Below are 144,179 nucleotides of genomic sequence, written 5' to 3' on the forward strand. Positions count from 1 at the left end.
AAGGAAAGCAAATACAATCTAATAATCTTCGTGATTCGAGTACCTGGCGAGTTCTATGTGATTTTAAACGCACTTTTGGGCACGCGCTCACAGAGAGTATCACGTAAGAGCTCATAAGTCACGATTCTAGCCAGCTAACTGCTGGAGCGACAAAGCGTATCACGATGGCTTATAAATATGGAACCCACACATGACGTTCGTATAGGCTCAGGTACGCCCAGACGGATAGTATAAAAAATCTAGGAATAAGTTTAAGACACGAATGCATTTCTTCAGATCATATGTGCCAAGTCCTATGGCAGCTTTCGGCCTGCCTAACCATGCTCATTAGAACAGCATATGCAAATTGTATAGATGCAAGAAAACACTGCTTTTGCGCCAATATAGCAGATAATAACTTGTTAAGTTTAAGCTCTGGTAAACTAAGCCCGAAGTGCTTTTCTCCTCAACTAATTAACCTAGAGTCAGTCGGACCACCGTTCAAGAAATGTCCATTTTAAATTATTTAAATACAATAACATTTTATAGAACTATGAGCTTCCAAAAGTTGGGCATTCTCTATGAGCGGCACGCAACTCCTCATAATTCAAGTAATTAGTCCTACGTGCAGTATACTGCAGTAGGTAGTCGCATGATTAACACGGCACGTTCAAAAAGTCATCATTCTGTGTGATTTTCTAATTATTTTGGAGAAGTGTCGTTAGTTTACGCGGTATCTACATTCATCGTCTACGGACTTTTAAGCATTTAGGAAGGCTAGGCAGATAGGATCACACATGGACTTTTGCCGTTACGATCTATACGCGACTCTCAAAGCGCGAAGCGTACCAAAAGCTCACTTTACGACAGAAGCTTTACCGGGCTGATATTAGTTAACTACTACCCTCTGATGTTCCTTAACCCGCTAACTGGTCCTGTTATTTGTTTTACGCCTTTTACCCTCATTTATTTTTGCAAGATTTTTGCTTTAGTAACTATATTATGTAAATCAAACACCTTTATAAACGCACTCCGTTTCAAGCACTTTTAAACAATTTTAATTAGATTATAAAGTAAATGGCCGGCGAACGCAGCAGTCATTGAGTAAAGTTGGAACGTCGACTATTACGCACTGAAGGCTTTGACGGTCACGCACAAAAAAAGACGTCACTGACGCCGCTAATCGAAACCGCCCCATTGCTTGGTAAGCTTGTCAACTAAGAACATTCCGACGCGAGCTGTTTCCGTAAAAGCTGTTACCTTCGTCCCCTGGTAAAGCCGAGTGCTCTACTATTCGAAAGTAGCTAAGGACAACCAACAGGTCGATAGACCAGGTTGACAAGAGTAGCTGCGCGTGCTAGTTTATCGCTTTGATGTTAAGTAAGGCCGATCATTGTAGTCCTACGCGCGCCCGGCCAAATTCACCGCTCTTTATTCTTAACAGAAGCTATCCGCTCCGATGAGGGGTGTTCATATTGTGGAAATCCAGGTGTGCATCAGTTAACTTAGGGAAAGAGCAGTCAGGCCCGCTGTAGTTTCGAAACGCGAAATTGAATAATATGTGAGAACTTGGAGAATGGTCATCCGGGATTCTACTGTCTTCTACAACTAATTTCAAATGTTACCTTATTCTGCCGATTATATTACAAGATTTGCTAGCCTTCAATTACTTCGTTGACTAGACGATTGTGTTATCCACTACGATGCATCCTTATCCCAATAATACTGTAAAAACGTCTCCGTTCCTTTTTCTACCATTTTGTACCATTATATTTTATTTTATTATGGTTCCTACAACTATTTAATCATTGTCTCTAATTCGAGTTACTACATATACATAGCGAAGAAGAAGCCGAATTTTTTGTTAAATTCTTATTATTGATGCTTATATATATATATATATATATATATATATATATGATGATAGACCCCTTTGACCTGTTGCTAACCGGCCGAACTTCAACAAATACAAATATGTGCGTAACATGCGCTGAACTGTATTTATGAAAGAAAAGATGTTTTCGAATATGCCAAAAGTACTGATTGTACAGTTAGTTCCGGATACGTACGATTGTTTATAAAAACAATACGTTACTGAAGAGTCGCAGCGCGACGCAGAAAGTCTACCTAGTCACTCGTAAACTTTATACTGTAATTGGTAATAAAAGGTTTTCTGAAAACCATAGAACAATGTTTCGTTGAAGGATAGATCTAAGAAATCTTCCGCAGCCTTCTCAAATGTTTACTATTGTCTACCGGTAGTGTGACGCGAACTGTGATTCCAAGTTCTGACAACCAGCTGTTACCTTACATTAGGCTTGTTTTAGCGATCAACACTTGTTCAGGAAGAAACTTTTATCATAGTATATTATATATGACAATTCATTCTCCCGTAATTGGCTTTGCCTAGCTTCCATTCTACTGGTCGGTAAACAAATAAATGTTAGAAGACTTCGGGTGACAATTACAGTCAGACGAAATTCTCGTCATTGAAAAAAGTGTGCATAAACCAGTGTTCTACTTTGAAGGAACTTCTTAGAATAACAATCCTAACCTAGCTGGTGAGCGGCCTTTAGAGTAAGTGAATGATTTCTGAGTCGACCATGTTGAACTTCCTTCACAGTTCAATGAGGATTACTGCAAGCTCCGACAGAGAAAGGTGAAGCAAAGCCATTCTTAGACCAAGTTCCAGTTGTTTCCCGGTACCGCTTCCTTTTAGACGACAGTCCAGCTATCAGTGAATGATGCCACCCTAAATATGTAACACTCTACGCTTGGACCCCACACTAAATTAACCTACACCCACTAGCGATATTCTTTTCTAGAGAGCAGCGGTAGCATGTAGGAGCTACATGCTACCGCATGCTACATGAGAGTATAAAGCGCTAATAAAATATGCGATACTGGGTAAATTTGAAGATATTAGAATTGATTTATTTCATTGTTTTTGCTTAGCTTAAATCGGAACGACAGCTTTGAAATTTACATCAGAATTGCGATTCATCAGGATTAGAACAACCCTCAACTTAAATTACAATTTAAAATACTTTTATTTAGAAAAATACAGTTTTGCTCAAATCAAATAAGCTATATTGAGGGTTGAAGATGCCATTCGCTCTCTCACTCGATACGTGTGTGTGCGAGGTACACGTCAGCACCGTGGCAGTTACTAACGTGCGCAAATTAGGAAAATGAACAAGTGAAATGATAAGGAACTTCATTCATCGACTTCAATGTTACTGAATTTTCAACAGCGCCTTCATCAATCACTTCATAGCACTAATGCTGGACGCTATCTCTTTGGACGCAAACCTATCTCCTAAATATATATTATGTAATATCGATAAAGCAAGTCCGGCTTATCGGATCCAGGAGCCGTTGATGGGTCATGAGCGAAATATTTGAATTTTACACTGCTAGCACAGTATGTCTAACTCACACTGATTCCACTTAGTTCTATGCATTAACAAGGATTTATACATTAACAATCATTTAGACTTAAGGGAAAGAGAGTGTTTAATTAACTTACATGAAAATCTAAGACCGGCACGAAGGAAGCGTAAAGCTATAATAGCTCGATGTGAGCGTAAGACAATTTTTCCTACTGTTGTTGGACATTGACTAGTAGCTTGAGAACTAAGCTAAGCATACAAAGAAGCTGAAGACTATCTTCGCCCGAACGATTTTAAGTTTTGCCTATTTTTTAGTGCTTGTTGAAGCTTCTTCTGTAGGATAAAAGTAAAATCCATTGGCTTAAATAGATCTCTTTGTGAACATTTTCGGTTTCTCGATCAATAGAGATCTGGGTGTATGTGAACGCTCTACTCGACAGGGCGGTCTGTAGCTGGTAAGACGTAGTCTCTCTACATCAGCATGTGACTGTGGATATTAACAAAGCTGGCAATTTGTCCCAGACGCCACTTGGTAGAAAAAATGAGACGCTTATGCCGCCTCGACGGTTCCCTATGTTCGGATTCGGCTCACTAAGCAGGCTGTTTTTTTCCCAGTCAATTGGTCAGGTCCATTGCATAGTATGGAAGTTTCGACTCGCTTCGAACATCGGATGTTCTTGCCAAAACGAAGTCAGTAAAGCGTGAAGCCGCTAAACTCAACCAGGATCGCTACATCACCCACATCGTAGTTTTGTTCCTTTATTCTCTTGTCAATTGGCAACTAGATTTTAAGACCAGTGGCGCCGCCAGAGTCACTACAAACAATTTAGCATTCAGTAGTTTGGTGATCGAGCTCGAGCTGCCTCTACCATGGCAGGCTTCAGTCGACATTTTATCATGTTGTTCTGATGTGCTCTCCGTCTGGCCTGGCCACTATACGACCCTGCCTTCTTCACGGAATCGGTGCCTATTTAAGGAAAGACTGTGGTAGACCGGTCTCTTTAAGAAAAGATACATTTCGGCGAATTACAAACGTGACAGGATAAGTCACGTCTAGCCATGCTAAAATTAGGGAAAATTTCACATTTCTGCATTCGTCCTTGACGGATATTCGAGTTCGTCAGCCCTTTGAAGATCAAAAACAATCCACATATTGCGGTGATAAAACATTGCTTTTCGAGTAAAAATACGCGTCATCCACAGAAAAGTATCGTCGATTGTAGTACGAAGAGAATGGAGAAACGGAAGGGACGGTGAGTGCAAGGATTAATTGAATAAGCATGTCTGTACATTAACCTCATTTGAAGCGAATATACATAGCCTGTTCCGTCTGCTTTTATGCTTTGGTTTTTAAAAAAATGTATTAAGCTAGACCTACTTGTTCATGGCAAAAGTGAGAGCATAGTTAGATTTTACACTAAAAGGACGTGTTCCGTTGTAACGGAAGGAATAAAGTTATCCACCTGTATTCACATTACTTATGTTCTATATATTAGACATTATTTAACATATACTCTATACATAAGAAAGAACTCGCAAAGATGGGCTTACAGTGTTCTCTTTTCTACTGGTCTTTTTTTTTTACAAGAAACGTAAAGCGATGCGAGATTAATCGCAGTTGGACGAATATTATTGAATATATTTCATCAAAACGAGTGTCAATTGGCTTCTGTCCAGGCTATTATATAGTAAAGCATCTTGGATATAAAAAAAAAATCCATCCTCAAAGACGTTCCGAGAAGCTTTCAGATAACGTGTGACGGCTTCCACAAGCCCAAACTCGCCCATTTTCATAAATCTTAGAAGAAACGTCATGATCCCTTACTACGTTAATACAAAAATATCTAGATTATAAAGTACATTCCGAGGCAAAGAAGTCAAAAAAAAGCTTTACGACAAATATCCAATAAAACCTTACATTTAAAATTTAGCTAGAATAGTGGTTTCGTCTTATTTTAAATATATGGATTTATCGAAATACGTATCGCAAGATGGTGTCAGATAAAACGGTTATTGAAGTTTTTCTTAAATTATGATAATATAGATTCGTGTACTATGCAAGTCAATTTCGTGCTACATAGCGATAAAAAGTGTTCAAAGAAGAAACGAACCAGAGAAAAAAACAAAGAGTGGGATAAAGTCAACAATCCTAGTGGCCTACATTTTTCAGAACCTGCACTATTTTTTTTTGTGTGTTTTTATTGCTAAGTTCGTATGGAACGAGAAGCGGTTTTCTGTCGCTAGTCAGCGATCTAGATTAACGTCATGTCCAAGCTGCGCCAAAAAGGAATACGTGATGGCTTAGGTTCGAATCCGGGCGTTGACACACCGTTTTGTTTCGTGCTGGTGGCCGGCCGTCTAAAATAACTTCTTATGGTTGAAGTAACGGACGCAAAATACGAAAAACATGTTATTATCCGAGTACGATTTAGCCGAAGAAAGATATCACTGATTTTTTTGCCCACTGTCCTTCATTTCTAGTTGTCGATTTTTTAAATGCGTTTATAACTTGTAAGATATCTGAGCTCAACACTAGCTATACGCTAAGATCGAGCCATCGACTTCAATTAGCACGCGCATAATCCTAAGCATAACACTATAAAATGCTTGATTTGCAGATAAATCCGTTGTAATTACAATGTCCGACACAGTTTAGTAACACCTTTTATCTTACACATCGTCCTTGAAGTGCTCCGTTGAAACGTGCTTAACCTGAGTAATTCAAAGACAATCCAAACAACTAAAGAAGATTATAGACCTAGCTACATCCTAGCGAAGTACTCGCCATTGTCGAAGACCTGTTTACGTTAACGCAGAGTCTGGGCATACTGTGCGTTGTGCCTAAGATATGGTCAACGAAAGCTTTCCTTTGTACAAGCAACAACATTTTCGATGCAGATTTCGAGCACTGGGTAAGGTTAAAACCTAGCATTATCAGCAAAATGTAAAATCACATCGGCTGTTATACGGCCGTGATTTTGATAGTTGCTGAAATTGTCAAAGTAAAAGAGCGCGATCCTGCTTTATGAAGTTTATGAAAATTACTCATGAGACGAGCTGCGTTTTTTCTTTGTTGAAAACAGACTTGTTACATTGTCTAGATAGCGTGCACCTGGACGTTGATGTTGTCAGTTCCACATTTATCAAAATTTTACGTGTTTAGTCAAGGAAATGTATATTTGACCTGTTTGGTAAGTGATAGCCGACAAAGCCATTTACCGCGTTATCAACGAGGAGGAGCATGGTCACTCTAGTCATCTACGAGTACGTAGGTCTGTTTTAGACTAAGCAACACTTGCTACTAACGGTCACAACCGTACCAGTCTTCACCTTTTGTTTTTGCATAGGTTTCTGTCATTCATAAAGGCGCCGCAACTAGAACGTGCTTCACAGGCCTGCGTAGCTTTTTCAAAACTCAAAACGGATTAACGTTCGCATCGGTAACGATGTTTTCAAGCTTCTTCTTTACGATAGTAACTAAGTCTGCTACGATAAAAGCTCATAATATGATTGTACTTAATTTTACCTGCTTTGTACTCTTTAGCTATCTATTGATGGACAATCATCAGCTTTTTTTTGAGGTTTGTACCAGCCGACATTCTAATTTTTCTTTGCTCAGGCTTTTTCAAATCCTTTTTATCCCATCTCTCATAGACGTTATTGTTACACGTTCGATATTCACGCGTGACGGAGTTCGCAAAGCGCCACATCCGACACTTTTCTTCATTTTGCTGCCTACTTACATTGAAGACACTTCTTGTTTTGTATCGTAGTGCGATAATTGTTTCCTTGTACTAATATTGGTAACGGTAATAGCGCCAATATGTATGCGATATGATCCGTATTGCAGACAAACCTGGGCGCTATCGTAAAGCTAGTACCTGTCGAAGCGTGTCTCGAAGACCTATCTGAAGTAAGTTCCTGTTGGCGGCTTCATACGACCATTGCGACCTAAAGCTGTAGTAATTTTGATTCCTTTACGAACCGGCCGCCCTTACCCCTTTCGTTAACGTTCTACTGCGACGCAGCAGCCGATCACCATAAAATTCTAGAACAGCCCCTATTTTTCCGCTAAACGCGCATTGCTCAGCGCCTGCGTAGACTGTTAGCCTACCGCTCGTGGGTGGGTGGAACACCTGCCAGTCGTTGGAATTCTCCATGGTTCAGTTAGCCTGCGCGGTACACCAAAGGTAAAGAAGGCCATCCGGCATTGACGTACCAGGCGGCAGTCCGCCTGCCCGCCCGCACGCCGACGTGGAACCATCGTGGTAAGATGCCTGCTAACGCATAGTGAAAGCCGTTGAAGGCTGCGTAAGTGAACCAAGGCAGGGGCGGAGCCCGAACGTTCCAGAGTTGGAATGAAAGGCGGGGCCGCACCTCCTCCTTCCTGCCCTCTCCCATCTGGATATCGGCGGGACCTTCTTCTAACAGGGGGCGACAGGTGTGCGCAGCGTTTGCGTGGTTGGTTTGTATGTTAGCAGGTGACTGTTCGTTGGCTCAGGGTACAACTATGGCGGACTTTGTGGCGTGGTATGATCGTCATGATAGTGGTGGTAGAGTGCTATGGTGTGATGTGGTGCGGTGTCTCTCATGCGTTGCCACAACTGTGATGGCGCCAGCGGCAGCAGCGCCAGCGGCGGAACGTCCGTTGGGAAACCAAGCTGCAGCTTCTATCCCCTAGGTTACAGCGTCAGGACAAACCTGGCTGCCCCCTCCGAGCAAGCAGTGTATCTTGACTGCTTGTTTTTTCAGTCAGCCGATCTATCGAGCTACTGACAGCAGCGATCTCACTGTTGGTGAGGCACACACGCCGCCCCGTGCGCAGAGCGCTGGTGTGCATACAACAGTATATGCCCCATACGTACTCACCCACATCGAGCGATGCGTTTACCCACACAGAGAGCGAATGCCGATACCTAAATAATGGCAAATACATTCAGAAAGAGCGATTCAATTCCTCATCATAATCACCGTCATTGCAATAGCATTAACAATGACGATAGCAGAATTATATGCAAGAGGCAACGATGAGAAAGAATCGATCCGAGCAAAGAGCACAGACGAGGAGGGAGGATGACAAACTTCCTATTTGATATTTATGTGTATGTAAATGCATCTGGATATGTAAATGAATATCTATGATGAATCGATTTTGAATCGGATCGATCGATCGAGCGTTCTGGCATATTCTCATCACCAGATTCGCGCTAAAAAGTACGATAAGGGCGTCAGTCGGAGTGCCTGACTGACAGCCTGAACGATATTCTACCAGAAGCAAATAGAACACATAGGGAAAATATCGACCTAGAAAGACGCGATGACACAGAAGCTCGCAAAAAACATATATATATATATATATATATATGTATGTATGTGTATGTATGTATATGTATGTATGTATGTATGTATGTATGTATATATATATATAGAGAGAGAGAGAGAGGGGGGGGGGGAGTCCGTTTGTTAGCATCGGATCTGAAAAATAGTTATCTACAGAGATACCCAAACGCACGATTTGAATATTCAAAAAGTTCGTGCAAGAAGGAAGAGTCACTTAGTTGAGCGAAATAATTAAACGCTGGTCAATTTCATTTTCAAAATACACCATAATATTTCCCGTGTATTATTTTTTTGCAGAACGTCATGCTCTTTATTAAAATCATGTACATATGCCCTGCTACGTTAAAAAATGTGAAGTAACGACTTTTTGGTCCACTAAATATGTATATATAGCGCGATATAAAATTAAATCCACAAGAAACTAGAAAATGCCGAATTGTCGTCATTTGAGGAAATCCGGTTAGAAACTGGTGGGCGAGCTATAATAAATGAAATACTTTAATGTAAATAGATAAATATGGCTATATAAGCGCCAAGAGAGCAGTTGTGAAACGCTCATTCCTGCAAACCAACGAAAAAGCTAAATCAATGTATATATAACAATAGTTGAATATGAGCCACCATCGACTTCGGAGCTTCGGTGCATTGTCAGTTAAAAGAGTTCTGAAAGGTGGAAGCTCTACGGCCGCGAAAATCGCACTACACAGCGAGGTGATCGATGAAGGATTTCATTCTCAAAAAGACAATGCTTTATGCACGATGAGGTACAATGCCAGGCTTAACGTTCTATATTCGTGTAATGGCAATATTGCACAATAGCTGGCACGCAAATAAGTTTACAATGTGAAAAAAAGGCTTACAGTTCGGTCACACAATGGTCTAGCGATGGCAAAAGACGGGTTTAATGCTAGGAGACTAGGCCTATAGATTAAGGTGCATTTATTTCGACAATAAATTGCTTTTTTACAAAATAAAAATACCTTTGCGATCTGTATACTTATATATAGTATGTCCTAAATAATCGTATCTTTTCAAATGTTACACGAGGAGAAGCTCTATTTGTGTTTCCTATCACCGATCAACGAGCTACTGTGCCTTTTCGCCATTTTAAATTGTAATTTACAGACCATCGTCAGGATGTCGGACTTCGTCCATTCCTTGACTCCCTAATACACGCGTACAAACAGAATTGCTATGCAGTATATTTTTCAATGAAAATTCTAATAACGAGATCCTCTACAATAAATCAGTGTAATTTGAAGATTAACTCCAGGTTTTGCATGTCCCATATGATTAATTTAGAGGCTCATCACACAGAAAACCTACGAACAATGTATTTGTCTGGCAGTACTCGACCAAGGCACAACAGCAAATTCAAAGCTTCCACGTCGCCTTAATGTAAATAAGCTTCTTAGTTGGAAATAGCTTTATTAAATTGATCTACTTTAGTAATCTATCCTAGCAGACGCGCGGTTCTTGTATGCTGCTCCCTGATTGAATCAATTTGACTAAGCATCTTTATCGAACTTGCAGGAAATAGAAATCTCCAGCCGACATTTACCCATAAATATTCAGACTAATAAATTTACCTGTTTTTTTTTTCGATTACCTGACTCGGGCCTATTCTGTAAAGTCCCAAGAACTCATAGCTGTTAGAATTAGTTTCGAGATGACAGACACATACGGATATAAATACATGGCTATACAAATTTGCTTGCCATTCAAAGCTACTATCATCGTCATTATTGTGGTTTGCCATAGAAATTCTGAAAGGGTTAAGAACTTGACAAACGACCCACTATTCACAACAGGGTCGTTCGAATGATCTAAAGAAAAGCAACATTAAAACGGTCATGATATCCGTTTCCTTGTTTAGCCTATTCGAAGGCTTCTGGATGCCTGTGCTGAGTAGAGCCTATAGCGAACGTACAACAGGCCTCGTTCTAACGGTTTGCGTCATCGCGACGGAATTGGCACGGTGGCCAGCGCTGGCCGAAGAACCCGACAGTTTGCGTGAAAGCGATTCGCGTGATTTCGGTGAGCGTAGTGACTGTGCACTTCTGCTCAAACGGCACTATGTACCACATGGGCAAAAAGACCCCAGTTATAGTGATCTATACAGTGGCACGTACGGAAATGGCGGCGGCAGTGCTAATGACAAAGGGTAAGTAGCATAACATTTAGAAACTTCTTTGTTTTTTTCTCGGAATTCGTTTGTTTCTCGTTGATAGTTACCTGCATTCATGTGACGGTTTCTATCCAGAAAACGCTTGAAGCTTTCATTTCGTTCAGGATTTTGTTTAGAGGTGACGGATAGCAGTTGTTAAGCAGAACTAAAGTGTAGAATTTACGGGTAACGAATTAAAAGTTAGCAGAACTTATTCGATGGTTCAACTAGAACAATGTATATCTAAAACTGGCTGTGCGCTTTAAATAACTGCTTATTGTAATGCGCGTTCTTTTCGTGAATAGATGTATTTCTTGCAGATATCTGATGATAGGTCGTTTAGTAACTTGGGAGAATAGGTCTTCAATAAGGAGTTTTCGATCCCCATACTTTACGCACCGGTTTCGTGTATATATGTATATATATATATAGTATAATATCGTATAGAGAGCCAGCATTTCACATGCGGTACGCGTTACATATAAGTATACACGTACCTATTATTCCGGTACTACGCTAATATATGGCACATTATCGTATGGCTTAACGGCTAGTAGTAACAGTAAAATTTCGTTTGCATGATGTCACGGCACGTTGCCCTGTATAAACAACAACAACAACAACAACGGCAGTACAGGCTGCTCTATTCAAGGGTACTCTTTCCTGTTCCTAAGAGTGCTTAGCTGATCTCTGATGTGACGTCTAGGATTTTCCATTCTAGACAGCGTGTACGTATATACAACCCGGGAAAGTCGCTCAGACCGAGATTGCGTGGCCTGTCAGTAGGGCGCCAATTTAGTACTCATGCAGCGATATTCTAGCTCATTTATTAGTTCCCCAGAGGGACGAGCGAATGAAACAAGCAACAAACCGTAGCAGAGAATGCATTTCTCTGACTGGAAGAGTAAATCACTGAACATGGCGTAATTACACTCGTTTGGTTTGGTCACAGGCAGGCAGGCAGGCAGGCAGGCAATAAGGACAGTTACAAACCACGACGCGGTCTATGAAACTCGAAGAGATCGAGCATCTATATGAGTGTTATTGCCACATAATGTATGTACGTTAGGCCTGTATTGCATCCTCGATTTACAATACGTTGTGTTTCTTGTTGTTGTTGCTTAATGCTGTATAGGGAGTGTGCAACGAATGAATCAAGTATACATACGCGACTTGTTGAAAGAGGGACTGATCTTTTGCACAGTAACGATTAGTTTGGTTTAGCTGAGTCCAATACAATATAATTAGGTAATTATTAAGATGTATTGTTTCAGTTGTTTCATGAGATTGTGATCCGTGTGGCCTCTTTACATTTGTCTTTCTCTTTTTTTTCCTGTTATGAGAATTGAATCTGAAGTAGTATCAGTACCGCATCGTAACGGTATGACCCTCAGCACACGATGCTTTACTACTGGCTGAATAGTGAAAATTAGGCATAGAATAGCGCTTGGTGGCCGCAAAGATCGGCCATGCATGAATGTTTATTATTGAGAGAATATGCTGTAATGACGTTTCGATGTGATAACTATTCCCTAACCTGTATCGTTGAACCATCTCTAGTCTAATATAATAATATAAAACTCGGATTATCCATAACATGCGTATTAAACGATGCCTAAATTGACTAGAATGCATCTTCTATCTTATATCTGAACTTTATAGTTCGATAGGCTACAAAATTATAGCACGTCTAAATGGAAGCATGACTACATAGGACCGTAAGCTAAATCACTGAATACCTTTTCAGGCTGAAACCCAAAAAGCTATATATTTTCAAGCACAATACTTATCCATAGCATCTGCGTGTTGCGTTATTTCAGTTACTACAATGACATAGAGCCATACGAGGTGATCTGCATCAAATACTCGGACGTTAATAAGGCAGCAATGGAAGCTAAGAAGCGACTCAGTTCGTAGTCGTATCTATGATAGATTTTGGCTCTGTTATATTTGATAGAACAACTTGTCTTGCTTGAGATATTCTTCATCTTGATATAAAAAAAATCTTCTTGGAAATGGCTAAACTGTGATATCTTCTTCCATATACTTGCTAGACGGAGTTTGAATCTGCGGGTCCTAGGAAAATCACCGAGGACAGGCCTAATGGCCGAGATAATTAAGTTACAGGAATCGTCGTGTCAAATGTCTTGACATAAATCATAAAAATATAATCTCGTGACTATAGCTATAATCTTTCCTTCTGACGACAAGCTAGTGGGCTGCATCTTAAGCGACCATGTCCGTCTAAGGACGATTATAGGTCTACCCTAGAAATAATCTTCAAATACGTATTCAGAATCAAGCAGTAATATCTAGACCGTTTCATTTGCCGCGTTCGTGCGCTAGCATTGCATAGAAGAAAAGACTGAGCGTGGCTTTTTTAGAAGGCTATTTACTAAATTCCAGCGGCTCAACGAGGTCTTCCGTCCTCTTTTCATCGCAAAAGCTTGACCTTCCCTCCTCATTGGCCGTATACCAATTTCCATCGAAGCAGATCGTTAGTTTTAAATCCATTCTCTCACTTCAGAATACTTCTTCGACTAATGGAAAATTGATACCCATTAAGATGTCTCCACAAACGTCCTAAGCCCTAATAAGTTTTGAAGGAACAGCTTCTATATGGAAAATGTTGCTTGATACAGACAATGTGTTTCCGCCTTTTATTAGCCCTCGCTCGATCCCTGCGATAGCAGTAAATTTAAGCCGTAGTTTGCAGAATATTATGTCTTTCATATAGAAGGCTCTTAAAAACAATCGCTCATCGTCATAAAGGCCTATTCATTTTCAAATGATTCCGTAACTCTTTAAAATAGATTTGCTATTATTATTATTCTGCTTTAATAAATGCCTACTTCAAAATGAAGATATGATTGACTTTCACCTTCAGTTACAGCTAATCCATAGAGTGGTATAGGCTATGACCTACTGCGCTCTGTCCCTAGTTTATTAGCGGCGCCCTCAAGGTAACTATGTTTTGTATCTAACATGGACGACTGAAGAAGCCATCTGTCTACAGCCGTCGGGCTAATTTCGGCGAGAAAGCAACCTGATACTGTTCATCGTCATTACAAGCACAATCATCATTATTATCAGCAGCCATTAACAGCAGCTGTACCCGCCAGGGGTTCATCTAAACCTCCCAAACGCTTTAACCTGTGTGTTGTCTTAATGAATATCCCGCACCCTGGCAAAGCCTCCAGCCTACCAGCGTAGCGAAGTACACACCATACGAAACCAATGTGGCCTTCGTTTAAGTTCAGCTCAAGTGGTCTAGCTTGTTTCCCCGCGTCGCACCCTAAACCAATAACAAAGTCAGCCTATTACGCGACCCCCTTCTCCCCAGCCCCTTCATTCAAGCCGACATTAACGCCGCCGATTCTACACGGCACAGCTTTACCGATCTTTCCTTGATGTACAGGGTGTTCGGATAAGTTGGAAGAAAACTGGTATCGTTCGGCCATTTTGGCCGCGAAGCTTACATGCCGCATCTAATTGGTAATAGACACCTGAGTCTCGAAAGCAACCCCTATTTTTTTTTAAAATTGTGCACGATTTTGATGAATTTTCGAGCTCTTCCTAATCCCTCTTGTGGATCATTGGCTTTCCGTGAGAGAGTTTTTGGAGGCCGCATGATGGCCACTAACAAGGCAAGTTGTCAACTTCAAGCAACTAAGGAAGTTTATAAGCTCGGTGACGAGTAGCGGTTCATCTTGTTTAAAATCGCTGGACAATAACTAGTCTTCGCCTATAGTTTGTCTTCGCCGTAATTAAGTTGTGAGTATGAAGGAATCCAGTCATGATAAAAAGTCAACTCATGTATGTCTCAATTTATCTTGAACGCGTTGTAACAGTATTTTGTCGTATGCTGGCACGATATTCTTCGTCTCGCTCTCGATTGCCACGGACACAGCAGTGGCTTTTTTAAGCGTTCATTCTAATAAACGTAAAGCGGAACCACCTTCGAAAAAACATTAAGTTCTAATAAGGACTATTACTCGAATAAACAATACATAGAAGTTAATTTTAGTGGGTAAAAACTAGGGTACGGTAAGATACGTCATACTAGTTAAGCGCCCGTTTAAGTACAATTGTCTATACACTTTAAATAGTACATTATGTATGCTATACTTTTGGGCATTGGTTCCTTCTAATATTATAAGGCGACCTAAAGACGTCGAAACCCGCACAATAGTAGCTTTAGAAGAAGAAAAGGGCATACTTTGACAAAATAAGCGCTAGCCTAAGTGTACCTTCTTGCTCATATGGAAAGGACAATGCGCTAATTCTCATTGTCTTTGGCACGTGTTCATTGGTTCATATAAACGATGACTGCCATTTTAATGGCGAATAGTCAAGTGCAGGAAATGAAGGGTGACGGCAAAAAACGACAAGATTTACGAAAAAAAAATATTTTTCTAAGTTTTTGGCTAGTTTTATACCACTGAGGCTAGTTAACAATCAGCTAATCTGGTGATTTTATCGGCTGGCGATGTTATAATTATACCTTTAGCCATTGTACAATTTTAGACTTCATCCGTCCGCGTGGAATCGATGATCCATTGCCAACTGAACGAGACATTGCATTAACTGGAGAACTTATTCTTGAAACTACAAGAATTCTTTCAGGTAGCGTGTTTGATTAACTTATTCTATCTAGGCTACTCTTTCTGGCGTACGGTGGGTAGACGTTACGTTTCATGCGCATGTTTCATATGTCGAGTATTCAAACGAGGGGCACTCCTACCCCATTCTGTACGTATCCATATGTAAATTCGGATGAAACCGTTTTATAATTTGTTGTTTCTTTTGGGAGACGATTTCTTTAAGGCACGTTCATCACCGAGCATTCTAGATTATAGATTTAACATGTCTGCGATTCCGATCCGGTCGTTTTCGTTTAGCTATGTTTCGTCTCACTTACGACGAGATCGCGAACGCTTTACCTCTTGTGGATGTATCACGTACAGAACTCTGGGATGCGTGTCCTGCCCATGTCAAACCAATTCCGTGCACCGTTGAGCGATTTCGCACACAGGACGCAAGATGTAACAATATTAAACACCCCTCCTGGGGAGTCACCAATACGCCCTTTGTCCGATTTCTGCCCCAGGTCTACAGTAACGGTAAGTCAAATACACATTTGACTTTCTCACACTTTCTAGTAACTCAACAAATACTAGGCTAAGTGATTAACAAAGCAGAAACGTCACCCGTAGCCCCGAATCTCCATAGATTCTACTAATCAGATCTTGTGTATTTTACTATTTCGGTTACGTTTTAATTATTCGCTTTTGAAATGGGGTTAGAAAATATAGCTAATAATACATAAGCTCAAACTGAACTTGACCGGGCGATCCAAAAACAAACTAGCAAAACTTTACGGAACACATTGCTTCCGCTACCTTGAAATGTTTGATCTTTATGAGTTGCAAACAACTTAGGACAGGCTTGCGCTAGGCTTAGCAACGTCAAGGTGGCTTTCGTGCTGTGCTACAGCCATGGATAAATGGAATTAAAGGTTTCTGTCTCCGAAGTAAAAGAATCAATATTCCGTTCGTTCAAGTAGAGTGTTCCTGTACTATGGGGATTTTCGCTCTTACCAACTAAATAGATAGATTTATTCCGGTCAATGCCTTCTCGTCCAAAGCGCCCGCTGCTGAGAAGGGTTTGTTTCAGTCTCGAGACGTTTATTGAAATAACATGTTAATTCAAAAAGTTCTTCAAATTTACATTCTTTCAGCTCTTGTTAGTGAGGATAGCGCGACAGGTCAGATTGCTCTATCCTGCTTTTGTAACAGCGACAGCTCCCGTCGACTTAGTGAATAGAAAAGGGAAACTTTAAGATCAGAAAATAATGTATTAATGTAATTTATGTATATCCAATAATATATTTGTTTGAAGTGCCCATAGAAAAGGAAGGAAAGCTCTACGATTCGGCTAGATGGCACCAGCACGGCAACCAACAGCTGACGTTTTTGCCTAATTAATGAGGCGTTCACTTAACCAGGACGACTCAGCGGGTGATTGATATTCTTGACGTTAGATACATCGTCCTTCGCTCAGCGGCGATTGGTTATATGGTAGGCATTATAAAGATACGATCGAGCAAGCTAAGCTTGTCGTTGCCGAGGTCATATAGCTTCTAGGCTTGAAGAAAGTAAACGGTTCGCTCTATAGTCACTGCGCAGCTTTTCAGCTACATTAGAATAACGCATTTAAAACAGCAGGATTGCATACTCCATAAATGGGTCACTTTCCAAAAACTATTAGTTTAGGACCGCCGCTGAGAGTTACATTGAACTGCTGGTCGCCATTGTGTAAGCAATTTTGTTCACTACCATGCACCTCAAATATGCCTTTATGGTTCATGGAGAGATACGCTATTACTGAAACATTTCGGGGAATCTTTTAGAATGAAGCCATGCTTCTTAAGAGAAAATGCGATCATTAAGAATTGGATCCCAGGAAAATTAGCAATTATCACTAAAAAGAAATATAAAATTGGCTTAATAGTTGCTTATATTGTTACCATGTCGCTTCATTGGTCTGTGGGAGAAAACTCAGATATCTACAGCAAGGTCTAGTCAAACTACACAGCTCATCGCTGCTATCCTGGAGAACACTTGACAACCGTTCTTACAGAAAGACAGCCGGAAGGCGCTGATAAAAAATCAATCTATACATAAACGAAAGTACTAGATTCTGTTAATCTTAGGGACACGTTGTGGTCGAGGTTCGAATCCAGGGATAGACACTTCATGGAATGCCTGACGGCGATGCCGGATGCAAAACTCGAAATACTAAGATTGTCTTATATTATATGCGGCCGTTTCTTATTGGTATAACCAAATCTGCAGGTATCGATGGACTGCGCAAAGCACGTGATGGAGGTGATCTGCCGAATCCAAGAGCAATTTCAAACTTCATTCATCGGGACTTCGATGAGGCTTCGCCTAGGCTGACCATCCTGGTGATGTCTTGGGGACAGTTTATTGACCATGATCTCACGTTAGCTGCACCTCCCCGTGGTACCTACTTGATACAATAAGTTTATTTAGAACGTCATTGTTGATTCACGGCATTTTACCTGCCGATGCGTTACAAATACGAATAGTCGACACTTTATGAAGAAATGTCGTATGCTTGCACAGTATCACTTATATGAACTGGCAAGCGTGGTATGATCCATAAATACATAACGTAACTAAAGTGACGCAGTTAGTGGAAACCGAAAAAAAAAAGTAAAATAGAACAGCTCAAGTAATCAAACAAGGAATTACTCAAATGATAAGTGGGCAGCCCATTGTGACGGGTTTTCGCTGATAGCTACTGCCCCATATCATAACTATTGCAATAGCTGGGCGTTTGTAGCCATCAGACAAAAGAACATTCATATAGGTGCTCGTTTTAGCCAGGTTTGCTATATCGGACGACAGCGATCGACTTCGTATTCAGGCCATCTTTCTACCGTATCCATTGAAGCGAAAATTGCGTTCACAGTCAACAGTGTGCTAGTTGAAAAAACCATCGGTTTCCCCATACTTAATAGCTCTCCATTCGTTCTGTCCGCTTACAATGACTAAGCGAGACGGTGTATATCATTCGGAAAATCTTATTATGCCCCATATCCTATCTGCCCAATAGCGAGCGGACGAAAGTCTTCATGCTGGCAAGATACTGCTTGCGTATGGTACTTAGCTTCTAGCATCTTTGCTGGACGCTCTCTCGCGTCCGACGTTACCCTGATCAAAGGTAAACCTAGACAGGAGTTCGCGCAAACCTTTTTATCCGTTCGCATACGAAGCCCTGTGTACAAAGGGGCACATTAATTCTATTTGAATCTTGCTCTAAGTCTTTGACCAACAAGCTCTAGTACGGTGAAATCTATGCAAATTTTGGCTTACTGAGCGATTTCTAGCATATTCGTAAGATCTCTAATGTTAGTAAAAGTTCCATTATGCGTACAACTAAAATCACGGAATGGAAAACTTTGCATCCAAACGATTTGGTCAGCTAATATTCATATTTAAAGTCGAATAGATATACCGTGGGGCAGTATATAGTTCAAATACATTTCTGATTGCCTCATTTTTTTATTTGTCAGCTTAAGCCGGTTTTTGTACAAACCCGCCTAGCTCGGCCTGATCACAGCTTAGCTAGTCACTCAGGCTCAGAGGTATGCTACCAACTTTAAACCGGTGTAGCCTACTCCACATCTCGACGTTTGCTAATATAGCTTTATTTAGTTGTTTATCTAAGTGTTGTATCACACTGCGGTTATTCTTCAGCTATAAGATTATAGAACTTGATTTCATATTAATTACCATATTTGCTGACATAAGCGAAAAAGGATGTAAGCGGCAAAAGCAACTCTCGTTTCTGTTACGAAACACCAAAAGCTCGAACTGTTATTAAATAAACAGATGAACAAGACCTCGACTTCGACTGTTGTGGAGTACCCCCAGAAATGCAGCATCCTTTATGTCTCACGATAGACGTACCGCCCAAAGACCCTTTTTATTCAAGATTCAATCGACGGTGCATTGAATTTAAAAGGAGCCTCGCAGGACAACGGCCCAATTGTGCCCTTGGTACGCATGGACGTAACTACCTAACTATATAGCAAGCGTAACTATCACGCAGTACGGCTGTTGAGAACCTTACCTGCTTCCTGTTACACACCACCTTTATGTCTAGCCGACGCTGTTCAATAACTTCCCTTTTATAGCCTTCCATTAACTTAACCTACAACACATTAGCTTTCGACCAACACCTTTGTGTTATGGCACTGTTTTTTTCATTCTACCAACCTGAATGCTAGTGCAATGATTTTCCTCACTAGATCCTCACGAAATTATTGACTTGTTCATTTTTGTCGTCAACACGTCCTCTTGGCTTTGTCACTTGTTAAGTAGTTATTGTTAATCTCTATTCAGGTCCCCGAACACACATTAATACCTTATCGCACGCGGTGGACGCAAACTTCATCTACGGATCATCCGATGCCCTTTCTGCCCGCCTGCGTGCTTTCGATAGAGGTCAGTGGTCTGGTCATTTCCAGCTGCCGCCATCAATAGCGCAACAATTGGCTTTTTCTTACGGCGGCCATATCAACCAATACGATGTTAGGTGTATAAAAACGCTGTGGGTCCCACCAATTAATACGCCATAGATGGTAAATTTTACTTAAAGCTTACCAATCACTTCCCAGTACTGGTTCCGTTTCCGGTCACTAGGTTCTATGAATTGTCTTAGCTTTTTTTTATAGAGATTTCAACAGTGAACGCAACGACAGATAACATGATTTCAACATATATGTATACATAAATTATAGAGAAATTTCAAGTTGCTTGATTGCTAAGAACCGTATGTTTGGATGAGCGTATTTGCAGCTTCTCGGTAACTACCAATATGCGTATCTGGGTGTCGATAAGCAAACAAAGAACTTATAGGTAACTAATTTAGTGTTAACTAGGTTAACAGTTAGAGGATCGTATTCATGAGTCACGATGATTGTTACTGTACCGGTAGCATTTCGAAGCGCTTCAAACATTCTCGAATATATTTTCGGAGTAAGTAGCGACGTGTGACATGCGCCACAGTTATTTACCTGCGACAATTTCGAAAACAGTACAATCGTCAATCTGCCCGTAAAGTTCCTTCTCATTTCTAATGAACGAAAATCATATAGAAACGATCGTTTTTTTTTTCGACAATCTACTGCTTGCGTCATTTTTGTTCAAACGCGTACACGAAACAGATGGACTGCAATTAGGCATCGGGTGTTTTGTGTTGAAGGTTCTTTTTTAATCGATGTAGTATTTTCCTCTGGTATCTGTGTATGCAGTGGTCTGCTTTGATCAGTTAACAAAAAAATCAACATGTATTTGCATATTGTTCCATGTTAATTTTTATCGGCTGTCCTATCCAAGAGTTCTACTTAGGTACGTTAAATCTGATTGTCCTTTCATTTACTCTATGGCGGGCTCGGACGTCAAATACTCGGTCTTAACAGCGCAGCGTCTGACTTCGCCTCGTGATGCACTTACTATACATTAGAAGCACGATGTAATGGGTGTTCGAATGAACTTCGTCATAGCGTCCGTTTGTTCATTAGCAATAACCAATATCACTATAGACATCAACTAGCGAGGGGATTTCGCGAAACGAGCTTATTTTAGAATTTGTAAAGCCAGTGTTATGTATTAGAAACTTTGAACTAGGAATTATGGGTGCATTGCGTATTTTGATAGATAAATAAATACTCACGTAGAATTGTGTAATATTAACGCCGACTAAAAGCGTATCGTAAACATTTCTAAATACTCCAATCTTACCTACAAGGGGAGTTTAGCCGACGTTTAGAGATGCGCCTTCAAAGCCTGCAAACATAGGTAGGTTGAACCATTTTCTCTATTTTGTGATATTTCCAAAGATGAGCTGGAAATGGCTTTACGTTATTCGTTAGTTCACTCAGTACGTTTTTTTTAGGTACTTGTGGAAGCTTATATGTATCCCTATTACTATACATTATATCAATATGGCTCGATTCTTGAAGCAGGACTGATGCGGACGTGGGATCGCTTTAGGGACCTGGGTCTTAAGCCTATCCTTCCACCGGAAAGTGAAAACCCTGAGCGTGATTGCATCGGAAGGCCCAGAAACCTTTTTTGCTTTATCGCCGGTGACGAGCGCGTTAACGAACAGATCCATTTAACTGTTCTACACACATTCTACGTCAGGGACCATAACAGGTTTGTCATTTATGTATCAAATAATATTATAAAATTTCTTAAATTAAATCGTAACGTAAATTGAATCTTTTAATTAATGCCTGGAGTGATACGAAAAACAACAATAGTAGTAATAGTAATACCAATAAAATAGAGGCAAAGTTTTTCTTAATATTTCTTTAAACGGAATACAAAACACTATCACATCCTTTCGATTTGTGTATGGGTCGGGTTCCATCTCAATTATCATATATATCCGATCATTTCATGTGCGTGTATCGTAGAAGAAGGACATTGCAACGACGAGTCGCCTAGATATTTAGCGGCGCCATTGGAAAATTTCTACGTTTTGCCACTGCTGTCATGACTTACAACAAGTACCGTATGCCTCGTTTCATGTGAAGGTTTTTGTTATCCCTGAAAAGCAAATAAAACGACATTCGTGGGTGATTTGGCCAAAGTGGTTCGTTTTTGACGGCATTGTCGGTTTCGAAGTTTCATCGTACGGTAGACGCTCAGATAAACCAGAAACGCTCCATACCCTACATTTCACCTCGTCTGCTGTGCCATCACTGCAGCCGCTATAAATTGCAAACATCTCCATCACTTTGCTTCGCGAAAAACTACACATATGGGATCAACACCATCATCACGGCCATAATCAGGGTTTTATCGCCTTCGTTTCAGCGGTTTTTGCGTAAAAACCGCTTTAGCAGCCCTCCTTTCCGTCTCCCTCAGTTCCTATTTGTTTTAGAATTATGGCCAAGAGCGAACATTTTAGGAGCGCTTGGAAAAGGGAGACTAGGGATGTGGACGAAATTGGGGCAAATAAGCATCCACTATTTAAATAGCACATGTACAGCCGGGGTATTCTTTCTTGATTCCTTACGATCTTGCTTACATCTTGGCTACTCCTTCGATAAAATCGTGTATTCAAAGATCATAAAGGTAGTAGAAGGAACATTAAAATCGTAAAGAGAAAGAACAACGACGAGAATATCGTTGCAAACTACCCTGTGTTTAAAAAAGTTATTATTTGTTTCTTTTTTTTTTGTGTATGTTGACACGCAAATGACCTGTAAGTACACCGAACACTTCTTCGCAAGCCGGCGAGGTGCTGGCGGTAAGGTTTTCGCGAGGTCAAAAAACCTATGGAACTCTGAAAGCACATAGAAGAGTAGTAGAAGTATTTGATATAACAATGTATGGATCTTCGAGGAAACAATATAGTTTAGATTATTTAACTATAGTAATATTGCCTTCCTATATTTGGAACTTTCCTATATTTGGAAGTGACATTTTTGCCGGTCTACATGCAGGTTCGAGTATTTTTGTTTGAAGTGAGTGCTTTAGGTCTAAGAGCCATGTATATACTATGTTTTTGCTATTCTTGTACTCGTACCTGGACTTATTTCAATAGGTCCATTCTACATAGCTTATATTGACTGAGTTCTAACGTTCTGAGCTTTCGCTTGATCGTCACAAACGTTTATATCCTAAAATGTGTCCTTCGAAATCATCATGTCGGTTGTGTCCAACTCGAATAAATTTAATGGTTTCAGGCCACGATTCCGACTGTACGACGGGGTATGTCGTGACACAGCCTTGTTAAATTTCAGTCAAGCATGAAAAAGCCTTTAAAAACAGAACGAAAATCCAACATGTTTTGATTGATGTGAAGAATTGTTCGCTCGACTATGAAGATAATATCTTGTAAAGAAGTGCGACATTTCATGCGAAAGCCAAGTGAGATGAGTGCGACAGGTCACAGCAGGAAGAGGACCTGAAAAGGTGATAGCCGTATGAATCTGCAACTGCAGGTCTGAACAAACCCGGTTAGAATTGCATCTGACAGCGTTTTATTCTATCGATGTCAACTCATAGGTCTTCCATCTTCCTGGCCATTAAAAAGTAAACGACCACTCTGCTCATGGGCCTAAATAAAATATAAGACTATAGGTTAACGGAGAACGTTTTGGGCCTCAGAATTAAAAGATTTAGGCTGAGTTAATGTCAACTTTAAATTTAGACTGCACAAGCAGAAAAGTACGAATTATTATGATTATTTGATTTTGCACGAATTAAAACAGACGAAAAGCTAGATTATAGGAGCACTTTGGTCAGCAAACATATACGCGACTTTAGATGCTCTGTTTAGGTAGATAGAACCTCTTGCGGTGGTATTATATTTAGTCGCTAGTTTAGACGGGCATCCTATAGCTAAATCGGTGTTGAAGATTGTTTAGAAGATCAATCTAAACAAGAGACTAACCACCGAAATTGCGAACGAACGAACATGTAACTGTCGCAAGAAAAATTCATTTTACCTACCTTTAATTTTATCTGAAGCCATCAGCAAGATTCCGACAATTAATCCTATTTTAGCCATATCGCTTCTCGGCCTGTGCTAATTGACGATCATTTAAAAAACAATACAGACATCGCCTCTGCTAAAGAATACTTCAGTTATTTACTAGGATTGTTGCAACAATGACTTCATGATCGAATAGAGAGGAAGAGTTAATGCTTGATACTGGCTCTATTTAGGTTTTTGTGGAAACTGGAATTGGCTAATTTGTTTTGTATTTAACCGTCTATATGCCCTCCAATATATATCGAAGTATAGGGTTGGCAATTGCTTTGGCATCGAAATGTGTTGCTCACTGTTATATACAGGGCTTTATTTGTTCAAAATATATAGGTATTATTGAAAAAGTGTTGACTGTAGCAAGAAAAATGTACCGGCTTCGGACTCATGACGTTATACGTCTAAAAAACCAGTGTATCACTCCAAAGCCCTATAAGTGATAATATATAATAGTATTTAATAGTAATACAAATTTAGGTGGTCAACTATAGGATATCTAAAGGGTGATCTTTTGCTTTCACAGTTTTGTGTGAACGAGTGTTGGTCAAGAGCATATGGATCGATCGTTGTCACAGTCCCTAAGCTGTAATTTAGGGGTTTGTTTCTTTCTAATATTTGCTCAACTTCCTATTGGCATGTTTCGCTAATTTAATGGCTATTGTGAGGAAAAAAACTCTTACACAGGTAGATTGGCAATTATTCGGTAACCATAAAACGATAACCAAGTGTTTATGCGTTTTAGGGTTATTTAATTTCTCTGGATCTCTGTAAGAAGACAACATGCGAATGCAGTACGTATGGTAGGAGTCTATGGTGTTCAGTATAAATATATTAGAATAACAATCCCTAGTCCAATCTTAGGGGGTAACAATAATTAAAACGATCATATGAACAGCTTATAAAGAATGGTTCTTTGGCTGTACGTACCCTAAATACAGGCCTGTGGCCTTCTTATCCCCTTCCTGGTTTCCGCATTGATTCGCGCCGACGCACGCCTAATTAAATTCCTAAAGGCACCAGATATTGACGCTAACGGAGCACCTGCCAGGCACTACTGTATAAACGGACGCTTCCCGTCAACCTGACCTTTCCCAGTTGAACCTCTTACTTCTATTCCTTCTGACTGATGGTGATCAGCAGCAGTGGCACGCCGTGCTCACGTATAAATTTATTGACACTTTTTTTTTTCAATGTGCTTCCATTAAAAACCCCATTTGTCCATTGGAACTGAAATGACCATTTGCTCACGTGCTCAATGATATTGTTCACGCGCAGATTTCTATGCCTATAATATCATTATTATTATTATTGACATAGTGTGATTTGATGAAAATGAAGTGATAAAGCGAAATTTTTTCATAGATTTCTAGCAGGGCTGCACCTTACTTGTGATGTAACCTAGAACAAGGAAATATGTGAGTGAACGCCCTCGGGATCCTTGAAAACACTTTTCCACAATATTTTACAAACAGTAAACAACAAAACTCCTAAAAACATCGAATCGTTCGTAATAACGGAAACGTTTGTTGTAGCGAGAATATCCTATTATGATTTAATATTATAGCAGAAGGGATCGAATGGTCCGATCAACTCAAAGTAGTACCTAACAGGATTAAATCATTTTCTCTCTTGATAGTGGCTGGCCAACATGACGTCTTGTGTTATCTAAAAAAACAACTATTTGTCATATATGAGGGAACCTATTCATACATGCATGTATCTCTAGCTGGATAACTATTATACGGCAATACAATTAATGTCCATAAGGATGGATCCATTTCGATCACATCACTACCAAATGTGTATGCACGTCGCACCTATACATTAATTTTGGATTGTTTTGCACGTTGCACGTATCAATGAAGCGGATCGCTACAGCACGTAGCTGACCTGCCAAATCGACGGTACCGTCGATTTGGCAGGTCAGTAATGACGCTGGTCTGATACCTGTGCTCTATAATGATGCTGTGGACGGATGATCACTTTACTCTCGTTGATAGCTTTGAAAATTTTCATGGAAGGCACTTGATAAAGATTTATGTTTGTTAACATCTTACGCTATCATCTACATAGCTCACGCGCTCAAATGAAAAGCTTATAATTGCGCTGGTTAAAAAAATGGCTAAAAGTTAAGTTAATTGTTATTTTCAGGCACTACAACTCATCGGTACTGATGAAAGAAAAAACACACACACACAAGCTAGTCGTAAATAGTAAAAAGTTTTAGCTATTCTCTGTTCTGTTTAATCCCTAACTTTGACGACGTACAGGGTATAGTATCGTTCTACAATTTATCCCACCTATTACCATGCAGCGTCGGAAACACGTTGGGAAATAAATACTCGTGTGTTTTTGATGTTGAACAGATGGATCTATTGAACGCATAGGCTGATTGGGAACTTAAAAGAAGAGTCGAAACGTGAGAATTTGATGATAAAAGCAACGCGTGTTTAAGTAGCTTGTAGACACGGTCGAACCTTTCTACCCTGGATTAGCTCTAATGCAAAATGGACAATTATCCGTGACAACCGTTTCTGACGAACGAAATATTTTATCGTTCTTCTTGAGAACTATGTAACGTGTAAATTTATTTCAACTTATATTTTCTTACGAAATAATTGTGGAGACGGCTCAATTTGACTGATGATTTCCTGTGTAAAACGACTGTCCTAAATCAATAGTAGCTGAAATTCACTCGTTTTATTAAGGATTTTGCTGGGCACATATCATTGGTAAAATAGCTCTGAGTAAATTTTAATTTGAATGTTCGTACGATGGGAAGATGTGCAACCGAATAGTGAAACCTAATTAAGTAGGTATAAGTGGGCCTCTGACCACGGAATATAATCGGATTTTTGGCAGCTCTAGTGATTTCCCAAAACACGGACTAAAGAAACTTTATTTAACAGATCTACGATTTTGCTGCTCGTAGATTTGCTTTGGAGTTGGGTCGACTCAATCCGCATTGGGACGACGAGAGAACATATCAAGAGACACGCCATATTCAAGCGGCCATGGTCCAGTACATCGTTTACCATGAATATCTCCCGATGGCTCTCGGCCCCGAACCCATGCAGACATACAACCTTACACTTGTGGAAGATGTACGTGTCGCTGTATTTCTATATATAAGCAATGAGATTTGATAGTAAACGAAATAACGGTTTCATATATTATAAAATAGCTCCGTTCTATCTGGATGTTGATACGTGTTTTTTCAAGTATACCGATGACCGTGCAGAAATGTTCATGCTATGGTCCGAAGGCAACAGCTGGGCCTATTTCATGGGCCTCTTTCTAGATAATGTTTCGAGTTTACATTTTGGTGCACGCATAGTTTCAAGCGAAAGGACATCAATAAATGAAACTTGCGCTTAAAATGCACGTGTTCCAGAGTAAACGATTGTTATTGTACCGTTTAACCGAATTAGTGTGCTGTCAACGTGATATTCACAACATCCTCCTCCTGTATCTTAGAAAACCCAAAGCCCCTTACGAATTACCTGGGAACAGTTACCAACAATCGACTGTATACCTTTTAAAATGAGCTACCGAAGAATTTATTCATCGCTTCTGTTTGTCTTTTTTCACTTATGTCTCATTTTCGCTTATGTCTTTTGACATATAATTTTCCGCCTTGTATCTAAAAAAAATTCGCTAGTCCAGTCGGCCTTTGGCTGACGTCGACTGTACTCAAAGTAAAGCAATAGTTTCCTGTCAAATTGATTGATCGTTTAAGCGCATTCAACTTTTCTTTAACACCATATCTTACCACATAACGGATTTAATGTGAAGACTTAAGCACTAAAAAGGCTGTTATCCTGTATAGTTGATCAAAGTTAAATCCCACATCACCATGTGAGATACCAACCGGTGCGCGCTGCATGTGTGAGCAAACTGACAAATCATCCTCGAGAAAGGGGTCAATCGACTGATATTTCTATCGATGATTTGGTTTATCAGATCATCGATGGAAATGTCATAAAAAGAAAAAAGGGTCCAGCTCTAATTGCCATAATTCAGCACGCTGCATTTTACTGTAGTCTAAAATGTGGCACTTTATAGTTGGACATGTATAAGTTCTGAGGTCTTGCAAGTTAACGAGCCTTTACGTGAATTTTGGTGACATTTTTGAGTCTAGTCTTCACGGAAATCGTCCCCTAGGATCTCACAGACCAAAAGAAAGCGCTCGGTCCGTCATAAAGAAAGTTGACCAACGGGACCTGAAGACCTCAATAAATAATACACACCATCCTAGCTCTCGACATCAGTCCTAGACTCCCCCTGGTAACCTTCCATGAAGAAATATCATTAGCCCTGTCAGCACAGCATCTGCGACTGTTTTCTTTGGCTATCCAAAAAATGCTCTAAGCCATGACACATAGCCCACCTTGAAAAAAATGAGACTTGGCCACACAACAGGTTGCTTGCTATCTGTGGTCTGGCTAAACGTGAGCCTACTAAGATCATCTATTATTAAACATTTATAACGACTCTTAACATTTCCACCACAACCGTGTTGAAAGTAACTTAGGGGGGCGAGTCTCCAAACTTATCCAATCGTAACGCAACAGGAATATAGTCATAAGTTATAGTGGACTTGTGCTAACGTTGTCTGTATTTGTAATTTATATATAGAAGTATAAAAAGACGTTTCAATGTCAGATGAACGAGCTCCTAAACTAAATAAGAATTGTTTGGTTAATCTAAAAAATGATGATTTCGTGACTAGTTCTGATTGGGCACGCCGGGTAACAGCTATCGTTCTCACCGGGCGCAGTGGTACTAAATAATAACAAAATTTGATGCCAAATAAAATTGACAACGACAGTTTGCCTTCAGGGCTATTGGGATGGGTATGATCCGGACGTGAACTTCGCATTGACCAACAGCTTCCAAGCTGCAGCGTTCCGCTTTGGCCATACGTTCATCCAGGGGATGATTCGAAGATATAATAAGTACCACGAATTTCTCGGTATGAATCAATCATTATTAGATCATATTATTATTTGAGCGAGAATGGATGCGCTGCGAACGGCATCCCCTTTGATATACTCTGTTCATGATATAATTTGTGATGGATAACCCAGATGGCACATTACCAGCTACTCCTCGCTGGTATATACATTTTTAAACACTGATGTTCCATAGATAAAATCACCCTGAATGCTCTCGATGTGGATATTATGTTTTTGTCCAGTGCTCATATGAATAAATACATTTATCGTATAGAAAGTTTTCAGCTAGGTTACTTTCTAACCTTGCTTGCCTAGCCATATAAATGATCGTTTATATAGTTTTTGATTTGAGTGTTATTACAGTCGTTATTAAATTAACACTACTCAATTTCACAAATGGTAATAACGAGATGCTATTTTGCAGGCCAGACGCCTTTGCGGGAACATTTACAACAACCCTTTGTTCTGTACGAGCCCGGCAAACTAGACGAATTAGCATTGGGCCTTATCAATACGCCTGCACAGACATATGACCCTTTCATCACTCAGGAGGTAAAAAATCGTCTTTTTTTAGGATATCGACAAAACAGAAAGGCCTTTTTCACTCTTCAGAAGAGCTGAATTTGGAATAATTCAACATCCAATGGAAACTTTCATGTTTCTTGCTCTCTAAAAGCTCTACAAACGTATGTCGAAGACACTACACTTCTCTTCATTAATATTATCTCAATTATCAACCCCCTATGAAAACAAAACTACTAATGATTTGTCTGTGTCTGCGGTGCACGTAGCACTTTCTGTTAGACTTTTAATCATGCCTTGTTTTGGGCACAGGGTCTGACCCTTGGTATTCGACTGAATAAAAAAAAAAAGTGTTTACATTTCATCCTTCTCAGATGACAGAGTGCAGGAGCACGGAGTGAGACGGCGTGGCATTACATAATTTTGATAATAGAAATAAGTGGATTGTAACTAATTCTCAATGAGCCATATATCCAAGATGCTGGTATCTGAGCAAGATCCTAGTTTGCAGACTAAGATACAAGGTGAATCAAGAATAAACGCAAATTCGAGAAAAAAACACACACACACACACAGAGGGAACGCATAACGTATTGGTGCATTTCGAATGATCTACGCTGCATCTCTATGCTATAGATGTGAGTTGATTTATTTTTTCTACAAGAAGAAAAATAGTATTTGAAGAAGCATGCTCGCTGACATGTTGAAGCCGATGATATCTTATCAAATTCCATATTGTATGACCTATACTTTTAGAATGTGTGATCTTGTGGCACAAGGTACAAACAGGCATAAGAAGACTCCGAGTGTCCGTAAGCGTGATATCTCTATAAATGCTACGCATTAATTTTCCCAAATAAACTATTCCCTATGGCTCTCCTGCGGAATCTGCAACACTTAGAATAGAAATGTTATGAAAATAACTTTTATTAAATATACGTAAAGCTGACCAATATAATAGTAACAGAAGCTAGGGCTCTGCGACCTAGTTTTGTTAAGGTCTGCGAGCGAACAGTCAGTGATCATCAAACATAAGCAGCTAATTTGATAAAACGATTATTATCACTATTACGCTATATAACGTATAGTTCAGAATCTTTAAGGTTAGATTTCTCTAGCTTATTTTTTGCCCGTCAAGTTAATGAACTTCTTTACGCTTAGCATTATAGCTGGGGGAGTCAACATGTAAATGTTGGGTGCAGTCGTGAACTAGCACTGTTGGTGTCACCTGAATTACCTCTCTACTATATACAATAGATAACTATGAAATCGCGTTTGTTTCAACCAGTTCATCGGAGTCCTGCCCTAAAGATGAATAAGCTGCTTTTCTAAAGCCGAATTCTTTATGCTTATTGCTATTTCTCGTGGTCTTTTTTTTTTTAGTAATGAAACAAAAATAGATGGACAAAAAAAAAAGAAGAAAGCACAAAAGATGGCCACAACAGCTCTTATGTTCTTAGCGTTTGTCCAACAGATACCGAGGCTTCTACTAATCGCCAATCAGATAAAAGCAACATGGCTTTCAAACTTTTTTCCGTCCTTAATGGATTACAGCTGCATTAGGACTAAATAGTTGATACCTTCGATATCCTCTTAAAACTATTAACTCGATAGCACTGTTACAAACATAAGGGGAACGGCAAAATCTCACTCGGTGTTACGACAAAGCTTCTTAGAGCTTTTCGCGGTAGTTGTACTTACCAGTCGCTAGACGCATAACATTATACCCAAGTTTAATGTTGTCTAAAGTCATCCAACAGAAGCGGCGCTCTCCTCTTTCAAGCAGTCTAGCATAGTAAAAGTTACATTTTCAATATACTTAAATGTTTCATACCATTTTTAGCAATGTAAATCTAAATACGTTCGTAGTGTTTCAACATTAACCTCTACGGAGAACAGGAAGCGTCACCGCGAGATTTTGCGTTTTATCAAACTGGCCGAATCAGCTAGCAAACAGCGTTATAACAAAGCAATCGCTCAAATGCAGGTCGAGTATAGTTGGAATGACGCAAAAATTTAACGAGGTCCTACAGAATCGTCAGCTTCCGAATCTTCGAAATAGCCTTACAGTCTAGATGTATCTGTTGATCCTACGCTTCAATACGATGTTTTAAAAAAATTACAAAAACGCTCGGTGGTTTCGTGGTATCTCTGGATATAAACACAGATGCGGGTTTTTATTTTAAAAGGCTCACGACAACTCGACATGTACGCGGCCATTTTTGCTTAAGAAAATAACGGTTTCGGGTATCGGGACAAATTTTACTATGCATTAAGCACCCCCAGAAATGATGAATCCTACATAAATGTGTTTCGTGTACTGTTGCTATACTTTTTTTTTAAGAACTATCCGCTAAAATGGCGTTACGTGGCGTTTTACCAAACAGCAGAAAAATCTGAAAGAAGGACACAGTCTATGGCTGCATCTACTAAAAATTGCCCTAATCATTTCGTCCCTATTTTTTTATTATTACTTTTCTTTGGCGTAGCTACTGGGTATTGGTTCCGCGTTATTTTGAGCATCTAGCGATATTGATCGCCTTATTGGATTTCTTTTATTTATCTCCTCCATTAGTCTTCCTCCGAACTTGAAGCAACAGGTTGTCTAGCGGGGTCCCGGCGACTTATGTGGCCACTTAGCCCGACCCAATATTTTGATGACCCGATGATGGAGACTCGCTTTTAGGCAGCTGCTGCCAAGGGCCAATCTTCGTGTATGACAGCAAAGCCCGGGTTGAGATTGAGTTTCCTAGCGAGTTAACCGAACTATGTGTAACACAACTAATAATAATAGAGGTACCAGCAGTCGTAGCAATACAAGCGAGCAATAATAGGAATATTAAAAGTCCCTTATATACATAGCGATGATTGGGCCTGAGTAAGATCTCAGCTAGAGTTCGTAGCCTAAGTACACGACCGCCACTCAGGTCTTTGCCTGTTATGTTGTATGACACTGGTATCAAGCTCAGAATACCGAGAACTGCCACGAAGATATCCTTGATTAGCCGGAATGTCCTTCGTTCAGCGTTATGATTTCGCCCGAATAACCGATCAGACATTCTCAGATACAACTGTGTTGTCTCTACATTGCTATAATTAAGTAGGTTAGTTCGACCTTTTATTAAATGGAATTTTTTCCGCAGGAGACGGTCGGGGCTCACAAGATTCTCGTTTCGGGACAGACAACTTACCTTGAGTTCTTGCTTTAATTTATCGTTTACCCTAGAATAATGCGAGTATTATAAAGGTTGTTATAGAACAGAAAACAAAAGGCTCTTTTCCTAGCTATAGTTGTTCCCTGTTCGCTAAATTAAGGGTCCCACAATTTCACTTATCGAGATTTTATCATTTTGTGACGGTAGAGTGTGTCCCAGTAAAATCCAATGATGCCCACGAATTTGTTGATTCGTTAACTTTAAAAGGTACACCTACACAAGTTTAACTTGCTCCGAGATGCCGAAACTAGAAAAGCGTTATACAAGAGTTACTCGCATTCGATCGCTGGCCATATTTGAACAGAGTTTAAGTAAATAACATACTGCCAAAACGAAGTGATCCCAGTCACCTCGATTTGTTTGCCACTATTTGCAGGCTGCATTGAAGCTATGAAGAAGCATTGTTAGGCCGCTTACGTAAGAAGAACGAATATTAACGTTACGCATGGCCACGTTAATGGATTGCGAGTGACCTGCGTCTGCAGCGGCGGTCTACCGATACTAAATATCGCATGGCGCGTGGATGGACAATGATGCTTGAACTTCCACCATTTGCAATTTAAAACTATCATATAAATGACTTGCTCTCTAATCCACTTCTTAGTTAACTCGGATCCAAACGAGTTTTCTACTACTCAGAGTTGTTCCCATTCATCTGAAAATTTTTTCCACACGTAGACAGACCAAACTGGAACCTTGTTCATTTGTCTCTTAGTTGTTTGGCAAATGAACTAAACCTTATTTTCCTATGCCAGTGGCAGTTCATAAAGAAGTAGCTACTGACAGTATCATTTATGCGGTACTACACAATGACCATTACTGAAAACTATATGTTTCTTGGTAGGTAACGGAGCATTTGTTTCAAGACCCAGACGAAGGTTTTGGTCGAGATCTTATATCTATAAATCTCCAGAGGGCTCGAGAGCATGGAGTGCCAGGTTACAACGCGTTTCGTGAATGGTGTGGCCTGGGCAAAGTCGAAACCTTTGAAGAACTAGAGCCGTTTCTCAGTAATGGCACAGCTATGCGATATTCGAAGATTTACGAGTAAGCTTCTACAAACCTAGTTCATTATGTTCGAATAAAAATGGCATTTACCTAGGCTCTCTCAGTGAGTCAGTTCCTGGCGAGAATGAACCTTCGGCGCGTCGCACTCTGCAAATTTTATTTTTATTTATCCTGTTTAGCTATATTCATAGATTTTATCTGCTTTTACAGATTAATATTCCTGTTGAACATGCGTTTTACTCCGATCAAACGTTGTTGAAATTTGCTACGCCGAAAATCCATATGTAGACACTGAAATAGATTTGCGAAATACGTGTTATTTTTATGTAAAGGAAAAACTTAAATTCTAAAGCTAATCAATAGGTCTATTTGTCTTACAGGCATCCAGACGACATCGACTTATGGTCTGGCGGTATCTCAGAGCGAATTATTGAAGGCGGGATGATTGGGCCAACATTTGCCTGCGTTGTGGGTCGGCAGTTTCAAAATCTCCGACGAGGTGATCGTTTTTGGTTCGAGAACCCTAATCTGCCTTCATCATTCACCCCAGGTGAGATCGGATTGCACTGTCTATCGGAAGTGTGTAGGATATTCAGCGCAGTGGTAGCAATTTCTACAGATTGTTTATGTGTTTTCAACGACTGTTTGCTTATAGAGCCCCGTATGTATTGGAAAAGCGGTGAATGCGATACCCAGAAATTTACATTTTACTCTAGACCCCCTAATCGTAAATGTGTTGAATTGCTCTCCTTAATCCAGCTTCAATCAGTCAACAATATCCACCTTCGAACGCTGTTCTTTTTCCTATCTGCACTTAATATTCTACATCATCGAAAGAACATTATGTCGAATCAACTTTTAACGAATCTGCACAAAAAACTTCGATCAGCTGAACACACTATACAGCCGATGGGTGATTCGTATCGCTGGGTCGGCGCCAAAATCGCTTCGCGCGCCAAAAGTGGGACGTTGTCATCAAGCGCCCTCAGCTGGCTGATCGGCGCCAACAGCAAGACCACTAGCAGAAGAGAATCACAAATTTGACCCTCAACAGTGTACGCAACGGATATGGAACTCGCTAACGATACTCGCCTGCTTAATTACTATTCGCTTTTTGACTGCTACCTCTACCCGTGTATTGCAATTGCGTAACAAGGTGCTAGCATTTTTTAAAATATAAATTGAGGCATCAGCGTCGGTACTTCATTGTTTGTTACTTTGTGTTTCTTTATTTTGGTTGCAATGGACCTCGTTTACTAGAACAACTCCGCGAAATTCGAACAGCGTCACAGGCGAGGATCATCTGTTCGAACGGAGACGATATTCCGACAATCCAGAGATTCGTTCTTCGGCTCGCACACCCAGTTTAGTAAGTTACTTATTCGATAGAAAATCCTGTCAATCATACAGCTATAGTATCGTTGATTTTTTCGTTCTCACAACGCCATTATTATTTGAGCTGGTTATTCTGTACATCTGTGCCTTGAACAGGATGTATTCCAGTATCGAAGTTGATTTAATCTCTAATCAGATTGATAATGGGAAATCACGTTTGTTAATGGTGTTGACAAAGAAATCACCACGCTTATCAGATAATCAGAGTCCAACAACACAATTCGTCTGTTTTGTTTAGGATTCAAGTAACAGTGTTAAATTATCAAGCGAAGTATTTTGTAAAGTCGAAATGGACTTAGGCTGGCCTGAGCTAAGCTAGCAGTATAATTTTCATAATCTGTGGAGTAGTCGTTTGCGATTTCCGATATGAGGGCCTTTGAAGTTAGCGTCCAATAATTGAAACTTATATAAATTCTTATATTTGATATCGATAAACTGAAATTAGCCCTAGGCTCCCGCTAGAGCAGTAACTGTCATAAAATTACGAAGATTATAATATCTTGGGGTTTGATGTGTTACTAACGATTCGATCCAGCAAGCAATAAAGCTCCTTATTCACAGTAATCCGCGGGTTCGCTGCGAAGAACTGCCTGAACCGGACCTGAGCCTGTGGAGAGAAGATCCGCGTTCGGGACAATGGCCCACCAACAGTGATTTCTACAAGAAAAAAAAGAAGAAATAGGTGCAACAACATCCTCTCGACGACAGATATTATGTTCGAAATAAATAGCTTAGTGACATTTGTACTTTCTTACAAGTAAGTTTACTTGAGTGACTGTCGCACGTTTCGTGCGTTTTTCTCGCATGGGACTCTCCTCCCATCAATATTATGTCTCAAACAGTGACTCCAACACGTTTCCCGTATAGTGGAGGCTATATTATAGGCCTCGCGATTAGTGACGCATGCATTTAGGCCGTTGCCGCGACGCTGACACATACTCTAGCAATGAAAGAAAAAAGTATGCCAGACACAGATGTGCACAGGAGCCTGACAAAACGTGTTTCTCATATAATTTTTGGCCTTCTTACACTATCCGAATCGACTTTTCTGGAAAATGCATGCATATTTTCGCATAATATGTAAAACAAGGTTTCTCAGAGGGCGCCCAGCCTTGACGAACTTGAAAAAGAAAAGCACCTGGAATACATCACGCAAGGTTGCCAAAAAGACGTTGCGTTTCTTTGCGGACATGTTCAAATAGTTGCGTAATCCCATGGCAAGTTCTCTAGTCTTTTAAGCTACGTTTGTTTCAGCCGGAATGGAAACTAACAGATCTGCCTCAAGCAGGCTAATAAGCAAGTATAAATATTTCTTTCTTAGGCCAGTACAATAAATTCGTACATAATTTAACCATACACAAGTGATAGTTTTTTAGATTAATCTACTGTCCATCCATAAAGGGACACAATTGCCATGATCTAGGCCTCAAGAGCTTCCTAGATATGCTCCATATGGTCAATGAGTCTGGGGCCCTCGACGGAGACGGCGCCTCTATGTGCAACAATCGTTGCATAGTTTTCGCTATCCATATTAGGATCATACAACCGACAACTGTATGCTTGCACTATGGCACTCTCCGCTAAGCGAGATTACTTCCCATTCCTTCTACCGCTCCGTAATGGACATCTGCAATTAGAGAATTTTCCATCCCGACCTTTCTTCATCTAATCCCCTTCACGTTTCCCACTTTCCCTTCCACGCCCGATATCTTCATCTAGCTGCTTCGCCTTCTATACTAACACTAACGACGTTTCCGGTGGCTCATCCGCTTATTGTCACTTTCCACTTACCTAACCCACCTTACACCTGAACCCCAAATCACCGTGAATTTTTCCTTGTGTCGTCTTCCTTGTTGTCTTTTTGCCCGCATCCCAATCGACCTACGGACAGATCCGCCCGCCTACTTTTGCCGCAAACTCCTGACCAACGAATGCAATTTAGGCTTAAGTTTATCTCGCTGGGAGTCTTCGCAGCGATCATTCTCATGAGAATCAACAACTCGCACGGCTTTTCGACCCTAAGTTTGCCCTTTTGCTAACCCATAGATACACGTATAAGAATGATGGAAATCGTACGACCATCTGCATATAAATATTATAGTTAACGGCCGACTGGTGGTAAGAGCCACCCGTGGGAATACTGAGTGATTGTTGGAATTCTACCTAAGTTCCATTCTACAGTACACAATTATAGATTTAATTCTTCTCATCGAATTAGCGCGGGCACGATGTCTTGCTGCTGTAAAACTGCCGACATTGAAGAGCTCGCATGTCGCTTGCTTGAATCACATTGCTTTGATACGTGCGATCAAACGCACTGTAAAATTACCATAGTTGTTGCTAGATTTTCACTAGAAAAAATTAAATATGTAGGTAAAAGTATATATACACTATTTCTCAAAACTTCTTCAAGCCTACAAGAAACAGCGACAGAGCTAATACATCGAAGTATACGCGTATTTTTCACTGCGGATACTTCGGATGTATTTGGAAGGTTTTTGTTACAACCTTGGTTAATTGACGATGGCACTCAAATATTATGACGCGTCATTACCGCTGCATGCGTAGATCTACAAAATTTGTTGCAGCAGATTTTCTTGGTAGGACGATGGGAGAACTGTAATTGCCGAGGACAAAGGCCGTTACCTGTTGCGCGCGAACGGCGACGTAGGTGATCTGTAAACCATCCATTGAAGACTGAGCGTTGTTGTTCCTCTCTAAAATGAAACAGATGATTACTAGAGTAGTATAGTAGGATTCGTTCGCTTGCTTAGCTTCTACCTATCCTCATATTTGTTCGCTTACGCCTAGCGCGCGACTCTGTTCCGGTCGAGTCTGCTTCTCGGTGATTCCACTACCCCGCCCACCGAACGGGAAGTTCTTCATTAGCGTTCGCCTTTACCAACCTGCCACTGTCTCCGGCTCCATCGTCCTTTTCGACTGAGTCCTTCTCTTCTTTATCCTCCTATATTTTTTAAAAGGGGTGGCGAGGTAGAGTATCGTTCGTGTTCCTAGATGGCCAACCAGCCTTTCTGGTATAATGCAGCGCGTTAGCTGTATGATATAGTAGGAGTCTAGACAATGAAGCGGAGAATGGGGATTTTTTAGTCTGTTAATAGTCATTGCGGTAGAGGTAATGCCACACAAATGTGATTCCACAGGTGGTGCGCGTATCGCTGCGAAGGGTCCTTCTTTTCCATCGGTAGATAGTATCTGTGTTAGAGAAGGGTGGTACTGGTGTTTCCTGTGGGGCCAAATAGCTGCCGGGACAGAGTGCAAAGTGTCTTGTCTCAATTTCGAATTGTCTAGTGATGTATGGTAGCCTAAGTAGGAAAGTAACGGAAAGGAAAGGACTGAGATAAGAGGCCGCCGAAACCCTTCCCGAGAAGCTTCCTGCAAACGGACGACTTATTTGCGTAGCCGATGCACCGCGTTGCCGAAATACAATGCAGTTGCTACGATGCAGTTAAGGTTGAACGAGGAAGACCAAGAGAACTAGATGCTATAATTAGTGAATATTTCGCTGTTATGATAAAGGGGAAACTGATGAAAGTGTTGAAGGCAGCCACATATAAGAAAGGTTTTAGTTATATAACTTTGCCTGTGTTAGCTTATACGCTTGTCCAGTTGAAGCACATAAGCTGTCACGAGAATTAGCCTCAAGAACGGCAGTGTGATGATTTATCTATATGACTCCAAATGTCTGGTCGTCCAATAATTCAGTCACATACATAAACAACTGTAAAGCTACGTACGTCACAATATCAATATAACATAAATGAATTTTTCGCTATGTGAGTGCCCAAGGCTCTTCTCCACGCGAACACTACATGCGGGATAGAAATGCTAACAAAAGCCATTGTGCGGAACCTTACAAGTACCTACAAATTACACAACAATAAACATGAACCTCACGAGAAATGTCAATTAATTTGTATAAGATCTCTCCAAGGTAAATCTATCAGTACCTATCATCCCAGAATAGACCTCTACTTCGTTGCGCTTTTAGCAAAAACCTACCTTTTAATAGAACTAAATTAACCACTTCGTGTTTCTTTTTAAAGTTTTCTCATAAAGGTCGTTCTGTCAAGACGACAATTCATGTAAAAGTAAGGCATTCATTTATAAGGTTATTAAGAAGGCTTTACGTTAAAGGGTGGTATAGCAGAGCGGTACTAAAAATTATATCGACCGCAGGGTCTTTCGCAGTATTGTCAGCGACAGTCATCTTTCTAGACACGTTACAGTCACGTGCCGTCGAAGTGCTCATCGTGAACCAAAAAATATAGAATGACCAATTCCCGCTACAATGCAAACGTTTCGGTATCATTAGGTACTTACTCCTTAATATGATAAAGATCGTTTAAAATCAATGTGCCTTAATTTAGGTCTATTTTGAAAATAGTAATAATTCGTAAAAAAGCTATAGCAGACAAGAGAGCGACGTATTTACAATGAACACTGACGTTTGTCTATGAGCGCCGAACTTATTACCTGCCTATGTACACCACTCACTAGGCCTTGCCAGCCAAGGCTTCTGTTAGCCTACCGTAAAACGTTTCCTCAGTCTGTTAGCAACTTAATAAGAACTTTATTAAAAGAATAGTAAAAGTGAAATCGTGTTAGCACAGCATTTTAGATTAGCGATATCATCGGAAAACGGAGGGTATTTACGCTAAGATTTTACAGATACTTTTTGGTAGTTACACAATTTTTTTTCTTTTTTCATTTATGAATCATCGCGTAAGCTATCTCAACGAGATAAACGCAGGAGTCCTGCACGAGAAGTGACCGATGGTAAACGGTGAATAGGAGTAGGCCTATAATGTTACTGTTTAACGAACAACAAAAGGTATTACCAATTTAAACCTAACGTTTGGAAAGCGACCTAACCATCAAAACCTTAGACATGTATCGAGCAAGCTGGATTTATTCGTTCGAGATTTTTTATTCGAATCATCACACATGCCAAACTTTGATTTTCAAGTGTCGTTCTCCGATAACCGACTCCTCATACGGAAATTGTGTAGCGTCTGGCTAATCGCAGTGCCATCCTATAAGCAACTGCTAAATAACATTGTCGAGTTACCATTGTCTAGATTTTTTAGCTGAATGGCATTTATAAAAATCGATAAACACGGGATCAAGCGTTAGCCCGGGAGATGTTCGAATGCTGAGCTCCTCCCATCGATGTTCGTTCTGAAAGATGTTGCCTGAACCACTACGTTCGACGCTTAACCTAGACATTTTAACGCATAAAGGGAGACTTGGTAAAATAAACAATTAAAGACTGCTATATAAAGAGATAGACTTGCTAATTCTCAACTGCATCGGTGACTCCTTGGAAAAGTTGAGCCCACGAAGGTTTAATTGAAATGAAATGAAAGCAGAATTGAGTGGATGAGATGAATGGTAGCTGCTCCAAGACGTTCACCGCAACGGTCAATGGTCTCCCAAAGATCCTAAACAAAAGTCGATTAGGAATATAGAGCGGTAGTCGGCAGGTCCAATACGGTTACCTTCAATATTTATTAAAAGAAAATACTCGCGTTTATTAAGACATCGGTGACCAGTGCTAAAAGATAAATTGATTACATTAGCTAATAGATAAACAAGGGTCAAGGCCTCTATTTTTAGAAAGTGCTCTAGCTAGCTTTCGTGCCTTCGCGAATCACCTAAAACTAGGAACTAGCCCAACGATGCGCAATTCGCCTGCCAGGAAATCCGCATGGAAGCCAGCTCAAGTATCAAAGGAAGCCACGGTACTGGAGCCTATGCTTGAGAAGCGTACATTGAGCTTATCAATTGTAGCATGAAGGATTATCTCAAGTACAGCTTTCAGTTATTTTATAAACCTCTAAATTGAGAAGTATGATTCTGCGACAAGCCAAATCAATACAATTGAACTTCAGCGCATGTCTGTCTGTACCCGTCATATACTGCATGGGATTGCTGTGAATTTCTGATACCATTTGTATAGCTTGTTAATCTTCTTCCTAAAATGTCGAAAGCTAGATCAGAATTCCGACATATGTGAGCCACAAAATAAACGTTTGTTCTCAACCGTGACGAAACATCCATCTGATTTATAGTGTAATAGTTTCAAAAATGCTTTAAGCTTAGGGTCAACATCTTTTAGAGACAGTTTATGTTCTGCCTATCATGCAGAAAAGTGAAAACTTAATATCTTATGTCACATTATCAATAAAACGATTGTTTAATATATCTATAATTTGTAAACGGTCTAATCAAATATTTCCACAAGAAAATTTCAGTCGGAATAATAGTCGGTTGCTTGCGATTTATGCACGCCTAGTAATGTGCCTTAAGAAGAAAAACGCATACAAAATTTAACAAAAGGTTATTTAAAAAAAAAAAACTTTAAAATTTAGGTAATACCCTATATAGCTTTTAAAAGAAAAACATCTCTTTTTTTTTTTACCAAGACTAGTTTACGGTTATCACACGCACTAGACGCCCATTGCCACTTTTAAGTTCTAGGTAGGTTTGTTATTTTTCAATTATACATATATGCAAAATGCAATGTTATATAAAAAAAATTGTTTCGATTAAAATTATATACCATTAATATAAATTTTTCGAAAGTACGTACATATATCTGGCATTATGCGGTAGTAAAGTAAGTTGAAGTGCATGGCACAAGGTTTGAGAAGAAGTATGTACTGTCTAAATAACCAGAACTAAGATTCAATTAGTTGGACCGTGTTATTGGTAACGGATAACAGATCCACACGTACAATATTTTTGGTCAAAAATCACTAAAGAGACAAGCTTAAGATACTTCATAATGGTGTTCGATTTTATCCTATTCTTGTTTATGTTACACGATATTCTTAATTTTTAGTACTTGACTTAGTAGAAATAGAATTGGCAAAACATCTTTTTGCAACATACTCACTTACTAACAGGAGATTAGCTATAACACTTGATTGTGAGGAAGAAACTCTCGACTAACTCGCAGCGTCAGTTGTTCATGGCAATACATAGACTGGATAGGAAAAGTCAGAAAGCTAGCTAGTCAGTCTGTCTATCAGCTTTCAGACTAAACCCGCTACAGTGGATGGGCTTCCGTCAACGCAAGTGTCCCAGGCAGCCCTTAGTATTCCCCGTCCGGCAGACACAATGTTCACCAGTGTTTTACCCGCGTCGTCTTATATGTACAGTTGTACGCTTTCCGGTTTCTTTTCGAGAATCAAGAGACTCACGCTGAGTGGTATATTGCTTTTTAGCTCTTTTTCTTCTGTTCTTACGCCTCTCTTTCGCCGACCCTCCACACCACTCATTCGACACCCCACAGCTTCCTGCAGCACTTGATTCGTCTAGTCGTAGCAGTACTACCCCCACCGCCTTAGTCACCTGCTGTACGCGTCCGCATAGATAACCCACGAATGCTGCGCTTCTAGTTTCTAGCTAAGTGCTGCCACCTGGCCACTGCGGTGACGATTTCGTTTAACCAGACCTTCGTATTGCAGAGAATTTAGCTTTTGTTGTTCTTTCGCCAGGCAGCCAGCGTGCTCTCCCTAGTTGCCGTGAGCCGCTACATCGGTGCCAACTGTATCAATCAGTAGGGCATATACGGTTTGTAGGAACACAACGAGGAATACGCTTCCGTGCCGCCGAATGCAGAAGCAGCAGGAGCTTCACTACTCCCGCTAGCAGAGGCAAAGGAAGTTGTTTGCATTGTTGAAAAGAATCATAGTCGACAACTTTGCTAGATATATGCCAATACCGAAATTGACTCTAGCGCATAGCGAACGCGTAGTATGCCATAAAATAGAAGTTCTTGGTTCTCCTCTTATATAAAATACAGTAGGTCTTGCGCAAAATTCACCTAGTACCTATTTGATACCTGGCGAGTGACGTGTAGCTTGGCTTTTGGATAAGCGGCGGGATGGCGAGAAAGGGGCTCAACGGTAGGATACTTTAGGAGGCGGTTGAAAGACCGACTTGTACGAGCTTTTAGGCTACGGCAAGAGGCTTATGAAGCCTTCAGTTGAAATCGCCAACGAGGGCTTGTCAATGAACACGGCTTGAAGACAGAGCAGCTCCTTTGCCTCCGTTTCTGCTTTGTGCTCAGCCTTTCCTGCTTCTGAAATGTCCTGCCTATAACGTGTTTTGAACAACCTCTACAATATATCTGTATATAGTGCTGCCCTACCTTGCCTGTATAGATTCCTTTCCAACTTCGTGCTTACTATATGTGTATGTGCGTGCACATTACTTTTAACAACATCGCCATCGTAAGACTCGTGCGTTCTAGAGATATCTTCTCAGACAGGAGAAATATTTTCTACACAATGCATGTTCTATGCAATCTATATGTATATATATAATCATTCTTCTACCTTGATCACCTCCAACCTAGCTCCTCATTTAACAGTATGGCGGGCTGAGGAAGAGGCTACTCAAAGATGTTCAAGTCTTCAGAAGCCACCCTTAATATATTGCCCTTATAATCTAATCGAAAAGCAATATTGTGAACTCGAAGTCGTGATGCTTTAGAAGACCGCTGTTTTTGATACCGGACGATCACCCTATCTGGCTAGTATTTTTCCATTAAAATAATCGTCTTTTCCCATGAGTTGAAAAAATTCACACCACAATTGAGGGTTTGTATAAAGCTAACTCCTCGAATGCATCTATCTAATTTTTGGTGATGTATTGCAAAAATAAGCTCGGCAGCAGTATGGTTCAGGCTTTCTTCACGGGCCCTCCATAATTCTTGCTACCCTCAATACATACTAGCTTCTGTGACGATGTCTACAATAGTTCCTGTTACGACCAATAATAAGCACATTATATTGGCTGCCTGTATGCGTAGCGGGTCGAAGTTTGTCCTGAGAAAAAGAAGTTACAGTCATTACATCTAGCACCCAGCAAGACAAGTCGATGAGAAAAAATGTATAAGTTGTCTAAGGCAGAGCAACGACATTTTGCAATATGTTAGATGTGCCCCACCTATCGTTCTCTTCAAGACATGAAAGCACCCAAGATTACACGGATTTAACTCTGAAAAACATGAGGGCTAAAGCTATTGCTGAAGTCTGTCTTTTTCGATCCAGGCTTGAACGAGGCATGGCAATGGGGTTGTGTGTTGTCGTCAAGAAACTATGTTGCATGCTGTGGAAAGCTGCGTCGTACGAGACCCTTAAAAAATGTAAGATATCTGGTAGCGTTGACGGTTTATCTTTTCGTGTAAGGTCTCGTAATGTTTTGAACATGACGATAAGTTTACACTCCAATCTGCTCGGTGTTGCCACCAAACCTACTTTCTCATTCTCTTCGTTGATCCCTGCTAGTGGATGGCCCAGTTAACTCATGTTTCGCCTATTTCGGTGGTAAAATTCGGACGGGTTCTTTACTGATAGTTCCGTAAATTATCTCTGAAGTGCACACGCGCGTTTCATCTGTTCAGGACGTAGCTTATGAGAAACCCATATTTAAATTTCTCTTTCATTTTTAATATTTTCGTTACAATTTCAAAATACGTATTCCGAAGAATTCTGTATTAAACTGTGAAAGGTCTATTGCGCATGTTCTCATGCTTTTCTGAAAAACTTCTGTAACTGCACGAATTCCCTTTCCGTTTAGCGATTTGCAGTCTCTGAATTTCTGTTTTGAAGTCTAGGTCTTGAACGAACCAACAGCGAATTATTGGTTTGTTCAAGACCTAGTCACGAGTGTTTTCGCCGATCTTTGATAGACTTCACAACGCTCTGACCTTCGAGAAACATAACTAAATACTAGAATTAATTTTATCTATATGTTTGCCTCTAAACGTATCACTCGTTGTCTGATGACACGTGGAACGTCTTTCCTAGCCGACTCTCTGTTAGTAGTTTCTCAAAACTTCCGGCTCAGTAGTTTCGTGGGCATTATTACGAAAGCCATTAGATGCACTCGCTTAACCTCGTAGTTCCCCAACCTCCAAATGTTTGTCCCTCTAATTATGTTAGCATTTTCCTCACTATATAGCTTCCCTCATAGCACCTAGCCAGCCAGCTTATAGTCGTAAATAGCCAAACACGTAATGTAAATATTTACAAAATTTTGCCTACTAACTTACTTTAAGTTTGTCAATTTTTCTAATTTGCCACAGGGCTCCGGATAAGCTAATGCATAACTGTGAAATTTACGAACATTCTAATATTAGTACAGTTACCATAGTTCATAGCTATCATTATTAATTTATTTAAGAATAAAGATGATAAATGTACGACCTCTTTGCAATGCAGGGCAGGTTTCGATATTTAGCCAGTAGATAGAGCTTGCTAATTGAGACGAAATCAGAACAGGCAAAAAATAAGAACTGACTACTCGCGCACTCAGAGCAGAATGGGTTTGCTATCTGGCGGTGAGGCGGCAGGCGTAGCAGTAGTAGAAGGAATACGACTGCCTCAGCTACTTCAGGTTCATCGTCCTCGTTTGAATTAAACCTGCCTTGCACGTTACTGTTGCTCTTCCGCCTGCTGCTACTGCCTAAATGCAACTAACTCGTTTACCGAGGCACAGTAACGCTTTTTTTTTGCCTTGCGAAGGGCGAACTCGCAGAGTGAGGCGGTAGCTGCGAACGACGACGGCCAGTCGTCACGCACCGAAATCAGAGAGACAACGAGGGGGGTTCAAAGGCCTTTCCGCCGTCGGCGTTGGAGCAGGGGGTCAAAAAAAAAAGGCGGAAGAGAAACCGTGTGAAATCCTCTGGGATTTCAAGCCGCAACCGAGCGATTTCTAATTGAATCTGTGTGTGCCCTCCCTTGGCCGCTCCCACGCTGTTTGGCCCACTTACAAGCTGGGTATTGGCAGCCACACTTCAGCCTTGGCCCGTTGCCGCCATAACCCGCCCGACTGACATCTTGACACTTGCGTGCTGCTACAACTGCACACGCCTGCTTTCTAGGGGCCAGGAAATAAAACTGCGATTAATGCAGAGTGCGAAAAATCAAAATTGATTGCGCAAAATTAGGTTTCGCCTTACTCGATCCTGCTCTAACTGCTGTGTGACAATTTCCAGTTCATACGAAAACATGGGCGCTATTCGTTAAACGATAGTCTTAGTCTGCTCATTGCGGCACTTGTAGGTTGATTGATAAGCTGGTCACGACCAGTCTGTGATCGGGAGTTAATTTGTTGCTGGTTAAACCAGTTGGGTATCACAGCCCCAGAAAACGGATTACAATGTCTAAAGAACTGCTAGCATAAAATAGAGAAAATTTAGCTTAATTTTATTTCTTAATTTATAGTGTCATAAAGCGGTTTAAAATAGACAAAATTGTAGCTGGTTGGAAATGGTAAATGAATGAATAAGTTTGATAGGCACGAAAATTTGCTTAAACGACATACGTTGTTAAACGTGATGCAAATAAGGGCGTTTACTCAATGCGCAGATAAATACATGTGTGATTACAGAACGGCGAGAGTCGACAGAAACCTGATCGGGCGTCCAGTGCTCTAAACAAAGTATTAAAATTTTTTTGAACGATTCAAAAAGCCCGGGCTTCGTTTTGTCTTGCCCTAGACAAATACGCAGTAGATACTAGGCAAGTATAGTTTTACTACTAACGGTGTCGCCAAACTTTTTCTGCGGCACAAATTTCATTGAAACCTACACAAATTTGTCCGTAACGATGATTGTAACACTGCATACGTTTAGAAGCGGCACTGAATCGCTCAAACGTTATTATTGAGATTTCGCTAAAATATTGCAAAGCTACACCGTCTATGCCGATACGCGAGTACGTATCCGACTGGAAAACGTGACACAGCTTAATAAATATCCGTGCGAGAGTTTCAGGGGCATAAACCATAAAGACACGACAGCATCGATGAATTCACACATCTAAAAAAACGGACCTTTCGTCATTACGGGAATACGGATTGCTTGACGCAAATTTGAAATCAGCAGGCTAGAACAAGCTGTTAGATAAACTGATAAAGTAGTTACCTGAATTCGCACAAGCTACACCTCGTTATGTGCACAAACAGATACTAAAATGAACAGCGCAAAGCTAATTTTTAATTGAAATTGGAGGAGAATAGCGCTGCAGCCTCATAGCCCTTAATAATTGTAATTTAAAGTGGAAAAGGCGTGGTTGCCCTTTTCTGCCTCGCTATGGTTCATTTACTATTCCGCCGCCCGCCAGTTTCGTATGCCCTTTTTGTGTCGGTCGCCGTTCCTATACTCCTTTGCGATTGTTCTGTTTTCGAACAGTTTTCTTCCTCTTCTTCACGACTGTCCTAACTTAGGGATTCAGGTCTTGAATCGCACAAGCCTGTGCTGCCTCGGTCAATCTCGACGGCCTTTTCCACCTCTTGCCCCTGCTCATTTTACTCCATCCAAATCACACAAGCTTCTTCACCCTACAATATCCCTCTTAGTCTTAATTTGCTGTGACGAACTCTGCCTGCTTCGAGGATATCGACAGGCTTCATTCACCAGCATTTGCAAAACGCTATTGCCCGCAAAATTACAGCGTGTTCCTGACGCAGTGTCCACATCATTCTAGGTTCAAGTTCACAAGTCCGCAAAAAAGTCTTCTCAGAATATGCACCGCATATCTTCGTAGTCCCTATAACAGTGCACGAGATATGAAGAAAAGTCGGTTTGTCATTTCAGGTTATACACAAGCCTGTTGGACAAAGCAAGACGAGACGTTGATCCTTGACCTTGTCACATTTGAGTCACGAATCGCTCGTATAACTAATTAAATTTAATTGCACATTTAGAGAGGTACACATTAGGTCTCACCCTGTAGTATTTTGTATGGCACCATCAGACTGTAAACGATTGTTGTCATATTACATCTTTGTTCTCGCAAATAACAATACAATAATACTTGAATCGCCTATCACTCCGGCTTGCCAAATGCAATACGCAGCGTGTAACTTCAAAAGATTAACGTTTCCGAAGATGGCTACCCAAGCGCTAATTGGGATTATCTCAAAACATACTTGAGGACCAAGCTGACTATATCTGAAGACGATAATGTTTTAATTAATGTAATAGAATTTACTTATCGTATAACTAAAGCCAATTTTAAGTACTATTTCATGGGCATTTGTAGCGGATTCCGATTTGAAATGGTTTAAATTAGCAAATATATTAAGAATAGCTTGGTCCAGGTGGTAGCTGTCACACATTGCGTTTGTCTCCATTGTTAGCCAGGGGTACGAATCGCTGCTGCCGTCTACACAGAGATATTGTTGAAGATAGCAAGGTAACTGGGCTCTGCCCTAAAAGAAGGAGAAAAAGATAGCCTACTGACGGCCTAAGGGATAATTTGCGTAGACGCTGGATAACCCGACAAGCACTGGGGAGCAACCGGCTACAAACCGCTTGTTTCATCGGTTTTCCGCCTCGCCTCGCCGCTCCAGGAGGCTCTCACTCGAGTCAATCCACGCTCGTTTTACTAGCGCTATCACGAGTGGCACCCTTTAAAATCTTCATGACTTTGCCCACTTTGCAGAAGCCACATCCCGATTACGTAGGAAGTAGCGCCCTCTGTCTGCAATTCGCTTGTAGACGCTCTTGCCTTTAGGCTGCACGAGAAACACGTTGCGGTCTAAGTTAAGCGTCAAAGTTGCCGCTATGCTCCGACGGCTAATATTTCAAACTTTCCTATATACTCACGCTTCGCTTGTATACCTTGTTATACTACTAGTCGAGCAGCTGGGCAGCTGGCATCACCGTGTGTAAAGCTATGGGAACGGATGAGACCCACTAACGAATCTTGATGGCTGCTGCTAAAGGTAACAGTGTAAGGGTAAAGCAGATAGGGAATAGGAACTAAGAGAAGGGAAAGCGGAATCCCCGTCGCTGTCCTGTTGTCTCGTCACGTATTCACGCATATTCACGCTTCGCAGGCTTGGGTGCAGTGTTTATCCTGCTGCCCATACCATATCAGACCTTTGCTTTTTAGCCTTTTTGCTTTCGTTGCCCTCTTTAGTGCCGTCCCCACCAGCCGCCTGCTGCTTTTCCTGTGCAGATACGACAGAAAGAATTCTAGAGGACGTTTCTAGCACGATCGTTTGAAACGACGGAGATCCGTTTGGAAAGTGTGACGTCAATTGTTTAGTAGTAAGAATGTACCCAGAGAAGACAGGGTTCATTTGTTCAGATTCCAATTTGACGTTTAGCTGTCCAATTAGCGATTATAGCATAGGAAATTCTTTAATGCTACATTGAAATTAGTGCTGATATGATTAGCATAGTTTAGAAAATGCGTAAAATACTTAAGTATTGTTCGAGAGAATGGCAATATGCACTAGCGATAAGTTCGTTTGTTTCTCTTCTGCTGACATTGTCCTGTCAATCATTTCGCATTCCATATAACCATCTGTATATGAGTATCTACACGAGGCTGTGACGAACGAACTCACCTGGATGCCCACCGCTGGCCGACAGGCCGAGATGAATGTGTTTATAGCAAAAGTTGCACTTTTTGCGAACCATGGGAAACATTCGCCGCCGCTTTCCGTTTTCTACGCGACTTCCTTTCTTGTCCTTTGCCCGTATTTCTCTTCTTCTCTATTTAATTAAGTTTGCTCTGAAACACGACAGCGCCTTCAGCAGCCGTTTCTTTGGGTCGGGCGCAGAAGTCGCAATGGCCATAGCAATTGCGCCGTCAGCAGCAGCAGCGGCGGCGGCGGGCGCCATCGAGCTACGTTGTGCCAAAGACGGCTAAGACAAAGAGACACCCGAGAGTCAATGTAAACGTAGTTGTCGACGGCTGCCTTAGAAAGGACAACCAGATAAGAAGAAGCGCTGAGGGAAAAGGCGACTGCCATGAGCCACCTAGCTTAACTCATGGACCTTCCCTGTCAGCCGCTTCTTCCTGGTAAAATACCAGGGGAAAGCTAAGAAACAGGACAGGGAAGCAAACGAGAAGGAGGGATAGGGATAAGGCAGAATTAGAGGACGCGTCAACCACAGTAAAAAGAAACGCATGCGTCGAGCTTCCCGAGGTTGTTGCTGTGTTCGTCTGACAATGGTAGGTACACACAACCGGTCATAGTGGCTGCGACGCTGGCCGGAACCAACGGCTGCCTATTGAGGTAATAGAGGCGTTCGGGGCAAAATTGACTGACGCGTTACCGTCCAAGATGGGTCCTGACACAAGTAGTATCATCAAAGTGTTTTCTCGGAAACGGAAATCTGACAAGATATGGCGCGAATATGTTACAAACAATTCACTGTCACCTTCGTATAAATTTTCTGTGGTCCCGCCTTCGCCTCCACAATGTATTCTCGGGAACTCAAAGTAACTCAATCGAAGGGGTTGCATAGGCCCTAACAGCGATACAGGTTAGGTACATCACAATAATGCTATGGTGGAAAATTATGGCGGCATGACTTGGATGTGTGTGAGATACGGGACAGCGTAGTGAGTGGTCAGGAAGTGGTCCGATAGGTGTGTCCTGCTTGTCAAGGTCGGGTTCCTATATACTTTGTCAAAAGTTTAGAGTTCGGCTTGAGCTACTATTTCAGTGATCGCGTTCAACGGTAGCATACGGCACAGAAATACGCTATAACTAGGTATGTCATTAACGAAAGCAATTTAAGCTTTTAACCGTTGGAGTTAAAATTAAAACGTCATCTCAAAATGTCTATTACACAAATCGATCACAATGAACAACATGATCCTACACTTCATTTAGATACAATCTGAAACTGATTTTAGCGTCCTATATTAAAATATGGTAGCATATTATGCATCAGCTTTCCATTTGATGGTTCCTATACTTTTTCAATAAAAAGGAAAGATGAAAAAAGATGCTTATCATATCACCATTATTTGGTCTTCTGTGTAGGCTTGTAAAAAGTATTTTTTCCTAATTTTTTTAATTACTTTAGTGTTTATAGGGTAAAAAAGGAGATATTTAAGACCTGCGCAGTCGCGCGAACCGGTGATACTAAAACTAAAGAGAGCGAAAACATATCGATATTCTATATCGTACATTTATTCGTATATTATCGCTCAGTCACCTAATATTTCCTAGTTGTCTACTTAGATCCCCAGCAGTTAGAATAGACCCATGCTTATCCATATGTGTGTCTCTTTCGAGCTGAGATCGAAGTCTGATGACGTTGCTTAGAATAAACTCGAAGTAGCTCCTCTCACACATTTTAAGAGCTCCTTAAAGTTTTGAGCTAAATATAAATATTGAAAAAATAAGTTATATTAGGGTCAATCACGATTTTGGTTAAGCGTCATAACATATATTTTAACTATCCATTAGATTAAATTTGTTACCAAGGTGAATAGACTGAGTTCTTCCCTTGTATGATCCCTGTATGATTACTATCATAACTCTAATAATCTGACCATTTTCATTATATATTATATCCGCTATCCCTAGTCGCTTAGTAAGCTATAGTCAGCATCAAAAGCAGTGTTTGTCGTTCTCTCTTAATGACTTTTGAACACCGGAAGGGACCTTCGTAAACTACACTCCAAACGGCTTTATCGGATTTCGCATCAACTAGCAACGTTATCCGTACTTTATCGAGTTGGCACATAGCGTCAAAGTTTTTCGACAGGGATCATCGCGATTTTCCTATATACCATGTTGCGTCTTTCTGCTTCGATATCTCACCATATGAATTCAATTGGGCATCGTAGTTCTTCCATAGGATCCCCAAAGATCCATACTCAACCCTAGCGACCACAGATTGATCGGGTCGCTTGAGACACGGGTACCACTCTCTGTCTTAGCAGATCTATCGAACTCACTGCTAGTTCGGAAAGCTGATGCTTGCGGTGCATCATGGAGCTGCTGCGCAGACAGTGCTAGCCGCATTTACTGCGGCGGTCACAGAAACGCAAGAGATGAGAGCCGAATGCCATGGAAACGGCGTGTATTATGATTTGTCACTAGCAGCTGGGGAGCTAGAAGCAAGAAGCTGAGGGATAAACAGACTTGTCCAGTAAAGAGCTAAATAGCAAGAAAAGGCACTACGTTAGCCAGCATGCGTTCCGAAGGTGTTGTGAGGTTTTTGGGCGTTTGATAGTTGGTATAAAGAGGATAAGGGGTAGAGCATAGGTCTTGATGTGGCATGGTTAGAAGGGACAAGCTGTCGGTTCCTCGTCGGTTGGCTGCTGCTGCTGTGTAGCGTCTGTTCATAAAGCTGATGTCTCAGAATAGGCAGCTAGCTTCTCTTAGACTCCATCCAGTGCATCCCCTGTGGAGAACAACTACGGGGAAAAATGTCCCCCTAGATGCCTCCAACTTGTTAACCTGTCAGGTAGGTTTCCTTGGTGTGAAGTATCGACCATCTGTCCGCCTTCCTTGTGCCTTTCGAAGTGTTTGATAGAGTGCATCCTTTACAGCTCAATTAACCAAGAAATACGCTTGCTAAATTTAATATTTACGCAGCATGTTGTATTGCATACTCAAAAAAGCTGCATAGATATACCAAAAATGTCAAGGGTTTTCGGAATCATCTTTTGAAACGGCCCTGGAATCACATAAGATATGACTAAGTTTTCACATTTAGGAGAATCCGTAGTCCTATGTATAGTAAAGAGATGGAGGAAGGCACCTAGGCGTAGCACGACTTTAAATAATCTTCTTTGACTGTAACATAATGAAGAATATGCTAAAAGATTTGTCACTATTCCATATGGCATCTTCGCATCTAAAAAGAGGCCCACAGTCAAATAGGTACCACCCGGCTAGTTTGATTTAAACATCAAAAATATAGAGTGACAGTCGACAATGTGCCTGATGATTATTAATGACAATATTTTATTTGGGTTATTTAGTATAGTTTCAAATCTTCGGTGTATTATTATTATTATAAAAACTAATATTTTTAAAAGTACTACTTCTAGGAATAGGTAAACTTCTATCACGTAAAAATTATGACCGTAGGTAAAACCATGAAGTTTTTGCAATACATCTACTCGCGTTCATCACGCGAGCGTACAAATGAGATAATTCTAAATTCGATGGATCTAGTTCATTTGGCTATCAGCGTATCCTTGTTTTTCATTTATGGTGGCCCTTTACGTTCAAACTTATTTATTGCTTCCGTTCTAAAATGTGCTGTGGGGCTACGTGGGGGAGTCAGATCTTTAGTGCTTTGATTGTCGATTCTTTAACCTAAATACCAACTAGTTATTTCTTCAACTAGTAGGTGGAATGATACGCCACGCCAATATAACAAAGGGTGCGATATGCACTACATTATTGAAACCCGACTTATTGCAGCACCGTAGAGTAGCAGGACTATGATAGCTAGGGCACACCAACGCGTATCACAGCATTTTGATTCTGCAACAGAAATCACTCAAAATTTTCGGCTGTTTTAGGGATTATAGTTTTGGGCCAAGCTAGACGAGCTTTTTAAAGCCAACTTTGGGGCTTTCAAACGATTTATTAAGATCAAAACGCATAAAGAGTTACGTTAGGTCGTAGCGCTTCAAGAAGCAGACCTTCTCAGTCGCTCTACTTTTCAATTAGCTTAGAAAAGAATTTTAGCGAGAAAAACCGCGCAAGCCTTTTTTAATGCGTTGCTTTTTGAAAGCACCTTCAATGTTCTTTCAAACACGTTTAATCTGGGTAATACAGGATCATATCCTCCTATAGTTTGGCATTTATCGAGTCCATTTGAAATAAGCTAATTAACATTTAAATCAACCTGCCAAGATATTCAATATTCGCTAATGCGGCGTCTCAAGTCGATTCTGTCACTATAGAAGGCAGCATACATCTGTTGTGTCATAAACATTTCATGATATTAATGCGATACCTAGCTGGTTCATAGTTCCCGAAATTTCTGAGATCCAGGGAGAAGCCATTTGTTCTCTTAGACTATTGTAAACTGTGAATTTTTGATTTTTTACTGTCTCATAAAGTTGCCTGCCTGTGTGAAGGGCATTGGCTATATTAGCAACTCTTCGACATCGTATATTCGTTTGACTTTGCTACGTTAGATCACCCCCTGATTTGCAGCAGTAGACGTGCTGCTGTACGAGTATATGAAATGTGCTACGTATACTGTTATGGACGTAATCTATTCTACGATTATGGACCAAGGGCTGGCTCGTCGTATAGTCGTACTGAGAGCGATAAAGAGGTACAACGAAGTTGCTGCGCCTAACCCCTAACAAAATCATTCATCGTTCGCACGTCGACGATGAATGCTTGCCAACCTGTTGCTGATGCTGCTGCTGTCTGGATCAGACGAAGTCCGGCAGGGGCGATGAAAATCTCTCTGGGGGACCTGCATGATGGACACACAAGAACAGTCGGTGACACATGAGAACAAATGTTCCCCGACAGAAGAAGCTTTCTCAGACGTCCCCGCCCACAAGCAAGGTCGCGCCTGTGAAAGGTAAAACATGTTGGAGAGGAGATAAGTAGCTATTGAGGCTAGTCTGCGGGTTTTTCCCCATCACCTTTACGATGTTCACAGATATACGACTTTGAAATTAAGTTACTGCCGCAGAGTAGCTTTGGAAATCCTACAAGAGTCGCGGGACAACAGCTTGGACCCTTCTGATGAAGCTGGATGATCTTACGGTCGTCGAGAAGAAAGCAGAGATCGGGCTGTAGATACAAATGAGATAGGTACGGACGGTTTGTTTTTGCGTACAAAGTGTGCAAAATTTATCACTGTATATCTCAACCCGGAGGATAAATTAAGAGATGTACACGCTTGTTGGAACAACGAAGAATTACAGAGAACAAGGGCTTGATGAACGACTTGCTTTCTGTCATATGAGGAGATGGTAAAGCTGCCTAACAGACACTGGGAAATTAAGCTTGGATAAGTGATCAGTGCTGTATCTATAGCTTAAGTTTATTGTGGTACATAATCTGGCTGAAACGCAGCCATGAATAGATTGAAACATCCCCGTTAGGGATTTTATTTTGACAAGGTAGATATCGAACTGCTTTCGAATGTCCCTTGTGAACTTGCATTACTATTAAAGCAAGCACCGGTTTAGAATCGGAAACAGAATCAGGTGCACATCTAGTGAGTGCTACTATAAGAAGACGCTGACATCTTCGCCTCGCGTGCTCCGATACCATAGCAGATGCCTATACGTAAGACTTGGTATCTTATAAATGAGGCTTATACATCAACGCAAAGCTCAGAGACTTTTAAACGAAAGGTTTTGGGTTCGTAACTTAGGTAGTTCTGTTTCGTCGTTCTGTTCAACTCAAGCATTTCATCCACTAGAAGGTAGGTATTCCAGAAAGTTATGATTTTTCTAGATAAATTGCTTACAATAGTGCAACAATCATTGAAGATTAACCATTGAAGACGATAATGTCAGCCTGAGGTTCCGGAAATGTACAGAATGATCGAATGGTCATCAAGCTACTAGTGGAAGAAAACAATACTATAAATGATATACAGCTCGGTCTGTGAATGCTCACGGCTTATGCCAACATGGTTCTTTTGAAACGCTACTTAAGCAAAGGTTCGGTTATAAGTTTTAGCAATATGCCTGTTGGAACACCGTAAAGGGTACGTTGAAAATAGATTCCCCAGGTCCGACGAACATGCTACTCGAATGATATCTGCAGATCTGTCAATAAGCTTATAACTGTAACCATTCTATTAAATAGGTGGATTATTCTATTGGCTTACAAACGGATAATAGACGGATCGACCAGCATCTAGAGCATGCCCGAAATGCGCTAATCCTATATTTTAACTTAATCTATTATGGGTGCTTTAATAGTCCGGAAGTGGCCACGTATAACTTGATAATAACCTGTTTAACGCTTTTAGGTCTGTCTATATAGCAGCACGTAAATCTCATTTCTTATTTTACATTACAGACAATCAAGGTACCTTTTAAATCGTTCATTATGAGACGTTGCATAGTCGGATTAGGTGGGGTTTTTCGTGGTCAGGTAGTTTCTCGTCACACTGAGACATAATTAACTACTAGATTATATCGTCGGAGATGATTCAATGTCAGCTTGCGGCCTATGTTTGTCCATTACGGAAATGCGATCATATCAGATATATTTAAGGTGGTGAAGCTATACCGGTCATTTTACTTGCTCTATATCTCAGTGAAGGCTTTGCAGAAACCCTACGTCCATCTGAATCTACTAGTTATGGAGTCTACTCGAGCTCAGGTAATGGTGTGCACGTACTTGACGATCCTGCAAAACTCTCGCCCTTTGGTGGTCTTGCATAGTTATGCAGCGGCTGGATCTGGTTAGCGTCAGCTGCCTCAGAATTACCCCTTGACAATTTCTTATTCATGCAGACATTGCAATATTATTATGCAGACACTGGAACGTGCGACCCGCACAATAGACAACAGTATAAAGTCGCATAAATAGTTAAAATTTCCAAAAGATGTTAAAGCAGTCGTTCTGGATATGCGAAATTTGTGCCAAGCGCGATTTTCAAATACGCTCAAATCAGCACACAACTAACTGTTATAACAGCAAAGATCTCTAAATGTCTCTCTCCCTATCTCGAAAAAACGTTATCGAGCACGTTTTAGATCGATGATCCGTACCCAAAATAAAGCCGCTAAGGTCCCAATGAACGAAACAGTTGAAAATTCGTCGGTAAAAAATCCAGAAAATATTAAAGGTACAGCAGGAACATTCCGTTTCAAGTTCAAAAAAACCGCCTTGATGACATTTGCCACGCGTTAAATCCATGCAACCGGGGCAAATAAACGCGCCGATCAACTTGTTGATTCCTAGGTAGCAATTGTTGATGAGCCAGGCCCTCACTGTTTTATCAAACGCCAAAGCATCATTTCCTTTGGGCGAGAATCTGGTTAGACCTTTGGCTTAGGTTTTTCTGCTGGACCCGCTGATTTCGATTTCTTTTACTTACAGACACCATTTCTCATCACCGGTGTCAATTCTGTGCAAAAATTGTTGATGACGCTTAATACCAGCAGTTATGCAACGTTAAACCATCATCTCATTTTTTGATTCCGAGAGTTCATGAGGTACCTAAGCTCTCAGTTGCTCTGCAATCCCAAGAGAAAAAGTGGTTGATGGCGGTTATGTAGGTACAGCTCAAGAGTGCCTTCAGATGGTCGTCATAAGATTCAGATAACCGGTATCCTCTGAGTCCCGGATACGACTTCATACTTGGTAAACTACTCTTGAACAATCCTTTCAGTGATAGCAACCTTATCGTATATGAAGTAAACGTCCTGGATAGGGTTTGACCATTGTGTCCTGTAAGGTCCACGCTGGAAGCGGCGCGCTGAAAATTCCGTTGCAGTTTGGTGTACAGACTTCTAATCCACTTGTTGCTAAACATTGTCTAAGGGATTACCACCACGTTTGTCGGTAATGAAATTAGTTGTTATGCGAACGTCTAACTTAAGTTGGTTTGGGTAATTTCCATTCTGGATTGCATTAATTGCAATGCAAATGTACTTGGTTCTAAGGAATACAACTTATCACACCGATTCAAGTGAGATCTTTAGATGGTATCTAGAAATGACTGAGGTAACCGTAATAAACAATTTTACTTGTATAACCACAAATGTGTAAATTTATGATACAATAGAAGAGGAAAACCTTTATGATACGTTCCAAACTGTAACTTTACCTGGCTGTATAACTTTAAATGTAACTTATATGTATAACTTTAAATGTAATTTAATGTTTTCTTTCGTCTTAAATATATTCAAGCGATGATGTATGTTCATAAACAAAGTGAGAATAAGGATAACAATATTCTTAACAAGCTATATCAGAGCACTTTGGTTATAATCTTCCAAATATGTACATTTTATGGACTAATTCTTAGCATCCTTTTCGTTATTTGTATATAGCTGGTCTAGTAAATGTGCTAACGGGTTTTCTGGCATTTTTCTATAGCCCTAAATGCTATGTGCTGGCGTCACATTGATTATTACTAGTACAATATATAGCGCGACCAAAAAATTACAAAAAATGCTCATTGATAACTTCCGGTTCGTCCTGTATCATCGGTTACACTAGCACCGGCATGAAATACATGAACTCAATTTATTGTTTAAATAAATAGGCTGCCAGTTACCTAAACCACTTTGTGCCAGGCAAGTTTTTGCCCCTACAAAGGTTGGATAGGAGCAGTGACGTCACAGGGTGGCTTTGCCTTGAAAGCCGAGGTTACTATAGCTCAAGTTTTTATATAAGACACATACTTTTTACGGTAAAAAATTGAATTGCTATAATATACGTACCCACAATATCTGTATACTGTTTGAACCATTTCTAAGCTCGTTCTGCTTTTTATCTGGAGTTGCTATCCTGCAAAAATACAATGCTTTTGTTTTTTGCCCAGAATATTGCAACATTACTGAGCGCTTATTGTGAGTATATCACTACGGGAAAGACTAAACCAAACATTTGTTTTTATGTGTAGATAGAGCCTCTAGCGCTTCTGAACTCCATATACAGGTGAGAGAAGCAACTATGACAGTACTTCGAACCGCTCTGAAGTTGTTCACGACAAAACCTACTTAAATCTTTTCTTATTTAGCATCTGCTAAAGGCCGCAGTTGTACTAAGACCAAGCCAGTTGTCTGCAAGAAACAAGTCGATAAAAAAAGTGTCTCGATCGTTGGGCTTCCGCAGGACAGTGACCCCAAGCAACAAGTGAAATATAATATATATTGGAGAGACGGTAAAATCGTTTTCCAAATCTTTATGGGCTCTGGTTAAATGACAACATCTGTTCATCAACAGTAGAGTGAAAAGGCTTTAGCCGGTTGTGAACACTGGTGAAAAAGGACAAACGTCTTATAGGTCAACGACTGTCTACCAAGCCTACCTAACATAGGCATCAAAACGATATTAAAGTCTACGACTGCAGGAAAAAGCACCCGAAGATCTTGCCGGACGTTCTGGAAGCAAGAGGCCAGCAGCCCCATGGGCAAGGAATGATTATACTTATATATAGCATTGAATGACAGAGAAAACGAAGGAAGAGAACATAACTGATATGTACGTGGCTATTTTTCTTTCAATCATTGCATAAACGCATTCGAAACTGTTTGACTTCAGGTTTAAATTCTTTGAAGTATCTATATCAATAGCTGTGAAATATTAAAAAAATCATTGTGGCATAGAAGTTCTACTTTGATCGAGAAGCCGTAATGTGGTTGAAAACAGTGTACCTGAAAACTGGAGGTAAAATATCAATATTAATTTTCCCCAGGGAACTATTCAAATAATATGCGAATACCACAGCGTAAGCAAGTGGAAAAAGAACATTTAATCAGTTCCGCTCAGAGCGGGTACTGTGCTTAATGTCATAGACAAAATATTGCCGTTAGAAGTTAGCATTGTAATGTATAAAGCTGCCTAACAGCAAGGTAAGATACTCTTTTTTTTCTTTTTGTTTTTGCTATGGTAGCGCGTTATCTTATTAGACTTTAGATGATTTAGGCTCGAAGTCGAGCATAGACACACCTTTTTTGATGCTAGTAGAGTCAACCGTCTGGGGCAGTGCATAAGGGTAGTATCGGTCGTAAGAGCATGAATATTCATTTCGATTGCATCATTCGGTTCGTAGCCCTCTTGACATACTTTATCAACTAGCAGGGGTTATGTAAATGTACTGGAGTAAGAAATCGGGGAGGGAGAGGGGGGGGATGTAAAGAATTGGATAAGTATAAGGACAACAGCCAGATAAGTAATAGCAGCCTGTTTCATCGTAGTTCATCGTTTTGATCAGGAGCGGGAAAAGAAACAGTGCGAGTGGATGGGTGCTACCACCACGCGACGCGATCAAGGGGGCCTACTTGTCGCGCTACAAGCCGTCACATCTGGGGGAAAGGTGGAGGTAACGCGCATGCGCTGAGCGCGCCCTCTACAGGTTGTCGCCGGTGTCTTACTTTGAGGGAAAAACGGGAAGAGAGGAAGTAGGGGAGCAACTATTCGTGGAGACGGCAATTGCGATGGTAGTAGTAATCTGGGCAAATAGAGTGTAGCTTTTGTTCATTTAACACCACTAACTTAACTGAGAAGTCATTCCGGCAGGTAAGATCGTCTGTTGCGGCGATTCAATGTTGCCGCTACATGCTTCTATCGCAAACAGATTGTAAACTATGCGGTTCGCTTCATGCGAAGTTTACGCTGAAACGCTCTTGTGAGTGTGTCTCAACGTCTGCACAACCATTATATATACATATATGTGTATAAGAGCGACAAAACACACTATTCGCAATTACTCTACATTCATCTTAGTACCTCTGCGGATACATGCTCCCCTATCCAATAGCTAAGTCACGTTACATCACCTATCGTAAAATTACACGATAAATATTACTTCTAAAAATATAGTTTACCTAAGCTGCCGTAAATACAACACCAATAGGTAGATCGATCGATGTTGGTTAGATCAAATGCCATGGCCTTGGAAATTCCCGTTTTTTTTTTCTTTGCGCAATCAAGTAGTTGTCAAGGCGGAAGTAGGTATACTCCGTGTCCGTAACAAGGATCTTTCGGCTTTCACCATTTAATGGTGTTTGCTGTAATAACGCCTATATAACTTTAATGTGTTGGGTGGCGAATGTTCATGGTTTTATATAACTTGTCAAAAAACAAATAGAAGACCTGTACTAAAACGAATAAAAACTAACTAGGTTTTGAATCGGTGCTAGTTATGACTATTATTTTTCTCTCTACCACTGTTCTTATTATTTGACAGTACTATCCCACACGCTCTGTGTGGGCTCCGGGATGCCCATTCTGTGGGCTTCAGCCGTAGAACATCGAGTATGCCCATTTTCAGATGTACCCTTTCCCCAAGGTGCGCAAAGCCCTCTATCCAACCGACTATCTACCTATCCTTTCCTTTTACGACTACCCTGGTCTACGAACTGGATGACATCGTTGTCTTCGTTCGTCCGTCCATCCGTCCGCTCGCTCATTTGTAGGAGCTTGCTAGAGTTGGTCACAGGATCGTCGTTAGCATCGACCAAGCGTCCCATTTACCTTAACTTGCCTTGCCTTCTTTGCTTGCCTTTTACCACAGTTTAGCCATCAGTTACATTGACTCTTTCTCGTGCACTCCACAGATAACCTCTCCCATTTCTCTCTCTCTCTCTCTCTCTCTCTCACTCACCTGTGTCTTACCTGTGGCGTGGTCCCTTTCCATCGTTCCACCTTCTCCTGAATGCGGGGAAAGGCAGCTCAGGTTGCGGCCAGGTAACCAGTTACATCCTCTAGCTCCTCAATCCCTCACTCCAATCCGAAGCGCGATCTCGTGTTGACTGGAGCTCTTCTCCTTACGTCCTTCATTTTATCCCGCCATCACTACGTCCTCAAAATACAACACGAGAGTAGCAGTACGACTGGCGTCCTCACCTAAGCCACAACCGCTGAGATATCATTACACCTCCAATTATTGTTATTTGTAGTAATATAGCTCTCGTTACAACTGATCGTGATAATAGTTATATAGCTGTTATGAATTTCTACATCGAATGTTGAACACCACAGGCACATCGACCGTCGTGAACGTATTACGCCACCAGGAGCAGGAAAGGAGTCGTCTGGCGGAAATGTGAGTAATATTTGACTAGCACATTATAGTGGAGGAATTATGGTCCGTTTGAGCTGAAAGCCGCGAATAACCTAGAATGATTTAGAAGACATTCATCATTAACTTTTTTGTACGGCGCTCTGCCACTCACGGTAATCACCTGACCATAGATATGGCTATCGTGCTGACGGTACTGATATCCTGCAATTACTTGTTCGCCAAAGGCTACAACGTAATGGCTTAGGCTTTTCCGATTTTAGTCCAGGCAAGCTTCCCTTTGTCTTCGGTAACTGATATGATTAATACACTATCTGCTTACATAGTCCATTTTAAAATAAGGATAGAATTTCTAGTCTAATTTCTACTATACATTTCACGATTGGGAACACTACTTGTAATGTGGTGACGAGGTCAACGCCTTCAAATAAACCTAGCGTCCCAGTGTAGCAAGACTGGCAAAACTAGTTTACATAAAATAGAACGGGTAGCTGTTTTTTATTCTGCTGTTCGGCATGGAATGTTCTCAGTCACCTTCCTTTTGTTTGCGTGCGTGTGGGAGGATGGGGTGATGGGTCTGAGAATTGCGAAATCGGTGGTAATTCCTCCGTGAGGTGTAGGATCAAACCAAGAAGAGGCTTTTTCCTAAGCGAATAAGTGGTCGTTCCATCTTTGTTTTGGGTGCCGCACATTAGCCCCGAACTACAGCCCGTCGCAATCGCTTGAGTTCCGCCAACGCTACTCTAGTGCCAATTGTTTGTACAAGGAAGGGAAAAAAGCTGTGGTTTTTCTGCATGACCTTCGTTTTTTCCTCTAGTACTACTCGATCTGGTCGACAGAAGTAACCATCTTACTGTTTCGGCCACTGACAGCAGCCGTGTTCCCTGAAGTAGCCAGCAGGCAACCGCAGCGGTTAGCTTTTTCCTCTTGACTATTTCAACATGAAGTTGGGTGATACTGCCAAGACGTATCGATATAATATAATAATAATAATAATAAGCGAAAACAACAAGGAAGAAGAAAGTAAACACCTTCGCAAGCGGTCACAATGACAGCAATAGTAGGACGTAGGGTGGCAAAACAACTATACCGATTGTGGCAAATAAATACACGTAAAATAAAAACTCAACGCACGATGGGTGTTGACTACAGTTTTTCTTTAGTCGGTAACTAACTTCTCTCTGCTACTGATACTTTCGCTGTTACTAGTGGTGTCCGTTCAAACAAATAGTAGCTGCGATTGCAGGGCGACGACATTGGAGAACGAAATACATTACGCCAGCTGGCCAGGGCTGGTGGTCATCCTTCGTAGTGCAAACAGCCATCACCGGGGCCAATTCTCATGAACGTCTCGCTAACTAGTTGCTTCTACTGAGCTGGTCGTCGGTCGACTGCCGTGCAGCTCCCTGCCTCAACGTTTCCTTACAATTCATTCTAACAAAACCGGAACTCTTTACCATTGCCGCCGTAACTGGCATTAGAGGTGGTCTAGCGGGGCTTCAAGCCACCAATGAAAAAAAAGTTGCATCTCGTGGCTACGTGGTAGTCGTGTGTACCCATTTCAAAATGAAAAGGCTGACGGCGGGTCAGCGATTGGACTGCAAGATGCCGACTGCGATAGCATACGATGAAGCCAGTAGCGTGGCGACAATACCGACCGCGAGGACAATGACCAGGATAGTCCCCGTCGCCGTTGTCGTTGTCGCAGTCGGCCGAGGTCGTCCCTTTTCCACGGTCCCCGTACTCCCCCCTAGTCCGTTGTTCCCTTCTTCTTTTGGCAAGTCTCTCGTGTACTCCTTTCTGGCCGTTACCTTCTGCTTTCCAAGCGACCCCTAACAGTAAAAAGCAAACATATATCCAACCCTGTACATAGCCCAAAAGCTGTGGAGGCCGAAGCAGCTTTGGCAGCGGCTTCACTATCGTCGACTCGACTAAGGCCCAGTCACCTGCTCGCCTTCTTAAACCATCTCACCGACGACCTCAAAAGCAGTAGTAGCAAAGCGCTTGCAGCTCCGTTGCCGAACAGCCGCTCATAAGCCCGGCCGTCGAATGCCGTGGTTCCGAACTACCGGCCCGGATATACCCGACTGCGACCGTTTTCCTTTCCCTCTTCCTCTTCCTCCTCATCCTCCTCCTCCTCCTCCTCCTCCTCCTCCTCCTCCTCCCCCCCACTCTAAACTCAACCCTGCTTCTGGCCAAACATTGATACTTGCAAATCTTGCTACTTGTCGCTAGCGGCTTTCGACCCCTCCTTCTAAATTGAATTGAGAACGGCCCGTCGCTGTCATGGTGAGCTCAGCGTCAGCCGCCACCATTGCCGTTGCTGATGCCCACAGTAGTGTTATGAGGCTGACAAGAAAAAACGCAAAGGAAGTGCGGGCGAGCGATAAAGAAAGAAGGACCAACGGGAACATTTAGCAAAGCAGGGGGGTACGACGACTCCTGTTGGTTTTGAGTAGAAACCGTGGTGTTTGGTCGTTGGCTATAGCACCAGCAGCCGCAGCGATAGCGGCCAGAGCGCTCGGTACGACCACTGAAAAACGACCACTGGCTGGCCTAAGGTACGGGATGGGGACGTAGAGAAGATGAAGGAGATTTGGGGATGTGGCCTGAAGGCGGGCAACGAGAAAGGAAGAGGAATAAAGAACCAAGGGGAGGGGTAAGCGTGAGACTCGACAGATTTCTTTTGGGGCGAGCAGAAACAGAACTAGTTCCGACTGGCTCGGTGGCTCCCCCAAGGAGTCGCCCGCTGGGCATAACTGACCCTTGAGGCTTTCAGCTCTCGGCGGCGTCAGAGCTCACGGGGCTATATAGAGGAGTTAGTCCCTTTAAGCCTCGTCCGAGCTAGGTCGCTCGATCGCTGTCGCGACGGCATCCGAAAAAGCCCATCCTACCCCAACATCGGTCTGAGCAAAATTAGGTATCAGTAGTAGCAATGGTAGTAGCACTCCTGTGCGGTGAAACTATGGGAAGCTGGCTTTGCCAAAGAACGCGGCATGTGGCGTTTTACCTAATACCCCCGTTTCCAAGCATATCTATTTTTGGAGCAACTGAAAAAAGTTCTTGATAGACACCATTTATCTTGAATCTTATTAATGTGTATATGCCTGAAATGTTAACAAATGCAGTTAGTAGTACAACAATAATAATAATAAAAAACACTCCCAATTTTAGTTAGAAAGTACAACGCAATAACATTTAGTTTTGGGGCATTAGTCCTGATTTGTTGCTGCTTTTCGACCTGCTAAATAGGTCAAGATAACCTAATAATAATAATAATGCAAGTAACAGAGCTGTAAATCAATTTGACCAACGACTTGACAAGTGTCACTAGGAGCAGCAACAATCAGCGGGATGTCAGCGGTGACAACGCGAGGCTTCCCATAACTGTCGCCGTAGTCTTTCTGCGTTTCTTCTGATGACGCTGTTGACATCCCGTATTGGACGCAACCTTTCATTTGCGTCAAGCTCGACGGTTAAAGATGCCCGTTTTGAGTGATTTGAGAAGTTGAGTGTTCTTGGCAGTAACGTGTTACTAATCGGTTACAAAAGTAATGGATATTTTAATTTATTACTTCCCTCTTTAAGGATCCTTTACGGCTATATGGAACGTTATTGTTCTACGAGATTATTATCCTATAAAAGTTTAGCTTGAATTAAAGCTTCGAAGATGGCCATGTAAGCTAAATAGAGCACTAATTCGTTTTCCGTCGATGTCAAAAAGCTCCCGAAACAAACTGGGCAAACAAAGACAATTTTGAACTGAAATCGCTATACAAGAAGCGCTTGTCGAGTTCAAAGAAATTTTTTGACAATGAAACGAGGATCGCTGTGAGCTGCCGTTGAAAACGGATAATTGCTCAATCAGCCTATATCACCAAAATTGGAGACGGCTCAAAGATACTGGACAGATTTATCGGATTGCGTCGGTAGGTCAGTATCCAAAAATTCACTTTCTTTTTACCCTGAACTATCTGCTTTTAGGGGTAGAGCTAAAGCGATGTTGATAGCCTTTTTGAAGTTGAAAAAAGGGATTTTAACAGAACAACACAATGCACAACAGCATGAAAAACTGCGGTTTCGTTTGCAGCCATCAAGTGTACCTATCTGGTAGAACGCCCCAGCAACAAAAAAAGGTTCTTTAAGAAGGGAAAAAAAAATGCATTTTAAGAACCACAGAAAAGTTTCTTGGAGAGAACTTGCTTGGGTAAAGGAGCCATTAATCATTCCGAATCAGACATGTGTGTGCTGCAACACCCAAAATGGGTTTTGGCTTTTATATTATTCTATAGCCCAGTAGAATGCATTCATTTGCCCGGTAGACTAGCGACATATTTATAGCAACGTCCATTGTAACAAACGCACCTTTTCCAAATCTCGATAGTAGTTTTCAACAGAACGCTTTAGAGAATATTCCTTAGAAATGTCACAACAGTTTGTATCTATCAATTCATGGCAAGAAATCTGCTGGTGTTACCAGAAATCGTTTGCTCAGTAGACAAGTATATATAATAGTAATTCTTATAGTAGTTCTTTTCAAAACGAACTAATGAGATAATATCTTGCCCTAAGTCTCGGCCTACAGTGGCCTGTACACTCTGTTGATCTGCTTTGTTTCTTGTTTCTCCGTTGTGTAGTCTAAAGACATAGCTACATATATGACATGAAGGTACAAAGACATAATGGGTAGTATCATAACTCTAGTTACCGGCAAGTTTGCCCATGATCTTTTGCCTCTAGACCTGACACTTTTTCATGTGAAGTTACCAAGTCGTTTTACTGATTTAGCAAACATGAAATAAAAAAGGAAACACATGTTAATAACAGAACATACGGAAAACTCGTCACATTTAGGCTCGCATCCAAGTAGATACTGTTGCGACGCTGCACTTCGTTTATAAACGTATTATGATACACAGTTTATCTAATAAATGATATATCTCAGTAAAAAAAAGTAGATATCGAATTGTGTTGTTAATATGGAGTATCATCTTGCGCACTGCTTGTTGCCAAGTGATAATAAAAGCTATGAAAAAATAAGAGTCCCAAGTCGAACCATTTCCGTTTAGGATTAATGAAACCCAACTGCATCACGCCGTGGCTGGCACCCATCATAACATACTATTTGCAATAATGTCATTTGTGTCAACGGAACTTTCGGTAGAACGATAAACAAATGTATCCAGGCTTGGGCGAGATATGTGGGCCTCGTGCTAGCCGGTACGGTACCATTAATACAGAAAGCAAAGTGCAAGTCATTGTGCCGGTAGCGAGGTAACGCAAATTACTACGCTTTATAGAAATGCAAATCGACATGCGTGTGGCGTTCATTCAGCCGGCTTGGTCGTCTACAGCGACTAGGCCGGATTAAGGGGACTAGGGCCAGTCAGCCAAATGTTGTCTCGGTCTATTTTCAGCCGATCGCACCTACCACTACTGATGATTTGTCCAACGGTATCAGGCCAGTCAGCCAGACAAACCACTCATTTGCGGAGATCTGGTCGAAAATACATCGCGCGCCTCTATAAAGATGCCTATGTGGTATACTACTTATAGGTAGATCCGTAAAGCAGGTCCATAGCACTGACTGTTGTGTATTGAAGTGTTCGCTGTATTGCGACTGATGCGCGAATTCTGGCTACCGACTAACGAACGAACGCCCGCCCGCTGCTTGCTTCGTTCAGGCTGAGTGCGTTCACTGTCCGGATAGAAGTGCGACAACCTGTTGCCGTCGTGGCTGCAAAAGCCGCCACCTAGCCACAGGTTGCCACGGCCACGGGCATACGTTGTTTGGTGCTTCTACCTGAAGCCATTGCCTATCGCTCTGTCATATCTCGCCGGCTTGCGCCCTGCGCATCTGGATGGGCAAGAGCCTTAGTAGGGGTAGCAGCATTATCGCATACGCTTACATCACTTTACACTCAATGTGGGCAACCAGCAACAGGTAGCAACGGCGATGGTGGTGAACGATAACATTGTAGCCTGGGTCGGCGTTGACGGCGTTCAGCAGTTAAGTCTTACTGAACAGTGAAGCTATAGGCGCACGATGTGGCAGCGCGACGCGTACTCGAGTTCCTCGTCCATCTGAGGATAACTTGCGGTTAGGAAAAAGTAAGGGCAAAAAGCAAGAAATGGCTATCATTTGACAGCATCCCGGCTAAACATATTAAAACGAAAAAAAAAAAAAAGCAAAAAAGAAAACAAGAGAGAGTTACGAGCTGCACTAAAACTTACAAGGTAAGTGCTGACAAACGGTTGACCACAATAGATCTATTCGTAATCTGTACTAGGGATACGATTAGTTTCTTTCCGGGAACAACTATGCATACTCATATATTGCTGATTTGTATGATATGACAAACTCTGTTATGTTGCTTTCAGTTTTATCGTAATGCCCACATAGTGTTTTATAATCTGCTGCTTGAGTGTGTTTACGCGTGCCAGAGTAACACGAATACACTTGTTGGTTTGAGTGTTCCAGTAAGCGATCCTCGCTGTTGTCTGCTATGGCCGATTACTGTTTATACACATCGTGTATGGAAATAAGGGTTGGCTAGTGGTACACAGGGGCACACAAGTGGGTTAATCCTCATAGCAGTATTCATTATTGCACGTTGTTTTGTCCGCGGACTGCGTTAAGGGATGCTTTCGTCGTAAAGGCGATTTTTGCTTGTTTCAGAAGATTTCTTATCGCGCCAATGAAGATACCTATAGTCTGCTATAATCCAGCTGCCCAAGCTGTGGCAGACGACACTGACCGGTGCTATGTATTACGTAATATGAATCAGTGGTCTGTACAGAGTAGCAACAACGGCAGCGGCGACTTTGTAGATAATTTTTCAGTCTTGCCCATCTATCGGGTGCCGCTGCCCGTCCACTACAATCAATGGCTCTGTCGCCAGTTTGGCTCTGTATGCATGGACTAAGGAAGTCACGTGCACTTGCCTCATCGCACGTTATCTGTCGCATGCGAGCTCACCCCCGGGGGGACATGCGATTTCTATTTCTTTCTCGCCATCTCTTGCTTTCCCTGCAAGTCCAATTATCCGCGAAAAATCATTGGAGCTCAGAAGAGAACAGCTACCAGCATCGGAATCCCGTGCCCCACGTCGTTTACATAATACCGCCTACAATAGGGACCTTCTAGAAATACAAGAATGAGATAAACATAGTACATATTCTCTTATTCAGATATATATATAAGAAAAAGCTCATATTATGTGGATGACCGTAAATTTTGAAGAAAACTGCTGTTTACTATCGCAACGACCAAGTTGCCTCATTTACTAATGGAAAGCACTAATGAAAAGAAAAAAACTATAACAGGTAATGTTTTTTGTTTACTCGCATGCACAGTAGCGGTGCCCCTTCTGGGGCGAATATCAGCCCTACGGTTCAAGGTATGACAATAGAGAAAATCAAAGAGTAGACTTCCTTCTTACTTACATTTGATGTTAAGGCGTACGCAGTAGTGGATTATTGCAGCCTTTATGAAATTAACCGTCACACCCGGACTGAGGTATAATTCTGCATAGGCATCCTAAATATGCCACTACATTGCCTACCCGAGCGTAGACATTGCCGCAGTACATATTCACTGTTAACAGAATTTAAAATCCAATTGTGCTTTTAATACGCGCTAAAAAGCTATACTCGATATTTATCCGTCCCGTTCAACCATTAAGTAGTATAGCAATGACGACCGCACAAATTCTGCAGTACGAGCATACAACCTTAACACATTCTGGGTCTGAACGCGCATATCAACATACTGATAAGTTCATAATGAATTGTTAAGCAATACCGCTTTACCATAGATGACGAATCGTGATAAAATAGAAGAAGACTTTTCAATCAACAATTAAGTATGGACCGTATACACCAAAGGACCTCTGTTAACATTTCGAGCATCTTGACTTACTGGTAACGAGGGTTATTTGAAAACCTTCCCATCACTCGGCCTGCCTGAGATGATGATCTCTCTTTAATTGTCTTTAATAATTTTTCTCTATGATTGTTGCTTTCAGAATCGTCGCCCGACGACATTGATGGGGGCGTAGTCCTAGAGGTTATTTGGTTGATTGTACAACTAGTTTAGGACATTATTGTAGGGGTGCGTGAACATACCCATTCTATAAACTCAGCGAGAACGGAGTGTCTGCTTTTAAGCTGGATCGAAGCATTTAGTTAGACATACTGACAATCGAAATCGAGTGGTGAGGTCCAAAGTGTCGTTGGCAAGGCATCGTCGAAAAGCTGAGACAAGTTGTAACACTGGTGAATACGTTGCTAAGCGAGATACTTATAAATGGAGAGTCGGGAGAACGAGTAATGGGCTTTAGTGGCCTGAAAGAGCAGAGGAGGTTCGTCGTCTGGAACGAGATCTAGGTTCTCCCCTACGCACGGCTTATTGCTTGTACTGCCAAAGCGCTTTAGCTGGCCTAGGTGCGCTATGCGTTTAAAACCTTGATGTTCGGGTCGACAGACTCTACGATATTTTTTTCACCATTACTAGAGATCGTAATATGGCATTTAATTTCCTTAACATACTAGCCGTGTTTTATGAATATGCAGATCCCCATACAACGCCACCGGCTCGTATGTTTTGTATTAATACCAGTGTGTTTTGTATTAATACTTTTTGAGCCCTTCACAATGACCTAGTAGCCTAACGATATGCTTGCTCCCTAACCTTGTTACTGGGCCTTTTCCAGCTTTCTCCTTCCGACTAGCCAAGTATTTGACTACCAACTAGCAGTAGATCTGGAATAGCTGAATTAAACCCACACATAGTTCTGATAAAGACTACGGCGATAGTGCCCTTTACAGACGTAGTAATCTGGCATCTGCCTATGTACGTTGGTGACGAATTCATTTGGCCGAAAACGAAGAGATTATGCCATGTCCGCGTTCATATTGCCTGCTACTCAGGGTCTACATCTAGAAGTTAGATGACGCTTGGTGTTCAACCTTTAGAGTTCATCATCACCAACGTGGTCAGCAAAAGCTATTCCACGATTCATAGTATAATGTGCGAGCAGGCTCCTTTTGAAAAAGATGCATGAACAGCAGATATGATCACCGCGGCAGACATCCCTTTAATTGGGGTGAGATAAACAAATTCGGTGAGTTTAGGGACCACTACCAACACACTGAGATTTCTTAGAGAGCTGGTAGGACACGGTCCAACGTAACCTAGGTGTATGCACTTGAGTGGGACGCGCTAAGGAGTAGACGCGTCAAGAGGTCCTGGTTGGTTGCCTGCTACGCATGGAACGCATTGATAGTTCTGAATTTTGACGGACAGTTCTATTTAGAGAAACTGCTCGCTTCCGCACAACATTCTCATGGTTACCGATGGTACTGCAATAAATATGCACCGAACGATTTGAATATAGCGCTGGCCGAACTTGACTGTGCGAAAAAGCATCTACATGCGCTTTGATACCTTACGATGCTAAATCTTGTATCGAAAATTCTGCTCTCAACGCGTTCCTGGTAGAATAGGTATGTTGATGTTGACAGAATAAGCGAAACTTGAACCGACGTTTCATCAAAAATAGTTTTAGAGTTTCCAGAGCAAACGCGATCGCCAGTAACATTAGCCCGATAAATAATAAGTAACCTCTACTTTGCCACACTTACGTAATACGTAACGAAGATGGTATTTTCAATTGTAGCTATGAATCTCGATCGGCATGCCACCCGTACCCACTGCTGATGCATCCATTCATGACTTTGTTTCAATGAATGAGTTAAGCTGGTTATGAATAAGCATTTTACCCATGACGACCTTAAGACGATTGAAAGGTGACTGTTGGGGATCACTCCACTCGAGTTCAACTTTTAGCAGCGACTGCCTCGAAGCTAATCCTGATATAGGACAACTAAACAAGCAACCGACAGCCAAAAATTGCCGTACCTGTGTGGCCGATCCTGGATTGGAGCACATAAAAATTGTTTGTATAGTCGACAGAACAAAGCCTTCGTTTATGAGAAGACACATAACCACGACCCTTCGCAAACCAAAATGATACAAGTTTGGGTTAAGCCCTAGCTAGATCGGCGGCATAGAAGCAATCAAAAAGCAAAGGAAGCATCCTCAATCAACGCTTCATTGATAGAGTAGAATCGATTCAGTCATTCTAGAACAGGTGGTGAGAAGATGATTAAATACAGCCGGCCCGTTTGTTAAACAGTGAAGCTAGCGTGTAAATTTGCCATCAAAATCTGAGACGATTAAGGCGGTAAATTTCGCCAGATCCTTCACGAGGAGTATTTGTAAAAAGCCTTCCATAAAATCCAGTTACGAAGGCAGTTACATTTAACAGACTTATCGTTTCATCCATTATATTCGATACAAGCCATTAAAAAGTCAACTGTTCGACCGCTTTATCACCGCTCGTAGATTCTTCTAGCTAAGAACCTGTTGGAGACATTTCGCGTCGCGATAGGCGCTTGTCTGACATAAGAGCTAGTCCTATCGGTCACAATACTGTTATTTCGGCATTCCTGAATTGTTATATCAGGGAACTTTACGGTACGGTCCGTTTCATTTAGTTGAATGAGAATACATCTGAAATTTTTAACGAAATTTCAACAAGGAAAGTTAACAAACTTATTGACAGTCGTTAGGCATCCTAGTAACTAAGTTCTTGGTGGGTGCTGGGTTATGTGCGGCGAGTCGCGAGAGTAGGGCAACACGTGTACAATACATATACAAGGAGGCTTGATTTTGATCATGTAGAAGCCGACAAATAGGTTTACGATATGCCAGCAGCCGATATAGAATAGTCATAGGTGTAAAATAGAAATAGAATGAAAGAAATTTACTAAATAAATCACGGGTATGCCGGGTAGAAAAGAAAAAGTTTCTTATATATATATATATATATATTTATAAATAACATGACATTTTTATCCCTGTGACTTTTGAAGATTTAAAGTTAGGCATCGTCAATGACGACCTTCTTCATTCTGTCAATCAAATTATTCATTCCTTTTTATTAGCAATTTTCAGGTTTTTATTGTCCACCAGATTCATTGTCAAATGAATGCAATACCGAATCCTACATTCGAAGTCTAGAAGGGCAGCTCTGACAATGTTTTTAGTGTATGGCCTTACGTTATCATGAAGCAGGATAACCTAAGCTGTTATGTCAGGTCGTTTTTAAAAACCTTTGTTCTCGGTGCAATAGAGCCAAACCTGTTGATCAGTCGTTTAGTACGCAGGCCGCAATTCGCAATGAACTAGGCCTTATCAATTCCATCAAACGTAAACCATAACGTTTGTTGCATAAGTTCCGATTGATGTCCTGGCGCTACCCATTCCGAATTTTGATACATCTTTTCATTTCCCTCTACCCGTGACAACCCAAAAACTAGTCGTTGTGGCTGCATAGCGCTCGATCCCAGATAAGATATAGCATAAAGCCATAATCCCCTGTTGGATTCAGACGTTTTATGAAACACGTAAGGTCCAGATTTTTGTGTAAACATAACGACTTTAGGTGATTAATAATAATTACATGGCTACAGCCCATCTTTTCGGTCAATCCTCATTAATCAGTCCTTAGTCGGGGCACTTGTCGGCACTATTTTGTAAAGAATACCTTCATACAATTGTCGTCAAGCTCAGATGTTCGACTAGAGCGGAGACTATCCTCTAGATTCCAGTCAGTTAAATTTAACAATGTCGCAGACTGTTTTAGCAATGTTAGCAGAATGCGTCGAATGTGCATCTTCTCTTCCGGTAAAAGGAAATAGGAAAGGAAGCTTCTTCAAAAAAAGCGTATTGTTTTTTTTAAAAAGTGCAGCTTTAATCACTTAGTTACTTAAGATACGTTTATTTTTGCTGATAATTTGAATGTTTACTATATATATATACTATCGTTATGTTCAAGATGGGGGCTCTATATGCTGATATATTCGAATATCTTTTTATCAATAAGGTGAAACCTATCAGAAATGTTTGGCTCTTTTTCGTCGCATTTGATGGTAGCGCGCCCTGCTAAAACTTCTAGTGTCTTTTTCGTCAAACTAATTTGAATACCATGCGGATGTTGCGTAAGTCATGGATGGCTCAACACATATCTTGAATAGCCTGATATATAAACTTTGGTCTCTTAGAACAATTTAGTGTAAGGTCTAGTTAGAGCGGCGGATTGCGCAAAGAACTATATACCTGTCTCATGCATCCTGTCACACAACGTATCTTGGGGTAACTGCCGTGGCAACCCCTAAATCATAGATAATTTTTTACTGCCTGCCCAATGGAATATGCATAATTAGCATTTCAGTGCTCAAAACGTAGAACGGCACATCTATCTATCCACTCTGCCAACTTGCCAACTTCATCTTGGGATAGCAAGCTACCATCGTCGTTATCGACCCTTGTGTATATTTTTTAGATCATCTATATACATTTTTATAAGTAATAATGGAAATAACATGTGATACATCGATCTGTGCGCGAATTGTACCTTGCGGACAACTCCCGACAGCTTTAGCGGTATTTCTCATCGACTCTACAGCCATTAAAAAAAAATTGAATCCATTTCACCGTTCTTGTATATAACAGCACAAATAATGTTTTCGAGGAGTGTACATTTTACTGTAGTCATCTTATTTGCTTTTTGTCGGTAGGTTCGGCCATTGATCCGGTCCTATACACCAGACACAATGCTGCTATATGGAATATTTGACCAGTTCTGATCTCAAGTCGCTTGAAAAATTGTACGAGAAGATACAAACTGAGATTCTGAGCTTTCTAAATAAGTATGACGTACATCTGCACGGATCTCACTAGTATTGGACTCTAAATACTCGAATGTCTTCAGCAGGTTCACATCTATATCATGGGCAGTAAATTAGAATAAATAATCAGCTTGGGACTCGAAGAAGGCACTAAACTTTGGGAGAAGCAAAAAAGGCATTTTGTCCTTTTTCATAATAATCTATCTATCTACCTGTTTGAATATATGGACAAACTACATTCGGTAATATTAATCCAAAAATGTTTATGAGAATGCTTCCTGATTACTGCCCCTTACGATGCTTTTCCGTTCCACTAAACTTGCACCAATATCATACTAATATTAATCATCACTAATGCTTAAATACAAAAGAAAAATCAACATTTAATGCATTTTTTTGAGTACTAGCCAAAATGCAAACGAAGCTGGAGAAGCACGAAGCACGTGCTGCAATTTTACTTCCCTTTAGTACGAGCTTCGTCTGTATCTTTTGCTAGGTTCCATTGCAGTATCGTTTTTGTTTTCCATAACAGTGGGTGGTGTGGTGGCGTATTACGTGTGTCTCTCTGTGGTAAAAGAAATCAAAAATACTTTAGATTCAACTTGAGGCTTTCTTTCGTTTCTGTTTCTGCGTCATTGGCTCGTCGTGACGTGCAAAGAGAAGTTTTAGTTCAAGTTGTGGTTGATCAGGAGTTAAGTTTGCAGAGGAAGCAGAGTTGAAGCGGCAACGGGCCTCGCTTCTTTGACTTTCGTCAGCGCCGGCAGCTGTGGAACATCAGAAACATGCTTTCCATCCAGGACAGCGCCCATATGGGGTTACAGAATGAGAAAATGGCTTAGATAGGTTGGTTGGTGGATGAAAGCATTTTCTGGGACGCGCCTCACCCCACAGAGCTGCGGCAGCTGCTTCTGCTGTGACCGCTGTTGCCGTTGCCGTCGTCATCGCTGTCACTGCCGTAGCACTCAAAACGAAGGATGTGCGTGTGAGTGGTCTTCCTTCACTTTGCCACATACCATGTGCCGCGCCATACATACGTTATCATACATTTGCAGTTGTATAGGACTGCAGCAGGAAGCCGGGTCCCAGACGCTTCATCTTGTTCACCGGGAGAAGCCAGTTGCATAGGCCCTATTCATTTTTAGTCGGGCTCTTCTCTCTGTTCTAGCCACGTTCGAACCTCATCTGCCTGACTTTGCGTCACTAAATCTGCCTGCTAGCTAGGAAATAATTACTGGACAAAAAAAGGAAAAGGGGCGCTGTTCGTCCAGCAATCTTCAGCAAAAGACGCACTGCATGTGTCTTCCACATACACTCATCACGTACAGACACTCGCAGTCACACAACAGGAGAGTAAGCTTGGGCAAATTGCAGCAAGACGTACCTAATCCTGAGCCGGGCACCGTATTCACAGACAGCACTACCACTGTGAAAACGTCACTTCATACGCTCACAATGTACACAAACGTAAAGTTGTCTATAGATACGAATGAAGTTAGCATTAGAATGGATGACGAGGTGGAAGGTACGAATGCATGCCCTTAGAGCAGGCCACTAACATCCTCAATATTCACCTGACTGCCGTTGCGCGATAGCGACCCTCGCTCCAGTTCGCTTACGGGTTTGACATTGTGTGTGTTTTTGTTTGTTGAAAGGAGGAGACAGATATACTATCTATGGCGTCACTAGTGGCTGAAGGGGCAGCATAAAATGAGGCGACAGCCTAAAGGGAGGGATGAAGTACCTTACCGTTTCCTGCCGTTCAGAGCAACCGTCATACCATGTAGAATGCCGGAAAAACAACAATCTCTCAGCTTTTCATCGACGTACTAAAGCTGTATACTGTTCATAGATTAGCGCGTATGCAAAATCTGTGCACAAAAGTCTGCCTAGCCACTTTCCAGTAGACTAATTCTCACTCTTTCGCTAGTTAAGTTTCTTTTGCACAAACATGGGCTTGTCCCCGACAATCGACATTTTGCACGACAAACGACCTCTGTCATCATCTCATTTGCTGCCACCGTTACCCTTTCTAGCAGTTTTTGCATCATTTGAATGACTCAATGAATGAACTAAAAACTGTCCTAACCAACGTCGGCGCTTTGCGACTGGAAGCGAACAGTGACATGCTGTGGATGCTCTTGTTGTTTCCAGATGGCACTGAGTCGCTGTTGATTCTTCGACTCTGTTCGATTAGTCTTTTCCTTGATGGGTTCCGCCAGTTGAAATCCTGAGTGCGAACAAACGATGATCCTTCGCGAGACACAGGGTAGCATCTGTGTTGACTAGAAGCAAAAGTCGGGCTACGGCTAAATTAAAAAAAGAGGTAGAACGGGTTTCCCGCAAATGCTACAGCGGTGCACCCGTGAAGACGTACGCCTTACTCTGTACTTTTTCTGCTGCGCTCTAAGAGGCAGACGCAGTAGAAAACAAAGCGTATACTTAGCATGAAGGCAAAGGTATTTACCGTTCTACCGAAATTGGCTTCAAAAAGTAGCTTATGCCTGTCATGATGAAGCACTGACCCACAATGATTATTATTATTATTATACAGGTCTAACTCCTTCCCTTTAACAGGCCAAGTTGAAGCTTGCTATGACAAACTGGTTCTCCAGAACCAGTCCTTCATAGCTCAATTAAGTCATCATCTTCATAACGACCAATACTATCGTTGGCTCCTTTGCTACTTCCTATGTTATTCTGCTTTTATTGCACTGTTTCACGAGCCATCGGCTCTTTCGGTCGGTGACCCATTTTTCCCCGAAACGTTTTATCCATCCCCAGAAAAACTGTTGCTTCGGTTTTTTTCTGCTCTCCTTGTCTCACAGTCCTTATTCATTGAGAAGTTATAAAAACGTTTACTGTGGCACGTGCGCGGCGTGCCTTCTGCTCTCGAATGCTGACTAGTACGGAAACTTGCGAGTCCAACCGTGGCTCACAAACCCATTTTTCATTCGTTTGGCCTGCCTGACATGGGGTCGGTCCCTTCAGTTACACGTAGAGGACCAAACGAAAGGAATGTTGGAGGGCCACTGCCGATGCCCGTATTGCTACAGAATTAGTTAACGCTGCGTGAGTAGTGCACGTAGGTCAAAAAGACGTGGAAAAAGCCTCATACGCGATTCAAGTGACAGCAGGTAGCGTGAGCATTCTTGCATAGTTGAGTCTAGCTTACTCTATTTACTTCAAAAAATCCATTATGGACGCTTGTCTTGCTTTTAGACGTTTAGAAATATCTGTCCCAATCTATATGTTGATTGGATCTATAAGAGTATATATCGATATACTAGCACTTCGCGTAAGATTACATCAAGCTGTATCGCATATTCGCCGTGTTTATGTGTTACGTCGCACGATAGAACGACAAATAGGCGTCAGTCATTTTGAGAGGAAACTATGGGGGGCCACTACTTCTAGTGAGTTGGCGTTCATTTTTCGTAAGCGATGGCGCTGTTCCATTCAATACTTGTCAGAAACGACAGATTACGTTAGTACATCCCATGCGATTAACCTATGCCCAGTCTAATGTTTTTCGTATTTTGCATCCAGTACTTGAGCCGTTAGGCGTTCATACTGCTAACCGCTAGGACGAAAAAAAGCGCCCACACTTAAGCCAAATTCAATGAACGGCTCTAGCTGACATATAATTTTACCAATAATGATTTATTTCGCTGGCTTTTTTTGTATAGCTCTTAGTATGTCTGCGTTGCATGATAATTGTAAACACTGGCACCTGATTACGGGCCAAACTTTGGCTTGTTAGAATGATGCATAGGGCCCTTGCGCGCGAGTTTTCCACTTGAGTTGCCGTAGGCCCCTGAGGTCCTCGGAAAGAACATTCCTTCACCTTTTCTCTTTCGCAGATTGTCCATCAGCAGCAGCAGCAGCAGTAGATAGCTAATCGAGTTAACGTAGGATAATCCTACCCCGGGGGGGGGGGGGGGGGCGTTCTACCTTTGTCTTCTGCTTAGTGCAGTATATATATATGAGTTTCAGACCCGACATCGGGCCAGTAGCGGCATGGCAAGTTCTGTTCGGCTAGCGCTTCCGCACCATGCCTCTCAGCCGCCAGGTCCACCTTTAGACCTAGCAAGCTTTTTCGACGGGTGTCGTCATACACGTTAACGTCACGTTCATCTTTTATACTGATTTTCTGGCCCTTCGTTCAACTTCCTCTCGAAGAAATATAGCATTAGGGCATCATTGTCTGTTGATAGAAGGAGCAGACAGATATCGCACACAGGACCCGCCGATCTGCCGACGTTTTTCGGGAGATGAAAATAGAGTGATACGTCATGTACCCACGACAGGAAAAGAACGACTTCGTATGGGAGGTCCAAAGACCGTAAGTTCATCTAGCAAACAGTCATTTTGTTAGATGATGTTATACTAAACAATTAATTACACCCTTTAGCCTGTCTTTAACTGTAATGCTCCCGGACTAGCAACTCTCGGTGATCGAAGTAGGTCGATCAATGATATCTTCTATTGGGTATTATTGTATTAGAGATCGTATAACGCTTAATTCCTGCAAGCGTAATGCAAAGCATACAAATCCCAAATGATCTCTGCCGCTTCGTATTAAAATAAATCTAGGTCCTACTGTATTCTAGCAATTAATAGATTCAAACGCAATTTATATATGCAGCTGAGGATATGTGTTACAGGAATTATTTTTCCCTTAGACAACTGTGTAACAGAAGAGTAGTTCAATATACACATTACTACGAACCAGAAATGGGTTCTTAGATGACTTTCAAAACCAGCTGATTAGCTAAACGTCGAGGCCTAAATCAGCGCTAACCGTATAGACGCGTCTCCTTGATGACTGGAAAGGCTTGGCAAAGCTTTATCCATTTGGTGAACCATTTTATTAAAGATGACGACTACCGAGTGGTCCGCCTAGAGCCGGTTAAACTTGCTAGGCCGTTTGTTGTAACGGGCATGCATTCACCGATTGTTCTCGGTGCCAGAGGTAAGCCAGCCCTTTCTCGAACCATCATGGCGAAGAACAGTGGGCGTTCTTAAAATCTGAAAGAAATTATCCAATCTCTTCGCGTTAAGTGGAACTTCACTAAAATTAAAAACTTTCTTTCTTGGCAAAATCGACAATGTACGTCTTTAAGCGCTCCAAAACTAATGAAGGTAGCTTAAGAAAACTATTTTTCATATATCTGGATCCTTTTTTTCAAAAACTAACGGCTCTTTGGAGAGGAAAACATTACTTGCAAATTGATTGTCCAGGCAATCTCGGACCGTTAGTCCTTTTGAGATCTTTGGCCTGCTGTCAGTTCAACATTTAATTCCGCTGGCATGCAACGTACCTAAATGACGTTTCAGCGAGGTTACATTTTGCAATATCGCTTGACGCAGGGTTGCTATCAGGTCGTGAATTTAAAGAGGAATATTTTCTACGTCCTGAATGAATGATGTCATCGCAACGAATGGCAACTATACTGAATAGAGATCACAGTCAGGGTGACACTTTCTGTACGTGCTAGAATTTTGCTTGGAAATTTGCTTTTATTCTGACAGAAGCTCAGAGACAGTTTATAAGAAAACTTCCGGATCTAGACGGAACACACTGTGCGTACAGGATACAGAAGACTTCGTTTCTCCTCTCTATGTTTGTAAAGCTAGCAGAGCCGACGAACAGTAAACACAGCAGCTGGTATAGTTTGCGATGGTACGGAACGCTACAATATAGGAAACGCGTTCGTCTTTATTAACGTTATTATTTTCGGCTGAATGAATGAACAAAATCTTCGTATCTAGAGCTTAGGGAAGCTAAGGGTGAGTGCTGAGTGGGAAGTGTCGCAGTTTACTTGCGAAAAATTACCGCGATGTAGCTTGAAAAGGAAAGTGTCATTGGGTCCTCTTTATTCGAAAATGAAGATGGAACAACCAGTACCAGTCGATTGCGAGCTCAATCGTAACATATATCCATAAGTCTTTTTGTAGACAGAACTGGGCTGTAAACTTTTCGTTTTGACAAGATAAGGAGACTTGTTTGGGAAACAATCAATCTGCTTAAAGGCATGTTACCTAATCTCTATACACGGTAAACCCGTGCGGCTACATCGGTCCAACGATTTAGCTTTTCTTGATTTTTCCTTTGGGGCTATATGAAAGAGAGAACCTATAAGACAACGACTGAAACAATCTCGGACTCGAAATACTGTATATGTGGAGTAATCGGTGAAACCGATGCCAGGCTGCGTAGGCCCATAATTATGCGAAACTGATCAAGTTACACAGGCGATCCCCGGTAGGACATCCGGCTAGCTCCGCTCTGAACTAATACTTCATCTTCCATCCCGGGAACGTTTAGTTTGAATATTTTTAACACACTCTATATAATATTATAATTAAAATTCGTCGACCAACTAAATATAACGGTATACAACATGTAGTATTTGCCCAATGGTCTTTAGCTAACGTACCTTAGGTGGCGTTAGTTTTTTCGGTATAGATACAGGACGTGTATCCCTTGTAAAATACTATAGGTAGCGTTTTTTATATGATCGGCTTCTTGTTGATGTTGCAATTCCGCAGCTGTTCACGCCCGATTCCTACTAGATTTGGCGCACATTGGAAGCATCCATATTGATCACCTTCATCTGAAAGCCCGTTCAGGGCGCTAAGGAAGAGGCTTGAGCCTAGCGTCGGATACACGAAGTTCTGAGACGCACATAACAGCCATTGTGAACCACATTTGCAACACAAATCCCCGACCGGATTCTCTCAGCGGCTCACCAAGTATGCTTGCCTCAGCAAGTTCTCGTAATAGAAAACGAAATATAATGGATTTCATTTTGCCAGCAGCAGCAGCAGCACCGGCAGTGATAACGAAAACAAGACCAAGCAGGAGCAATGCTTTCGTTTGTGTTTAAATTCTGTGGCATACTCTCTGCTCCTAATGGTTGCTTATTACAGCTTCAATCTAGATGATCAGGCCCACACGTTTTTGTTTACCGCAAAATGCCGTCTTTAAGTGTAATGCACCACGAGACTTATTTTGCAATATAAGGACATATATTTTAACTATTTAATTATCTAATGATGTCTAGTAATCGGCACTAACCGATTATGATGTCCGAAAACTTTCGGATACAACTTTATAAAATATATAGTTCTATCTCTATATTTTATAAAGAAAGAAATCAGAAAATTTCATAAACAAAAAAAAAACTATCTACCTGGTTGGTGGTAGATCTTTAACAAAATAAGAACTATCTATGTAAATCAGAATATTGTACATATTCCAAGGGTCAAAGCTCTGAATAGCTCACTAAATAGAAAGTAAACGCTATGAATAGAAGAAGAAAGTACTATGAAAGCTTAAATGTGTATCGAGGATCGCTACTCCAAGTATCAGACCTAATCAGGTATTTACAGGAAAAAAGTTAACAATGGCTTCAGGATTGCTTCTTGTTGTACTATGAAAAGCAACTGTTTTTAAGTGGATACCGTTAAAATTATTTTTAAAAGTCCTGCGAGTAGACGGAAAAACTTCGTGATTCCAATATATTTTGATACCTTATATTGCAGTATTGATTAAACAGTAGTTTACGTTTTATGCAGTGTTAGCAAACTTCAGGTATTAGTTAATCATAGGTTAACCAGAAGCTTTACAACATAGTGCGACTTACACCTTCGAAACTGTTTGCTTGAATTTTCTGACAAAAAATAAATAGATGCGGGCCATTACGTGGTAACTTTACGCCATTAAGCGGCAACGTCTTTGGCTTCCCATCTCGGCCAGCTGCCATCGCGTTTACTTATTGTGTAATTCTGCGGATATATTCCAAAAGTTAAGAAAAGGTACGGATCCCGCTTGTTATTTGACGCAATTCGTAACCGATCATGCTTATTTCGATGGATCTGCTAAGCCGATACATTTTTACCATGTTGTATGTTTAGTACGGCAAAAGCAAATGAAGTATTGATAACCTATAAGGACAACGATGGTATTAAAAGAACGAATAGGCTCGCTAGAACGCGCTTGGCAGGCCTATAAACAAAACGGAGTGTGTGTGCGAAAAGCGATGTGATAAAGGTGAATGAGTGAAAAGAGAGAAATTGTGGGTGATGATCCAACTCAATTTGCATACATACTGTAGCCACACAGCCGGCTTTTCTGGCGCTGACTAGGTATCACCGAAGTACCGTACTTCTTGCAGCCGACTTCGGCAATTTCCCGAAAGCAAGCCAGCTACAACGAAAACCCTAGCCGGACCTTGCAACACTCACTAGTAGTTGTTGCGTTTCAAGCAGGCCCAGCTTGGTTGTTGCTCCTGCGACTGCCAGTGGCCGTATCGGCTAGCCAATAAGTGTTAGGGACCACAAGGAAAAGCCTCACTGATCTCGCCTATCTCGATGATCTACATAAACTCTATTTGTTGAGGTGGCTGTGATCGCCAAGTAGCAGTGGCCTGCCACACGCAGGACCTATCTCAGTCCCTTTTCCAGCGTGTTTTGCGATCCCCAGTGGATGCGGCTGCTGCTACTGCTAATGGCTGGTAAAACATGGGATGCCGCCTGCCTTGTTCCCGCTGCGTCTGTCTGGCACTGTTCGAAATTATCACTGCACCAGTGCTGGTTGGATGCTAATCTAATATTGTTGAGAAGCTCCATGCACTTCCCTGACGCTCCGGTTAAGGTGGTGAATTTACCGCTACCTCTGTTGCGACTACTGCAACAGAAACCGCAGCTGCTATCTAATGGAGTACCAACATCCACAATATCTAAATACTAGATCTCGTAGGTAGAAAAGACTAACCATTCTCACTACTGCACGTCGTGTGAAAGTACAGAATAGAGGAGTGATGATAAAAAAAAAGAAGCCAAATGAAAAACGCACGACCACTAATACTAGACGCCACTAGCAATGCGAATGGTCGTTGTTGTTATCCATGTTTTTGTTGCATGTCGTCGTTAGAGAGGGCCTGCGTAACCGCAATGGCTGGGGATGTCTTCGAGACTAATCTCTAAAACAGGTGCTGAGACGAAGCAGTCCATATTAAAACACTGATTGCAGCGATATCTGATTTAAAATAGTATGTACGCCAATAGGGACAGTTGTGTGTGTGTGCTATTTGCATTTACTTTTATCAGCGACGCCTGTAAATATACATTCCTTTGTGAAAACATATTTTTATGGGATCATCGCTGGGGGCACAGAACTGATGTGTCTGACGAGTACACAAATTGTATAACCGCCGTAGATGTTTATGTAGTTTATAGATCATGCGGTTATAAACATTTATATTAATGTGCTATCATATACGATCCGATGAAGGAGCGCGAGCCGGCTGTGATTTCCGTTCTGCTGTTGTCATTGCTATGCTGAATGCCTCGTTGTCGCGAGTACTCAACTAACCGACCTCGTCGGTCCATCGGTGCACACAGCAATTCCAGCAGCGTGTACGCTGAAGGAGTTGCTCACACTGGTATGCGTTGATTACGTTGCGAGGAGTGTAGCTTAATCTCCTGGCTTAACCCCAGCCCCTTTCGAGCTTTCATCTCCTCTTTAGTCCTGCCTGCCCCTCGGCCTGCCTACAGTGGCGCTATCGTGCGTACAGGCACAAGTGCGTACACATACGTTCACGCTCGCACTACAACAAATTCACGCCAGAAGGACACTTTTACGGTCTTCCTTTGCAACAACGCAGCACGCGAACGAACCAATCGCTTGTTCTCTCATCTTTTCGGTTGTGTCTTATGTCCAACAGACCAACCAAACGCCCGTCCATAGAGCTGCTAGCGAATCTATTCGCCCGACTGCAAGCTGCCAACAGCAGCAGTCGAAAGTGTGTTTGGATGGTTGCAGGCCTGATGCGGCGGCGTCGGCAGGGGCAAAGCATGGCGCAGCATAGGGACAGTCGCTTTTTGAATGGGTGGATGAGCGTGCGCGTGGGGGACCTGCTTGAGACTTGGCCAGGCCTGCGAAAGACGATACCGGCAGGCCACCGACCGAGACCCACCGACCATTTTGGAGAAAGAAGCAACACGCTAAGCAAAGCAGAGGTAGCGGAGCCAGCGACTTGGAACCGCAAGCCAAAAGATTGGAGTTTCCAAGCAAGGAACCAATCAGCGGCAATCCTTCAATCCCCCAGCGCGACGTCGCCGTTGCACTAAGATACAGTGAAATAGAAAAAGAATGAAAACGCAGCCAGGGCAAGTGAAGAACTGTCCGCTCCTACCGATTGTATCACAACGTATGTGTATACTACTATAGGCAAGGCAGACACGGGGCCAAAGTTGCCGCTACCGTCGAGAGTGGCGCTTGCTTACGGGGCTAAGACCATAGAGGAGCCATTGTTCGACCGCGCAAGAAACGACAAAAGGAGCTACGAAGACGCGGCAGAGTTCGAAAAGCAGTGGGTTTGATTCTACTAAAACAAGCATAGCGCGAAACGGATAACCGAGATTACAGAGGTATGGAGGGGTACAAAGTAAGGGATACAACAAACAGTTCCTTGTTCGCCAGCCCGCCCGCTCATGCTATTTACACCACAATCACCACTACCAACATCGTTATTGAGTGGACAAGAGTCTGCGCTGTATGCCTCTCGTTCTCTGTTTGTAGTTTTGTCCTCCCTGCCGGCAATGTTGTAGTATACAACCATGTGTTTCCACATGGGGTAGTACGAACTACGGACAGCGATGCGGATCGAAATGATGACGGTGGTGGCAGCATTGGCATAAGAGTTCAAGGAGAGCAGTGAGCGACTGTTGGAAAAAGTTCGAGCGAGCTCAGCAGTTATTCTCAACAACGATTGTCAGTAGTGAGGAAGGGAAACGCTGATGTAGTGAGAGTCTAGTCAGCCAAGAGACATGGCCTCGTGAAGCAACCAAACCCGCCTATCCATATTAATATTAATAGTGACGCTGCTCGATGAGCTTCTCATAAACTGATATGGAAGCGAATACGTGGTATCTTTCTTTCGGTTAGGAGGGAAGGCGACGGAGGTAAAGAACAGAGTAGTTAGACGCACCGCGGGGCGGAATAATTGGGAGGGATTTTCGCGTCGACGGACAAAGTTCGTCGCAAGTTAGGCTCGACGAGATTGGACACATCCGACTTGGTAAAACGATTTTAGCAGGCCGAACATTCCCCTGCGTGTGTCTGTGTGCACCGTCGTTAGAGAACAACATGGCACTGCGTGGATCGATGTCCTGTAGATGTCCGAATATGGCAGAATGCGCTATCTTTTTTCTCTAGTCAAGTGTTAGCATCGTTGCTGTATCACAGCATCACTGGCGCATTTGGCCCTTCAGTATCAGCCACTGTCCTATCGACCATCGAGCGAACGGGGCCGTCTGGTGGTGGTGAAAAGGGGGGTTTGCTCTAGGGACGGAGCTGAAGAGCTGTCTCATCCAGTTGCTGTGGCAGATTGTTACGAGAAGTCCAGTGGCTACTAGTAGGACGAGACGAACAGGAAAGCGGACAAGCCAACCCGCAAGCCTCATCCGTGGGCAACGGTCCAGTGGCTGACTACCTCCTTCTGCCAGACGACCACAGTAGATCTATCTGGATCTCTTAAATTATTTACGACGGCGTCCCGGCCTTTCCTAGGGCGTTCGCAGCCGCGGCGTCGCACACATCTCCACAACTCTCGAGACCACTAGCCTCAGACGAGCTATGGAGGTGGGATGAGCAGGAAAAGGCGGTGTAGGTTGCACTCTCACAAGCTGCAAACGAACAGCAGCGATAGGTGGAGGAAGAGGGGCCGCAATAGAAGTATAACAGTCACAATAACAGCGCACACAGATTCACAATAAATAAAATCGTTACTGAAGGTAGCGATGGCGCACAGTATTGAAGCTCCTGTTTAAGATGTATTTGCGGCGGCTGTAACTAGGACGCGCACTGCCAGTATGGCCTACAAAGAAAAATGCCACAGCATCAACCCCTTTTATCTACCTATAGCTAATGTTTTGTAGTCTCTCTTCGTGTACAATTACAAACCTACATCGTTATGTTTCTGTCTACGGCAAGGGCAGTTTCCTAAAACTACTGTAGGATATGCGCTTCTGTCTACCTCTGTGTACTCGTGTCAAGAGAATGCGTGAATTGACAATTTTTTTCTCATTTAATCATCTTGTCTTACAAGATCCCACGGGATCTAGCCAACACCTAGTTGCACATCTGTATGTAGCAGGTCATTTTGCTTCTATGCAAAAGTAAAGCAGCCTTCTTTCCTTTCTTGTTCACATCGTGCGTCATAGTAAAGGCAGGTTAACGCTAGAAGGAGGAGTTTGCCTCGGGCCCTTTCGTTAGTACAGATTTGCAACGGGCGGTATCAGCAAAAGCGGTCATTGTAGAGCAATGGCTCTAAATTTAGGCTTTTAATTATGTACCGGTTTGCATATGAGCGTGTGTGCCTGAGCATGGTGGGTAATGATAAGCTAGTAGGAGACGACAAACAAGAGCAGACAGGTAAGAATATGGTGACTGTCTGGTTTGTTGAAGAGACCGGATGTAAACGGTGGCAGAGATGTCGATTGCAGCCGTGCGTTCATGCCGGGATTTCCCGCTGCGGCTATTACACCAGAGACAGCCAGTAGCTAGCTGGCTGGATTACTAACCGAAGATGCACGTAGTGGGGTCGTCGTTGGTACGTCGCGCCGCGTATGATGAATCTGAAGAGGGATTTTACTCGTTCGTAGATGTGAGTTTGCATTTAGAGTCTGCGAGCTCGGCGGCAAGTAGTGGAACCTTCTAAATAAAAAGGGAAGGTGACAGTACGAATCGAAATGGGTATGTCATTCCCTATCTCCCCTCAACTGTCAATTCTGTCCCCCAACTGCCGCTGTTGGTGCCCTATTGCCTTTTCGCTAGTTAGACACGTGTGGTTTAGATCGAGAGGGTGGTAGCTGTAGTGGCGATAGTCATACTAGTTAAACTCAGAAAAAGCCGACGACCGAAATGGCGATGACATTTTTGCGGCAACGGCTGGATCGTCGAACCCGATAACGGAAGCAGGAAAATCAGTAAGTAAGGCGTATAACGGTATGGGGCAAACATTCGAAATTAATACATAGAGATGAAAAAAAGACAGCGCTACAAGACTGGAGAGTTACACGGTATTGCACATCCGTCTGTGCTAAAGCAAAGCTGCGTGTCTGAACGCGAGCGCACGGCCTTAAACATGATAAGAACAAGCGGTAGTTGGCACGATGAAAGAATCAATGATACTGGCAAAACTAGTGCACGAAATTGATGGTCCTAAATAAAATACGGGACTATTGCGTCAACAAGGACGGAAGTAACAAACGCATCATCGGCAGCTGTAAACAGGACACACGTTACTGTCTCTAAGAACTTCAGGAAGTACCATTAACAGTTGCCATACAAATTTCTGCCTTGCAATAAAGCACTATCGGCATATGTTGCCGCTTTATGTACACAGACATTTTGGCGAGCGCCTATACGTCTGTGGACATACTATACACGCATACGTATGCCTACAAGCATGTAGGGTGGGTACATGAGAGCGTGATGCCGCTATTTTAACGTAGTGGTCTTTTCAGGTAGCTGTGTATTCTTATTCTGTCTCTTTTTTTCTCTTTGCTGTGGCGTGCCCACTAGGCGCATCCTTCTGTACCAATCCAACGCAATGAAAACCGCTTGACGAGGAATAAAGTTAGAGCGCGATGCAGAACGTTAGCAAAAAAGATACTCCTTATGCTACAGTTGCTACAGCCATTGTTGCTTTTACCTTCTTGAGCTGAGATGAGCAGCGTAATGACGACGACGTCTCGCTTGAAGAATTTTTAAAAACCTCTATCTCCAATGCCGTAGCAGCGCAGTGCATTGCCCAATGCGGTGTTATGACAACCGATGACGATGTAGCAGCCGTGGCGTATAGCTGTGGCGTTATATATAACGTATATAATGACAAGAATAGCCCTAATCGCTAAGCAGCCACCAAGTAAGATCTTACGTGGTATAGCCGCTAGCGCAATGAGAACATCCACTTTTTCTTTTTTTGACTTTTGCCGCGGCCATCACTGAAGCACAGCTGTCAGCCCTCAGACGCGACGCATTGTTACCCACCGCTCACTCTATTCTCTTTACTCAGTAGTTCAACTCAAATCAGTCGTTTTCAATCTGCCGGATCGACAGTTACGGCAATAACGCACTTCAGCACCTCAGAGCTGGCTGATCTTCATACGCCGTTAGCTGGGCGACGCTAGCCGAGGCGAAGATGGTGCTGCGTCGAAATGCCTGGCAGAACGTACCACACGGAAAACTGCACTAAGCAACCAACTACTTATGTCCTATATCCAACCAATCACGCTCTACATAGCTCAAACCATAAGCTTGATGCGAGATTTCTGTGCGCGGTTGGTCCTTACGCATAGCAAAGACAATAATAACTACGACGTGGTAAACCATATCGACAATCAAAAAGAGCCCACGGATCAACTATATCGGCGTTGTCGTAGCCTTCTACATGATAAAAACAAGCAGGACAATAGCATAGTCACGTGCCGCCATCATAACTTGTGCTATTCTACTCAGCCACTTCAGTGAAACTAGGATAGCACTTTCTACGCTTAAAATGAACGGACTGCTTATACGATGTCTACATATACTCGGTGAATCTTGAGTTTGTATATTGGCAAGCGGCTGTATATGTGTGCAGCCACATGTCAGCTTGAACAGATGTACCCTTATGATGTACCATGATCTGGGAGTTTTTTTCTTCGTTAAAAATATAAACTTTAACAAGCCATTTCGAAAAAAAAGGGCGGGGACCCTGCTTATCGAATAGAATCCACCTCATATTCATATCACTAATCATCACTTCTGCCCTCTCGGTGGGCTTCTGTAGGAAGGCGCAGCACGAATATCCACATAGGTGTATTTTTATTGAATCGGAAAAGTATCTATTAATATGGCGCAAAAAGGAGATGGCTAAAAAAGAAGTGGTGGAACACAGGAGAGAATAAGAAGAAGTTGAGAGAAAACAGAATAAAACCCACCTCAACATCGGTTCCTCGTTTCCTCGTTCAGTCGTCAACTCAATGGAACGATATGCTGTACAAATCGCATAACGGCCATTGGGGGCATTAGATGCGGTGGGGGGCTAAAAGAAAGCGACAGCCTTAGGGCAGTTGAGCAAAATCCAGGTCTCCTGTTTAAAGCCCGCCTTTCCGCCCATTGTGTTCTTGGTTCAGAATCGAAACCTATGAAAGAAACATTTTCACGCAAAGTATTGGAAGGGCAAAATTCGCCCATGTGAAACCGTGTTTGTGTGGTGACAAAAAGTGTTTAGTGTCAATTCATCGCTTTGTCCAACTCAGCCGGCTGAACGCTGGATTGGCATCGACTGACGCTATCGGCACTGGGGGCTATGTCACGATGGCAGCCAGAATACGGTGTATAATGGCAACCGCATGGACGTTAACGTAAAATAGCTGCTTGTCCTCTTCTTGAAGTTGTTACAATCGTTACCGAAGCTGAATATTACCAACCATCACGATGACTGTGAACCATTATAACATAGGCAGAATATGAGAAACGGTTAAAAAATAATCGGTATTCGCCAACTTGAAAAAGCGTTGACATCACTCCGCCCCGGTGACCTATCCAAAGCCAATTTAAGGCCCCCTTGAAGGATAACGGTTAGTCAGTTGTTATATCACTATCATCGGACATTTTAAATCTATCGGATTTGGTTAAAAAATAAGGAGTTTGTGTATCGCAGCAACTAAGTGAAGGTACACAAAATACAGTTTGTCTGAATAGAGAGTCTGTATAGAAGCTTTTTACATCTAGCACCTTTCTGAGGGCTTAAGCCGATGAACTCTTAATCTTTAAGATGACAGGCAAATGAAATTTGCAGTGGTACATTTGATACTAAAGAAGCTTTCAAAAACCATTTCTATCGAGACGGTGCAATTAGTTATACAAAGGTTGCAGAAAGCGATGGCAAACACATTGATCCACTGCTGAAATCTAGAAAAAAATGAAACGCATAAAATGTATATTAGCGGAAGGAACTGTCACTACTTAAGTATCAGTTTTATAACATGCCCATGTTCCCACTGGTCCGTTCAATTCCATCTCCGTAACGGTTCCAAAGAGTGTCTGGGGGACACACATTTAATGGCCCATAGAAAAATGCCGCATTTCTTTGTCGTGGTTACTGCCGCATGTTGACCTATTTTGATGAAAAATCATTTTAGAAAGGCGCAAATCAAACGTGTGTGTTTAAGTGTTACTGAATCTGTTAACTGTGTATGCATGTATATCCGTATGTATATTGAAGCTGACCTTGTATGTTATTCATGTAAACTGAATTGAGTAAGCAGATCTCTGCGGGCATGGCCATCGTCCGTGCAATAGCTAGCGCCGATTTCTTTCCGTACACCGGCAGAGCTAGATGATGGACGAAAGTGTTACGGATGATACCTGATGAGGCTGAAAACATGAAAACACCAGACTTCAACACAAATAGCTAAAGCAAGCTAGACATAGGGAAGGGATTAGGGAGAGAATATTAGGCGAGACAGGAATTCTCGATTGTTTCAAAGCCGCTATCCACACGCTGTCCGATTACGGAGACCGTCCCTGGTGAAAGCGGCAAGGACAAAATAAACCGATTTTACCCAACACGTCACTGGAAGAGTGTCAAGCCTTCGGTTCCGGCGACTGTTAGCTAGCCTTTTTAGTTTGTTTTTGCGCCAGCCGCTCATTCCTTCGTCGTCCTCGTTACCTAAAGGACACTCGACGTGTGCCTTTGCTTCAGTGATCATCTGCCTAAGTAAAGCATGACAACGACAGCAAAACGGAGTCGAGAAAACGAAACAGGATGGCTCGTAATTAAAAATCAACATCATTCTAAACAGAAGCTGAGTGACCGGTCAGATTGCCAGTTTGGTTATTGCCGCTCTAAGCCAGCCATTACGTAGATTTCGCTGCTGTTCCTTCTGCCGATGCCACTGCTGCACTAATCGATACTGCTAATCTTAGGGATGCACTGGGGTGTAGGTTCGAATCCGGGCATAAACAGGGAGACATGGTCTTGCTGAAAGCCAGCGCCCTAACGGCGATATTGGACATAAAACATAAGGCTAGGTGACACTGGCTTCCTTCTAAACGCAGAACGTGTGGATGATATACCATTCGAATGTGCGTTGTTTATTTGACACTGGATAACTTCTATTCATCGCGTGTTACACTGTTAATATGACTGGGATGTTGCACAAAGGAATACGAAGGGTTCAGTTTCAATTGGCAATATGAACCTTCCATAACTTTACGGACCGCGGTAAAGGTACGCCGTTATAGAACTAAAGCTGCTGTTGCAGTTGGTGGCTATCATGGCGGCATCGGACGCAAATGCTGGAAGACGAGGTTACAACTTGAGCTAGGTTCCATGGCTGACTGTGTTAGGATTTGGGCCACTGCTACTGCCGCGCCCGCCGTCAGAATGCGGCCAGCCAGACCATTCGTTTCACTTGCTCGGCGGCGACGCTGACGGTGTTGATGGTGGTCCAAAATATCAGAGGTAAAATATGTGATACGACCAGTTTGGCTGCAATCAGGGCGCACTTGAGTTGAGTGATTACAGCCATGTCAGCGCGATATCCAGTGCTTGCCCTAGAAAAGCTCAGGATTTGGGCTAGACAAGGGTAGTTTTAAGGGCAACTGTCGACGAAGGGTGGACGGGCCGCCTAAGAGGATATGGATGTAGAGGGGATGTGTAAAACGAATGCACGAACTAAAGAGGGTAAAATGTCGGGGTAGGCAGTATCTGTGGCTAGCAGTAGCAGCTAAGTGAACACGGGCGGTGCGCCAGTCTCAGACCGAGACGAAATCCAAGAGATTTCAGCGTAGCTCAACAAAACTGCCCTTCATAGCTGTTCTTTTATTTTTAAGAGCAGACGAAGTCAAGGGATAAACTCACGGGAGCACGCGCTTAGCTTCGAGCTCACGAATCTTGTGCCCGTTAATCCGTTGGGGTCGACCGTCACTGCCAGCCGAGTAGCTAGGACCGCTCCTTACAGACATTCTAATAGCCGACATACGTGAGGTCGTTTTGAACTCATTTCCTGAGAGACGACGATTCTCTACCTGACAATTACTATTAGACGGCCACAGTGGGCTGGCTAGTTCGTAGGTAGACTTGTAGGTGTAGACAAATGGCGGCGACGATTGTGTTGGTGCTGCTGCTGTTTCAGAACAAGCGGACTGTTTCGTTGGTTACTGGCGGTGTCGTTTCGTATTCGTTTGCTTCAACCAGGCCCTGAGCGATAGTTCGAACCAAATGACTTGAATGCAGTGCTAGGAACAGGCCGAACAGATATCCGTCCTTCTGCTAAGATAGTTATGGTTGTAGCAACGGAAGCAGTCGCAGGGCAGAAAGCCCATTACGAGGAGGCATAAGGTGAAAAAAAAGGACCAAGGTCTGGGAACGGTGCATAGTGCGATCGAGTTACTAAGAGACAGGAAACAGGTAGGATAAACTGGAAAAGACAAAAAAAAAAAACAGAAAGGTGGTATTGGATGCAAAAGAAGAGAGACGTTAAGTAAGATTACAGGAAAAGAGATGGAACGAGAAACGGCGACTTAGAGAAGCTGCTGTGTTGCCAAGCGCATGATTTGCGTGGCGACAGCAGGAACAGCAGCTCAGACACTGCGCCGTGGGGTGTTTCGCCCCAGTGACTCGTTTAAGGAATATTTTAAGCAGAAAAGTATCGCTCCCTCAACCCCGTTGAAGCCTGGCTGAACCGCACCGTTTCCCCATGGTTCGCCTCTAGGAACTAGCGTCTTCTACCTTTAGGGCTAGCTTTCGGTGTCAGCGCACAAACAGAAATAACAGTGGCGGTTCCACCGTTGTACTCCTTGTTGTTCATCTAGTTTCCTTCGCTTTCCTTTCGACGACACTCTGCCTGTTTTTGCTATAGCAACACAGTCTACACGGCGTTAAAATCTTTCTGACTCGATTTTCGCATGCTGGCCTCATCGCTTAAGCTAAGCAGACGCCACTCGTTCTATTTGTATAGGACTGTTCATTCCTATCATTATCTTCCGTCGTCGACCTCCATGATGGTTTTGCGCTTCGCACTTCTGCTTGGCAATTGGTACGGTGTAAGAAGTGCAGATAGAAAAAAATAGTGATGTCTTGCCGCAGAGACACTCAAATGGATCGAATTGATTGGAAGATAAAGAGCTTATTTTGATTATTATCTTCCCTTTCGACAAAAAGCGCCACTTTTTGTCTGGAACTTGGCGGTTTGCGCTAAGGTACGAATAGATATAGGCATATTTCGTGGCACTGCCTTAACAATTGGCGTTATAGAGAAGCACACAGGGTGGCCATAGACTCCATTGAGTACAGCTAGCTAATGGTAATAGCATGACAAATATGTTACCTACGTAGTCGCTGCTCTTGGCGAAATCCGTTCTAAGTGCGACTGGTATATGGACCAACGACATCTTATGTCCGACGCCGGCTTTAGTATCCTTCTGAGACAAACCCCCATTTTTGAAAAGGAAATACGACCTAGGAAAACTAAACACCTGTCCTCATTGGCTAAGTCATTTTGACCCTTCGCAAAAGATGCTTAATATATACAGTTGTCAACATCACCAAATTGAAAATCTGATTACTGCAACAGCTAATTGGTTTCGGCCTATTCAGTAGGCGTGTATGCGAAATTGTCGTAAGGAGGTTCAGTAATAAAGTGAAGGACTTCTTAATATATATATATATATATATATATATATATATATATATGTATATACTATAACGTGGATACGGAATGTACAAAATGGACAGCGTTTCAATGCTATTCAACCGAAGTTGTTAAGCATCTTCAATGCATCATTATGTATATTTGTTTATTTAAATTTTTACCATATACATTGATAACCGAGTATCTTGTTCTATAGAGGAAAGGAGCGGGCACCTACATTCGTGTTCGTAGAGATTATACTCTTTCATAACCAATTTCAACGTCCAGCGTTCTCTACTCAACGACATGATGATAGCTGCATGTTTGTGCCCCCCATTACGGACGCAATCACACATGCTCATAGACGCACACACATCTGCATTTGCCTCACCATACGATCAGGTCTATTGGCGACTGTAGGACTTGTACTGCGCAAAAAGTGAACCGACGTGACCATGGGGCAAGGCTTAAGCTAGATGTGTTTTTTTTCGAATGCCCGCCCCGCCCGCCACTTGCGTATCGGTGTACGTTACTGTTTGTCTTCCAGCAAACGTTACAATCCTGAATGTTTGTTGAATCGATGGCCGGTCGGTTTGTCGATCTAGAAATTCAGCCGGTCTATAATCTTGCCATCAATTCATCGCTTTGCTCTCTTCCGTTAGCATCGGATGTCATCAGCTGAAATTTGAGCTTATTGCGAAAATGCCTCTACTTCAGCAACAGCGTCGGGCTACGGTACGAAACGAGGGTGGCGGATCATCAATAGAGGACAGACACCGGTTGGATAAGTAGCAGTACAAGACCAGATTGTAGAAGGAAAGGCCGACCAACTTGCTGGATGTTGTTCTGTCCCCATTCCCTTTAACTCATCATTTTTCCTATATACACACATATACAAGGATTTCACTGACCTCCCTCACTCCCCTACAGCCCTCGTTCAACATTTTAGAAACCGAAAACGGGCTCGCCGAGTTTTACCAATAGTGATGATGCAAAAGCGAACTCTACAGGAGCAGCATGAGCCCAGACTGGGATATTGTTTCAAAGCACTTAGCTGCCACTCATCCTAGTCTTTCAGCTCTCGCTTTTGTTCAATACGCCATCATTCGCTACTGACGCTTAAGATAGCTTCGCCAATTCAGGGCGGAATCTTTCGTATTACGTCTATGCCGTGATGTTAGCTTCGTCATGGCTCTGGCGCTCCGATTTCCTTCCCACTTCCCCCTTTCTATTCCTTTCGTCTTTGCCATTCATCCGTCAATGGACTTACCTAGATATCGTATGTATTTATCTAGCGAGTTTTGCTGGGACTCCCTAACTGCGCCACTTCTATACCCCCTGAAATTTGCTGGGGTAGTGTTCGAATTTCCTGTAACATTGGCTACATACTATTTGTTGCTCTCGGATTTCTTGAGTTGCAATAAGATCTTGTCGACGGCAGCAGCAGCAGCAAACCTAAATTGTTGTGTATGGCCATCTCCCGCCTACATGTTGTCGCTATGGGCTTGTCTCGAAACATTTCGCCGCTTTCTCCTCATTCATGCACCCTTCACCCACGTTTGCGTAGGCTTTTTTTTTTCTATATCCTTGGCTTTTTTGGTTGACCGCGTTTTTACCACTGCCAAACTAGCCAAAATTCAAATTCTGTCGCTCTTTGATATCTTTTATGTCTAGGTCGAGGTCTTTTTGTTCCCCTTAGAAAGGAAGCAAGTTAGAAGAAGCCGAAAATCCCCCTGTCGATTAGTCCCAGCCCACTGATCTATCTGTCTGTCCACGAGTTACTAGAGTTCCATTTAGCATTTCTTTCTAAGAAGCCGCCAGATTTGCCTCTAATAATGGTGATAATAGCGATGTACTTTTGCAGCGTGCGCAGACAGCAGAACACCGCTCAGTTCCAACGACTCAGTCCCCTGCTACTCTCTCCGGCCTACGCCCCTGTTTAGATTCTTTGTTTTGCTTAAATTAAGACTTTAGCATAAGTTCGATACTGGCACTAGAATTACATCTTACATTTATTCTTTGTTCGGCGTGTTTTAAAGGGATGACTTCGTATAGAGATTACCCGCGTCAGCCGTTATCGAAAGCAAATGATTAATGATTGGTTGAAACAACGGCAACTGCTATTCTGAAAACTGCATCGTTATTTATGCTTTGCTCATTTGTCTTGTCTGCTATCTTTCGTTCAAATTCAGACAGACCTTTAACCACCACGAAAGGAACTGTCTGGTTCGAACGTCATCTGCTACTCAGATGAGACTTTTACACGGCGGCATTTTACAATTTAAGAGGTTATTCCAAGAGACTGGAAAATTTATGACGCAGGCTACAATATTGCGTACCTCCGTCCACTGAATCGTACCACAGAATAGAGTTTAGCTTGCGATTTAAAATGAAAAAAAAAGAGGACGTGAAAAGGTATCTAATACGGAAAGCAATAAACGCCATTTGGCTTCAGAATGGCCAAAGGATGCTCGAAGAAACGGAATAGGCGGTGGAAATTAGAGGATGTCCGCCTTTAACCGGGCATATGCGGTCTTGACTTGCAAATTTGATAGTAGAGCAAATCATTGGACTACACTTTTTACACTAATGCTAATGCACTCGTTACTGCTTCACTTAGGGTAATCAATGTTTTTTGCAGAAACTCAATTGCAATTGGGAGTAGCTTGTCGCTAAGTGAAGCTATTATGTTAGCAACGCTTATGATGCACGAAAAACGACGCATGCATTTTAAACCTATATCTTAATCATTGATAGAGAAAGCCTACATATGGTCCTTAATCTCACTAACTGACTGTCCCTATCTCCGCTTCGTGTCCTACATGTATGATACGTATATCTAGGTTATTTGTTGGTATGTAATGGGCTCGACTATTTCGTTCAAGAAACGCCGACATCACCAAGCCGTATATCGTTAGTGTGCTGATTAGGAAGAGGGGCAGGCTCTAATACCAATCAGATAGTCGGAGTTGTCAATCTGGATCAGTCATGTGAAGGCACAGTTCGCCAGTGTTTAGTCTCCTGGGAACAGCGAGGAATCTATGGCGTGACATTCTGGCCTAAGCCGAAAACTGCGTCCTACGCCATGGCTCCTCATGACGACAACTGAAGGATGAGAAAAGTACGAAGGAGAGATACTGCGAAGCACAGTGGCCAGGTCCACCTACCAGCTGAACGTAATGTTCCTCCATGCCGTGGAGGTAACCTTTCAGGAAATGTTCAAGGCGACATGTGATCTTAGTGGTCAACCTCGAACTCAAAAAAAAACGCTTTATGCAACGTCCTATTTGAAGGTAATCGACGTTTGCAAGCGACAGGCTTCCTGATTTCGTCCAGTACTACAATCGGCTTACCAATGACGAAAGTTTGCCTAACTTTCAAGTCAGAATCTAGAACAGCCACGGTGGACTTTCGATGCCTGTCCTATTGCCTGTTGCTTTGCAGCAGTTAAGGTTCTGGGAAAAAGGATTACTGAGTTATATGACCGGTAACATCACATTTAAGTGCTTGCTACTGCCGATCGTTAATTATGGCAAATGAGTCCAACAGGACTGAGCAGCTCCTCACGTTGCGTATGCATCTGATATGTAGTTTTTTACAAATGTGCATGTGTTATTATGTTGCTGCATTGCCCATAACGTTGCCTTGTTGGAAGGCCGGCAGGGAAGGGCTTCCCCACACTTAAATGCTACCGTGGATGATAGACATCTATCATCAGCGTGTACCATATCATAAATTAGGATCAGGCTGTTGCAACATTTTCTCCTCGTACCTTGACATCGTCTCCGGATTCTCACTTTTGGCTAATAACGAAAAATACTTATTCACATAAACCTACTATAAATGTATGACTATTATTATTATAGGAGAAACATCTGGCTTTTATTTTACGAGATCTGAAAATGTTCGAAGGTGAGCATGGGGGCATCCAGTTTTTAATATTTACTATTGTACCGTTCATTCGGTTGTCCCTACTATTGATTGTTGGTAAACAGACGGTTCAGGCATGGGAGCAGAGCGGACATGTATCACCAACGAGAAAATGGCTAACAATAGTTACAGGAGTAATCCCTTGTGGCCGTTCCGTCTCTCAAGCGAATCCTCCTCGTTCCGTTGCTTTCTGTAATCTTTTTAGAGAGCGTATTAAAGAATACGGATGTCGACTATCATTTCGACCGACTAATCACTACGATTCATCGTTCTACTGCAATTGCCGTTGTAGCGTCGAACAACATGGCTAATTCAAGTCACGTAGAATGAGGAATATACAGTACATACCACTTGCTCGTATTCACTGCTTGCGTTTCTGTGTGCCTGCGGCGTGCCGCTGCTACCGTTGTCCCTGACACTACTCCTTGATGCCTAATCAGGCGGTTCTTGTGCTAGATCGCACCGCCTGCAGTACCATTCTATTATTCTATTAAGGCTTAATAGGACCGACCGGCAGCCTGCTGCGTAAAGCAGTAAAGTGAACAACGAAGCGGCCAGCGACCAGTTTCTCGTCGTGGTTATGCCGTCCCATCTAGAAATAGCGATAGAAGAAGAAACGAACGACGAAGAGGGAAAAGGCGTTGCTTGCCTGGCCGATAGATGAACGAAAGGTAGTGGAAGAAAGATGCCCGGGGACAAACATTCGCAGTTTCGAATCTGAGGGTGTTGCGGACTAGAATAGCACTGTAGTAGGACGGTGTTTTGACAACAGAAGAGGTCAGAGGATGCCGACGGCGGCAGATGTGAATGGTTTGTGAGATCGGATCTTTGCTCTCTAACTTCGTCAGCATCCGCTTCGAGTGCACTTCCATAAAGGCTCCGTGAAGCCTAACGGGATTTTAAGGTTTACGCTAATGCTCCATATATTTTCAAGCAGCCTTATAGGGAAAGGTTAGCTTGATAGCTTGATGAGATAAAGTTCATTAGTGCGATTATTGAAAAGCGTGTCTTTCGTATCAGCTTCTTGTTGAACGACATATAGTAGTGTACTTTACCTATAAAGTGCCTAATTCTCTCAGCAGGTTATGCTTAGCGGGAAACTCATAACATTTATAAGTAGATCAGATAATAAGTTCATTGACATTTCATCTAATAATTTTCTTTTTTTCTATTTCTTTACTGTCCAGGTCCCACTTGGGATAATGAACGTTGCCGACTACACACTAAAACTGCAAGGTGAGGCACATCATTGTCAGTCAACTTATCAATACAAAATTTAGAGTTCTGAGAGCTTTTCCATTTGACTGACTCTAGACAAGCTCTAGCACAACGGCGACGTCGGATGTCTTCCGTCTGCTCGCCGGCTTTGCTGCTGGCTGTCAGACACACGCTTACACATGCAGAAACATCAACTGAAAATTACGTAGCAACGTAATAGGGAAGTGGTGAGGCGCGATGGAAGCAACAGAGAAGGTAACAATTCATTGGCGCGATGCGCTATATTCATATATGGTCCTATATCACCCAGCTAGCACCCCGTGTTAGCACGACCGCCGCGTCGTCCATAATTGACATTGGGATCACTTGACGCATGGCGTCGCTATAGAGTCAACTACGGCACCCTCGTTCCTATAGCCATGCCATTTCTAGTTACAATCATACCACATAACGGTCGTATGTGTTGTGGGCCTAAGCAATGGCAGGAAACGACGAGTCGAAGATTACGAAACTAAATGACAATTGATTTCATCGATTTCACAGAACACATCGACTATAGACGATAGCAAGTGATATGACTTGTATAATTAATAGCGTGGTTTCTCTAAGGTACATTGTTGCGCCGAACTTGGCCGATTTAGTGGTAGCGTCGTGGGTAAGTAGCTGACGGATGCCGGTCAGTACGCAGTATAGTACTTGGAGCTCTAATATTGTGTCCCTATCTTACGAATGAAGTGTAATTTAGTCTAAGGAAAATGGGGTCGGAAAGGATCGTTTCTGACCCCCTGCAAACGGTCCTCAAGGCGATAAAGTAAGTAAATTATTAGTGATATATACTATTCTATTCTGTCATTGCTATCTAGTAAATTCAGCACGGGACTGTTCCATCGAAGCCTCGACTACTAATCATGAAAAAGGTTTTAGTTTAACATTTTCATGTTAAACAGGTGGACGTTATATTTAGAAAAACCAGAGGGTATTAACGGTTTACGAATAGACACTATGCAAATCTTCTATCTCTTGTATGAGATGAAATGTGCTAATTAAGATCGTTTCTTTTGCTAGATAGCTATAATAACAAAACTGACCTTTTAGACATTATTTAGACGCTTATAAAGTCCATTTCGGTATAGGGTGTACGGCCCCACACTCGTTATATATTGACAAAAACCTTGGAAGACATTTTCTGCATCTTTGCTTCGATGAATAATAGACTATGCTAATCTGCTTGTACGCATAAAGACGCTGATAAAGTAGTCGTAATGTTAGCCCATGACCCTAAAATGCCGACTTTAATATTTAGACGCCAAGGTTTAGCTATGTTAAACTGATGATTTCTCATTTGAGGCGGAGAAGGTACAAGTAGGCTTTGCGTGTTACAAGTATTGTGCCAATCACGCACAGGGAACATACATATACATATGTATATATATATATATATTGGTGTTTTCGCCAAAGATGTCTGTATCTTTCAGATGTGTTGATGTACATTGCTTTCAGAAAAAATCAACTAGAGACGGCTACTCTGTCGGTTCATGTAGCCCCGCATAGTACGGCTATTAAGCCCACAAGCAGTCTTTCAGTGTATAACCATTATAGACCCGGGCACTAGCACATTCGCCAAATGTATTTTAGCAGAAACGTGAAATAGTCTTGTCCCATATAGGGTATAGCACGCAGCGCAAAATATCATATAGCCCTATTTCACTCCGGCTCATGTAACTTGACGCAGTAACTTTGACCAGGTCGAACTCCATTCACTTTCAGTATTCTTTGAAAAGGCTAGCGTTTGAATCAGTGCGCTAAAGTTCCAGTCTTTATTCATATCGAAAATGCTACAACCTTGATAACGTTCTTTTTCAAAAACCGACGTTCCTATTATAGAAAAAACGGCCTGGCTTTTATAATCCCAAAAATTTCAACAGTATACTTGGATTGTATATAGAGAGGTATGGGGCTATGTGGGCCAAAATTCGCGTAATGCATTGTTGAACATAACCGATGCCACGAAAAAGGCTCCTCTACTATGTGGCCGAAATTAACTAACTACAGTTCGTTCTTTTCTGATAAAATATCAGTTGAAGTTACCTACGTTGTAGGCCCATAAAACTCCATGGGCCAAAGCTGAAACTATATGGACAACTAATGATTCCGTGTGACGAAATCACTCATTCAACAAAAAAGGACAAGGCTTCCTCTTCTTGAAAATCATTCGAAAAGCGATTTCGAGCAGCCGATACTTCATAATAATACCGTTAGGTCGTATGGCAGAACGAATATTCGTTTACCATACGCCTACACGAACTTCTGCCGCGCAGTTTGAAGTCACCTTTTGAGTGACCCAGGTACTGGCGGATTTACGAGTAGTTTTTCCTTTGACATTATTTTCGGGTCAATTTGACCGGCTTTACATGCGTGTCGTGTTTATACATAATCCTGGAAAAATAATCATGCGCCGTCAATTCTGATTTATGTAGTTCATAGTTATCCACAATATGGTGCATATGGTTTTTCCGAAATATGCGTTCTGTAAAAAAAAAAGCAGCCACCTGTAGCTCGTTGTTACTACGACTCCTAAAATACGATGCTTTAACTTGACTGGAAGTATGCTCACATATACGCATACCTAATAAGCTGAGCTATAATCTGAGGCCGCGTGGTTCCTTTAATTTTTCTGGAAAATTAGCACCAACGATGTCCGGTTTCGTATGTGTTCGCAGTGCAGTGGCCTATACAACCTCCTTTCATTTTGACCCAGGTAGACCCAAGGGTGATCACGTAAAGCACTATTTTTATGAAACGTAATCTATCTTCAATTTGTCTTTGAAAATGTCGCTTTGGATCAGACAAAACTGTGCTATAAAAACAAGTTTCTGATTCTTTATTGGTGAACAAAAGTTCGATTGTCGCATACAACTCGATAATGTCGTGTTTCGACAGCATCGGCACACCCATGCAATGGCGATCAGAACGATGAATTAGATGTTTCTTAAGGAAGCATGGTGCAGTTATACAACGAAGCAGCAACTTCCTTCGATCTTTCATCAATATGCTCATCAGTCCATATGGTCCTTTAATCGGTACGTCCTTTTCGTGCATCGCGGTCAGCACACATAAGTTTCTGCCACCTCTTTGTTTCCGAGTTCCTATCTGTGGGTGGCGTGCAGACTTCTTCATTTTGCGAAAGTTTCTCCTTTCTCGACTTGGTTTTTCGTCCGCCCGCTGTGCATCTCTCATGGGCAGGTTGTGCCCGTAGGATCTCAAGACCTAAAGGGGCCAGTTGATCGCAACCGCCCACGTAGGACATAAGGTTAGCTATACTATGTTTCTATACAACTTTATGATGTGGATGCTGCCGTCAAACCCCCTATTAATCGCCAACAGACATGTATATAAATACAATAGTAATGATGCTTATAATGACAGAGTACTTTTTATTGGGCTGTTGTACAGCAGCAGTGGAGGAAAGAGGGCGTCCAAGCCCTGGTAGACGCGCCAAGAGATATAGAACGGCTACCGTTCCGTCACATCGTTGTGGGATGGATGCGGTAAGAGCTCACTAGCTAGAAATAATAGCCAGTGATACCCTTAAATCAACGAAGAGGAACCAAGGAAAGCGTTGTAAGGCAGGTATAAACCGCAATAGACAGATGAAAAACAAAAAAAGTGAAAGGGTAAGAGTGAGATAAAATTTACGAAGGCAATAATGGACTTTCTGCTTCTGTAGTTCGAGAAGATCCACCCGCTGCCGTCGGCTTATACCAACCCATGCTGGTCAAAATGAGTGCGGTGTATGGACAGAGGGGGAGGAAGACTGAAGATAAACTGTGAAGACCACCACCGACGAAAAGAGACGACAAGGGCGCCCAGAAGCTAGAGGGGAAGGGAGGAGTCTGTAATAGTGTTTTCGATCGTGGGAGCGGACAGCTGTTCACCAGACGGATCCTTCAAGCCAAGCGCTTTTTCCTTGCTATGCCTCCAAAAGGTATCCCTGGAATGACCAGTTGTTGCCTTCCGAAAATTATCTCGATTTATGCACTGTAATATTGTGCATTTCCATAAATCTAAAAATGTACAATAGTACAGTATAAATATATTTTTGCCATGTCAAAGGGGGGAACATATGATGGTAAGGGCCTAGTACGAATAATTCAATTTATCTATTTCCGATACCTGAGGCGCTGTGCATACAATTAGTAGGGGCGTCGTTGGAGGCCATATTTTTTGTTATTAATGTTCCGTAGAGTCTGTCACTGCGTATTCTAGAGGTCTTCTTTAGCTACACAATTTCCTTTTTTTTATTTTCAGGATATATGTTTGCTTTTCAGAACCCTTTTTTGTGAGAGCTATTTAGAAATTCCAAAGGACCTTATATTTGCGGAACTTGATATTACGAAGAACTGGACGCAAAGCACAAAACGGCCCCTTATTATTGAGACATAAAAATAACATGGCAAAAGCAGAGTTTAGATTCAAAATATCTCCTCGATGGTCACGTTTGCCAGACCAAAACTAAATTATGGTGTTTATAATTGGGTATCTTGACCGCTATCTGTATAAAGAGATTAAATAACTATTTCAATGCTTCATAAGATTCCAGCCACGTCAAAGCCGATGGCGTTCTTTAATCTAGTTAGCGTCTTCCGATTAAATAAGTCGAATTTCGATAATTAGTAAAATTAAACAGATTTAGATATCGATTACGTAAGCTTTGCCTGCTAATGACAAGCCTAGAGTAAAATAACCTTGCTTGTTTTAAAATAAAAATTTAACATTCAATTTTAACATTTTGTTCATAGAGCACAGCGGGTAACTTTAGCCCTGAGTACTACTGATTATCCATATATATCCTTTTTTATGCCGAATCAATCCATACTATTCTGTGAATGAAAGATCTACAGTAGCTTTACGGATATTTCCTGGACAACTTTTTGGCTACTATCCAAACGAGAACTTGAAAAAGTTTACTGTTCTAGCCCAAAACATAAATAAACTATTACTTTCGGTGAAGGCTTGCTATGACGTGCATGTCAGAAAGTAATTAGCTAACTAAAGTGTGTGAAGTCTACATTGTGTTGGTATCCCGAACCGTGTGTGTTTTGCCTAGAAAACAGATGTGGATGTGTCAAAAATTGCCTCAGAGTGTACGTATCCGCACATAAACTTTAAAGTGGCCTTTGAAGCAAACGTTGCCCGAACGTATCTTTATCGATACGCTTAGAGACGGTTTCGAGCTTCATATTCATTTGTGTGTACTCCGGCGTCTGCGTCTGCTCACTTGGTCGCTTGTCATAGGTTTGTAGTTTTATATTTCGCCGCAGACCCGTAATTTGTCTCTCTGTCTTTTCACAAGCATGGTTTTTTTTGATGCAATTTTTTTTGCTATTACCATACCTGAATGCTTTCAAATTTCAAGACTTTGCTATCTTTCAAAGCTTAGACAATATTCATAATGTCTTAATGCTGTGAAATTTGCAATACGCCTGCTGTTAGAAAATTTGTATGAGTTGTGGTTCCATCGGCCATGTAAAATATTTCACCACAAGCTCCATAACAAAAAAAAAAAAAAAACAATTGTGTACCCGAGCTGTGGATGGAACCGTACAATGATCGTATGTTGAATTCTGGTGTACGCTAAGCGGAGAATTTGACATATGTCAAAACCAAAGTAGTCGCTCGTAACAGTGAGTTACAAGAAACTGACGCGGGGGGTAGTGCTATCTCTGCTTAATAGTAGAATTGAACGGTGTTCGATTTTGATGCAGCTATCTACCCTAACTCTTTTGCCGTTGTGACATGAGTGGACGGACTTCTTCGCTCGCGATGACTCCAGCCGCGTCGAGCCCCAGTGTTAATCAACACTATCCCAGCTCGTTTGAGCTCATTAAAGTGAAAAGAGGGCAACAGTTGACACAATCCTTTGCCTCTAATTGGGACCGCTGTGTGCCGTTTTTGACCTCCTGCCCGCAATCGTGCGATTTGTCATAAAGCATATACTATTCTAGCAAATAACCCTAATCTTGGCGAACCCGACCTGTATAATGCTGCAAGACCCAAATTCAGCCCCCAACCTTGTACCTGTGACGGACTAACCACAGTTACGAAATGAAAAATTTGTCTTCTGAATGTTTCTAAATATCTGAAGTACGAAAACTGATAAATTGGCCCAACGGCCCAGTACAGTATAACTTTAGAACTTGCAAAAAAAATAAAGGCAGCTGACGCTGTTTGCTGTGGGTTTACAGTGCTAAGACGAAAGCCTTTTTCTTTATTTTGAACATCAAAGCCCAGTCAAACAGTACATGAATGTCGACTAGATCAAGTCGAAACAAATATCTAACACCGATTCTGAGGCTATTTAAGAAGTGAAAATTGGTATGCCTGAGTTTGCCTTTGCGGAAATAAGGGAAAGCTAGGCAAAAAGCGCGAGAGTGCTTTTCTGCCCTACCTTCAGGTTTTCGTGTACGCCGAGAGGGCCGGCCGCTCAGAAATTAGGAAGCGAAGGATGGTGCGATGGTTTGCGTAAAACGGCTACGTTTCCCAGTATGCTTATTCTAATGGGTCGGCGGCGATTGGTTCCAGCCAAACAGCTTTGGCCTCCTCCAAGGCGAAACGGCTCAAACCTTCATGCGTGGGAAACCCGTCCAGCTGATGGTAAGCTCTTCTTTCCTCATCAGCATATCGGCTGACGCAGTCTCACCAGCCATGTTGCCTTTGGTAACTTGAACAGCCCTCGCCCCTGAATCTTTCCTCTTAGCTATAGGCCGCTTGATTTTCTCTCTTGCTGTTTGCCTTTTGTACAGAACTAACCTACCTCGGGTCTTCGATCGAGACACGCGAAATGGATCACAAAATTTTCGAAATACTTAGTCTAAGTTACAGAGAATATTGCATAGATTCAAATTCGTATCTAGCCCTGCTACTGCTTATTTGGAGTCCATCAGTGCATGGCGTACATGGCGGTGATACGTTCCGACTTCTACAATACGGGAGTGATGGTTTATAAAGCCTGGAGAGGAACGAACCTATTCAATACATATTTACGCGTTTTGCATTACATGGCTGTCGCTACATCCTATGCGGTGCCCTGGGATTTCATTTGTCAAACGCTAAATGCGTCTGCACAAGGACGCTGAAGACGATGCATTGCCGTCGTTGAGCGAATTCTCTAAGTAAGTGTATCAAATTTGATTTCTTCATTTCGTATGTCCATACAAAACAACTATATTTTTGTATACATATAATAAACATTTGATAGATATTATCCACATTTTTTTAATAATGATACGTATGCATATTAAGTAGAGAACCGATATGTCTGAATTTGGCTTCTTCAGACAACTAAAGTAGATCGGCCACGTAAAGTCAATTGGACGAATCAATCAGCGTAGCTCAAGCGATAAAAACAATTTTTGAGTAACAGCTCACAAAACCAGGAATAAGAATATGATGCGTTTGTGGCTTCCAGGCGCTTGAAGACAGTTTCCTGATAAACAACGAAGTTACTATGTGGCTTAAATCATATTTTGATGTCTTTATGGAAAAACCACGCAATAGATACTCTTAAATACGTTATTAAAAACGTGTGTTCTAGGTGATAGTGGATTCGTAGCAAACTCCAGCTTTACAGCGAAGAGAGTAACAACTCATTGCTGACACTGAAAAAGTGTAATTTTTCTATGGAAAATTATAAAAAGCAACAATAAAGGCTCAACAAAATGTACCATATTAGCTGGATTAATAAAACTGGATAAACAAAATTTAAAAAAAAAAAAAAAAAGTGACTTTGGAGTTCTAAAATCTATTTTCGAAGTTCAGGATGAGTCAGCATAAAAACCTATTAGAAGCTGTAGAGCCAACGCTTTGGAAAGGTTGTAATAGAGTCGAAATTCTGGAGACGGTCAAAGCAATCAATCGGATAAAGGTACTTACACAGATTAACAAATACTCTTTACTCATATACCACCCCACACAACATTGACTAGTAATGCCTGCAAACTGAGCGATGTATGCTGGTAGAAAACCCTTTGAGCTGTTCTATACAAATATTGGTACACATTTAAAAATACTGCAAAGAGAATAACAGCATCGAATAATACCACCTTCATTGGCATCATGCAATTGCAGAAGTGGTTGAAAAGTACGGAAGTGATATCAAAGCTCACTGTCAAACATATTAAAGCTAATTTCAGCAAAATGTAATTTTCTGGAATCTTTTTTTTTTCCTGGCATACATTTAAATCGGTTAGCTCGCTAATTTATCGATGTCTTTTCGCGAAGGGTCGTTAAATCAGCCACGTGTACCGCAAAATTATGTGAATAGGAATCACAGGCACTAATGGCGGTGGGTCTAGCATCGAATCCCGCGTATTGACATCAAACGGCGTTATCACGAGCACTTCGTTCAATACAACTCACCGAATAGCATATATAATGTTTATGGCTTACAAGTTCCGATTAGTTTACCTCGAAATTTAACCATTATACTTTGTGTCAGCCATAAATCTATGTATATATATCAGTTCTCGGGCATGGATGCGCTAACGCTGGCACTATGTTATAAACAATAATATACTTTTACGTGTGATTACGAAGTACACCAATGTTTGCCATCTGGAGATGACGTTAGCAAGTGACTTGAACGAACGATAAACTAAAAAGATCACGATTTTTTTGCATCGTCGGTGTTGAAAAATTTACCACGAACAATCTTCAGAGACCACACATTATACAAGCACTTTATCCCTTGTGTGGACTGGCCTCGACATAACGAGGTCGTACCAAAATAGGAACGTCTAAATTATGCGCCCTGGAACGGTGCCTAAAACTCTACTTAGTTGAGAGAGCAAGTTCGCTAAAAACTTGGCCGGAAGATCTGTGCTTTGTACCTCGGACCCTGACAGCAGCTTTTAAATACTAAGTGGAACACGCAAACGCACACGTGCGAAGACAACAGCACACTTGTGTTACGTGATGCACAAGCGATCCATTTATGATAAAACTTCGTTTGGATTGCCACGATCGATGACAAAGAGTTCTTCTATTTGCATTGTGCCAAATATACCCAATGAAGGCAGTAGAAATTTAAGCCCATCTATAGGTTCGTTAATGCTGGCGGCAATAGCAGACAGTCGTCACAAAGACGAACTAAGCACAACAGAACGATTTGTACGGAAATTGGCTACTATCCATTCATATATCGCTTCTTGGCTTTACGACAAGCAATCAGCTTTGTTATTTATGATGTAACCATATGACTTCGAAACAAAATCACCAATAAATGCAAAACCATTGTTAGTTTCCAACTCCCCTGATGCGCTTTCACGAGGCAGTTGCCGATCAGCCTCTGTTCTCGATTCTCGAGAACCGATATCATCAACAGCAAGCATCCTCACATATAATGCATCCGCTGCCCTGATTTTTGGCTTGTTCCGAGTACTGCGTACGATCTGTCGTACTCTTCGCAGACATTCCGGCACACAGACAATATCAGACATACATAAACCTTCAATAAATAGGTAGATAGTTCTAGATGGAAAGATTCTTGGATATGAGATGATGAAACGGGGAAATCGTTCCCGCCGCTGCTATGGCGGTCTCCACTACTTTATCCGCCGTCCTTTCAATTTCAAGCTGTCTCTGTTCCTGCAGCTTCCGGTGCCGCAGAAATAACAGGAAAACAATAACCCAACAACGACGACGATGACATCGAGGACGAAGCTTGTGCTTGTCGGTCTGTGTATTTTCGCTTAAAAACGTTACCCTTCTATCGCCGAGTCCCGTATTGCCTCTCACCCGTAATCGGCGACGATGTGCTACGCAGTGTTTTGTGTAGATCGCACACAAAGTGCTGTATATGAAAAATGAATAATACTGCGTGATGGAAACTTTGCAAGCGGGCTAAACTTGTACATATTTCATATACATATGAGCACATGCGTATACTTGTACGCGTGCATGCTGTTGTATATGCGCTGGCGGGGAGGGGGCAAATGATGATCTGCTGATCTTGTAGTGCACTCGTTTTTGGACTTAAATAAAGTGAGTAAAGAGATTCGATGAAGCCTGTATTGCGTGTATCCAATCTCTTGTAATGCCCCGCGGCCACTAAGCGAAGCAGATCCGCGTTAACGTTGTTTCGTCCGCTCTAGGCTGATTTGAATTTGACAGAGGTGTTGTCTTAGTCTTTCATATTTGTCTAAGCGCACATCAGCGATTCATTTTCATTGACCGGACAAACATGTGAGTCACTGAACATTATTTGCACTTGTACATTCTTCCAAAAGTTCAATTAAGAACACGAACTCCATCAACTTACAATCACTAGTTAAATATAACACCGACTAAGTTAAATTGCACCAGCCATACGATTTGTAGTCTTGAGATATTTCAGACGAATTCGAGTGTCAAATTGTTGTCACAGTAAGTATAGTGCATGGGCATAGCCATCCCGTAACCCATATCTAGTTATACTGTATTGATTTTTCGGGCATACAATCCCCGATCTACGCACGCTCTATGCCCTCCCTATCTGTCTGGTAAGCGGCCAAAGTCACAATGCAACGTACCGACCCACACTTCTGCGGTCGAGATGCAACGGAGACTAAGCCACGCAGTGTGCACCGTGATACCCAATCGCAGTTGAGTTCATATAATAGTTATTGCATCCCTGTCTGCAGGCCAACCAGCTTGGCTATATGCTCTGAATCACTATGACGTAGGTCGCTATGCTCTTATCTCCCAAGGGGGTCGTTCTGTGCTACCTATCGCCGCGCTGGGATGACAGTCAACAACAAACGACGAAGCTGATTCATTTTTTCACTAAACCGACTGCTGCGGAGACAGAAGCCACTGAGATGGAAACAATATCGGCAGCAAGATATAATAGAAATCGCTTCCGCTCGATCGGTGAAACAAAAACGAGACAGACGACCGCACAACCCGTTACTACAATAAGTAATATTAGGCTTTTGCTCCCCATTGCTTATCTTATGCGGAGAGGCTATCTTGTGATAATCAGAACGACGGGACATAATATGTGCTTCGGTTGTCGGCCGACGCGGCCTTGTTTTAAAAACACTTTTTGCTAGTTCGAATTTAAGTATATGTTTCCCTTAAATCAGCAGCAATTAAGGTAGGCACGCTTCTGTTCCACGTTTTCGTTGTTCTTTTGCTTTTCGGGCTCCGCTTTGGAATCTTTTAACTTACGAAGCCGCAAGCATCGAAAAGAGATTAAAAGGCTGTAGCTTCAATTTCGACCAACGGAGGCACTAACATGGACAGACGAAGGCCTCTTGTAGTACCGTGTATCCCTATTTCTATTGTTAAAGTTCTGCTTCATCTGCTATTCGCGGGCAGTGCAAGCAGCTTCAAATAGTTAGAGCACTCTAGCTGTACAACTACGAACGGAGTGTTGAATATCGGTTATGTGAGGTTTGTGGAATGAGGAATGGCAAAGCGGGAAAGATACCCTTTGATATCTCCCTGCCAGCAGAGGAAATGGCGGGGGCAGATGAGGCGACGAGGACATACAGGCATAAAACGACGATGCCGCCGACCGTAACTCAGAGCAAGGAAAAACGACTTGAAAAATACCTACATTTATAACTAGACCATGTAGGCATGTCTTGGACGTGTACTCGGAAAAACAGTAAGAGCGTAGGCTTGTTTAACACTGATTCAGGACTACATGAACTATTCTAAATAGAAGCGAGGTTCCACATGGTGTTGCTTTGTTGAGTGCATGCATCCTTTGCAAATCAATTGTTGTGATTCTATTTTATGGCAAAAAATGGGTTAGGTGAAGTTTTCAACATGTGGAAAGTAGAGCTGCGTGTCATTGCTGAATTCGTCCAATTAAAAGACTCCTCTGAAACTACAAGTGGCAATAGATTTGATGTTATGTCATCCTATCAGTTTAGACATCGCTGAAAAAATATACGGGACGAACAAGCCTCGAGTGATTCATCAGATCAGCCTAAAAAGAGATTATAACAAAATGTAAATAAATATCTCAGCCAGAGTAAATTATGACGATTAACAGATCCTTTTTCCATCAGGAATACTATCCACTTCATAAATTTTTACCAAGATTAGGTGATGAGCTCTTTTTTGCCAAACAACTAGCTAGCTTAAGACGGTTAGGTAAAATTCGCACCCTTCAATAGTTTCGTCCTTCAGAGACTTGCATGTATTTATATCAAGAAAACGATCACCTAAAACAAAAACAAGGGTTAAGTCAGTTTTACTAAAATAGAATTCAGATACGTGCATACATACAGATGAAATCAGTGGCCAAAGGAGACGGTCAATGGAACGAAGACTGAGACACAACGACGACAATCCATCTTATTTTTCGAATGATGCGGCACTATAATGTATCCATTAAACGGAACTGTCATTGTCGCTTGTTTTTTTTTTCGTTGTAATCAATGGTCTCAAACGAGTATAATGAAAACAGCTACGTCAGAGCGACCCGGAAGGGGCGGTAGTTCTAAGGACGACGCCTAGGTATTCCTTAAGGATTTTTCATCTTGCGCGGACCGTAGGTTTTCTTCTCTTGCACAACGTCTGCTCAATTGAGAGCATTTTAATTATTTATATTTTTCGGTTTGAGTGGCCTAGAGTTGATCGTATATGAGATTAAATTAAATTTAAACAGAATTTAATAGAGTTGAACTTGGTTAGTTGGCACCAAAAAAGTTAGCACTTTTATAATTTTTGCACGATTCTGCCACGGTCGACCGTGCTGTGCACGATATGCATCAGCTATGAATAAATACATATTCAGCAAATTGGCGTTGTGCACAAAAGGTGTTTACGTGTTTGTGTGTGTCTGTGTGTGCGCGCTCCTCTCATGGAGAGATATCGTAATGTGACGAAAAGACTATTTGGCGCCTAGCGGCTTTTTTGAAATTAAGCCAATTTTTAACGATAAAGGGATCATTAATTCTCAACCTTGCATTTTCAATAGCAGTAATAATAAGGGGCTCTCGCTGCATAATTGACTAGGGTGAATAGTCTGCGTCTTCATGACTGCGGCTTAGGCGTTGATATTCGGTGAACGACTTGACAAATTATATAACACACAGACATCTATCGCAGATATCTATGGCAAAACATCTGCCTCTGCGAAATATCCAGAAGTAAAAGTCATAGTTAGATTAGTGATTAAGTTACAAAAAGGGAAAAATGTCACTATATAAATCAGAGCTAAGTTAGCATAACTTGCTCAGTGGATGGTTACTTGAGTTCAATACGTAACACTGATCCGCAATACAGTAGAACGAGTGTTCTTCAATTTCTTTCTCAATAAATATTTCGGAAGTTTTCTAAAAATGTAACCTTTCATAAAATTAAGCTATCGATGACTTTGACGAGAAAATAGAATCGGTCAAATACAATGGAAATGTTTTTTTTGGGAAGAATTAATTTGTTTGTTCATGCGTCTAACTCGGCATTTACTTCAGTAAGATATTACCCCAGCTAAGATTCGAATTGAAACGTTTTATATGTAAATATAAATAGTTGAGAAAAGCTGAGTTTATACTATATTCGAACAATTACTGGACTGCCTCATAAGCCAGGTCTACCATAAACATTATTAAGTGTACAGCAACCAATAACGCGCGACCCGGACGCATGCTTAGCGTCCTTGCGGCATACTTGTTGTCACTGTGTGGCTAGGCGGTGTGTGTTCTATGTGTGTGCCCAATGCACGTTTAGATACAGGGTCTCTGCAGGGTCCCCTGGGTACCGTCGCAGTGGGCCCGCTTTGTTTCAGCCCACTAACCGCGGTGAGCAACTGTTCAACTGTGGAAGCTGCGGGCGGCTCCCCATAGGAGCCTGCTTTGCTAATCGGAGTTAGACTTCTCCGGTGATGTGTGCGTTTGTACAATAGAGACTGCCTTCGCAATTTCAATCAGCATACGTCTTCCCAAGCTCCCCTTTAGCCTCCACAGCCCCTTGGCGCCCGATCTTACTTGCTTTCTAACTCCCATCCTACAACTACTGCTATCCGTACCATACCACCACAGCTCCCAACAGCAGCTAGCTAGCTAGCGCAAGCTTCAAGTCCCACTCTTCTCGCTGTTATTCTGCTCTGTCTGTAACGCTTACCTCTGCTACGCCCAGTGTACCTTTCACTTTTCGTAGGGTACCGAATTGCTGGTGGCCTGAAAAACCAGCAACCACCTGATTTTGAACAGTGGTACAGCGCATATGACTACGGACGGGGGCTGGTATGGAAACTGACGTTGTCCGCCACCGCGGCTATTTCCTACAATGCGGTTGGGCAGAACTTGTACAGGGCCGCTACAGTGCAGTGAGGCGCGTTCGCGCGCATATCGAAATACCTCTTTCCGACTCGCCTTTCTTCCTAGTTCTTTTAGGCTTTTGCACGAACCCTCTGTCTTCGGTTTACTCCTTCCCTTGGCACACTCCTCGAAGACACAACAGACAAAAGAATATCAGGTCTCTCTAGACGAATCCTGGTAGAAGAAGGTAAAAGGGAGAGAGAGTGCATCGCGTGCAAAGGAGACAGAAAGATTGAGAAAGAGTATATTTTCGGGCGAGTGCACGGACCGCACTAAGAGACAGCAAACTGAGGCCCAATCGCATATTGCGCTTGTTGGATTCCATCCGCGTATGAAGTTGCAATGGCTTTTTAAGCCCGCCCCCCTCCTCCCCCCGGCTCATGCGCGCAGCCAACTTCCACCCATCGTTCGCTGTGCTTCTACATGCCTGCCTGCCTGCCTATTCTATCCCACCCGCACAGCTTAGCTGGAGAGCTTTCACTCTCTCAGCCGTCTGTTTCCTAGTGGTGACTCTCTACCCTTTGGGGGTGATCAGAAGTAATCCCCTTCCCCGGGTTCAGTCAAAGAGTATGATGAGTCACAGGGTGTCCCCAATCCTGTTGACGTATGGGGGCATGCGGAGAAACACAGACATGGCCTGCCACTAGGCAGACAACTAAGCAGTCATAGGTCGTCCGGCTGCAGCGATGTCGGATTTAGTAGAGCACTGCATTTTATTGTACTTATACAGAGCGAACGAGAAAACGACGATGACATTGGTACTGAAGTGGGACAATTTATGATACATTGCGAGACGCTGTGTTGCTTTGGCAGTCCGCCCCTAGCTCTAGAGAAGCTACCAGAAGACCGGAGGAAAATATCCTGAGAATGACCGCCCAGATTTAACGGATGGCAGCTATAATACTACTACTACCATTGTACAGGGCTAAAAATTATACGCTATAATGTAAGGAAGCAACACGCATAAATGCATTCATTCATCCAAACCGATCTCAAGTTTTCCCTGCTCGTTTGCTCTAGAATTTCTCTATTAAAGTTCTGTTGAGTCAGCAATTGGCCAATGGAATACTTCGATAACAGTGAACCCGGCAGATTGGCTTGTTGAGGTATAGACTTGATATGTTTGTTATCGGGCGAAGTACATTTAATTATACTTTAATTTTTTTTTAAGAGAAGCATCGTATTTTGAGACGATGGTCAAAAACAGCGTATGAACTGATAACATACTGGAAGGTTTCTTAAATCTAATCGTATATTTGTGTAGCGCAATGGTAACAAACTACAAACACGTAAAGACGCACTGGGCCGACTAAACGCATTTATGAATTAGACGCATATTGCGTAGACTGATAAAAAAAAAAGTCAAAGTCCCAATGAAACTCTTTTGAAATGCAAATTCTAGTCATTATTTTATGCCAGCCACTCGTTTTAGTAAATTACTTTCTGTATGTTGTCTGAGGAGATTTATTTATCGAGCACGCTTGATGGGAAAGTTTTACAAAATTGGTTACATGTAATTGTAAAAACCTTACATTCCTTTAAGGCAGAGGCGTGACGTATAATAATGGAGAAATTCATCACGAAACCACTAGGCGGATTAATCAAAATATATATATTTAAAGAAAAAGGCCTACGAAAAGTGGGTTGCGAATGCGTGCAGGTAGACTGCTAGGTAGGTGATGCACTCGGGATGAGAGAACTACCTTTGAGCAGAGACGACAGAATCCCCTTAGTCTGTGCCTATCCAGCGCATAGTAAGCAGGCACGAGTCGGAAGGGTCAGGAAGATGCGCTTAGAACTAGAGGGAAAACGGGAGCCAAGCAAAACAGCGTGGGAACCTCGAGGGACCTGAAGCCATATAGTTGTTTGGATTGCCACCTATTTTCCGTTTGTCCCGCATACCTAGAGAGCCTGGCTGGTTGCCTTAGACTGCGTTCTGTTGCTCGTACAGTCGTAGAGGCTCTCACCTATAATATAATAGCGTGCAGTCTGCATCAAGTCACGAGCGCTAGCGTACCTACTCTTAACGAAACCTTTGCGAAAGCCCGTTTGCGCTTCCCGCCACCTGCTCCCTATCACTTTTCAACCCCCATGTCTCCCCTCGATTTCACCATTGTGTCCCTTTTTTTTTGACGCGCCGGTGACTGCTGTGGCTTTATACTCCTGCATCCCGCAGAGATGTACCTTGGCAAGGCAAGGTACAGAACGGAACTACTGAAACGGGCCCCTTCCAATTCTTCGCCATTTCCCGCTATCCGGCCTTTCGGCATCAGTCTGGCGTTTCCCCGAGGGCCAGCCTTAAGGGATGGTCCTTTTGTCTCCACTCAATTACGCAAACGCTTGCGCGCACGGCGACGGCGTCGAATAACATCGGTAGAATAGAATTGTCTGTCTGTGCGTGTGGTGAATCGGTCGATAGCATATAGTGGTTCTAACCATGACAAACGTCGTCCGTCAGACATCCGTCACTTTATCTGTCCGCTATCGTCGACGTCTAAGCTAGATGTCGTATTTCGTTGGGCGTTAGACAGGGCAAATAATGCGACGGCTCTCCTCAAAACGCTTCCAATAAACTTTTAGAAAACATAATAGAATGTGAAGAGACGCCAGCCTTCCTCTTTTGTAACTCACTAAGTGGTTTGATTCTGGAAATCGGGTCGACGACTATGGGCAGCGAGAACAATGCATAAGAAATGCACAACATACAATGAACGCATGTATACTTGAATAGAAGTCTTCGAAGGACAGAATGAGACAGGATGGAAGCCGGTGTAAGAATGCAAAGCCCGATATAGAAATAGTTTTTGATTTCCGGTAAAGACGGACATCAAGGGATGAATACACTGTGCACGCTCCCAGAACCCATATAATACTTATGAAGCGAAGAATACCGTAATGTTGTTTAAGTTTGATAAAATACAGACCAAATTACGCATCATCTATAACAAACGAACGAGTGCATTTTATGCTACACCAATCTCAGACCCTATATTCAAAGTATAAAATAACAAACAAGTTGGAATTTTCTGCTAAAGGAACGATCATCTGGTGGTAGTTATTCTCTTTCACTGCTTACTAAACCTAACGTTGCTTTTCTGAAGCAGAATTGTCTATTTGTTTCGTTTGTACTCATGGTCGTTCAGTGCATACTAGCGGTACGGTTCAGTCTTAGACACGCTTTGTGTGAGTATAGTTAAGTAGAGACGTAACATCTAGCTTAAGGCTTATTTCACATCATGTTAGTCCGTTCTAACTTACTAAATAAACAAAATAATTCATACTGCCATACATGTCTGCAGCGCTAGTATAAGCGAGTGCTATATAAAGGCGATGCACATATGTATATTATATTTTCATGATATGTTGTGTACTGTCACTACCGCATTTTTCTCTATCGGTGATCGCCCTTTAGAAAAAACGAAGGCCACAACCAAATGGCGTTTCGGGGCCATTAGCATCGTCATCTTTTTTCTTTCTCTTAAAGCCGATAATAAGTGCGCGAACGATTTCGATGGACTGCCCTCACATGCGCGACCGTTACTAAGGTAGATTATGGCTCATGACGGCATGACTCCTTGTGAGTCTCTGCGGGAAGTAGCCCTCAACGCAACATCTTATCCAGTAACACACCTTCGCACAGCTCTCCTTTGGTCTCTTCAGTTCGTAGTTTATTGTTCAGGTTTCTATCTACCTGCGATTTTCGCTTCTATAGCTATAACTGCTGTGTTACCGTAGCTGGCCACTTGCCTCCAGTTGCATGTAGTTCTCCTGTGCCTTATCGCTTCGAAAAGTATCCGTCGAACCAGGCCGTCGTCGCCACTCCTAGGACTCGACTCCTCAGTCAATCCTTTAGTACTGCGAGAACTGAGGTTTCTTGATAAGCGAGCATTTTAAAGAAGTTTGTTCGTTGTCGTAGAAACCTGAGCTCCTCCGGGGAAGTCGTCGAGCCAGGAAATGCTTCCTGCGGTAGTGACTGGAGCAGTGGCAGGAGCAGCACAGTTCTTCTTCGCCGTCTTGTTCGCTGTTCTGTGCACACACTCCTTCTTTCTCATTTCCCTTTCCACCTTTTCCTTCGCTTAGTTTTGCTGATATTCGCCGAGCCAAGATTCCCCAAGACTTCCCCCCAACAGACTTCTTCCTTGTTCCAAAGACTTTACCCCAGACCCCCACCCACCCATTTTACCTCGTCCTTGCTTCAGATGAACACAGCGTGTAGGCTGTCGTTCCTTTGCTCTCAATCCTTTTTGATTCCGCTACTTCGCTCTCAATAGAGGCTTCCACTACTGCTAGCGGCAAGTGGCGACTAGTTCGAACCTTCGTCCCACCGCCGTCGTCCTCGAACAGCCAGTGATCGAAGCGAGCAGCAGGGTTGCTGCCTCTGCCGCTGCACTTCTTAACGGTAAGTGAAACTTGTGAGAATTCTGTACTCTTTTCCCTCATTTGCCCTAGCTCCCTTAACCCCTTGTCTCCACTCTTCTCAGCGCCGCGATCCAACCGTCCACCCACCTGACTCCTTCAGAGAGCCGCCGCCTACATCCACCATGTGCCCCGTAAACACTCCTTTGTCCACTTCGAATCTCGGTTCAGCCATTCGGCTGAAAAGATGAACATCTTATCTTGCTCATCGTATTAGCCAAGCATTACCCGACAAATATTTCTATAAAAAAAAATTAGACAGGTCAACTTAGCGATGAAGATCGAAATAATTGGATACGTATTCACACATGGGCTACGTCCTGGACAAGATACGTATACCAAAATGCGTTGTTATTAGAACTATTCCGGACATTCATCATAATAGACGGTGCCTGCTGTTTATATTTAACGCGGATCTTATGTTCGGTACCTACATTGTTCAACGTTCAAAGGCAGTTTTTCCTTACAAAATACTAAATCCTACTCTAACTCTTGTTGTGACCTAATTTTCTCTAAATGATAGTATTGCTCTAGAAGTATTTCATCATAGGAATATAAATAACGCACACAGAATGTTGAAGGCCATTTTTTAAGACGAATAATATAGATATGAGGTATATCTCGTATAAATTGTAAAGCATTATATTTCTCCACAAAAAAACCGCACATAAGGATGACGTTGATAACAACCCCTTTGACATTAAGATAAATAATTGGAACAGATCCTACCTTTATCACTATTTCAAAAGAAACCACCCTTGAAACTGTTAGCGTTCGCATGTGGCAAGATTGTAACTGCTCTGTAAATGTTTTCAATACGTAGTATCCACGAAATATGAATATTTACCGAAGGATGCAATATAAAATAGAAAAGCATTTCGCTCATTGCCCCGCTGGTTGGCAACACCATCTAAGTATTATACCCTCATTGTGTTGATGAAATCGTGAAAAAAACAGAAAGGTATACAAATACTCACTTCGTAATGCTCCCAATTTTAACTTAGTATTTATATCGAATTTGAGTTGATTGCGAGGAAAATTTTGTAGATGGGCGGAAAAAGTACGTCGGCCGCCTGGGAGCCATGTGCTTTTATTGGGAGGTGTTTCGAAACATCCAGCTCCCACCTTATAATAGGTTTGTAGGTTGTTCCTCCCGATAAAAATTTCATCTACCGTAGATATAGCGAAAAGCGGGTGATTTAACAAAAGATTCAACAAACGCTTGAAATAAACAAATGGTACAGTATTTGAGCGAGTAACAAGCTATGATAATTACGTTACCTGATTTATGGATTGTATTAACTAGTTTACGTTGGCCTTTATTTTTTTCTTCCTAGGCTCTTAGACGAGTAAGAGAACCTTTATAAAACCATAGCTAAATACATTCACCCATACCTACAACATTCGCTAGGCAAATACGTTATTATTACACTATTACAAAGACTGATACTTTGAATATAAATAGGTTTTCCTACATGCATCCAAAAATGCTTTTAAGCTCTGTTTTATTTCCGGCTTTTGCATTTCAAAATATCAAGGATCTGTCCGATCCAAACGCAAACAGATGAGTGACCAGGGCCGAAGCTGAGCGATGACAGTGGCCGAGCTTATTTTATCAATTACCGTCCCGTGTCCTCGTATGTCGCACGTAAGTTTGCGACGTCTTGAAGACACAACTCGAATGGCAAAGAATGGCTAGCTCGCATAGCCAGACAGACTGACTGACGAGGTCCCTAGGGTCTTCGCAGATCCACATTGGGCCAGGAACGCGAAAAGTCCAACGAACATCAATGGATAAAGAACTCCTTGTTGCGCGCTCTAGTCAAGACGGCTCGCCTGTCCTCGTTTACGTGTCATTCTGTCTGGTCTAGCTGCTGTTTTTGCTGTCGCCTTCCCTGCTATGCCATATAAAGGAAAAAAGGGCGGGGGGCAGTGAGGTTAGTCTTCGACCTGTTGGCACGTTTTCTGTCAACATATAAGGCGGCAGCAACAACGACATTTCATGTTCCAGACGACCCTAGATTCTGACTGCTGAAATAACTAGCGAACCGTGAATCACGACAGGAAGTTATCAGCATCCATCAATTGTATGTAGCCCGTAAATAAAAAAAAATAATGAGACCGCTCCCAAACCTTGTCTGAGCCACAAGATCCATTGGCGCTATTGCTCATTTTGATTTCTCATTGTATTATATACATGATCAGAAATTTAAAAGTATATTAATGATACAGTACATCTGCACACTTTTGATTGGTGCCGCACTCATACGAAATCACTGGCCGATGTTTCGTTGATGTTTTGTGTTTATGGGAGAAAGCTAAATATCCAGTTCGAATAGGTAGATGCATGGCTAGTATGGTATAAAACTGACTAGACTCCATTAGTTCTGTTAGAATGTTAATTACCATGATCTATTAGAAGACGGGCGTCTAGAGCCATAAAACACAGGCTTCTACTTAAAGTTTCTAATGGAAGCAAGCTATGCCTAACCAAAAAATAAATTATGCGCAAACAATTTTAACAGCCAAGGACTTGTTTCTTTCTCCACTATAAGCGTTCACTTTTTTTGTTATTTTGAAAAGACGTACCCCAAGGAATTCCAATACTTGCTATAGATATTCGGTCCTTGTTGTGTCTGTATTTAAACGAACGAGTAACTGCATCGATCTCGGATTGTATGGCGTGATCGCGGCTAGCATTATTTACAGATCTTACAGAAGAATAGCAATTTGCCAGAAGGCAAAAAAACGCGCACTTTAGTTCCTCTTTCCGTTACTTTTCTATTTTATATCTAAAAATATGAAAGATATACGGTTAATTGTATGTGTGTACGAGGCAAGGGATAAAATCATTATCCTAAATGTGTCGAAAAGTTCGTACAAACAGTTATCTACTGTTCTAACACCAGAACCCACGACGTAAAATATGGCGATATATTTTAATGAACCAAACTATGGCAAAATATATATATATATATATATATATAGACAGAGCAGAGCGCTCCTTTGACGTGGTTCAAACCAATGCCCATAGTGGTGAAACAATTGAGCAAGAGATAAGCCATGTAGAGACCAACAATATTCTCGCTAATTAGCGAATGATAAGGCTCTCTACTGATTTGTGGTATATTCTACACCCTTGATTTAGGAATAAAGCGTAATATTATTATGAAAATTTATCATTATTCCTATTCTATGAAAGAATTGAGCGTTATAGAGAGAGAATATACTTTTCAGAACCTAAATCTGATCAGTTTTTGATCCAAAGTGTGAATCTTTAATTCTGAAGTTGGAAGTAATTCTTCACGCCGTACTGTAAAAAGGATATGAGGTCTACAGTGGATAATTACCGCCCACTAATTCGAGAGCCTACTTAGTTGAAGAAAAAAATCCTAGTTGACCGACCATATTTTAACTTACTTCTTATCGAGACAGCATCTTGATCGCGACAAACATGAATTTACAAAAAGGCATGAAAGATATGACAGTACAGCATGTTTCAATGATCAAAGATTGATCAGCAAGCACCAGAATGCGCTCCGCGTTGACTTTCCAACTGGCCTAGGTTATTAATTGTGAAGCACATTAAATCACAAACTGGGTTAGGTTATAAGGTTTTTGCTTTGTAAACTATAGAGGACGCTATCTGACAAACTGAACTTTTTATAATAAAATTGATGGTCTTCCGGGGTGGATTCTTTTGGGCTTCTTCCTTTTAGCGTTATCATTCTATATACAGAGCGTCCTCTTCGAATCAGGCCTAGGGACTAACTCTATGATTTAAAGCTATCCAATGCCTCTACTGGTAAGTGCCTTTTACCTTAACGAACAATCGATGTTGTGTCTGCGTGGCTTTGCACTAATGATATGAGCGTCTCCTGTTCAGAGGCGTACGGCTATATGCTCTCCCAAATGGTCGAACAAATACATTTCAAATTATTGTAGTATTTCAAATTTCTCTAGTGAGCTCGATGAAGGATCCAGTTGATTCCAGGATCCAGGATAAAGTTGCAGTTAAGCCGAAGCCTGATTTTCATCGTCACATTAACCATATAATTAGATTAGTGTCAATTACCACTGATATTATTTTGTAGTAAACAAATCACAATTTAAATTGAAGTCTCGTTGTTCCCAGGTTCTATATTCTTATGAAGTTCGGCGCCCCGATATGAAGTACCATATCGATGTACCGAACGAATGTAGAATCTGTTTGTTCTTATAGATAAATAGAACAAGCCTATTTTTATCAGTTACCTAATAGGTTACAATAATCCAGAAACGTCATATATGACAGCACTCTCCGCACTGAAACGATGACAACTGCCTTAGAGATGGCTGAAGCTGAGCGACATGTCTTCATAACTCAAAATAATGTCATTTGTTCCGTAACTGCACATTGGGAGTATTTAGCATTGTTGTTTTAATAATCTGTCTCCTTTGGTACAATAAAGGTGAATTTGATTACATATATTTGTCTACTTACATACATCGTCTTTTTTCAAGTGTATACAACCGTAAATCCGTGAGTTTTACAATTATAAAAACACAACATGAATCTTGTTCGATTCAAATATCGTAGAGAGCTGTGTTTAGCATGCAGGCGGTATCTGTTAACTGGTATATAGAAGTTTTTCTAAGTTCTTCCGACCCCAGTGCTCACATCCCTGCGACCCCACGTAGCAGGCACGTTTAGAAATCTTGAACGCCGTGAGAAACTTTGTCGTGATACAGAAGTATAATCCCCCCCTCAATCACGCCAAGCCAGAGCTACTGCGGTTGTACTGTACTAAGAAAGCCACTAAAAATAATCCTTTAAACGCTCTATTATCGGAAAGACTTTTTTTTTCGAAGATATTCCCTCGCGCGTGTGTGTTACGTCGGCAGATTGTCCCTATAGGACAAAGTCCTTTGTTCAATTTAACCATTAATTTAAGGTAGTCGATGAAAGTTCTGAATAAAGTAATGGCTATTCTGTCTGGTGATGTAAGACTGCACCTGCCATATCTATGTTTTTGCGTTTGGTTATTAATTCGTCGGAAAGCGATCGACAACTCTGTCGCACGTACACCGGAAGCAGTTGTTATCCTATATCATTGTGAGAAACGCTCAGCTAGAATCCTTTAAATTCTCTAGTTTTCGGCGTCGCCCCTTTGATACATCTATAATGTCAAAAAATCGTCTCTTCTTTGGTGATTTCTAATAATATTCTTTCTGTGAGATCTGTTATCCTGATAATCTTCAACATATTTTTACATTAAATCTAATGAAATCAATAAACGGTTTCATTTTCAATGCTTTAACTGACAAACAGAAGCGCGACTCTCGTTTTCGTATCATCACACCGTTAACGCCTTAAGGATGTGAAAAGGATCGTACAAGCTCCATATTTTTTAATATACCCAACTAATGGCAAACCACATTCAAGAGATAAGTGGCTGTTATTTTTATATTTTTATTAGAACGTTTAGCGTCGATCTCAAAAAGCGCTAAGAGTTTTTAGACTGTTATAAAGGGCAATAGGTTTATGGTACCCGACTAGACTTTCTGAATAAATTATGCGTTTAAGCGTAAGCGTGTATGAATCGATTTTACGTCAATGTGTGTGTGTGTGTGTGTGTGTGTCTAACATTAAGTCTCTTATCCATCACTTGATGAGGCTTTTTTTCCTCCTCTAATGAGTAGTAATCTTTTCTCTATATCTGATAGAAACGACGCCAACTACTAACAAGGAGCTGTTTTTCAACCATATTCCTTGAGCTGCTCCCGTTGTTCGTTTCGAGTTCGAGCTCAAGGAGTCGTCGACAGATAAGTACAAGGCTTATAACAACAAACGAGGTCAATTCGGCATAAGAAATCTACGAGATCGGGTAACGAAGCAAAATGCAATAGACGGGCGCGAGTCGAGCAGTTGTACGCCCTATTCTGGCCCTGTTTTATATGCATGAATGGCTCACCTCTAATTTATGTAAGAATCCTTGTACGAACGTATATATCTGTTACACCAGTTGTTGTTTACCGCTATCTAATATTGGGCTCTATGCTACGGTGCAAATCGCTATATAAAGAATGTATTTCAGAACTACAATATTAAGTACTGTCGGATAGCTTAACTTAGTATCAAAAGTATCTTGCAAAAGTTATCGTTCGGCTATCTTTTTTTTTTTTCAGTAGGATTATGTTCCATTTGGCGTCAGTGTACAATTCGTTTCAACGTAGCCTCTGATCGTTGTGAAAACGCAAGTAGATTATGAGGTAAGCCAATTTCCTTCGGAATAGTACAGGATTGCACTTAGTTTGTACCTTTGCCTGATTTGCTCTGCTGACGCATTCTCAAATCTTGACCCTTTTTGACAAGAGGAGTAGTAGTAATATTGTTTGCTCATACATCATATATAATAAATAAATAAATAAAATGTGTGCGATTCGCCCCCACGACGACAAAGCGGAAACTTAGGGTAAAATCAATGCAGAAAGGCCTTTCAAATCCAGTCGTTTCGAAACAATAATTACGGCCTTTAGTTTTTTTTTTGCCAAAGCAGAGTAGAATACCAATTTCATGTATATGAGACACATTTATAACGCTATCATGCATGTACGTTCACTCGATCATTTTATTGATCTACTTGACATAATTATCGAATCATAAGGACGACGTAAGAGGCAGAGGTAGGGAAAAGGAAATATATGTACATAAATAAAATGTTTTTGTAGTTCGCTTCTTTGTTTTTCTAAATTAACTGAAATATAATGAACTCGTCCACCTCCTGTGAGAAAAGAACTTTCATCAATGGTAGCGGCACCTTTTATTATTATTATTATTATTATTATTATTCTCAATATTAATACAAAAAAGATAAATATCAAAAGGATGAGCAAGGCGTTCCACTGAGGCTAGACAGTCGGCTATAGGATCGGACGCTTGAGAGCGCCTATGCGTGGTCAGCTTCATCAGATAGACGAGCGACTTTATTCGGACGATGTCGCGACCCGCGTCCGACCGCCCGCGTGGAACGCCGGTGAAAATTAAATAACTACGTGACCACATGACATACTGGTACTATTCACAACCATAATTATTAATTAACACATCGACATGATAATTCGACGAAGATTACCGTGGGATGAAGATCCTCTCCATCGACCCATTTCGTAATTAACAACAATATTATCTCTTCTGTTTCTGTTCGTCATTTTGCTTCGTCTTGGTTTTTTTTTTTCTCATCCAACTTGTCCTTATCAATATCTGCTAGAACATCAGTAGTAGGATTCTGATTGTCAGCGCTGTCATAATTCTTTTCCTCTTACCATTATTATCACTCTAATTACTGTTTGTCGAGCGCGATGATACCATTACATATCGATCGGTGTTTCCACGTACAACCGAACCATCATCGTTCACCTGTTTGTCCGCATTGCTTTTGCTTTCACGTGCTTTATGATTATCATTTTCGAGGTAATAATAAATTATTTACAATACATATAGCTAGAGCGGACAGCCCGATACCGGCCGCCATCGGTTGAGCGGGTTCTCGTCCGCTGGCAATGGTCAGCGACCAGAGCAATCCGAGATTGCCTGAATTCGCCAGACGTGAACGTGAGAGAATAGCGGTTGGTTAGATTCAGGAGAAGGAAGACGACGAATTTGAACTGGCCGACCGCCGAGCGGCGCCACACATTCAGCGTCGACTGTAAGGCAATAATTGGGCTAGAAAAGACAGACCGGTCAGGGAATAGAAACCAAGGGATAGAGGAGTTGGCGAGAAGGGTACACTCAGGTAAGTTATAGTAGTCGCTGTATGATCGCTGAATGGAACAAGGTTTAGGAGAGCTCGAGCTCCATACAGTGGTGAAGGACGATAAAGTCTAAAACGAAAAAATAGAGCAGTGCTTGACGATTCCAAGGTAAATATGAGGCAGCCGTTTGAAGCAATGGGCGAGACACCGTCCCTTACAGGCGATGCACCTAAAGCGTCTGGACGCCATTTAATTAAAGTAACGAAAAACAGAGAAAGGGAAGGAAGCAAGGCGATGTAACGTTAAAACGACGAAACACCGCGAATGACCACGAAAACAGCTTGTCGTTTGTGCTTGGCGATGGCAAAAATGGTGTCGCAAGAAAAAAATTCAACGGGGAGCGGCGGACGGCGCTGTCATCACACGAGACTATCGGCAACAACTGTACACTCAAGAGAAAAATCGCTTAGGCGAACGCCAGCGTTAGGCACGGCACGTTTGGCGGCCGCACGTGATAAAGCCGTCTAGCTAAAAGGAAAGAAGTGGAAGATTAAATAGTATGAAGGTCAAAGAGGGTTTGCCTATTATCTAGGGATTTCAAAAACGAGTTCATATAACAAATCGAAAGAAAAGGCAGATTCACGATGGCTCACGACTGCAATTCACTTAAGGGATAGAAATAAATCATGAGAACGCGCGTATAGTAAAGAATAAAACTAGTTCGTTTTCGTATTACGACTACCGTTGAAATACATGAAGCACATGTTTTAATGTGAGCTTGTTGTTGGGATAACTGAACCACGAATAGGAGCATCTAAGAAGCTTGGCGTAGCGAATGAATGAAAACTGGATATGAAACTCCAATTATGTAGATGTGATTGTAGAGAAGCCAGCAGAAGTTTAAACATCCAGATGAATTCTCAGGAATTCTTTGAAAAAGAAAATAGAGCAGAGGCATAGCATAGCATAGCAAGGAAACTTAAACGAGAACTATTAGCAAAAGTTAAATTAGTTACTTGAATGCGAAAACGGAAGCAAACAAAGAATGAGCATAGCCGCCAAGTAAGTGTTCTCTTTCCAAAACTAAAACTTTCTAGGAAATCGTAAAGATGTCAATTGAATGCAAGTAACGCTTTGCTAGAGTAGCAGTTTGTTTGGTAAAGAAACCTTAATGGTAGATCAGATGTATTGAATGTAACTGTAGTTAGGTTAATTAAACATAAAAATTCTCGAGGGTAGAAACTTAGAATCTGTCTAGACAAGCTGGGTCGCTGTCTAGCTCGACTTCTTTTTGGCAGCCGCTGCCGCTGCTGAAGAAGACGATGCCGATGATGAAGATGAAACAGCTGATGAATTGTCACCAAACTTCAGTGACGATCCAACTGTTCTTGTAGACTCGAAATGAGATTTTTGAGGGTATTTCGCCTGAGGAGCACTCTCAGCATACGAGAGGCCGCCGCTGTTGGACGAGTAACGAATTGAGCTCGACTTCACAGGATTTGAATATGATACCGCTGATTTAACAGGCGGCGAATACGAAGTCGAGCTAGAAGACGAAGAGTACTTACTACTCTTCGCCGAGATTGGTGGAGCATATAAGCTAGACGAGCTCGACGAAGAGGTCGAATAGCTTGTCGAAGCTGAATGGCCAGCAGATTGCTGTAGTTGATGATTAATAGGTACGGCTGGTTTACCAGGGACGTACTTAACATTGCCATTAGCGTATGCCTTTAGCGCTTGAACCAAGGCTTCGTTGCTACCGGCTTGTCCGCTAGTAGAATAACCAGTGTAGCCACCTTGAGCGCTGTAGTCAGCTGGCTTGGCCGAGTTAGCATAAGAAGTGGGTCCGCTTTTACCGTCGTAAGAAAGGGACGATCCAACGACGAACGATTGACCCTGACCATAGCTACTTTGCTGTTTGGTGGTGTCAACTGCACCGTATCCGGTTGCTAGCCCTGAGTAGGCGTTTTGGCCTGTCTGGCCTTGACTTACCGGCTGCTGGTAGGACGACGGGTATTGAAGGGATGAGGTGTCGATTTGGTATGCTGGGCCAATGCTGCTGACCTGTTGACCTGCAGATGAGGTCTGGTCAGCGGTGTGACTTTGGAAACCTAGTTGAACTGGAACTCCAATATCGTAGCCAGCAATGCTCGACGGGGCAGCCGATGAGCCGACGGAGGCCTGTTGAGACAGGAGGGTCTGCGCAACCGCAGCGGCAGCTCCAGACGAGCCCTGGAGACTGCTTAAACCGGAGACACCTTGGGGTGCATAGGATGAAGGATCGAACGTTCCGGAACCTGTCCCAGCCAAAGATGGTACAACAGCGCTGGCTGAGATGTCGGAATCATCTGTTGCTGAACTAAAACCCGGCCGAATTCGGGGAGGGGAACGATCGTAAGGTGAGCCGCTGATCTCGTGGACATTGGTGGCAGCCTCCTGTTGGTCGCCTGCTAACGTAGACGGGTCAAACTGACTGTTCTGCAAAGCCGAAATAACATTAGAAGGTAGGCCAGCGTACGGTGAAGGCGAGGGTCCGGGGCTCGAAGGGGCGAAGAATGATGAAGATCCTGGGGATCCACCCGGCGATGAACTTCCAGGTCGGCCGAAAAAGCTATTGAAGTTACTGTTCGCAGCGGCATCTGGTGCGTAAGAGGACGCGAACGAAGGTACGGGCGCCGAAGGTCCAGGGTGAGAATTAGCGCCAGAAAATCCACGCGGAGGCTTAGCAAACGAGAAAATGCTAGGACGTGGCGCACTGGCTGAGGGCAACAGGTTGCTAAGGAAGGCAGGTGCACGTATACCAGCAATCACAGTCTTGTGCAAATTGCTAGCGGCGGCAAGCGGATTTCGGAAAAAAGATGGCCGGGACGGTTTGGTTGTCGGCGCAGGTCCGCCGAAGTGTGAGTTGTAAGGGGCATTCCCAGGACCAGGATACCCTGGTGGGCCACTCTCGCTCAGGTAGAAGTTCTGCGCCCGACCGTGGTGCAGCAGCACAGCTGTCGAAATGACCTGCAATCGAGAAACAAACAAAATAAATAAGGCTGTGTTCGCTCGACGGATATCATACAGGAAATGTTGATTGGTACAATAGATAACGGAACACTGGAGCGACCAACTTAATTTGAATATAAACTCTTGGGATTACAATTGAAAACAATAATACTCTTCTCGGAATGTTATACCTCTAGATCTGACTCTTACTTATGGGACTAAACTAATGCATCCGTCATTGTACGTTATTCAAGTTCATTTTTACCTGTTCCTCCTTTCGCCTCCTACAAAGTGCCCCCAGAACTGTTAGCTTTCTATCTGATTTTACTTTTCTCGCAACAGTTTGTCACTCATTTTTAAAATTATCTGAATTGGAGAAAATCCACTTTATCGTCAGATGTCAATACTAAATGAAGAAACGAACTTCCTTTGTCATCACGTGTCGCAAACAGTTCTTATTTAGGCTGCTTTAGTTAGTTGGTAGGGCAATGGCAGTTAAGCTTCAAACAAGGGACAACTCCTGATCCTTAAACAGGCAGCGATTGCATCGGTACATTTCTCGGGCGCAAGTTTTCGCTTAATAAACCGGTGACATAAGAATTGGCCTTTGGCCTGCCAGTTGGCACTCGGCGGTTTTCTCTGGTGTGAAATTCGACTGTGGTAGGTCATAGATGAGGTAGAATCAATGTCTGACAACCACTGTGTTTGCGCCAGTTGGGGACTATAATCGTACGCACTGTGCATATTGAGACGAGGGCTTGCTAGTAGCGTAAGACGGCGCAGACGACAGACTGGCCTACATTTACGAACTAGAGTAACAAGAGATCTTTTTGGCAGGTAGAGGAAAAATTGATTATTCTCAGAAATTAGATTTGCGCTTTCCTCGTCTCGACATTTTTGTGTTAGTCCACAGGTCTCTGCCTTGCAAGCAAACGAAAAGCGACCAGTGTAATATTATTATTTGGCTACCATTATTGGATTAGATGAACTATACTCTCCTCTAGCACCAGGAGAGCAAAAGCGTAAAGTAAACCTGTATCGCCTCTCAACTCATATATGCATCGAAAAATGCGACTGCTTTTGATATCGAACGTGCGATTTGAACGAGTATCCTATCTCAACTGGGATGTCTTCTCTTTTGGCCCCAGAATAGAAGAAGACTCTGGACGACGCTGCATCTTTGGGGCACAATCATGCATCAGGCCATTGACGAATACCTGAACGGTCAAAGCAGTCACATTTGTACGCGACGTGCTGGTAGACAGCTTGACACCAAAAAGTCAGCGCAGCCAGCTTGAGACGACTAGAACGCCTACTGAATTGTGACACGTCAGCGGAGCCATATCATCGAACTGTCGTAGCAACGATGAATCCGACCGATAACTCACAACAGGTCAGGCTCGTCGTCGCATCATGTCGAGGCGCAGAAACAACGAGTGTGGTAGCAGCATGCACACGGCTCAGTTGATGGTGGCCGCAGTACTAGTAGCAGTTGTGATAATCATGGTAACGGCAGTAGCCGAGATAATGCTAGTAGCTGCAGCTGAAACAACAGTAGTAAACTGGCTAGTCCATAGACAGACAGGCCCTGGTTCTGCCGAGACTGCCCACTCAGGCCAAGCTTGAGGCAACAACGAACCACCATCGGACGACCTTCACTTTATTCCTGCGCCTCTCAATCGATCTTACTACAAGAATAGCGCCATACAAATCTGCTTTTTGCAGTACACCGAATTCATTCCCCAGTACATAGCAGCGGCATCAATACTAACATACATACGATGGGATACGATGTAATTTCGCCGTAAGGTAAGCGGAAAAACCAACGCGAAAGTCGTAACGGGCAACAAGTCAAAACTGGGGGAAATCCAAAGCATAAGCGGGAAGCCAGTAAGCCGGATAGTCAAACGACGGATGGACTTCGGCTTTCCGACTCCTGTCCGGGTATTTTACTTGAATCGGCGCTCCAATTAGAAGACGACCTACATAGCGTCAGCGGCAATAGTAGATCGAACTGCGCACTGCACCGTAACGAATAAACCACCAAGTCAGTTGCTATTCAGTCAATCGGCCAGCTAATGCTGCCGAGCAACGAGCGAAGCAGCGTAAAGCGAACGAAAAATGCAGCCGCGGCAGGTACTCGACGACAAGACGAAACGGTTGCGTACAGTGGGCGTAAACGGAGCCAGCCACTATTGTAAGCAATCGAGTTGTGGTGCCATACCTACCACCTAGAAAAGGTATTTGACCCTGTACCGCGATGCCGCACGGTCGGCCATCAATTCTGTCAATCCCCTCTGTACGTCACTCGCGTCGGTCACTTGCCATTTTAACGGGTGCTGTTTCATCATCCAGCCAAGCAAGCAACCCAATTAAGCACGTGTGTGCGCTTGCGGCGGTCGCAGCATGACCGTTAGCCTTCCGTCTCCGTCCCTTTCTGCGCGCTTCCTGCTCCCGTCTCCTCCCTACTGCTGTGGCTCCGCGTGGCAACGAACCCGGCAATGGACCATGTCCGCTGCCGTGCACGTTGTCAGCCGTAGGTGGCGTTGTCGTTAGGGGCAACACCCTGCTTCCGCTGCTTTTTCAAACTGTGTCGCGCCGTCGGATCCACAGAAACGCACCAAGCGACCAACAAGTCCGAACTGGTCAAATCTCCTTGAAGACAGATTGATAAGAGCAATAGGCCGCGCCCGAAGAGAAGCTTGTCGATCAGCTACGACAGCAGCGATGGAATCGCCGTAATTTTCCGACCGCTAACCACTCGCTCACCCAAATCGTCCAGTAGCAGTCTTGCTTGCACTGTCTCATGTTCGGGTTTCCGTTTATGTTGGCCTGTTCATGTATTATATAGGCATATGGCTGCGTCTGTTCGTCTGTCAGTCCGTCTGTACTTAAAGGGAATCGGCAACGTGGCTAATCTATATATATATATATATATATATATATATTCTGTTTGTCTGTACCGCTCCTCTGGCGCGGACATCGTTCTTGATTCCATGCCATCATCATGGTCATATCATACATTTATATACACGACAGAACATCTAACATTTTGTCCCATCGGTTCTGACCCATATCACCAGCAACGGCCGTTGAACAAATGTCGATGCTGGAGCAATCAAGAACGTGCCTTTCCTTTCGTCGCACCTTTCCTTTACTCCTATATATACACACTGCCGCTTCCCCTTCGTCTTGCTGCTGATAGCTTTGGTGCACGCTGTACCGCTTTTGTCGCTGTTGCTATCCGAAAGCCAGAACAGCAAATCTATCTATCCGGGATTCGTACGAATCATGCAGATCACCCCTATATCTTTGTTGGTTCACTGAGAACATTCAGCGTGCTAGAAATGCCTAATAATGGACATCAACAATAACGCCAGCCACTAACAGCAGCACGAAACGCATGACCGACAACACCGATGATGCCACCGACTTCACCAGCTGGGAAACGAAATCCAATGTCATTTCGACGGAAATGGAAACGGAAGCTGCGAGAACGACAGTGGTTATAGTGTAACATCCCGACCATTACGGCCGCTCCAGTAGCTCGTCTGCCGATTGAAACCTTGGCTCTTTGCTGCTGCTCATTATCAGGCCAGCCACCGAAATCAACGAAGGATCGATTCCGCTGGGAGCGGAGCCGTTTGAAGGAAGGAGACAGTGGGGCGGTCGGTCAAGATACTCAAGATGATGGCGGCGTTGCGTGATGAGGCGGCGCGGTGCACGCCTGCTTGCCCCCCAGGGTGCCACGATGATCACAGACGCCATGAAAAAAGTTGCTGTTCTGAAACCCCATCGAGGAATAAGTGTGCCGTCAAGCAAAACGTGGGACCAAGCTACAAAGACGAAGCGTGGGTTAGGCGACGGCAGCGGAAAAAGCACCAGTAGCAATATTACAGGGAGCAACTAATCGTGTACCAGCAGCAGCGATTATCATCACCATCGTTGATGTCGTCGTCTTTGTTGAGATAGAAAGTGGTGAACCGCGAACATCGAACGGGGTAGCCGGATCGTCACGATCGCGACTGCCATGGCCGTCATAAACTAAAGGCCTAAAGCTCCCTTTGCCCGACATTAGGGAGGAAGCAAGCGGATTTCGTGTGTATGTGTAGTAGAAACAACAGCTACAGCCACGGCAGCAGCAGCAACAACAATAGTGGCATCTGCAGCACGCAGAGACACAAAGAACATAAAGACGATGGTCTTTATTTCGATGCCACTGTCGATGCCGCCGCTACTATCATGCCTGTGGGGAAAAAGGTTGACACACGTATGATGGACGAGGGACAAGCTCAGACCTGTAAAGCTATAGACCTCTTCGGTTCGATCGCGTGTAACAGTACAAAAAGCTGGGGTGACTGGGTAGATGAATGGAGCGGGACGGGAGAGCACTGCTTTTCACGTTTCTCAACACCGTTGCGCTTGCAAACACTTACGAACTTGATGCTGCAAGCGTATACGCTAAAACGGGTACAGTGATTTTATTACTGCCTTTCCCGCTGCTCCCGCTGGCGCGATAGGTTAGTTTGGACAAGTGAAACAAATGAATTCAATGATGCCCGCCCGCGCTATTCGCGCCATCTGTTCAATGCCCCACAGCACATCTGGTCTATATAGTACCATAATTATGTTACTATTATAGCCAGCAGTGTAACGCGAAAGTGGCGGGGCAACTACACTACTTCTTTGGTTCACCAACGGTCGTGCGAACGAAGTGTAACAGAAGTGCAGAAGTAGCAGCAACAGTAACCTATGCAGAAGCAAGAACGGCGTTAGCGATAGGGACGACAGCGCTGTCGTAACGCGAACGAGACGCACGAAGACACCCCCATCGGTCAAATAAATGCTTGCTTCACGGGAGATGGTGAACATGACAAGGACTACTATAGATGTTCAAGAAGAAGAATTTCTAATAACAGCAGCAGAAACAATTGACATCACGTGGGTGCTCGCATTCGATGAGCTGTCTCCCTGACCAATTGTTATGGCTAATGCTATATACTACGTCAGTAGCTGAAAATGTTTGACGAAGTTAAGGGTAACAGTTGCAAAGAAAGGAACGAGCGACTAAACACCGAACAAAAAAGAAGCCGAAAACAGCCACCACGTATATTTTGCCATTTGCACAAAAGCGTCCAAACAATGCTATATCCTAAATAGTCCAGTACGTGCTATCCAAAGAAGAAGACACAGACGGTAAGCAACAACACTTTGACGCAACGTGACGTCTGGTCGCACACGCGTATGTCAACAGAAGAAAGTAACCTCATTTTTTTCCTTTCAAGGCAGCTGTATTCTAAGTAAAGTCAATGACGGGTCATGCGTTTTTAACTCAGTTGATTAATATGCATGAATTTTTACGGTCACCGTCGTCGTTAACGCCGTCTCGACAGTTCTCGAAAGAATTTCGTAGACTCTTCAACTCAACTTTTTGCCCGGCCAGTGGAAATGACTGACTCCGTCTATCCTATGACAAAGACCAGAGCCGGCGAGCCCCCTCATGTCATTGCGCTGCAGTGGGTGCCGCATCCGCGTGGTCGCGGTTAAAGAAATCGCCAGTAGCGGCAGCAGTAACACCAGCGGATCTGTAGCAGGAAGTGCAGACAGCAGACGCAACAGCCGAAGCTTGAACAGCAGCCGCATCGGAATCGTCAACATCTGCATCTTCATGAACATTATCATCAGCCGTGATGTCCATCCAAAAGGAATCGGGCTCCGCCACCGTCGACGAAGACCACTTTAACCAAGAAGCCGCGACTGTTCGCACGACAGCAGGAGCAGTAACAGGACACAATCAGGTAACAGGCAAACCTGCGAACAACGATGTTTTCCTGATAGCACGACAGCTTGGCTTGAGCAGCAAGACGGTCATAGAGACCCAGCGGCGAATACCAACAGGTATTGACATGGACAAACACACGTACCCATACAGACCTCAATCAGCAGTAACCGATAGAGCAGCAGATAGATACGCTGATAACGTTCACAATTGCAAGATCTGGAATAAGCTAGCGGCCTAAAAAAGAACAGCCATATGATGACAAGTACACCAGTGTGCTTTCTCGTAGAGATGATCGAGCACTTCCATCAATTGTTCTAAAGATTATCAAAAACAACTAACTCTTACAATGAGGAACATGGAACGGCAGTAAGTTGACGCAGCGACGCTTGACTATGATACGTAATGCTCGCCTTGTTACGAAAGCTGCAAAATGTCCTATAAAAATACGTATAAAGATCAAGGTGAATATGCCGTTGTCAAAAGTAACGGAAAGTCAATGGCTAGAAAATACAACCAATTTAACTTTGAGGTAGTCGCAATAAAAGTTAAATCTTGACAATGCTTTCAAGCAGCTGATACGCGTTAACGACTCTGAGTGTGAGAAAAAAAATGCTCAACGCTTAATAAGGCCACTTTACTTATTGACAAATGATCTGTTTTATTGGTACTACACTGTCTCCGCCCTCCCTGACCCTGCACTGGATCAACGAGAATACAGGAGAAGGAAGGAAGGAACGAACGAAGAAGATACCTAGAAGCGCTAGAACATTGTTGGCCATTGAATTTAGACAGCTTGCCACTCATTTAGCGCTGTTATGAAAATTACTTATTACTCTAGCTACATATATAGTAATTGAAATTTGGAAAAGATCACAGATATTTCTTTCATAGAATTACGGGGTGCGTTTTTGAACGACTGTATCTGAGCTTAACTATGATTTCAATATATAGATGCATTCCATTGTTGACTGTACAATTTAGCGTCAGAGAAAATCGTGCGTAGGTCGTAATCGAGTCAATGAGATACCAGTCACAATACGCTAATGATTTGTTTCTAAATTTAGAATTGTACGAACCTTCGATTAGGTGCATTGTGGACCTTTAAGTTACGGAATTAACTTTTGTTTCGTTACTAAGAACGTGAACCGTGCTCAACTACACATGTGCTGCTATCGCGCTTTCAAACTCTGCCAAACCTTTATACTACTTGAAATTGAGTAGAATCTTGGAGAAAATTACTGAAAGGTTTATTTAAGACTTAAATCTACGCGTATTCTGAGAGTGAAGCTCTTTTTTTCTCAAACTTCAGAAGCCGTGCGCTCACTTAAGAAGGCTAAAGCATCAACTATTTAATGCGTAATGTAGTAAAGACTATAATTTGTAAAAACGTACTTCTGATAGTATCAACGTATGCCCCAAATCAAAATGCTCTAATGCCGTTAGTAATTATTATTACTACTGACCTAGAAAATAAAATTTTTCTAAGATTCAATGCTGCAACTATAAATAAATGCCGCAACACTGAATGTCGCTCAACGTAGAAGCTATTGAAGCTGAGTTGGGCACGATTAGTGGTAATATTTTGACACGTGTGCAAAAAACTATACCTGGTTGGATCATTCTGAGAACGTATCTCTATAGGTCCGTTCCCGTCGGAAGCGCAGAGGGCATTTAGCTACGCTTGTTCAATGTTGGCAACATATATAAATACGTGTTGAATATCAACAATTATCGATGCACAATAGCACTGGAATTGGTTAATAGCCGATCGTCTCACTGATCTGTCGCAGGTGACCCACGTACGACGCGCTCCGACTACCCACCCGAATAGAGCTAGTTCTTCATGTTTATCACAACAGATTGAATCCGACAACTTGTTCTCATAAAGAGGCTTAGTCGGAGAGTGCCGTACAAAAAAGTGCTGATTATCCTGCCGTAATCACGCAATAATGTTATGACAAAGGCGTTAGTAAGTAGGTAGGTGGATAGGTGTGATCTGTCTTGTTGCCCCCCTATTCAATTGCGTTGGCTATAATTTTGTTAAGTAATATGACATACTTAAGTATCTGCTTTTGTAAATAGATAAAGGAACGATAAAGAAATCTGTTGTTGAAACAACACGAACTTCGCTACTTTACTGCAAATTTGAGAAAAAAAAAAAAAAAAACTAGATTCTGTCGTGAACTGGGCAGACGATCGGAATCGGGGCAAGTGCCGATTTGACACGCTTGCCTACGCCATAGCGCTTGGATGCCAAACGCCAAAACGAGAATCGCGCAGATAACGCATCAGAAATTGGTTTATTCAAACCTATAGCTTCGCTTTCCTCTGCGTCGCCTAGATGACGTGCTGTATTACTAGGGCGATTTAACAGACGCGAGATAATCGTCGAACTCGTATGAAAAATGACTTTTCGTCGTCAATTTGGGTTTTCGACACGTACTAAACTGATCTGAACTATGTCGAGGACACTTGCTAACCCAGACAGTTTATACTTGATGATACGAAATTATCTAATGCAGTTATAATTATATCTGTCGTACAGTAAACACGATTCAAGCAGCAATTCAGGCTGAGAAGATCAAGACTGGTTTCTTACTGAAATATGAAAACCAATCTCTAGCAAACGCCAAACGAATACAGGGTAGTTAGTGGACGAGAGGAGATCAAAGGTAAAGTTTAGCAATTACCGCATGCACTTAAATCAAACTTGTCATTTGAAGCAAGACTTAACGGAAATACAGTACGTAAAATTCAAAACTTTCATAAGTTAAAGGTAAAAGCGCGCACTCGTAGAATTGACGCCGTCAGTTTTGTATTCAAAACAAGTTCCATACCGCCCGAGCGATCTTTTGAATGCTGATTGCATATAATTGGGATTACGTACGTGGGGGGGGGGGGGGCCCCACAGGATCACCCACAAAGAGTACCTTGTCGATATTCTACATCGCTTTGGCAAAATTCGATTAAAGCCAAACACTACGCATGAATCCAGGCAATGCATTTCCATCGAAACTGGTAGGGTGAAAATCCAGCTACTTAAAGAAAATGCACTTAACTCAGAGGCACCCAGTGTACTGATCCAATGGACGCAGCAAGACGGAAAGCAGGCCCTCAGGCAGGCTGTGCTCCTTATAATAGCCTCGCTAATGGCGGAATCAAGTGTACAGTCATACACTGCGTGACCTCCGTACTTGAGTGTACATCATATGGCTCTTAAAGAAAGCTTTTATGCTGTGGAGTAGAACGAAGGCACCAACTTAAATCAAAATCTGGCCAAGCCAAGATTGTTTCACTTGAACGTCAAGCTCAGCGTGACAACTATTCGTTCCGGAGATGGGACCAACGAAGTACGTAAGCAAGACCGGCATATCGTGGCCGCTAGTAGAGTACACGTCAATAGCACACCGATTCGCCTGCATAGCACCGTAAACGTAACCTCAGCGTTGTGATGACGGAGTAATCCAGAGTAGCGATATGGTAGAAATAGACCGGGCAGGTAGGCGCACTTATAAGACACTTTTGGACGTTTAGCAGTAGCAGTAGAAATAACCAATAGCCAGATGCACACGATAAACAAGGATCGACGAGTGATGCACGTTATTGAAATATAATTTGTGATTTTCGAGAAGGTTTAGGTAGCACGTAAGCAAGCAGGGGTTCTATGGCGCTCACCATAAGGAGCCGCATGGCGACTGTGTTTTGGTAATGGTTGATCCGATTCGTACTGTTGTTGTGTAGTCAGTCCACCTTTTACTTGCTTTGATCTCGCTATTCCTAGCGCCGAGCTGACGCTGCTTTGCTCCGTCGGGCGATTCTGGCGCAGCGGGTCTTGTCAAGCGATTTAAACCTTCTTGGGAAGACGTCGCATGCTGAACCGCTATTTGCGCGCCGATAAGAGAGAAATGGAAAGTGTCTGGGAAAGGAGACAGCAAACGCAGTCCGCGCACCAATTCCCGCCAGGAGGATTGCGATTCACCGGCATTAATGAATAGCACGAAGGGCTTGGAGCTGACGTGGATACCCAGAGGAGAATTGGATATATGCCATTACTTTCAGTTACTAAACAAACTGTTGTCCACAATGATACACATGGGCAAACGAGGCAGCGACATGCAGAAGCGGCACGGGACAGTTTGCGCGCGTGAATCAGCTTCGTAAATTCATGCCACGTAAAAATTTCAAGCATCGACGGAATGACGGATGAATCGTGACAAAAGACAAACATGCCACATATACATATACTTACGTACACGTACTTATATGCATACATACAGTCGCAGCATATTTCACAAAATGTGTATCGTTGTCTAAAACGTTGCCAAAGTGTGATTTGAATCCTCACGGTCCTCAATACCGGATTGACTGAAATTGACGAAAATAGTTCTCACTGTCAATCGTTAGACTATAAAATTTCACACCATCAATACAACACTTACATTAACAAAGAAGTTCTTTGCAGCTAACTTAACTTATTTGTGTATCCACTAGTTTTTACCCGTAAGACGTTTACCCGATAATGATGCATACATATCGCTCGCCGTTTAAGCTACGTAAACGTTCGGCGACTGAGTCGAACAGAGGTATAGTCAGGCGTGGAATTATTGAAAAAGCCCAACGTTCTTTGCAATTTATAGCCATGTGTTAGATTTTCTTCGGGCCGTATAAGCCGTTATTACCGCCTTAAGCGTTAAGTGCCTATATAATAATAAAAAGAATATTAATGTTTAAGCTCGAGTTTCTGTGAACTGAATTAGATAACGTCCACGTTCGTGTTAACAATATGGCACTAGAACATTATTGCTGAAATAGATTTCAGTGTGGGTCTGCTGGGGGCTGATTGAGAAGAACGAAACGACAGAACTATCGCAAACACCGCGCTCGTTTGAGCAGTATTATCTGTCAGCATAGGATAACGGCTTTGGGAAAAAATATACTATTACTAACCAAAACGACACTGAAACATTCTGAGGAACCTGTTTGGGGTGCGACATAATCTGGTAATGTTGTTTTAGGTAAATTTATAAAGACAATTATGGAAATTCAAGCTTTGCCGCTGCGACACTGTTTTTCCCTACATGCAAAGAGGCAGCAGGAAAGCTTGAGGCAGAAATTTACATTCAGCACTCTATAATCGTACTATCTGAATAAGCCTAATGGAGCTGCCTTTCGAGTTTCTCTAGATCAAGTCCTTTTGCTTTTAAAGCTGTAACAAAAAAAAAAAGCCAGCCGCTAACATATTATCTCAACTATGAAGCGGCGTTAATAAGCAGATTCTCAGAAAATTGACAAAACTTCTAGGCCTGCATTGAAGCACACCCGACATATGCGATATTTATAATGATATCTAGGCATGTACCTTATCGCAGCGTAATGTCAGAACAAAGGAAAAAATAAACTTGAGAGCAATGACAACGCATAAAAAAAAGAAAGGTAATTGTAAACTTTGTTTGGGGTACCTTAAATATATGTCATCATTTCTTCTGTATTAAACCGAATTTGCTACTGCGAGTTTCCTGAAATCGGACACGCTTGACACGCGCACATTTATATACCTACATAGCATCAATTGCTTTCATGGATTATCCTGACAATGAAATTGCTCAGTGGAACCTCGTCAAGCCGCTATACTATAAATTGTCACCAAGATCATGAATCTTTATATTTTCACCAAATGACTTGTGTCTCATGTATCTGGGTGTGCACACTGCGCTCGAGTCAATGGCCCAATGAGGTCGCATTTAGAAAAAGCCCACACATTGCTGATATCTACTTTAATAGCACTGTTGTCAATCGCGTTCTGTTGATTCAGCTGACCTCACGTAGAGACACGGGGAAAATGCAATACACCTGCCACAAAATAACTAGCAATACTATTCTATTTCGAAGAAGCCGTTAAATTTGCCGTAAATTATTATTTGACAACCTACTAGGAAAAACAAGCACCTGGAATCAGGACATCTTGGTTTCTAGACAAATTAGTACACCGCAGAGAGAGAATAATTTAATTCCGGCATCTGCCACTAAGAACTCACTAAGGTTTGCCACGTTTGCCGCCGTAGGTAATCTTTATTTATCCAATATGCTTTGCACGTTATTAGGCCTCTGTTTGGTCCTTTTTTTTGGCTTTAGCTGCCTGCATGGATGTTTTTTTACCTCATCTATTCAAGCAGACTTGAAGGCGGCATGACGGGATATCGTGGTCAAGCCTCATCGCTACCTATTCGGTTAATTTCAAAAAGCACGCACAAAGCAGATACATATAAAAGTGAAATATATCACATTTTACGTTTATTTATCAAGTTCAGAGCTAGGAACACGCAAATCATATTGAATAGCTATTTAACGTATGGCAGAAAACTGAGTCTAAGATGTAATCAAAAACTACCTTAACCCATAAGCCTTATTTGAACCTCTTGAACCCCACCAATCCGACCGTTGATACATATTTTCTGCATTCTACAACCCTAAGCAGAAAAAATATATTTAGAAGCATGTCTATTAGTCGTCGCGAGCAAAAGAACGTTCGACACTCTAACGTTTATCAACTTAATCATAATTGACATAATTGTACCAAATGTATTTTTATGGAGAATGAATAATTAGTCATTGTATAAAGCACAGGTGGAAACGATTTGCCATCTCAAACAGAATATCTTCAAAAATAACGCAATTTATGACCGTGTTTGTATCTTTTTTTTTGATGTATGTTTTTGTATGATGGACGCGAAGTAATGCGCATCCTTAACATCGTCTGAATACACTAACCAGAAATGATCGAGATTAGAAACAACACATATTTTATCAAAGATACGTTAACGAAAAACCGAATATGGGTTGGTATTGATTTCGGCACTTTTGAAAATCCGCGGGTCAAATCAGTTTAACTCACTTAGATGATCATTTCTGTCTGGGCCACTTCAGACACGTGTTCCAGTTAATTTGGGTGAACGTTGAATAATACTATCCCGCAATAAACGAAGACATATAAAATAGAAGAAAAATATATACATAATATTTTTTATATGAAAAAAATATACATATAGATATATATATATATATATATATATATATATATATATATATATGCACAGATTGGCGGACACATTCATTCGTTCTCGTTGCAGGGTAATGTATCTCCACTTTTGTCGACCCCATGCTTTGCCTGGGGTTCGGACCCCATTGAGTTGTAGTTCAGCCTTAGCGAACGCCATCGTATCAACCCACCAGCAGACCGCAGGCTACTTCTTATATTGGCGTGCAGTAATCCAGAAAGGGCCCAACGGTCGAACCGCACGGCAGAGAAGTCACTGCCGTAAAGAAGCTACTGCAAGCAATGCTCATCAGGCAGCAGCAGTAGCAGCACCGTTAGTAGCGACCAGCATATGTGTCGTTTTCAAAGAGAAAATCACTGGGTACTGGATCCAGGGAGACCTGGCTTATTTTAAATATGAATTACAGTAATCCGCCGTGGTCCGCCTATCGTTATATTTGGCTATCGATAGATGGACGCAGTAAAAAAAAAAGTGCCTGTCATCTTTTGTTTACTCGAACGGACTGCCAGTTCCGTTAGATTTAGAATGCGTTCAGTGAGTTTTTTCCAATAGCAAAACCATCGTTAACAATGGCACCTGCAACGGCTTAAACGTTGCCGTCGCTACAGATACTATAGCTCAGTTCATGGCTGTTGGTCGTTGTTTTTCGAAGCAGAAGAAGATAGAGTGAATAGCAATAATGATCATTATGTTAACATCGATAGAACAGCAGCTGGCCTGCAGCCTATGTATTGGCCATAATAATCGCTAAAATAGTAAGTAAACGAGTAGGCAAGCTTTGCGAGCCTGTGAGTGTGTACACTCTGTAAAAAAATATTCTATGCTTAAAAGGTTCATAATATGCGGATCTGCCTGTATCCTTGTAGATGCGCAGTCCGCTTTGTTTACTGCTCTTATTAACTATTAGCTGTTGCTGTTATTGTGGCGGTCGTTGCTGCTGAAGCAGGCGTCAGCTACCGGCGATCATCGTCCATTACCCCCTTACTTGACTCTACCCCTCTTCCAGGCGGTAAAAAACGTTTTCCAGCCCCACAGGAATAGTACCGAGCGAACGCGTTTCTTCCAGGCGATAGAGTTAAACATTGAAACAATGAAAGAGTTACACGAACGATAGATCATGGGAGACATTTAAATCGCGATGTCCTTTATAGCGAGACGACAGAAAAATAAAGCGCAGAACGTAGAGATGTGAAGGATCTAATCTTACTGCTTGTCGCTATTGTTGTCAGCAAACGTAAATGGGGAAACAGAAGTACATACGTCCGCCCAACATTATCAGGTTATTTCACATATGCTTTATTGTGCAAGATTCTAGATTAGACGTAAAAATAAGTGCTACTACGGAAGTATCATACATTTTTTCATCAACCCTTTGATATACGTTCAGCGACACTCTCTGAGTTATCAAAAGTTTGTTGAGCCTAATTTATTAATAACTTTATGACCAAATGATGATTTTTTCTGCCAAAAAGCTGCCAGCTGCTTCTTTGTAAAACCTAAGAGGTTATTTAGTTCAGAAGTTCATGTCAATCTACGTATCAAGCAGAAACAGCTTGTAAAATCATCTTACTCTAAGTGAGAGTAAAGAAGATATTTCTTTGCAATAGCAAAAAAATGGTTCAGTAGTTGACGGGGATGAAACCCTCAAAATAACTGATTTTTCTTGAAACTTGTAAGCTGATCAAGTTTATGATAACATGAAGTGTAATTTGTAATTGAATCAAAACGAGGTAGTCGTTATGAGCGTACGTGCATGAATGCAGGTTTTCGTTGTTTTGAGTAACCCTGTATGGTTTTACGGACGCGTTTATTCAAAACCCGTATTATTATGGAAATGTCTGAGCCGAAGAGGATGTAGCCAGTTTTGCATCCACAGTATAGAACAGTGCTTCTGTATCAGTATGGCCGAACAGCAGCTACTATCTAACCTATTCGCGCAGTACGAAGCGCTAATGAGATAATGAACTCCTTGCGTTACTCCAGATCGACAGGCTACGGCAATGTCTAGGAATGGGCGTAAGACGCAAAACCAGGATCCAGCACAGTTGAGAAGGAAAGGACAAAAACGACTCCTGAGTTGTTGGTGATTTCGAAAGGTGTATTTCTGATAACTGTTTGGTCTCGATGAAATCGTAAGTGAATTTCAGGCCGGTAGGGCTACCATGTCACGGATTGCTCACGGCCGCCTTAGAAACATGTTATATATCATAAGAGTTCGACCGATTATTCCTACCAAAAGTACAAGCTAGAAATCTAATTTGTCTTCTTGGTGCTTCAATAAAGCAGAAGGTCGTAATCGATTAATCTCGAGCGAAAAAAATATTTATACTCGATGTTATAATCAATCGCAGAAATGATTCAGCTTGCTCGCTATATGAAGAATGGGTACGCTGTGGGTAAAAGCAATTTCCCTGGCAACCTTCAAGGCAAGGTAAAGACGATATGTCATTTTTTTCCCAGAAAAAGAAAAGTATCACTTAAAAAGTTTATCAGTATATTTAATAGACTGTTATGCGACAGTGGATAGCTAAAGTATCCAAAGAAATTCCATGTTTTACCCAGCAAAAGAATGCACCAGCTAATTTTTTAGCGTCTTTGGCTCCCTTTTCTCTTTTAACAGCTTGAACGTGTATCTAAGGCAGCTATTTCAGGTTTGCCCTCGCTAGGAATCTAGCGGAGTAGGTCCGGCTAAACTTATCTGAGGATTCTT

General features: G+C 42.2%; 3 protein-coding genes and 1 long non-coding RNA gene across 19 annotated transcripts; 2 read left to right on the forward strand and 2 right to left on the reverse strand.

Moving 5' to 3' along the window:
• Positions 1-8,832: 8,832 nt before the first annotated feature.
• Positions 8,833-35,828, forward strand: LOC111242907 (immunomodulatory peroxidase-like). The gene is made up of 17 exons (XM_086986939.1): positions 8,833-9,475; positions 10,014-10,109; positions 10,588-10,875; positions 12,699-12,787; positions 15,406-15,504; positions 15,780-16,001; positions 17,736-17,906; positions 19,302-19,469; positions 19,815-19,916; positions 21,440-21,632; positions 26,912-27,083; positions 28,822-28,954; positions 29,362-29,489; positions 33,519-33,721; positions 34,063-34,232; positions 34,943-35,051; positions 35,639-35,828. The coding sequence occupies exons 1-17, from the start codon at positions 9,324-9,326 to the stop codon at positions 35,757-35,759; spliced, it is 2,616 nt and encodes an 871-aa protein (XP_086843065.1). The 5' UTR covers positions 8,833-9,323; the 3' UTR covers positions 35,760-35,828.
• Positions 33,823-69,894, reverse strand: LOC111242908 (uncharacterized). 13 transcript variants are annotated; one of them, XR_015326302.1, is made up of 4 exons: positions 69,705-69,891; positions 69,024-69,174; positions 61,172-61,402; positions 33,823-33,973 (listed from the first exon to the last, which is right to left on the reverse strand). XR_015326302.1 is itself a non-coding variant. In XM_086986898.1 (3 exons), the coding sequence occupies exons 1-3, from the start codon at positions 38,198-38,200 to the stop codon at positions 33,887-33,889; spliced, it is 375 nt and encodes a 124-aa protein (XP_086843024.1). In that variant the 5' UTR covers positions 38,201-38,870; the 3' UTR covers positions 33,823-33,886. The 13 variants fall into 13 exon arrangements, 1 of the variants encoding a protein (XP_086843024.1); XR_002670201.2 differs by having other exon boundaries at positions 61,172-61,416; positions 69,705-69,884; XR_015326298.1 differs by having other exon boundaries at positions 61,161-61,416; positions 69,705-69,884.
• LOC111242909 (uncharacterized) lies at positions 61,411-108,123 on the forward strand. Of its 4 annotated transcripts, none has more exons than XR_015326312.1 (6): positions 61,411-61,601; positions 99,146-99,194; positions 102,633-102,802; positions 102,904-103,161; positions 103,485-106,348; positions 106,645-108,123. It is a non-coding gene; the product is annotated as an uncharacterized LOC111242909 (long non-coding RNA). The 4 variants fall into 4 exon arrangements; XR_015326311.1 differs by lacking the exon at positions 61,411-61,601 and adding an exon at positions 67,512-67,814; XR_002670203.2 differs by lacking the exon at positions 102,633-102,802.
• A 16,371-nt stretch (positions 108,124-124,494) lies between these two features.
• LOC111255411 (uncharacterized) lies at positions 124,495-138,229 on the reverse strand. The gene is made up of 2 exons (XM_022817372.2): positions 138,090-138,229; positions 124,495-128,650 (listed from the first exon to the last, which is right to left on the reverse strand). The coding sequence occupies exons 1-2, from the start codon at positions 138,102-138,104 to the stop codon at positions 126,917-126,919; spliced, it is 1,749 nt and encodes a 582-aa protein (XP_022673107.1). The 5' UTR covers positions 138,105-138,229; the 3' UTR covers positions 124,495-126,916.
• Between the last annotated feature and the right edge of the window lie 5,950 nt (positions 138,230-144,179).

Source organism: Varroa destructor, unplaced genomic scaffold (assembly GCF_002443255.2).
Source record: "Varroa destructor unplaced genomic scaffold, Vdes_3.0 BEIS01000001.1, whole genome shotgun sequence".
Classification (NCBI taxonomy): Eukaryota; Metazoa; Arthropoda; class Arachnida; order Mesostigmata; family Varroidae; genus Varroa; species Varroa destructor.

Excerpts from the sequence above, each read along its gene's own strand:
- LOC111242908 (XM_086986898.1), bottom strand. The coding sequence starts at position 38,200 with ATGACTATTAACAGACTAAAAAATCCCCATTCTCCGCTTCATTGTCTA. Across the intron at positions 37,795-37,983 it reads GGAGCCGGAGACAGTGGCAG|AGAGGAACAACAACGCTCAG; the intron begins GTTGGTAAAGGC and ends GTTTCATTTTAG. Across the intron at positions 33,974-37,723 it reads TCGCCGTTCGCGCGCAACAG|TGTCTACATATGGATTTTCG; the intron begins GTAACGGCCTTT and ends AATCTATTTCAG.
- LOC111242907 (XM_086986939.1), top strand. The coding sequence starts at position 9,324 with ATGAGCCACCATCGACTTCGGAGCTTCGGTGCATTGTCAGTTAAAAGA. Across the intron at positions 19,470-19,814 it reads ACGGCCCAATTGTGCCCTTG|GTCCCCGAACACACATTAAT; the intron begins GTACGCATGGAC and ends ATCTCTATTCAG. Across the intron at positions 35,052-35,638 it reads CGGCTCGCACACCCAGTTTA|TAATCCGCGGGTTCGCTGCG; the intron begins GTAAGTTACTTA and ends CCTTATTCACAG.